The sequence below is a fragment of the Schistocerca serialis genome, chromosome 8 (assembly GCF_023864345.2).
Source record: "Schistocerca serialis cubense isolate TAMUIC-IGC-003099 chromosome 8, iqSchSeri2.2, whole genome shotgun sequence".
NCBI classification, from domain to species: Eukaryota; Metazoa; Arthropoda; class Insecta; order Orthoptera; family Acrididae; genus Schistocerca; species Schistocerca serialis.
In genome coordinates this window covers 455,377,574-455,521,752 of record NC_064645.1, presented here as the reverse complement: position 1 = coordinate 455,521,752, position 144,179 = coordinate 455,377,574, and the positions used below count along the sequence as shown (strand labels likewise).

Sequence of the window (144,179 nt, the reverse complement as noted above, 5' to 3'; positions counted from 1 at the left end):
GCGCGCGACTGCGGTCTCAGGCAACTGAAGCCACACTGTGTGTGTGTGTGTGTGTGTGTGTGTGTGTGTGTGTGTGTGTGTACCTTGAGAACCAGGTTTATGAGGGCCGGAGACTGATGGAATCTGAATCCTGGGTCCTCCCATCCACCACCATCTTTTGTGAACTGGGCAGATGGCAGGTCTCCTTACAACCCATTCTCCACTCCTGAAATTTTCCCAGCTTCAACCTCAGACAACCTATTGTCCCCACATCCTCGCCCAACAGTTTCCGTCACTCCACCCCCTCACTCTCTTTGTGTGCCACTCTCTGCCAGTGCAGATGAACATCTTTCCCCTTCCCTCCTCCTCTCGTTTTCTGCTACCCATTCCACCCACCCCATCCTTGCCCCACATTCTCATGATTCTGTGCCTTGTGGTAATCTTATAATGCCTCCTTCTAGTCCCTGCATGTTCTGCTCCGCTAGACAGCCCCCCCCCCCCCCCGCCCCCGCCCCCGCTCCCCATGTCTGCTACCCTTTCCCAATCTATCCAAATTGCTAATTCTATTCAGTGTGAAGTTGCATTCTGATTTCAGCTGCCTGAGATGGTGGTCGAATGTTGTATCAGGTGTGTTTGCTTGTATGAATGACTGTGTGTGTGTGTGTTTCCTTTTCTGAAGAAGACTGTGGCCAAAAGCTAAATGTGTAACAGTCTTTTCATTGTACCATTCTGCAACTCAATGTGACATCTTAACAGTGAGTAGCTATGATGATGCACCATCATAATCTGCCACCATAGCATTTGAATCTGGCACCAGCAGTGGCAAGGTGAAGCAAACAAGCCACTGTCACCCACAGCCAGTGTCCTGGCTGGTAAATATGAACATGTCATGTTACTGCCAATAGGGCTTCATCCACTTGCATCTTCTCCACTATACAAAACATTCCTGAGTCAGACCAGCTCCGTGCCAGTGCACATTCAGTTATCAGTGATAGGGCATTGTATCTGGACAGTAATAGTTGTGTTAATGCTTTTCTAATCTTGCTATCATTTGGCATGTAGTTATCAGCTGATGTTATTTTTTGTATATGTAGGGCTTGTCAATAAAGAGTATATATACAGCAGTTTTGGCGATGAGGAAGTTCATTTCGCACATGTCTTTCGTGAGTGAAATGGATCAAACATTGGTTCAGTTACTACAAGAGAAGTAACAGCTTGAACAACAACAGCAGCAGCAGTTAGACTCATTTTGTAAATTATTTACAAATCCTTCAGTTTCTCATGGCATATTTCTTGCTTGAACAGTCCACGGGTGTACTGCCAGTCCATAGTGCCCAACGAGCACGATATTTTGGCGATCAGACATGTCGCCATCATCAGGTGCACTGATGAACTGAGCTCCTGAGGATGGATGGCCGTCTTAAATGCACTCCCCGCGTGAGGCGTTCTCACCTCAGTCCATGCCCGTGCGTCAGCGCTCGATTAGAGGCTGGCATTGGCATCTGTGGTGGCATCAGTATAATTGTCTCATATGCCCTAGTTGCCCATTTGTTTCCTTTGCTGTGCATCTTTTTAATTAGACTCAATGCTGGTTCCCTTGCCATGCTGAGGTATAGCTGCAATCTCGGTTGATGAGTCCGTCCCTGGTACGAATTTTGATAGTCACTCTAATGACGCTGTCCCAGTATTTAGATTTCTGTGCCAAGAGCCTGGTATGTTGGTAGACCATTTCATGATTTTTGGACAAACAGTGCTCTGCGACTGCTGACTTGTTGGGGTACCCAAGTCGAGTTTGCCTCTGATGTTCTCGGCAATGATCGTCGATGGTGCGCACTGTCTGTTCAATATAAGTATTCCCACATTGACATGGAATCTGGTCAAGTCGGGCTTCCGCAAACCGAGATCATCTTTGACACATCCCATTAATATTTGTGTTTTATTTGGTGGGCAAAAGACAGTTCCTACTCAGTGTTTCCTCAATATTCGTCCTATTTTCCCTGATAGTGCACCAGTATACGGTTATAGGCAGTGGCTATCTCATTCTCTGTGGCTTCTTCTGTGCTGTAGAGGTGGGGTGTAGAGCATGTCTGATCTGCCATTCCAACTACTCGGTTTTCCGGAATACAGTTTTGAGGTGTTCCAGCTCTTGGGGCAGACTCTATTCGTCAGAGATGGTGCGCGCCCAGTGCACAAGTGATTTTAGTTACCCCATTTCTCTGCACAGGATGGTGGCACCTATCTGCTTGCAAATACAGGTCAGTGTGAGTTTTCTTCCTGTATACCTTGTGACCCAGGGTGCCATCCACTGCTACGCGACAAACACCTGAAGCAGCTGAAGAAGTAAGCCGGGAAACCTGCTGTGCTGTGATGAGAACTAAACTGATCAAGTCGAATATTACCAGCAGGGAGAGGGCAGCAATTTGAGACCTGAGACAGAGCCCCGAGATTGTTGTCTTACCGGCTGACAAAGGCAATGCTATGGTTGTTCTTTCCCATAAGAACTACATTGAGAAGATGCAGAGCCCACTAAATGAATCTTACAGGAAGATCAATGCTGACCCCACAAACCAGGTGGAGAACAAGACTAGAGCTCTTCTCAAGGACGCAGATTTAGCAGAGGGTGTCACCAAGAAATTGACACCTCAAGGACCTGTACTGCAGAGACTTTAAGGACTCCCTAAAGTCCACAAAGAAGGGGTGCCGTTACGCCCAATTGCTAGCAACATTAGGGCACCTACATATTTGCTGGCCAAATACCTGGCAGAATAACTAAGCCTTTATGTGGGTAAATGCCCTCATCACGATTGTAAGTCTGTGGATTTCGTAAAACATCTTGTCAACTTCAAGCTGAAAGACTCAGATATCCTGGTGAGTTTTGACGTAGTTTCAATTTTCACCACGGTGCCTCTTCGAGAGTCAGTTGAGCTTATTGCACAGAAATTTGATGAGAAGACCGACCTTTTAAAGGATGTTCTGACCTCCACGTATTTTCTCTTTAATGGAGAATACTATGAACAAACAGAAAGAGTCGCAATGGGGAGCCCACTCTCGCCTGTGGTCGCGAATTACTATATGGAGTACTTTGAGGAGGAAGCTTTGGCATCAGCAATTGGAAACCTACTTGTTTCCTATGTTATGTGGATGACACGTTTGTGATCTGGCCCCATGGAAGAGACAAGCTCCTAGACTTCGTTACACAACTGAACTCCATACATCCGAACATCAAATTCACTATGAAGACCGAAGCAGAAGGAAGATTAACATTCATGGACATCATGGTCAAAAGATGAGAGGATGGCACCCTGGGCCACGGTGTATACAGGATGAAAATGCACACCGACCTGTATTTGCAAGCGGATAGCTGCCACCACCCAGCACAGAGGAATGGGGTGCTGGAACCACAGGTACACAGGCGTGCACCATCTCTGACAGAGAGAGTCTGCCCCAAGCGCTGGAACACCTCAATATTGTATTCTGGAAAAATGGGTACTCGGAACATCAGATCAGGTATCGCTCTATGCCCCACCTCTACAGCACAGCACGTGGAGACGGAAGAAGTCACGGTGAAAGAGATAGCCACTGCCTATATATTGTATACTGGTGCACTATCAGGGAAAATAGGACGAATATTGAGGAAACACAGAGTAGGAACTGTCTTTTGCCCACCAAATAAAACACGAGCATTATTGGGAAGTGTCAAAGACAATCTCGGTTTGCGGAAGGCCGGTATATACCAGATTATGTGTCAATGTGGGAAGACTTATATTGGACAGACTGTGCACCATGGAAGATCATTGCCGAGAACATCAGAGGCACACTCGGGTTGGGTCCCCCAACAAGTCAGTGGTCACAGAGCACTGTTTGTCTGAAAATTACGAAATGGACTGGCAATATACCAGGGTCTTGGCACAGACATCCAAATACTGGGACAGTGTCGTTAGAGAGGCTATCGAAATTCATACCAGGGATGGATTCATCAACCAAGATTGCGGCTACAACCTCAGCGGGGCATGGAAACCAGCACTGAGTCTAATTAAAAAGATGCTCAGCAAAGGAAACAAATGGGCGACTAGGGCAAACAAGGCAATTACACCAATGCCACCACAGATGCCGACACCAGCGTCTCACTGACTGCTGATGCGCAGGCGCGGACCCCGGAGAGAACGCCTCACGAGAGGAGGTGATTTAAGATGGCTGCCCACCCTTAGGAGCTCAGTTCGTCAATGCACCTGATGATGGTGACATGTCTGATTGCCAAAATATTGTGCCCGTTAGACAATATGGACCGTTGGTACACCCGTGGACTCTTTGAGCGTATTTACAAATCCTACAGCTGCCTATTTGTCCATCCCCCCTCTCAGATTTTCCATTATTCCAGAAAGCAAAGGAAGACTGGTGCCCATATGTGCGATATCTGCATCAGAATTTCTGGTGGAGGAGCTAATATTGCAGAAAGCTTCTTTCTTGTCATGGATTGTGCCTGAAATGTTTCATTTGCTTCAAAACTTGCCCCACTGAAAGACTCATCAGCATTTTTTGAAATGTGTGACTTGCTTAGTGCTTATTATCTTCAGCAAACCCAAGTTGTTGTTTGCATATGGAGTTGAACCAGTGGCAAAATAAGTCAGGCCAACCCTATCAATTGTGGGTAGCAACATCCACGGGCGATGTAGGAAGTGTAAATTTGTCTGTGCCCACAGCTCACAATCTTATTTTGATTCTGTGATTCACAAATTCATTGTTCATTCTGACCTGTCCATTTGGAGTTGTTGCAATTAGAAGATCCAATGGTTGAGGAGGTTCTGGCTATCACTAAGGCTTTTGAAGTGTCACAAGGTGCATCTGAACAGTTTGAGTATGTGGTGGCTGTGTGCTTGTTGGCACAACATTGGCGGTATTTCTGGACACCCTCAATTTGTTCCCTTAATTCATTCATGTTGCAATCAAACATTGGTGTTTTCCACTGCGGTTTCTCATAGTGCCCTGAGTGTTTACTGAACACTCCTAGCACTGCTGCCTGCATAGGCACTCTGTGTGTACTGCTTGCTGTAAAGAAGGCCATGTGGCTATGGTCTGTCATAGCTACTCATGCAGCCGAGCCTCAGATGCAAATGTGGACTTCATGGAAGGGCACAGTGTTACACCAGTCCATGGCCATGAGCTCGACATCCCCAGCAAGGTTTACATTATGCTGTTGATTCAGCAACAACCATTCTGTATCCAGGTTGACACTGGTTCCTCTGTGTCCCTTATGAACCTGGAAACATATTATCAAGCTGGCTGACCTGCTCTCTCCTCCACAAATCGTCATTTGGTCAGTTATATTAACCAGCTCATTTCTGTTCAAGGAGAGTTTACGATCGATGTCACTTATCAAATCGGCATGAGGGCAATCACATTTTTGGCAGCAAACAGTGCAACATCAGATAAAATTTTTGGTTCCAATGTGTTTGCAGGCTTTTGGTTTCAAATTCAAGTTGGGGTTTATCTAGGTTCTGGCTGTTTTCTGTTCCAGGAACTAGACAACCTCTGCTGTGAGTTTGGTCCCCTTTCCCTTTTTTCACCAGGTTTAGGGGCTGCAAAGGATTTTGAAGCACTCATAACCCTAAAGCCAATGGCCGTACCTAAATTCTGTTGTGTTTGGGCTCTCCCTTTGCCCTGAGATTGGCAGTCAAAGAGGAATTTGATAGGTTGCCGGGTCTGGGTATCATTTAACTGGTCACCTCTAGTCAATGGGCTATGCCATTGGTTGTCATTCGCAAACCCTCAGCGGCACTTTGTTTGTGTCGAGATTTCAAATCCACCATTAAAACTCAGTTAGTAGTGGATTCTTATCCGATTCTGCATACTGATGAAAACCTTGCAAAACTGGCTGGTGGAAAAGTTTTTCAAAAACTGATTTGGTAGAGGCATATCTACAGATTCATCTGGATTTTGTTTCCCAACATATTATGGTTATCAACACCCTCTTTGGGTTATACTGTTACACACACTGGCCTCTTGGCCTCATGAGTTCCCCATTATTTTTCAGTGATTCTTAGAACAGTTAACATGTGACATCCCCAGTCATGCAAACTATCTGGAGGACACTATCTGGATCATTGCAGGGTCCTCAAAGCTGGAACATCTTGATGTCTTTTGAACTCTTTTCACTGAAATGCAAGAGGGAAGTCTTAAGTGCAACATGGGGAAGTCAAAGTTTTTGCAGGCAGAAGTGGAATATGTGGCCAATCTTCTTTTGAAGGATGTCATCCATCCTATGCAGCATCATCTAATGGCTATTGTTCTCCTTACTATGCCATGAAACCAGGAAGAACTCCATGCCTTTTTGGGAAAAGTCACTTACTATTCAAAATTTATATGCAATGCGACGGATGTCATTTGTCCCTTAGACAACTTGCGGAAGAAAGGTGTTCATTTTTTTTAGTCAGCGGACTGTGACAAAATGTTCACACAAGTAAAGTTGTTGCTAATGTCCTCCCCATGTCTCAGAGACCTTACACATGGTAAACAGCTGGTTCTTGCCACAGGTGTGCCCAATATGGACTTCGGTTGGTTTCGTCTCACAGGGAAGCTGATGGATCTGGCGAACCTCTGGCACATGCCTCAAAGACGATGACAGCTGCTTGATGCAATTATTCACAAATAGAAAAGGAAGCATTTGTGATCATCTGCATAGTCCACAAGTTCCATGTTTTCCTTTTTACAACAACTACCACCATCTTAGCAGCAGACCTTGCCAACAACCCGAGAAAATTCTGGTCCTGCATAAAATCACTAAGTGGCTCTAAGGCTTCTACCCAGTCACTCATTGATCAGTCTGTTGTGACAGTAGACGATAGCAAAAGTAAAGCCAAAGTTTCAAATTGCATATTTAAGACATTGTTCATGGAGGTGAATCATACAAACATGGCACAGACTTCCATATGGAGGACATAGTAACAAGCATTACTGGTGTAGAGAAACAACTGAAAAAGTTGAAAGCAAATAAGTTGCCAGGTCCTGATGCAATCCCAATTTGGTTTTACAAAGAGTACACTACAGCACTGGCCCCTTACTTTGCTTGCATTTACCATGAATTTTTCGCCTGGCCCAAAGCCCCAAGTGAATAGAAAAAAGTGCAGATGACATCTGCATATAAGAAGGTTAAAAGAACGGACCTGCAAAATTACAGACCAATATCTTTAACATTGGTTTTCTGCAGAATCCTTAAATATATTCTCAGGTGAAATATAATAAATTTCCTTGAGATTGAGAAGCTTATGCCCGGCGGGGTGGCCGCGCGGTTCTAGACGCTACAGTCTGGAACTGTGCGACCGCTAAGGTCGCAGGTTCGAATCCTGCCTCGGGCATGGATGTGTGTGATGTCCTTATGTTAGTTAGATTTAAGTAGTTCTAAGTTCTAGGGGACTGATGACCTCAGAAGTTAAGTCCCATAGTGCTCAGAGCCATTTGAACCATTTTTTGAGAAGCTTATGTCCACAAATCAGCGCGGTTTTAGAAAGAATCACTTGTGTGAAACTCAGCTTGCCCTTTTCTCACATGAGATCATGCAAACTACAAATGAAGGGGAATAGGTGGTTTCCATATTCCTAGATTTCTAAAAAGCCTTTGACATGGTGCCACACTGCTGACTGTTAACAAAGGTCCAAGCATACGGAATATGTTTCCAGGTATGTGAATGGCTCAAAGGCTTCTTAAGTAACAGAATTCAGTATCTTGTCCTCGACAATGAGTGTTCATCAGAGACAATCGCATTGTCGGGAGTGCCACAGTGAAGTGTGATAGAACCACTGTTATTTTCTATGTATGGTACATAAATGACCTGGTGGATAGGGTAAGCAGCAGTCTGAAACTGCTTGCTGATGATGCTGTGGTGTACGGATGTCATCGTTGAGTGACTTTAGGAGGATACAAGGTGACTTACATAAAATTTCTAGTTGGTGTGAGGTCAGGTAGCTAGCTCTAAATGTAAGTTAATGCATACGAGTTGTAGAGCCTTGTACCACAAGGAAGCAAGGGCGAGGATGTTGTTATGGGTGGCCAGTATCCCCTTTCTACAACACAAATGCACACATGAATTAATATGATTCGTTATTTACATGAACTGGAGCTTTACTTAACTAGAATAGAGTCCACTTGTTGTGGTACAAGCTCATAAGTAATAATCCTCTTGCAGACTGATGCAAAGTACAATTCTGGTTGAGGTAAACTAGTCCTGCTATAGTCACTAATCTGGTCACTATGCACTGTCATAGCCTGTGACGAACTAAACCCGCTGTGTGGGTAAACTGACAGACGCCAACTGGGTGACTGAATGAGTCAGTGAGACCCTCCGTCAGCAGTGGTGAGCTAAATACATGCTATCGAAAGGGCATTATCAGCATGTTGCTTGTAGGTGGGCCTCTGGCCTCACTTGTGATAGGCGCACTTGATCCAGCGCCTGCTAATTGGTCTTCGTGCTTCATCTTTGACGACCTGTGTGCTAGCAACAGTTTTCCCGATCACACAAGTAAGAAAAACAAACCTATAATGTTCAATTGCAGCAGTAGTAGTGTGCTGTTTGACACAGTCACATCGATTATATATCTAGGCATAACTTTGATAAGTAATTTTGCAAAGCAATATGAAATGAAATGAGCCTGTAAGGACTGTAGTGGGGAAGACAAATGGTTGACTTTGATTTATTAGGAGAATTTTAGGAAAGGATACTACTATGACCTATTGTTGAGTACTGTTTGAGTGTTTGGGATCAGCACCAGGTCGGATTAGAGGAATTCAGAGGGCTGCTACATTTGTCAGCACTAGGTTCAAACAACAAGCAAGCATGATGGAAATGCCTTGGGAACTAAACTGGGAATCACTGGAGGGAAGGCAATGTTCTTTTTGAGGAACACAACTGAGAAAATATAGGGAACCAGCATTTGAGGCTGACTGTAGAACGATTCTATTGCTGCCAACAAACAGAATGATTCTATCTGCCAACATATGTTTTGTGAAAGGACCATAAAGATAGGGTTGGAGAGTTATGGCTCGTATGGAAGCATATAGACAGTCATTTTTCCCTCACTCTATTTGTGTGTGTGGAGCATGAAAGGAAATGAGTAGTAGTGGTACAGGGTACCCTCTGCCACACAACACATGGTGGCTTGCAGAGTATGGATGTAGATACAGGTGTAGATGTAAAAGACCTGTTGAAATGTTGTCAATATTCCTCCATCAGTTCAGGCCCCATGACAGCTGACAGTGCACTAGCAAACATAGCATTCTACAGTGAACTGCATTCTTAGTAAAACACACACACACACACACACAAACACACACACACACACACACACACACACACACTATTGTTTCACGAATATTGATGTAGTTTATGTTTTGAAATCAAATGAATTTTTGCATTGCTTACCAGTAGTGATCAAATATATTTAAAGCATTTTCAAGCTTTAAAAATATGTGACATTAAAGATATTAGAAATAAATCATTTAATGGGTTATTAAAATTGATTTTCTTTCATTGTGCAACCTGCTACAGCATTATGAAAAATATATTTCATTAAATGAAATATATTTTATGAAGGAAACTGCATTATTATTAGACCAAAGAAGAATACTTGAGTTTTTATGCAGCTGCAGACACAATCACACAAAAAAGCCATAAGCTGTTGTAATTAATACTTACATACTTCACAGTAAGAAATCCACGCCATCGTCTTTGTTGCCTGTTGTAGATGACTTGCTTTCAGCAAGATTTGTAATGTAAAGGTTCCATAAAAGTTTCCCTGCCAATTTCTCTGTGGTAATCTCCATCATGCAGTTTTTCTGTGTGTCTTACCCAAGCTGTCCATGCAGATGCTGAGATGCTGTCTATTGCTTCGTGTACAAGTCTCTCTACATCTACAACATTAAATTTTCTGCAACATATGCTTTCACCTGAGCACACACCAGTTTGATTTGATTATAGTGACAATGGTACAGTGGTAATCTAACAAAACAGTGATCATGCTGCTTTGCAATTTCATTATCTCAAAACTCTGTGTGCAAGCTTATGGGGATTCTGCCCTGAATGTGATGAAATGTAAGATATTATATGACAATCATGGAGCTATGTTTTGCCTCTTTAGAATTTGTAGTTGGAGCTCTTTTCACTTGCACTGAGTGGCTGTTCGCATTATCCTCAACAATAACCAAATGCACAGGGATATATGGCAACAACTGCTCTGTAAACCAACGTCTGGAGATAGTTTATGTCATTACTGAATGGCCATCTTTAGAATTCTTAGCATTTGATGCCTTAAAAATTAGCTTACTCTGGGGACTAAAGAGAGTTTCTGCTGATCCAGCATGAAGAGCTATAATTCTATTACACTCACCAACTGGAACTTTTAGTCCACAGTACCATTCTTCCAGCACATAACTCTTGCATGGTTTTAACAGATGAAAGTTTCACCTATGTAATAAATTTGAGATGTGTCCAATCTCCGGCATTGCTCTCAAAAACACAATCTTTTCAGCTACAGTACTGCTACAGTCCACCAGTAATTTTTCCTTAATGTTCGTTTCCTGATATCTGAACCCAAAGTCTTTTAATATCCTCACCATGATCCATTTGCTTCCATTAAAAATTCCGGATTTCTCCACACAAGAAGCTAATTTTTCAGCCGTTGGATATTTGCTTTTAGTATACATGCTAAATACTGTTTGCTGCAAAACATTTTTCGCAAAATTGTCTACCTCACCTACTTCTTATTTTTTGGGGTTGTGTTGCTTGTCTGATGACTTATAAGCAGCTGAGCTGTCCATGCAGATGCTGAGATGCTGTCTATTGCTTCGTGTACAAGTCTCTCTACATCTACAACATTAAATTTTCTGCAACATATGCTTTCACCTGAGCACACACCAGTTTGATTTGATTATAGTGACAATGGTACAGTGGTAATCTAACAAAACAGTGATCATGCTGCTTTGCAATTTCATTATCTCAAAACTCTGTGTGCAAGCTTATGGGGATTCTGCCCTGAATGTGATGAAATGTAAGATATTATATGACAATCATGGAGCTATGTTTTGCCTCTTTAGAATTTGTAGTTGGAGCTCTTTTCACTTGCACTGAGTGGCTGTTCGCATTATCCTCAACAATAACCAAATGCACAGGGATATATGGCAACAACTGCTCTGTAAATCAACGTCTGGAGATAGTTTATGTCATTACTGAATGGCCATCTTTAGAATTCTTAGCATTTGATGCCTTAAAAATTAGCTTACTCTGGGGACTAAAGAGAGTTTCTGCTGATCCAGCATGAAGAGCTATAATTCTATTACACTCACCAACTGGAACTTTTAGTCCACAGTACCATTCTTCCAGCACATAACTCTTGCATGGTTTTAACAGATGAAAGTTTCACCTATGTAATAAATTTGAGATGTGTCCAATCTCCGGCATTGCTCTCAAAAACACAATCTTTTCAGCTACAGTACTGCTACAGTCCACCAGTAATTTTTCCTTAATGTTCGTTTCCTGATATCTGAACCCAAAGTCTTTTAATATCCTCACCATGATCCATTTGCTTCCATTAAAAATTCCGGATTTCTCCACACAAGAAGCTAATTTTTCAGCCGTTGGATATTTGCTTTTAGTATACATGCTAAATACTGTTTGCTGCAAAACATTTTTCGCAAAATTGTCTACCTCACCTACTTCTTATTTTTTGGGGTTGTGTTGCTTGTCTGATGACTTATAAGCAGCTGAGCTGCAGGCTTGCACAGACACCTTAGCTTCGTTGGACATTCTCTGAATGGTCCTAAAACTAACACCACATGCTTCAGCTATCTGCTCACACACACACACACACACACACACACACACACACACACACACAATGCTATTCCTCTTGCTTGTTTGTGCAGCACTTGGCATGACTGGTTACCATCACTCATAAAGAACATTATGAGGGTAAAATAATCACTCAGCACGGAACACTATGACTGAAATAAACAGTAAATTTTATAAAAAGAATGTCACTGATGCATGGTTGGCTGTGAATCAGGTGGTATACTTGCACGTGCTACTGTTCATCTGACCTTGACCCACTTTCATAGCTGCTTTCCATTCTAGTCGTGGTGGACAAACTGTCATGTTACCCATGTCATGCGTATGTGCTCCACATCAGCAGAAACTACTATGCGTGCTCTAATGCAGATTTTTGTGATCGAAGGACTGCCAAGGACAGTCATCTCTGTTCACACAGTTCACCTTGGCATTGTTCTGCAATTTCTGCATACAGAAGTGTTATTCACAGCACATCCACACCATTTCACTCCCAATCGAATGGTGAGATAGAACATATGGTGCACATGTTTAAATACAAATTGCTCTTCAGACACCTGCCAGTAAAGTGTTGCAGATTCACCTGCCAATAAAGTGTTGCCTCTGTTCCTAAGCACCTACAGGACCATCCTGCTGAAAGCCACAGCCTAGTGGAGGCCCTCCACAGTATACAACCCTGAACACTGTTACTGTGCCACGGCTTGTCGCATGACTGCACCCTTCAGGATATGCTGTGGGCAATCCAATCTGGATGTGCACCTTTGGTCGGATAGGCGCTGGTTAAAGTTCTGAAGACACACGGCTGGCAAATGTTCACTCTGGATGCCAGCAGGGTGCCACTCTCCTGCCACCAGAATCAACTCTGCCATAAGGGGGGCAACAACCTGCTGCAGCAGCTGCAAACACCATTGGAGGGCCATCATGCAGGTGTCGCCCTCTCCCTGGACCCAGGCACCATGGAGGGTCCCTTCTTGGGATGTACTCTAGGGTATCAACAATCTTGAGGTGGAGCTGCTACCCTCCCACACCCTTAACCAGTGTCTGATGATAGTTCCTGTATGCCGCCCACTCATTGGAGCTCCAGGCAGACATTCCCCTATTGTCATTGCCTCTATCTCTTGCTGGCATACAGTCTACAGAACCCCAAAGTGCAGGGTCATCATCACAGCCGGTGCACCATTGTCCATGCCACTTTTGCCTGTGTACCCTGGTGGGCTGGAGATAGCTGACAACCAATCTCTGTGAGAACAATGCCTCTTCGGATGCTGACGAGCTGATGGAAGCCAATGCTGTTGGCGTGTAGCTGTTGCTGTTGCATCACTGCCATCACCACAGTAAGTTTTGTCGTCATCAGGTTACTTGGCTGGCATTCTTGCCTGTGCTAACCTTCTATGTGCAGCAATCTGGCCAGTGTGGTCATCCTTTTTGATGCACTGATGTCTATGGCATCGGCTCTGAGGAAGAGGGAGAGATGACGTGGCATGGCCATGCAACCTGCCACCACAGAATTTGTATCCAGTGCTGGTGGTGGCAGGGCGAAGCAAGCATGCTACTGTCGCCTGCAGCCTACATCCCGGACAGCAAATAAGAACATATCAAGCTGATGCCAATGGGGCATCATTCAAACACACCTTCTTCGCCATATGCAAACATCTTAGGTCAGACCAGCTCTGTGGCAGTGTGCATTCAGTTGTCAGCGACAGGACTCTGTACTTGGACAGTTAATAGTTGTGTTAGTGTTTCTCTAGCCTTGGCAGTTATAAGAGGACGTAATTTTTGTGTTTGTAGGGGTTGTCAATAAAGAGTGCAGATACAGCAGTAGTAATCATCTTTTTCGTTATATTGCTGGATTAATAGAAGAGATAGAAGGTCCAACAAAGACAAGTGTGTTTCATCACAAGATTGCTTCATTGATGTGTGGAGACACTCCATAAACTACAATGGCAATCCTACAACAGAGGCATTGCATGTCATGCATGGAGAGGCAGAAATTCCAAAAGTGAATCTTCCAAGAAGAAAAGTATATTACTTCCTTCAACACATGTCTCGTGAAATGACCACAGTGACAAAATCAGAGAAATTAGAGCTGACATGGAAGCAGATTGACAGTAGTTCTTCCTGAGTACCATTCACAAATGGAACAGTGAAGGGGACAGGGTAGTGTTATCACAAGCACTCTTTGTCACACTCTGTATGATGACTTACTTTGTACAGATGTAATGAGCTCCTGCAGCCTTTATGTTGGTAATCAGATAGCCTATCTGTATTTACTTGGTTTAAAAAATAAATGTGCGTAAGTTTATAGCACTGAAAATTTTAGTAGGGAAATTGAGAGGGGTATTTTGGTACGTCAGTGACTACTTCACTGACACTCTTAAACTGCAGTTGGTACTTAATAATTTTATCTATGAGATGAGACACCATTTCTACTCGTGAGCTGGTGTTCCCGTAGTTCTCAGCTCACCAAAAGCAGAGCTATGTGACAGTTTTATATCACTGAACAAATACATGTACAACTGAAGCGATTTTCGGATATACTGTCATCATTGGTGAAATAGAGATACGTTACTTTCAAAACTCAAGTAAACAGCAATGAAAATAACTACACACAACAGGGTTTCTGGGGTCAATAAAAATCAAATCTAACAGCTTTTCACCTCTCCCTTATAGCTGTGTAGTGTCCAAATAAGTTTGAAATCATCGTATCTGAAAGGGAAAGCAAAACCTAACGTTTGCTTAGAAACATGTAGTATTACTTTCACTAAGTAACTGACAAAAGAAAACTTACATGCATAACATGTTATCTCAATGGATAAACTTTACAGTGAAACAAAGAAAATGTATCCCAACTTGGAACAGAAACATATTTTAAGCATGACAATTAACCAGGACAAACTCTGCAAGATACATGGCACAACTGTAAATCCCATTAAAAACTATCACTGTACAAAAATTCTGGACCACCACACTGGCCCTCTCTTAGAATTAAGAAGGCTTTGCATAAGAAATGATAAGAAAACTGAGTGATTAATTACAGAACACGTTTGAAAAGTCACTTCTCTTAAAGTATTTTCTTCTTTAGATAAAAACGCTTGGGCAAATGTTTCATGGTCTTTTTTTCATTAAGGAGATAGTAGAGGGAAAATATATTTTTGCTACAGTCAGGTCAGTTCATATTTTCTGTACAAGATGGTCAGATTCTCTAATATTCACTGGTTTTTTTTTTTTAAATGAGGGAAGAATACATAGAACTGAAATAACTCAAAGAAAACAAAAGGCAACTTTATAAAAAAGTTGAAACTGTTGAGACAGTAATGCTGCACAAAAATATTGAGTGTGAATGAGCAGCACTGGAATCCACTTGTGTCATTATGGCCATATAGCGCTGAAGAATCATTTGCCATACAAACTGGGATGAAGGAAGTCAAAAACAAGAAATGATATCCATGTTTGTGACAGCAATTTCCATTCTCCAAATCCCTCAACATGCTAGCTAATCTTACATTTGCAGAAAGAACCACAATCAACCACCTAAAAACTGATCTTGACCTCTTAACTCTACCTCCTGACAAATGCTCCACCATTGCTGTTTTGAACCAAAAGGACTACCTGGCTGAAGGACTTCGTCAGCTGTCAAATTCTTCCACCTAAAAATCCTGCCACAATGACCCCATTCCACAAATCCAGCAGGATCTCCAGTCCCTCCTCAAATCCTTAGGCCCATCCCAGAACCTCTCCCCAGAGCCCCCGCTCTCTCTCTCTCTCTCTCTCTCTCTCTCTCTCTCTCTCTCTCTCTCTCCACCCCTACCACTCCTAACTTCTATATGCCTGCAATAGGACTCAACCACGCAGGGCGCCCTACTGTGGCCCGTTACTCTGCCCCCACTGAGAGAATCTCTGCTTTTTTAGACCAACACCTTCAGCCTTTTACCCACACCCTACCCTTCTACATACATGATATCGCCCATTTCCCCCATGTACCCTCTACAGTTCCTGTTTGTTTAACATATGGTGCCCAGCTTGTCACTATTGATGCCACCTCCCTTTATACTAATGTCCCTAATGCCTATGGCCTTACTGCTGTTGAAAACTACCTTTTCCAAAGCCCAAAGGATTCCAAACCTACAAGTTCCTTCCCGGTCACCATGACCAGCTGTAACCTCGTCCACAATTACTTCTCCTTTGAAGGCATCACCTACAAACAAACCTGGGGTATCGCAATGTGTACCCGTGTGGCACCATCTACATATATGTGATTGCTCTGCTACTCACAATGAGGTGCCTGGCAGAGGGTCAAATGCACCACCTTCAAGCTGTCTCTCTATAGTCCCACTCTCGGACGGGGCGCGGGAAAAACAAGCTCTTAAATTTTTCTGTGCGAGACCTGATTTCTCTTATTTTATCGTAATGATCATTTCTCCCCATGTAGGTGGGTGCCAACAGAATGTTTCATGAGAAGATCCCACCACAACAAAAAATGCCTTTGTTTTAAGGATTGCCACTCCAATTCACATATCATGTCTGTGGCACTATCACCCCTATTTCATGATAATACAAAATGAGTTTCCGCTCTTTGAACTTTTTTGATGTCATCCATCAGTCCCACCTGATGCGGATCCCACACAGCACAGCAATATTCCAGAATAGGGCAGACAAGCATGGTATAAGCAGTCTCTTTAGTAGACCTGTTGCATCTTTTAAGTGTTCTGCCAATGAGTCACAGTCTTTGGTTTGCTCTACCCACAACGTATCTATGTGATCATTCCAATTTAGGTTATTTGTGATCGTAATCCCTAAGTATTTAGCCTTCAGGTTTGTGTGACTTATCGTGTAATTGAAATTTAGCAGATTTCTTTTAGTACTCATGTGAATAACTTCACTTTTCTATTGCTACTTTTCACACCACACAGATATATTATCTAAATCATTTCGCAATTTGTTTTGGTCATCTGATGACTTTACAAGAGAGTAAATGACAGCATCATTTGCAAACAATCTAAGAGGGCTACTCAGTTTGTCTCCTACAACATTAAAATAGATCAGGAACAATAGAGGGTCTATAACACTTCCTTAGGGAATGCCGGATATTACTTTTGTTTTCCTCGATGACTTTCCAACTATTACTATGAACTGTGACTTTTATGACAGGAAATCATGAATCCAGTTGCACAACTGAGGCAATATTTCATAGGCAAGCAGTTTGGTTAGAAGACACTTTTGAGGAATGGTGTCAAAAACCTTCTGGAAATCTAAAAATCTGGAATCAATTTGACATCCCCTGTTGGTAGCTCTCATTACTTCATGAGTATAATGAGCTAATTATGTTTCACAAGAACAATATTTTCTGAATGTGCGCTGAGTGTCAATAAATTGTTTTCTTCGAGGTAATTCATAATGTTCGAACGGAGTATATGTCCGAAACCCTACTGCAAATTGATGTTAGTGATACAGGCCTGTAACTCAGAGGATTGCTCCTATTTCCCTTTTGGGTATTGGCATGACTTGAGCAACTTCCAGTCTTTGGGTATGGATCTTTTTGTGAGCATATGGTGTATGTAATTGCTAAATATGGAGCTATTGTATCAGCATACTCTGAAAGGAACCTGACTGCTATACTATCTGAACCCGAGGCCTTGCCTTTATTAAGTGATTTAAGCTGCTTTGCTACACCGAGGATATCTACTTCTATGTTTCTCATCTTGGCAGTTGTTCTTGATTGGAATTCAGGAATATTTAATTTGTCTTCTTTGGTGAAGGAGTTTTGGAAAACCGTGTTTAATAACTCTGCTTTCATGGCACTGTCATCAGTGACTTCGCTGTTGTTATCGCGCAATGGAGGTATTGATGCGTCTTGCCGCTGGTGTGCTTTATGTATGACCAGAATCTTGTTGAATTTTCTGCCAGATTCCAAGACAGAGTTTCATTGTGGAAATTATAATAAGCATATTGCATTGAAGTATGCACTGTCTTTCGAACTTCTGCAAAACTTTGCCAATCTTGGGGATTTTGCGTTCTTTTAAATTTAGCATGCTTTTTTTCATTGCTTCTGCAACAGCGATCTGACCCGTTTTGTGTTCCATGGGAGGTCAGTAACATCACTTATTAATTTATGTGGTATATATCTCTAAATTGCCATCAATACTATCTCTTTGAAATCATTCCACATCTTTTCTATGCTTACATGATCAGAATGGAAGGAGTGGAGACTATCTCTTAAAAAGGCGTTAAGAGCATTTTTATCAGTTTTTTTAAACAGATGTACTTTGCGTTTCTTTTTGATGATTGTGGGTGTTATGGTATTTAGCCTAGCAGCAACTGCCTTTTGGTTGCTAATCCCTGTATCCATCATGATACTCCCTATTAGTCCAGGATTATTTGTTGCTAGGAGGTCAAGTATGCTTTTGCAATCATTTATGCTTTGAATGGGCTCATGAACTAATTGTTCAAAATAATTTTCTGAGAAAGCATTCAGTACAATTTCTGGATGACGTTTTATGCCTGCCTCCGGCTTTAAACATATAATTTTTCCAGCATATCGAGGGTAGACTGAAGTCACCACAGTATGATTGATGTACCTGTTTGAAATGAGATTCAAGTTTTCTTTGAACTGTTCAGCAACTATATCTTCTGAGTCAGGGGAACAGTAAAACGATCGAATTAATACTTTAGTCCGAATGTCAAGTATAGCCTCTACCCACACTATTTCACAGCAACTATCTACTTCAATTTCACTACAAGTAAACTATTTATGACAACAATAAATATTCAAAAACTAACAGTATTTAATCTATCATTTCTGAACACTGTTGGGCGACTGAAAAAATTTCAGCTGTGCTGAACTGATTTCTGGCTTTAGCCAGCTTTCTGTACCTATAACTATTTGAGCTTCAGTGCTTTCTATTAGGGCTTGGAGGTCTGGTTCTTTCCCAATGCAGCTATGACAATTTACAACTACAATACTGATCATTTCTACAACTACCTTACTGTGTTTTACCTGCCCCCTTTTAGGCAGATGCCCTTTCTGTGGTTTCCTGAGACCCTCCAACCTAAAAAAAACACCCAGTCCCTTCCACACCATTCTGTGCCAACCTATTCATGGGCCATCTACAGGAATCCTTCCCAACCACACAGGATCCAAAACCCATCACCTGGTTCAGATCCATTGATGACACCTTTATGACATGGATCAAGGGTGATGATACCCTATCCACATTCCTCCAGAACCTCAACAGCTTCTCCCCCATTTGCTTCACCTGGTCCTCCTCAAGCTAACAAGTTGCCTTCTTCAATGTTGACCTCCACCTCCAAAATGGCTACATCAGTATCTTTTTCCATATCGAACCTGCCAACACCAGCAATTCCTCCACTTCCAGAGCTGCTGCCCATTCCATGCCAAAAAGTCCATCTCTTACAGCCTAGCCACCATTGGCCATCACATATATAGTGATGAGCAGTCCCTCTAAATAGACAACAAGGGTCTCACTCAAGCCTTCACAGACCATAATTTAACTTCACAATCTGGTACAGAAACAGAACTCCCATGCCATATTTTCGTCACCCAGCACTTCCCAAAATGAACGGCCCAGCAACACAGGAGCATTCCTATCCTGACTCAATGCCCCCCCAGGACTGGAGCAACTGAATCACATTCTCTGCCAAGGCTTTGACTACCTCTTGTTGTGCCCTGAAATGAGGAATATCCTACCCCACCACATTTCCCACCCCTCCCACAAACGCATTCCACCGCCCACCGAACCTACACAATATCCTATCCATCCCTACTCCACTGCTACTCCCACCTCCTTGCCTCATGGTTCATTTCCCTGTAATAGACCTAGATCCACAACTTGTCCCACACATCCTCCCACCACCAACTACTCCAGTCTGGTCACAAGCTTCACTTATACCATCAAAGGCAGGGCTGCCTGTGAGACCAGTTACGTGTTCTACAAGCTAAGCTGCAACAGCTCTGCTGCATTTTATGAGAGCATGACAGCCAACATGCCATCTGTCCACATGCATGGCCACTGACAAACTGTGGCCAAGAAACAGCTGGACCACCCAATTGCTGACCATGTTTCCCAACACAACGTTCTTCAATTCAATGACTGCTTCACAGCCTATGCCATCAGGATCATTCCTACCAAAACCATCTTTCCTGTACTTTCCAGGTGGGAACTCTGCCTGTAATATACCTTATGTACCCGTAACCCTCCTGGTCTAAACCTTCGTTAGTCAGTGTCCTTTACCCATCCATCCCCTTCCCTGCTCCCACTCCATCACCACACAGCCTTCTATTCCACCAACACATCCACTGTCTTTTTACTTCCCTCTCTAACTGCGTCCCCCACTCTCCCTGTCCCCACCCTCCGTCTAACCTCCCAACTGCACCTAGCTGCCCTACTCTCTCCTCACCTCATCCCTGTATGCTCCCACAAGCAGCAGTTAATATTCCCCCGCCCCTACCCTGCTACCCCCAGCCTCTACCTTAGCCCCTCACCCAGATTGCTTCCCCAATCATCAGCAGCCAGAGTCAGTGGTCACATGTATATGAGTTGTGCCTGTGGATGTGTGTTTGTGTATGTTGTCTAATCCAGAAGACAGCCTTTTGGCTGGAAGTTTACTTGTTTAGCAGTCTTTTTGTCATCCTTGTCTGTGACTCAATATCTTCACTATATGGTGAGTAGTAAACTATCCTTCTCGTAATACTGTCATTACTCCTTCCTGGATTTTCCATTACCTACACAAATTGATTCCTGAAATTTCATTATTCAACATTAATTATTTTTTGGTATGTGATTGTCTTTTGTCAGTGTAAAAAATTACATTAAAAGAAATAAGAACAAACACCATCCTGCACAAGGCAAACTCTTGCTGCTCTTACTGTAAAGTGGTATCATTGACCTTTATCTACAGAAAGGTTGAGTAAGACAACCAGCCAGTATGTACCACTCACCACTTTTCTCACATGAGGGAGTACCTGCAGAGAGCATGACAACACGTACCTTGTACTTGCAGATCAGCCTTTTTTTTTACTTACAAAGTGACAGCAGAAATTTTGATCAAAAGAGAACTCAAAAATTAATCCTTTTTTATTAAACATCTGTAAAATGTTTGCCATCAAAGGTCTCATACCATGGAGATATATCTTAAAAAGCAACAGTTCAGTTCAGTTCATGGAGTTACCAATCTTGCTCACCTCATCTGAAAATTATACAATACATTATATCTAGTACGGTATCAGATTGAGTCTTACTGCTTTATAGCCTCTTTTCCACAGATCCTTGCTTTATGGAGAGCAGCTTCTTATAGAGTTCGTAAGTGCCATTACTAATACTGTCACTGTGTGGAGTGGCCGCGCAGTTAGAGGTGCCATGTCACGTATCGTGCGGCCCCTCCCGCCAGAGGTTTGAGTCCTCCCTCAGGCATGGGTGTGTGTGTTGTCCTTAGCATAAGTTAGTTTAGGTTAGTTCCAGTAGTGTGTAAGTCTAGGGACCGATGACCTCAGCAGTTTGGTCTCTCAGGGATTCACATACATTTGAACTAATGCCGTCACACACACTCTTGTGTATTGCAGTGGTTCTCACACTTGATTTGGACATTACCTGTAGTATAAGTAACTGGCAGATCAATTTATTATCATAATGACTATTGTAAGGTGGAAACAAAGAAACCAATTTTAACTGGTTGCTTGGACAGTTGTACCTTGAAAAGAAATTGCACTAGTTTTCAAATGAGCTAACTACAAAATTGATAGAATTCTGTGTGTGTGTGTGTGTGTGTGAGAGAGAGAGAGAGAGAGAGAGAGAGAGAGAGAGAGAGAGAGAGAGTGCACGCATGTGTGCAGCAGAAATCATCATGTTGTTGAGTGTTTACCTTTCGCAATTTTTGTTTGCTGAAACCTCTCACACATATTCCAAATTCAATGTAAAATTGCTGTTGAGAACAGTGTTTTTATGTTTCATTTATGCTACATTATGTGTTGTAGTCTTGAGTCATCACGTGTAACACTGAGTTTATTGTTATTTTTGTGAAATTTTCTGGAGTTACAGTAATTTGCATATTTTAATGTCATATTACACAGAGAGTAAACAGAATACAGTTCACTTGCTACATGTAATTTATTCATTAGATCACAGAGGAATAATAGTAAATGCTTTAGAAATGCAAACTATCTGAAGAAAGGCCCATATGAAAAACAAAAGATAGGGAAAAGATTGGTTACATCAATTCTTCAGGCTTCCTCAGTGATTTGTTGGCATTCTCGAGTTGTCAGGAGTACTGTTGAATATTCTTGAATTCCTTCTATGATATTTTGATGTGACTCATCACCTTCCATTACATGCTACTTGAGACTGATCATCGGATGAAGAATATCCATAGTTTGTATCCTCCACCTTCCCGCTCTGTCAGTAGTCCTCTACCGCAGGCTCTGCCTTAGGGCGTCCTGTTTTCAGTCCAAGCCAAGTGGTCACAGTCTGTTTCTGGTCTGTTCGTGTTTGGGTTGTCCTGTAACATTTTGTTGAAAGGCCATTCCACCTAGCACTGTGCTTCAGGTTTCTGTGCCGATGAGTTCTACATTAATTGTGTTTTTAATGGATACAGAGCAGGATACCACACTTTACTCTGCAGGCAGCCTATGTCCCGACTGATTAGGTTCTCTATCAGTCAAAGTTCGATTGAGTCCCTCAGTACGCTGTCATAGTGTCTGGGCCAGGATTTTTGTCTGTTCATAGCTTGTAGAATGATCAAGTTTAAAGCAGTGTTCACTGATGGCTTGTGGCTTGTCACGGATGAATGTCCTCAGCAACTGATCTCACCAGCTTCTTGTACTTTGTCCACTACATGAAATGTCACACACTACACTACAAACTCCTGGGTTTTGAAAACCAAGGTCATTTTTAATATTCTCAGCAATGTTCTGATGTTGGTTAGTGGACAGGACACACTTGATGTAGTATTTTCTCAGTATCCTGCTGACTTCATAGTGCACTTTGTCACAATATGCCTGCTGTGACTTCTTGCACGTACAATCAAACTTGGCGGACTGGAGTGCTGTGCCAGTCTTCTGTGTGCACTCATCTGGATACTAAGGTGTACTGTCCAACCAGTCCAAACCTTTGTCTGCCTCAAAGCTGGCACATACAGTTATAGGTGTAAAAACTCCCTGGGAACCATATCCAGTCTGTGGTACATTTTTTAACTCTTCTCATATACATACATAGTATTTTAAATTATTACTTTATGTTTAACTTTCTCTTTGAGCGATGTATTTCATTTGCAAATGTCAAACCAACAACAACAACAAAAAAAAAAAAAAAAAAAAAAAACCACATGTAAACCAATACTAATAAAAGCCACAATATCCCTGTGGGAATGGGTTCTGAGTGGGAGTGGAATAGGATGTTGTGGGAAACGGAACACCACTTTACGAGGGGTGGGAAGGCTCTTGGATAGGATGTCCCCCATTTCAGAGAGGGATGAGAGATATAAGCCCTCACAAAGGATATGGTTAGTTGTTCCAGTTAATGGTGATATTGGATGACGAGGGGGTCACTCATTCGTGGCTGAATCTTGGGAGCGATGAGAGAATTGAGAGTGTGAGAGGATATGGTACAGGAAATCTGTTTATCTGTTTGTGGACTACATTTGGGGGTATTGCCCATCTGTGAAGGCTTTTTGCATACTGGGCAATTTACAGACAAATTTACAGCACAGCCATGGGCACCCACAAAGCACCCTCCTATGCCAACCTTTTTATGCGCCATCACGTGGAAACCTTCCTAGCCTCCCAAAACTTCCAACCCATAGTCTAGTTCATGGTCATTGTTGAAATCTTCATGAACTGGACTCAAGGCCAAGACACCCTGTCCATATTCCTTCCCAAACTCAACATCTTCTCTCTCATCCACTTCACCTGGTCCCTCTCCACTCAATGAGTGTCAGTGTCTGCTCCACATCTGCTGTACAGCGAGCTATGTAAATTTGAGTATTAACTGTGTTTTTCTTATTTGTCACTTCTCTTTCCGTGTGTTTTTGCTTTTAGGAAGCTTTAATTTTCGAGTACTAGTAATAGTGTTCCATAGATCTCGTGTTTGTTTTGAAGACAGACAAGAGACAAGTAGAGCTTATTTTCATTGTTTCCAACAAGAAGTGTCTAGTAACCACAGTTTAGTTAGCTATCAGCCACCTTTAGTGAATTAGCAGTCTAGTTAAAAGTTGATTAACTCTCTACAGTAAATTGTTGATTTCTTACGATGGATACGATGTGTGACTGCTGTCTACAGATGCAGGAGGAGCCGGCCACTGTTCGCGAACATCTGAACGTGCTGTTGGCTGCGGTCAGCTGTCTTCAGGCTGCTGCCTCGGAGTGTAGCGGCAGTGGGGAGTGTGATGCATTGCATGGTGCACCCCAGGTGTTACATGCTTCACCCACGGTCCCTGCTGTCAAGACATTTTCGTGGGAACCAGGCCCGATTGGGCCACCCTTTCCCCAAGGGGAGTGACGGGTTCAGCAGCATTCGCGGCACACGATGCGGAGGGTCAATGTGGAGGCTGGCCATGTGGCATCGCCCGCCCTGCCTGTGAGTGGATATGTGGCTGCTCCTTCAGCAAGGTCCGAGCAGGCACATGGGGGGAGGGGTTTATTAGTGATTGGGAGCTCCAATGTTAGGTGAGTGATGGAGCCCCATAGGGAAATAGCAGTAAGGTCGGGGAAGAAGGCCAGTGTTCACTCTGTCTGCTTGCCGGGGGGTCTCATCCAAGATGTGGAGGAGGCCCTGCCAGCAATGACAGAGAGCACTGGGTGCACCTGACTGCAAGTTGTTGCTCAAGTCGGCACCAATGACTCCTGCCGTCTGGGTTCAGAGGTCATCCTCAGTTCATACAGGTGGTTGGCAGAGTTGGTGAAGGCGGAAAGCCTCGCTCATGGGGTGGAATCTGAGCTAACTATTTGTAGTATCATTCCCAGAACCAATCGCGGTCCTCTGGAGCCGAGTGGAAGGCTTGCACCAGAGGCTCAGACGATTCTGCGGAGATCTGGGGTGCAAATTTCTCGACCTCCACTATCGGGTGGAGAAACGTAGGGTCCCCCTGAATAGGTCAGGCGTGCACTACACGCAGGAACTGGCTACAAGGGTAGCGGAGTATGTGTGGAGTGCATATGTGGGTTTTTTAGGTTGGAGAATTCCCTCCCTAGGCCCGACAAGATGCCTCCTGAGACATAACAAGGTAGTAGTAGGCAAAACGCAACAGGGAATAACAATATTAATGTGGTAATAGTAAACTGCAGGAGCGTCTATAGAAAGGTCCCAGAACTGCTCTCATTAATAAACGGTCACAATGCCCACATAGTACTAGGGACGGAAAGTTGTCTGAAACCAGATGTAAACAGTAATGAAATTCTAAACTCTGATTGGAATGTATACCACAGAGACAGGCTGGACAGTGAAGGGGGAAGCGTGTTTATAGCAATAAAAAGTGCAATAGTATCGAAGGAAATTGACGGAGATTCAAAATGTGAAATAATTTGGGTGAAAGTCACGGTTAAAGCAGGCTCAAACATGGTAATTGGATGGCTCTATAGGCCCCCTGGCTCAGCAGTTGTTGTGGCTGAGCACCTGAAGGAAAATTTGGAAAATATTTCAAGTAGATTTCCTGACCATGTTATAGTTCTGGGTGGAGATTTTAATTTGCCAGATATAGACTGGGAGACTCAAACGTTTATAACGGGTGGCAGGGACAAAGAATCGAGTGCAATTTTTTTAAGTGCATTATCTGAAAACTACCTTGAGCAGTTAAACAGAGAACCGACTTGTGGCGATAACGTATTAGACCTTCTGGTGACTGACCCGAACTATTTGAAACAGTTAACGCAGAAAAGAGAATCAGTGACCATAAAGCGGTTACTGCATCGATGATTTCAGCCGTAAATAGAAATATTAAAAAAGGTAGGAAGATTTTTCTGTTTAGCAAAAGTGACAAAAAGCAGAATTCAGAGTACTTGACGGCTCAACACAAAAGTTTTGTCTCAAGTACAGATAGTGTTGAGGATCAGTGGACAAAGTTCAAAACCATGGTACAATATGCATTAGATGTGCATGTGCCAAGCAAGATCATAAGAGATGGAAAAGAGCCACCGTGGTACAACAACTGAGTTAGAAAACTGCTGCGGAAGCAAAGGGAACTTCACAGCAAACATAAACATAGCCAAAGCCTTGCAGACAAACAAAAATTACATGAACCGAAATGTAGTGTGAGGAGGGCTATGCAAGAGGTGTTCAATGAATTTGAAAGTAAAGTTCTATGTACTGGCTTGGCAGAAAATCCTAAGAAATTTTGGTCTTATGTCAAAGCAGTAGGTGGATCAAAACAAAATATCCAGACACTCTGTGACCAAAATGGTACTGAAACAGAGGATGACAGACTAAAGGCCGAAATACTAAATGTCTTTTTCCAAAGCTATTTCCCAGAGGAAGACTGCACTGTAGTTCCTTCTCTAGATTGTCGCACAGATGACAAAATGGTAGATATCGAAATAGATGACAGAGGGATAGAAAAGCAATTAAAATTGCTCAAAACAGAAAAGACCGGTGGACCTGATGAGATACCAGTTCGATTTTACACAGAGTACGCGAAGGAACTTGCCTCCCTTCTTGCAGCGGTGTACCATAGGTCTCTAGAAGAGAGTAGCGTTCCAAAGGATTGGAAAAGGGCACAGATCATCCCTGTTTTCAAGAAGGGATGTAGAACAGATGTGCAGAGCTACAGATCTATATCTCTAACGTCGATCAGTTGTAGAATTTTGGAACATGTATTATGTTCGAGTATAATGACTTTTCTGGAGACTGGAAATCTACTCTGTAGGAATCAGCATGGGTTTCGAAAAAGACAATCGTGTGAAACCCAGCTCACGCTATTCATCCACGAGACTCAGAGGGCCATAGACACAGGTTCCCAGGTAGGTAACGTGTTTCTTGACTTGTGCAAGGTGTTCGATACAGTTCCCCACAGTCGTTTAATGAACAAAGTACGAGCATATGGACTATCAGACCAATTGTGTGACTGGATTGAAGAGTTCCTAGATAACAGAACGCAGCATGTCATTCTCAATGGAGAGAAGTCTTCCGAAGTAAGAGTGATTTCAGGTGTGCTGCAGGGGAGTGTCGTAGACTGTTGATATTCACAATATACATAAATGACCTTGTGGATAACATCGGAAGTTCACTGAGGCTTTTTGCAGATGATGCTGTAGTATATCGAGAGGTTGTAACAATGGAAAATTGTACTGAAATGTAGGCGGATCTGCAACGAATTGACGCATGGTGCAGGGAATGGCAATTGAATCTCAATGTAGACAAGTGTAATGTGCTATAAATACATAGAAAGAAAGATCCTTTATCATTTAGCTAAAATATAGCAGGTCAGAAACTGGAAGCAGTTAATTCCATAAATTACCTGGGAGTAGGCATTAGGAGTGATTTAAAATGGAATGACCATATAAAATTAACCGGTAAATCAGATGCCAGACTGAGATTCATTGGAAGAATCCTAAGGAAATGCAATCCGAAAACAAAGGAAGTAGGTTACAGTACACTTTTTCGCCCACTGCTTTAATACTGCTCACCAGTGTGAGATCCGTACCAGATGGGATTGTCAGAAGAGATAGAGATGATCCAACGGAGAGCAGCATGCTTCATTACAGGGTCATTTAGTAACTGTGAAAGTGTTACGGAGATGATAGATAAACTCCAGTGGAAGACTCTGAAAGAGAGACGCTCAGTAGCTCAGTATGGGCTTTTGTTAAAGTTTCGAGAACATACCTTCACCGAGGAGTCAAGCAGTACATTGGTCCCTCCTACGTATATCTCGCTAAGAGACCATGAGGATAAAATCAGAGACATTAGAGCCCACACACACGCATACCGACAATCTTTCTTTCCACGAACAATACGAGACTGGAATAGAAGGGAGAACCGATAGAGGTACTCAAAGTACCCTCCGCCACACACCGTCAGGTGGCTTGCGGAGTATTGATGTAGATGTAGAGTGCACCGTTCTCCTTAAACCCATTAACTGCCAACAATACCTGCAGTTTGATGGCTGCCATCCCACCCACAAGGATGTAGCCAAAGAGGGGTCACTGGGTCTATCAACTGAATGAAATTGCGACCCAGGTGCTGTGTGGTGAAATTGAAATATATTTTGATTTTCAATCATACAACGAAAAAGGAATACACACTACTGATAGTAAACATCACGATCGATAGATTTAAACTGTCAATATATTGATAGCACTATCATATACTTTAGCTAAGACCAACTACTGTACATTGTTGGCCTTCATGGCCTCAGCTGTTATTTTATTAATCAGTTCAGGTCTTACCTGCAGTTGAATTTAATGTAAGTGCTGCCATTTATTGTTTTTGTGCACACTACTATAATAGCCTAATTACGTATCTACAGCAGTTTAATGTTATCACTGGTGTTATTATTTGGAGACTGGTAGATCTTTGGGTTTGGAATATTTCACTATTTCACAGGACAGGAGAGCAGTAAACACCATTACTGACATTAAATTAAGTTTGATGCATAAAAATACATTTGGATTTGTCTGTGTCACACAAAATTCATGCTGATCAACAAAGATCTTGTCCAAATGGCGATTGTTGCATTTTAGGAGCATCTTTTCATATCGTAAAATGTGTGCAAAGCATAATTTTACAGGAATTAAAAAAAGTTTCTCATCCTAACTGAATGAAATATGTCAAAATTCTTTACTGCAGGATCTAAGTTTTTAGATTATGTTTCAAAATCAGTCATGATCAAAATGATTTCCCACTGGATGAAGGCACCATTTTAATTTTTAGATTGTACTTAAAGTGTTTTGAGCCAATCCACTTAGCAAAATACGTTTTGATCCAATCATGTTTTCATGTAATATGATCTGAAATATTAATTTCAATTGTTTCTTTATTTTATTGTCAGGCACAGCCCATCATGTAAGAAAGTAAAGTTATTAACATGTTGTTGATGGTAGATAAATGTGTTACAGTCTTGCACTTAGTCCTTCTTCCTACGCAAACAGCCCCTCATCGTCCTCATGTGTCAGCCCATCAGTTTCACCTGATGCCTCATTGATAATTAGTGCCTGTAAACCATCAACTTCTTTCAAGTTGTCTCCAAATCTTGTTTTCAACAGTTTTTTGACATTCAGTTTCTTAACATCAGGTAACCCAGTTTATCAATGGAACTTTGACTGCACCTTCCTGCTTAACACTTCCCAGCTTTTCATCATATAATTGACTCTGTGATGTTGTTCCACTTTGTTTCATATGCTGTGAACTTTAGTTCTTGCTTTTGCCAGGTGGAATACTAAAATGCTTCCACACTTGAATCTGCCTTCTTTGTTGTTAAAAGGCAGCTCAAAATTACTTAAATGTGTATCTCGGTTGAAGAACCTAAAGTGAAATACATCTCATCAGGTCCTAACTACATATAGTAAAACTCAATCAAAGTATAAAAACATGCATTTGTGCAATCTTTCCCACATGAATAACACAGCAATGCACTGACATTAAAAATTTTATTGAAAACGATCATCCGTAAAATATATCAGCTGCATTATTTACAAGACTCACTTGCATACTGTCTTTTAGTTTTGCAGCTCTAATTCTCATTCCCTTTCAATTGCTGTGGGCAAATATCTGTCTGTGGAGATCAAAAGTCCCCATTCATATAATCAACACCATACTGTGAGCTGCAAGGTGAAAATAGTAAGCAAAAGAGTGGGCTAAAAATCAGGCCGGTAAACTTGCCATGAAGATAATACATTTTGAACCATGAGCTGCTATGTTCATAATATGATTTGTTCCAATTCATGTTTTTCAACACTAAGTTACTATGAGGAAGAAACCAAAATAAGCCGAGTGACTCAGTAGTGTTAAAGAGCATACCGCAATCGGGATGAAAATGCATCAAACTTTATTTTGTTCTCGGCTGCATTTAACACGTTTTTAAATGATGTTCCTCATTCCTTTAAGAGAATTGCTCAACATTCTGTCATTAATAGTCCAAATGGCAAAATATCGCCCAGTCTCATCACCCGGGCAGTACTCCGCTATTAAAACCAATTCAGATACAGAATGATGGGGAGGGGTTTCTGGAGTACAGAAGGGGTATGTGATTACAGTACATTTTACAGTTCAGTTCCAAAAAATTTTTTAATTGGGCTGCTTCAATTGGTCTGAGCTGACTGCCGCCGCCCCCCCCCCCCCCCATCCCTTGTTAGGCCAAAATCTATTTACATGCTTGTAATACTATAACAACTGAAGTCAGAAATTTCATGCGCAATTAAATCTTAAAATATGCATGCATTCATGGACTATCAAATGACTAAACATGCACAATCAAAGTAAATCTGTTCAGTATCAGAATTCCATCTTTTGTCGTGATGCATTTTCTTTTGAAACAAGATACAACAACCAGTTTTTTCCAAATTCCCCACCAACTCAAGTAGCTCTGCACCTTGAAGCACTGCGCTAGCAATCCCTGTACTTGGATACGAGGTGGCTCGAATCCATCTGCCAGCAATCTTGAAAATAGGTTTCTGTAGTTTCCCATTTTCAGTTTAGGCAAATGCTGGGGTTGGTCCTGCACTATAAGCAACAGCCAATTCCATCTGAATTCATTTCTTTTTTGAAAGATACCAATTCCCTTAAAGATACTTACACAAAAAGGCCGCATCAAAGGAGAGGTAACATCTCTTCCAAGGATGTGATGATACATCATTTCTTCGAGTTTTACTAAAAGAACGATGTTCTGCAGAGAAATTTTTGTATTATTTTTGGATATTAGTAATGTCCCTGGAACATCAAGTCCACCATCACAGCTCTAGCATATTTGTAAATAAAAGTTATACAACCGACAACATATGTTGTACGTCGTAGAGGGCTTTATTAGCATCAAGGCTATATAACCATAGTACCATGGATAAATACAAACTCACTTACGAGTCTGCATACATTAGAAGTCCTGTTGAAATCAATGTGTGAATCAATGTTAAGCTCCCAAAACTGTAGGTCATTGTATCTGTGTATTCTTGGGTTCAAATTAATGATATGAATATAATAGAGGGAAACATTCCATGTGGGAAAAATATATCTAAAAACAAAGATGATGTAACTTACCAAATGAAAGCGTTGGTATGTTGATAGACACACTAACAAACACAAACACAGCATGTGTCTGTATATGTGCGGATGAATGTGTGTGTGTGTGTGTGTGTGTGTGTGTGTGTGTGTGTGTGTGTGTGTGTGTGTGTGTGCGCGCGCGAGTGTATACCTGTCCCTTTTTTTCCCCTAAGGTAAGTCTTTCCGCTCCCGGGATTGGAATGACTCCTTACCCTCTCCCTTAAAACCCACATTCTTTCACCTTTCCCTCTTTCCTGATGAAGCAACCGTGGGTTGCGAAAGCTTGAATTTCGTGTGTGTGTTTGTGTTTGTTAGTGTCTCTATCAACATACCAACACTTCCGTTTGGTAAGTTACAACATCTTTTTTTTAGATATATCTGTGTATTCTGTTTTGTTTAATATATAACTCTGGTTGCTATAGTTTCAGGTTGACCACTGAAATAATAATTTTTAAAAAATCTTGATAAAATAAGGAAAATGAAGAGTTTTTATTAAATTAAAGACACTTTAATAAATTTGAGATTGAACTGAGGAACCTGGAATGCTTTTATGTGCTTTCAGATAAGTTATAAATTTAAAGTACAGGATTATTGTGGGAGAAAGATAGCTATTGTCAAAAGACATTTGAACATGTTTAACTTTATGAGGAAACTTTATATTAGAAGACTGAGCAAAGAGCTAATACATTATATTTTAATGTTAATTTGTTTGGCAATAGGGTGAAGTTACTGTATTGCCAGAAAAAAAAAAAAAAACCCCCTCAGATCCACCCCCCTTTGGGCAAAATCCTGGTTACGTCCTTGCCTCCCACACCAAAATATCCCTCCCAAACAGCCTTGCCATCCGTGGACAATGTATCTGCAGTGACAAGAATTCCCTTGCCCAGTATGCTGAAGGCCTCACAAAGGCCTCTACAGACAGGCAATACCCCCCCCCCCCCCCCCATACCTAGTCCATAAACACATTTACTGTGACGTATCCTCACACACCCTCAGTCCTCCCACCACCCCCAAGAATAACCTACAAAGGAGTGCCCATCATCACCCAGTATCGCCCTAAACTGGAGCATCTGAAGCATATCCTTCCCCAGGGCTTTGATTATCTCTCATCCTGCCTTGAGATGAGCGACATCCTACTAAAGAGCCTTCCCACCCCTCCTTAAGTGGTGTTCTGATGCCACCCAACCTACACAACATCCTAGTCTACCCCTATGCCACTCCCACTCAAAACGCCTTGTCACAGGAATATGATCCCTTTGGCACACCAAGGTGCAAGTCCTGTCCAATTCACTCACCCAGTACCACCTACTCTAGTCATGTCACAGATTTATCCTACTCCATCAGGTTAGTATGACTACAACCAGCTGTCCACCAGGACGAATGGCCACCATCAACTGTAGTTAAGAAGAAAGTTTACCATCCAATGGCACAACACATAGCTGAGCACAATCCGCTCAATTTCAGTGGCTGCTTCACAACCTGAGGCATCTGGATCCTTCCCACCACCTCAAGCTTCTCTGAACTGCGCAGATGGGAAACTCCCTTACAATACATCTTCCACTCCTGTAATCGTCCTGGTCACAATCTCACCCAACAGTTTCCTCTTCCTCTGTCCTTTCACCCCTCCCAATTCATTTCCTCACATTCCCTCAGTATGTGCCGCTTCCCAGTGGCCACTACAATCAAGCCATCCCTCCCTCCTGTATTCCTAACCAACTGTCTGCCTCCAAGCTGCTAGCAACCCACCCCCAATCCTCTCACTGCCTCCCACCCCCCCTTCCCCTCCCTCCATCCATCCACCTTGTCTGACACTACACCCACCACAGCCAGTCCACCTGCCGCAAATAGCATTGGTAGTGTCACTATACCTGGCACCATGTAGGGGCAGAAAGGTGTGTATGTGTGTGATTTACTCTACCTCGTCAAAGGATAACTTTGAAAGCTAGCAAGTTTTCCTTCTCTTTTTGTGTGCCTGTCGATAACTCAACACTTCTGCTTTTCAGTGAGTGGTCTCCTTTAATCCTAAAGTATAAACCCAAGGCTGTGGCTTATCAGCCCTATGTAGGATCAGACTATGCAAAGAAAATACAATATGAAGTTTGTGTCCTGCCCATCAGCCACATTGATAGGAGTACTGGCAATATGAAAGATGACCTTGGTTTACAAAAGTCAGGAATTGATAATATACCCTGCTACTGTGACATGCCTTAAAATTGGACAAACTACAAGAACCTGTTTGACATCAGTCATCAAGAATATCAATGTCACATTTGTCCACGACAAGCAATAAAGTCAGGTATTGTTAAACACCGCTTGAAACATGATCATTTGTGAGGGTACACAATTTTTGCTAAATTAAATTCAAGATTTTTCCAATAAAAGTTAGAGCGTAATGTTTTCTGTATCCTTTAAGTTTATAAATAAACAAATAAACAAGTATGTCTGTAATTAATGTTGTTATAATGGTTACAATATTTAAGTACCACAGAAACTCGAGTACATCCTTTCAATGCATGTGGTATTCTGTGTTAGTTAAAACAATAATTTTTTACAATAATGTTGTACACCTATTTCATGGAAAATTACAATTATTGTTTACATCATTTATGCTGTTTGTACTTGTACATGTAAGTGACATTTCTTTTTGATACAGTAATTACAGTGGAATTTGTCTTACAGTTTAACTGTAGTGCACATAAAATCATTAATTCTTGTTCTAACGGTTCTCAATCAAATAAGTTTTGAGAGATTTTTTGAAAATATTTATATTGTTTAGCTCCTTCAAGTTTGAAGGCAGATTTCTAGGACATCTGTCCTCCATATGAAGGTACTGTTTTGTATGGGCTCACGGATGAGGTTCTGTTTCCTTGTGTCATTGGGGTGTTGAGTATTATCATTTTGATATCACAAGCACATCTGAATTTTGTTCAACATAGAGTTTGTGTATGTATATGTGGGATAGTGTTAGAATCGTAAGAGCTCTAAGTGCTGGCCTTCATAATTATCTCCATCTCTATTCTTATTGCTCTTTTTTGTAGTTTGAATATTCTATTAATCTTTGTTTCGGAAGTTCTCCCCACAAAACTATGTCATAACTTAATGTCTACTGGTGCAGTGCACAGTATATCATTTTCATACTATCTACCGTATGTCTCCTAGGTAGCTGAGTTTTTCAGTACATATATGTCTGAGGCTGTTTTTCCCACTTATATATTCAATGTGTTTACACCAGTTGACATTTTCATAGATTATTATTCCAAGGAATTTAGTGTATTTGGAGTTTTCTGCTACGCACTCATGTATGCAAATGTCAATGTCTTCACTCGTTATGAAGACGTTCTAGTTTGAAACTTAGACAGAGTGTTTTAGTGATGTTGTTATGCAAATTTAACTCAGTACATCTTTGAATACCATTACTGTTCTGTCACAAGAAATCACACAGCCACTAAGCACCATACACAGTTCAGCAGCTCATCGGCGGCGGTGCACCACGTGCATCGTGACATGGGCAGCATCAAGCAAACCTTCGTTGAACAGCTAGCAGTACGAGGGGTCTGATTTTGGATGGTGGTCGAATACCTACTGGGAAGAGAGTTTAGTAGTGGAAGCGGCCGCTGGATTTAACTGCATCCCGTGGTGGACGGCAACAAGGAAGAGGGTGTCAGCTACATGCTTGCAGTACAACGAGACTGGGCACAGTTTGCCTCAGGGCATCTGGCTGGCTGTTAGCAAAGCAGAACCTGCAAACAACAGAATTGCCTTTACGAGTGTGTTATTAGACAGGGCTGTTCTCTTGTGTTGGAGGTCTGCAGATGTTATGAAACAGCGTACGCTGCTGTGTGTACCGAGTGAATTTTTTGTTATGTTCTATGCAATCAACCACTCCTTATTTAATTGTCATGATATAAAAGTTCTCTTAAAGATTTGAAGTACAATTTGCTCCTTGCAAATGGTTTTGTATGTATTTTATGTCAATTTCTCACTAAGAAGGTCTACTGACACTTCAGTGTTGTGGAATTTCATAGTGTTACACGAGCGTTTCGGTGCTGAGTAAATTCTTCTTGCTGAGTAACCACAAAGCTGATTTGTCTGACCGTACTGGAACAGTTCTGGTCTGGAAAAAGTAAATGTCTTTTAAATTTCTAAATTGTTACATTTTTATGAGAAAATAAATATTCAGAACATGTTTAAATAAAAATTATTTTAGCAAGGAGCACATGGCTCAACCCAGTCCTACCGCTCCCTCCAGCAGCATACCTTGGTAGCAGTGTGTGGTTGCAATTATGGTGAGCTGTCAGTGGTAGACATATGTGTTTAGGCAGTATTTTAGTGTTATGATTGGGGTCTTTGCTGTGGCAAATACTATTTATTTTCCAATCTGTTTTGGAATGACTGCAAGAGGATGACTGGAGTGATGGATTTGCGCAAAGCCAAACTGCAGTACGAACTGGAAATTACAAACAAGATAGTGGTGGAAATGCAACTGACACAGTGCAGTGTCTTCGTGAGGTAGTCGACCAACCTGTGGTACCACCACATGTGCTGTTGGCAGAGGTGAGTGAGGCCATCTTTGCCATTCAATCTGCTATAAGTGACCTAGCTTCAGTGATAGGAGTATTTGAAGTAAGTGAACCCTCATATTCTCAAATTGGCACGAGTTCAGTCTCATGTGTCGCATTATATGAATAGGATCAAAGATTTACGTAGCATCGAGGGTATATACACACATTTGATAACTCCATTTCTCCATTTGACAATACCATTTCTCCCCTGACCTGAGATTCCGAGTGATTTTTCTGAACTGTACCCCTTTCCCTAAACCTCTCCAATCCTTTTCCTTCATCCCTCTTCCTTCCCCTTCAACTCTTCTGCCAGAAGAAGGAGCCACTGGCTCTGAAAGCTTGTAAAAGTTGTGTGTGTGTCCCCCTGCTGCCATTTGGTTAGATTAGATTAGTTTTCGTTCCATAGATCCGTGCTGAGGAGATCCTCGTGGATGAATATATACAATACATCATTTGTTTCTATTATAAAATTCGTCAATGGAGTAGACGGAGTTGGCCTTTTAATCTGATCTTTATTTGTAACTAAATTTTTTATGTTTACTGGCAAATTATTGAAGATGAGTGTTCCTGAGTAGTGGACCCCCTTTTGAACTAAAGTAAGTGCTTTTAAGTCCTTGTGCAGATCATTTTTGTTCCTGGTATTGTATGTATGAACTGAGCTGTTTGTTGGAAAAAGAGATAGCAAATATACTGAAAGGCAGTAGTTAGTATACCCAGCTCTTTGAAGAGGTTTCTACAGGACGTCTGTGAATTTACTCCACAAATAATACATATTACACGCTTTTGGACTCTGAAAACTTTTGTTTGACTTGAAGAGTTACCCCAAAATATTATACCATATGACATTATGGAATGAAACTAGGCAAAGTATGCAAGCTTTTTCATTTTTATGTCACCTATGTCTGCTAACACTCGAATTGCAAATACAGATTTGTTAAGGCGTTTCTGCAGTTCTGTGGTGTGCTCTTCCCAACTGAATTTATTATCAAGTTGTAATCCCAGGAATTTAAGACTGTCAACCTCTTATATCTGCTCTTCTTCATATTTTATGCATATGCTGGGTGGAAACCTCTTACAGGTTCTGAATTGCATATAGTGAGTCTTTTCGAAGTTTAATGTAGATGTTTTATCTATCCATTTATATTATATTACCAATAATCAATTATTTTCATTTTCTTTGTTATATTAGTGCAAATGAATTGTTTGCAAGATAGAATTCAGATGTTTTTGGATAAAATTCCACAAGGTTGTGGAAATGAAAGGTATGGTGATGGTGTGGTAGGTGAACACATGTCCGATTTATTTGATAAACTGCCAAACCCCCTCACTGGATGAGGGTGGAGTTTTGTTCATTAAAAGCAGTCAGGATATTGAAAGTACCTTCCAGTTTCTCTTAGATTTGCAAAACAACACTTGTAAATTTGGTTCATTAACTGGGAAGAGGCAAACGAGTAAGTTAGCTAGTTGCAGTGGAATGTTGTTACTAGGAGAGTTGAATGAGAGGTTGCACATTCAAAGGATTACATTGCCCTTTCAGGAGAAGGTGACTGACAGCTTGTCGGCTCACATGATTTTGGGGGCAGACTTCGTTGGTCACGTGCGACTGGAGATGAATTGGCCTTATAAGAAGTTTTCATTTCATTCTGAGCCAAGTTCGGTCTTTGAATTTTGTAAGCATAGGGTGCAGATGGCACCTCGCTGTTGAGAGCAGTGATGACTGTATTGAAATGGGCTATGATTTGTCATTTAAATAGGCAGCATTAGGAGCAATTAGAAAACCTGTGCCAAGATTTTCATAATGCTCTTACTGATAAATTAGGTCTGGTAAAGTACAGTGAATACGGAACACAACTGATTTATAGTACCCCCGTGAGACAGTCCTCATACTGCCTCTCTCCACAGCACATGAAACAACTGAAGGCAGCAGTGGAACAAATGTTGAGAGATGGCATAATTAGACCTTCCCAGTCATCCTATGCATTGTCTATTTTCTTAGTTCCAAAGCCACAGGGGGAGTTGACCAGTGGTGGAATACCGAGAGCTTAATAAGAAAATAGTTTTGCAGTCTATTCATTTGACAGACCCGCACTCCTGTTTACGACCGTTGACCTCAATCAAGCATATTTCCAGTTGCCCTTTGCTGAAGAATCTGTCAGTTGCATCTTTTGTAGCCCGACCGGCTGGCCATGCGGTCTAACGCACGGCTTTCCGGGTGGGAAGGAGTGCCTGGTCACCGGCACGAATCCGCCCGGCGGATCTGTGTCGAGGTACGGTGAACCGGCCAGTCTGTGGATGGTTTTTAGGCGGTTTCCATCTGCCTCGGCGAATGCAGGCTGGTTCCCCTTATCCAGCCTCAGTTACACTATGTCGGCGATCGCTGCGCAAACAAGTTCTCCGCATACGCGTACACCATCATTACTCTACTACGCTAACATAGGGGTTACACTCGCCTGGTGTGAGACGTTCCCTGGGGGATCCACCGGGGGCCGAACCGCACAATAATCCTGGGTTCGGTGTGGGGCGGCGGAGGGGTGAAGTGGACTGTGGTAGTCGTCGTGGGGTTGTGGACCACTGTGGCTGCGGCGAGGACCTCTCCGTTGTTTTTAGGTCCCCGGTTAACACGCAATACAATACTATACATCTTTTGTAACAGACTGGAATTTATATGGGTACAATCAAGCACCATTTGGGTTGTCCATGGGGGAGCAGCGCTATCGTGTGTTTTAAATAATATTTTTCCTGATTTGAACTTCAATTGTGTCTGTCACTATTTTGATAATTTTGTCATTTTTAGTCAGAAGTTTCAAGAATGTGCAGTGCCAGTTGGGTTGACAGCTTGAGCGGCGCGGTCTATTGCCCAACAAATCTGCAGCAGTTCTGAAGTGAATGCTGTGAAGTGTTTCCTCCAGTTTAGAAATGTAGTTGAACTTACGAGGACTTAAGTCAGGGGAGTGCAGTAGGTGATACAGCACTTAGCAGCCCCATCACTCAAACAAATCAGTAACAGCTTGCACAATACGTGCTTGAAAATTGTCCTGCAAAATGATGGTCAGGTCATGCAGAAAATGTCATCACTTTTGTCTCTAAGCTAGTCGTAGAGACAGAAGTGATGACACTTTCTGCAGGATCTGACCATCATTTTGCAGGACAATGCACAAGCACGTACTGTGCAAGCTGTTACTGATTTGTTTGACTGATGGGGCTGCTAAGTGCTATACCACCTACTGCACTCCCCTACTTAAGCCCTTGTGAGTTCAACTCGATTTCTAAACTGAAGGAAACACTTCACGGCATTCACTTCAGAACTGCTACAAATTTGTTGGGCAATAGACGGCACCACTCAAACTGACAACACAACTGGCACTGCTAAGAATATCCTACGACTTCCACATTGTTGGCAACAGGTTATACACAAGCCTGGTGACTACTTCAAAGGTCAGTAAAACTTTGAAACACATATCTATTTCGTACAAGCTGTAAATAAGTAGTTGCCACTATTAAAGTTCCAACCTTCATATGTTTATGTCACTTAGTAGTAAAAGTGCAAAACTTTCGCTTAGAATGATATGGAAGAGTTCAACAATGTTTTTAATGAAAGAGTTTATGCACCCATTTGGTGGTCTGTAAATGTTTAGGATGTACAGTGAGGTATTACTTAAATTTATTTCTTGGCCTGTTGCTTCTACATGTTGCAATGCCACTACCCGAATTTACTGTATTATTACTAGACCATGCGGCATCGGACTTCCGGAAAGCGGGTCTCGCGTGTAGTAGGTTTGAATAGACATCCTATCGTGATCCAACTACTACACGGAATTTTTGGAGTAAATAATGATAATGGCACGTGACCAACTTATTTTTACGTTTATATTTGATTATTAGTAACACTGATAATCTCTTTGAAGTGACTGAACAGGGAGCACTTAATTCTGTATGTTTGATATTGCCTAGCAGGAGGACATTATTCATTAAAAACACTACCACAGCCTGAAATCGTTTCACAATACATAAACACGCATGATAAACACTTGAACTTGTTTTAGGTTAATGTAAACTACACAAATTGTAATTACTGAATTTAATGTTATTGAGCTTGCATTGTGCTGAAGGCACAATGTGTACTGTGGTGGCACCAATTTCCTTGAACGCTTAATTAAAGAACAATATGATGTGACTTACCAAACGAAAGCGCTGGCACGTCGATAGACACACAAACAAACACAAACATACACACAAAATTCAAGCTTTCGCAACAAACTGTTGCCTCATCAGGAAAGAGGAAAGGAGAGGGAAAGACGAAAGGAAGTGGGTTTTAAGGGAGAGGGTAAGGAGTCATTCCAATCCAGGGAGCGGAAAGACTTACCTTAGGGGGAAAAAAGGACAGGTATACACTCGCACACACACACACACATATCCATCCGCACATACACAGACACAAGCAGACATTTGTAAAGGCAAAGAGTTTGGGCAGAGATGTCAGTCGGGCGGAAGTAAAGAGGCAAAGATGTTGTTGAAAGACAGGTGAGGTATGAGCGACGGCAAATTGAAATTAGCGGAGATTGAGGCCTGGCGGATAACGAGAAGAGAGGATATACTGAAGGGCAAGTTCCCATCTCCAGAGTTCTGACAGGTTGGTGTTAGTGGGAAGTATCCAGATAACCCGGATGGTGTAACACTGTGCCAAGATGTGCTGGCCGTGCACCAAGGCATGTTTAGCCACATGGTGATCCTCATTACCAACAAACACTGTCTGCCTGTGTCCATTCATGCGAATGGACAGTTTGTTGCTGGTCATTCCCACATAGAAAGCTTCACAGTGTAGGCAGGTCAGTTGGTAAATCACGTGGGTGCTTTCACACGTGGCTCTGCCTTTGATCGTGTACACTTTCCGGGTTACAGGACTGGAGTAGGTGGTGGTGGGAGGGTGCATGGGACAGGTTTTACATCGGGGGCGGTTACAAGGGTAGGAGCCAGAGGGTAGGGAAGGTGGTTTGGGGATTTCATAGGGATGAACTAAGAGGTTACGCAGGTTAGGTGGATGGCGGAAAGACACTCTTGGTGGAGTGGGGAGGATTTCATGAAGGATGGATCTCATTTCAGGGCAGGATTTGAGGAAGTCGTATCCCTGCTGGAGAGCCACATTCAGAGTCTGATCCAGTCCCGGAAAGTATCCTGTCACAAGTGGGGCACTTTTATGGCTCTTCTGTGCAAGGTTCTGGGTTTGAGGAGATGAGGAAGTGGCTCTGGTTATTTGCTTCTGTACCAGGTCTCGAGGGTAGTTGCGGGATGCGAAAGCTGTTTTCAGGTTGTTGGTGTAATGGTTCAGGGATTCCGGACTGGAGCAGATTCGTTTGCCACGAAGACCTAGCCTGTAGGGAAGGGACCGTTTGATGTGGAATGGGTGGCAGCTGTCATAATGGAGGTACTGCTGCTTGTTGGTGGCTTTGATGTGGACGGACGAGTGAAGCTGGCCATTGGACAGGTGGAGGTCAACGTCAAGGAAAGTGGCATGGGATTTTGAGTAGGAGCAGGTGAATCTGATAGAACCAAAGGACTTGAGGTTGGAGAGGAAATTCTGGAGTTCTTCTTCACTGTGAGTCCATATCATGAAGATGTCATCAATAAATCTATACCAAACTTTGGGTTGGCAGGCCTGGGTAACCAAGAAGGCTTCCTCTAAGCGACCCATGAATAGGTTGGCGTACGAGGGGGCCATCCTGGTGCCCATGGCTGTTCCCTTTAATTGTTGGTATGTCTGGCCTTCGAAAGTGAAGAAGTTGTGGGTCAGTATGAAGCTGGCTAAGGTAATGAGGAAAGAGGTTTTTGGTAGGGTGGCAGGTGATCGACCACCAACAAGCAACAGTACCTCCATTATGACAGCTGCCACCCATTCCACATCAAATGGTCCCTTCCCTACAGCCTAGGTCTTCATAGCAAACGAATCTGCTCCAGTCCGGAATCCCTGAACCATTACACCAACAACCTGAAAACAGCTTCCGCATCCCACAATTGTTGGTAATCAGGATCACCCTGTGGCTAAACATGCCTTGGTGCACGGCCAGCACATCTTGGCACAGTGTTACACCATCCGGGTTATCTGGATACTTCCCACTAACACCAACGTGTCAGAACTCTGGAGATGGGAACTTGCCCTTCAGTATATCCTCTCTTCTCGTTATCCGCCAGGCCTCAATCTCCGCTAATTAAAATTTGCCGCCGCTCATACCTCACCTGTCTATCAACAATATCTTTGCCTCTTTACTTCCGCCCAACTGACATCTCTGCCCAAACTCTTTGCCTTTACAAATGTCTGCTTGTGTCTGTGTATGTGCGGATGGATATGTGTGTGTGTGTGCGAGTGTATACCTGTCCTTTTTTCCCCCTAAGGTAAGTCTTTCCGCTCCCGGGATTGGAATGACTGCTTACCCTCTCCCTTAAAACCCACATCCTTTCGTCTTTCCCTCTCCTCCCCTCTTTCCTGATGAGGCAACAGTTTGTTGCGAAAGCTTGAATTTTGTGTGTATGTTTGTGTTTGTTTGTGTGTCTATCGAACTGCCAGCACTTTCGTTCGGTAAGTCACATCATCAGTGTTTTTAGATATATTTTTCCCACGTGGAATGTTTCCCTCTATTATATTCAATCATTAAGTTTGTTCCAACACGTACAAAAACATTTTTATAATTCTGTTTTGGTTCAGGATCTGATTCTGTAGACATTTGTTTTGAATTTACCATATTTTTAAAACGTTTGCTGAATTTTTGTGTTCTAACTTCAAGTCGCATGTCAATTTTGCAGTTGCAAACAGAACATTTTCAACAGAGAGCCGCCAATTATTAGAAATCATTTTCATCAAAGGAAGTGCCACATGGAGCTACCAACTGCTCAGACTACCTAGGAGGGCCTCAGAATAGTAACCTAGAAGGGTCACCAATGAAACATCAAGACAAGAATGCCAATATCATTTATGTAAAATGTAAACTTTCACAGCCAGAATTGTCACAATTAATAAAATATTCTGGGCTATTATGCCATGGTCAAAGGGATTACACTTTAAAAACCCAACATTTCATCCCCATCTGCAGAAGATATTTACAAGGGGGATCGTAGCTTTGCCGAGTATCATTTATGTTAAACCTCTTGTAAAAAGTCTTTAGTTTTATGTTAGTGACAAATTAGTATCCACTCACAACAGATCTCTTTACCTGAATCTATAATAAAAGTTAATCTTCATCTAAGATTGTTGAAAATTATTCTGAAGAAAATGTTAATACAAGAAAATTACCGATTAATTTCAATTTGATGAAGAAACCCACACCAAAAATTTCACAGTTTTTCCACCCAGAATCTCCTCATGTTTCATGAACTACAAAGAGATGATAATCCTAGCCAGGTACCCAGACATTAGGACAATGTTGTGAGAGAGTCGATCGAGGTTTAACTGATGGAGCACTTAATCAATCAGACATGTGCTCTCAGCTGAGTAAAGCTTGGGATTCTGCACTGGATCTATTAAAAACACGATGAATGCAGAACTCATCAGCACAGGAACATCAGGCACACTGTACGGTTGAACAGAGTAGCACCAGAACATCCCAGGACAACCAAAATGGAAACGGACCACAAACAGTGCCTGTGGGAGCAGACCACAGGCAGAGTGGGAAGACAGAGGGTATAAATTATGGACAAACTCCATCCAATGATCACACTAATGTAGCACCTAATGAGGGTGACAGGTCACATAAACACAACATCAGACAAGGAAGATAACATCTGGCTGTACACCCGACAACTCAAGAAAGTCCCATCATATGCAACTGAAACAGACAATCAGAAAATGAGGATGTAGGCAGAAAGGATGCAATAGGGATACTGCTCTGCAAGGTACATGTTTATTTAGTGATTTACGGTACATGAAGCTGTTTGAGTCTATTAACATGGATAACAATTTGCATCTTCAACAGATGCTACACAACACTTGACCACTGGATTCAGAAGTAGTTTCTATATAAAACTAATTTTTATTTATATGTTCTTTGTCATATTTCCTCATTTGAAGAGTTTACTGAAGAATCAATAACATTAACTGCTGCTCTTTTGTGTACAGTCTTGGCTGACTTATCTCATGTGGAACTTCACCTTACGCCTTTTTAAGTTCTCTATCATCTTCATTCTCACTTTCCATGCAAACATTACTCTCTCTCTCTCTCTCTCTCTCTCTCTCTCTCTCTCTCTCTCTCACACACACACACACACACACACACACACACACACACACACACATTCTCTCTCTCATTCCAAGGAGATGTGTGTTTATAATATCTGGATAATATTCAGCAAATAATACTGTTTATTTAAAATACACTGTTCTTATAATATTAAATTAGATTTCCCATTTCTCGTTCCTCTACTGATTCCCAAGTTCCATTTTCAAAGGAACTCTCCATACTGTTGCGGATCCTCTAACATTTCCAATGGCAACCATGTAAGTACTGGAAAATTCAAACATATATGTTTTACACTCATTTTATAACACTAAATGATTGTATACTTAATATTCATAACATCAAACTGCTAGAAATATAAAGAAAAATGATTCATGTGTTTAACATTATCTGTTTGTTGGGTGTATGATAATAACTGCCATATTTTATTAGTAGTAACTGGTGATAGTATTCAGTTACGTAAAATGTACTTCACATACTACATCACTGTGTTTCAAGAGACAATGCCCTCCCAGGTTGTCAACCTGGTATAGTTGCATGTATGATGAGATTCACAAAGACAGAAGTGGATAATTTTAATGTAAGACAGGACCCATAATCTAATATGTTTTATTGCTTGTGAGAGAATTCTCTCTTGAAACATTTTCTATAATGTGTCATACATTTAAAGTGAAACAATGGAAATTCCTGGATTGAATAACTACAATACGGAAAGGATAGACTGTTACTCACCACACAGAGGAGGCACTGAGTCTTAGACAGGCACAATGAAAACGACTGTTGAACTATTAGGCTTTTAGGCAAGTCCTTCTTTCGAAATGGAAAACATGCAAACTTAACTTACTCACACATGGCCTCTGTCTCCAGGCACTGGAATGTGTGGGTGTGTTTTCTATTTTAGAAGAAGAATTTTGTTCAAAAGCTTAATATTTTATCAGTATTTTGCATTGTGTCAGTCTGCAGCTCAACGCCTTCTCTATGTGGAGAGTAGGAATATATCCTTTCCATGCATTTAAAGTTGTTGAACGCTATGAATTGTTATTGATTACTGTTTAGCCAGTTCTAGTTTTAAATACTGTACTGCAGATGGCTTGCAACTTGCATTACAATAAAATACATGTGACATGTCCAGCTTCAACTGTAAGCCTTGTCTTTGTACTCCAAGTCTGTTCATTTCATACGTTCCCCATAAATTTTTTTTTGTGTGATTCTTTGGTGTACATTGTAACTCTGATCATTCATTTGGATGCACATAATTAAATTCTAGTTGTCTTTATTAGATGAAAGAAACTTCAGTCACTGGTAGCATTCATGCAAAATCTTATCCCTGGCATGTAATACATGAAATAAACCTTACGTGCTTCATGTTACAAATTTTTACATGTATTACTAATCTGACAGTGCACAAAATCGCTTTTCATTCCAAAAGTACCTTTGATGGTACTGAACTTCCAAGTCTTGTCTCCTACTACTAATATCGCTCATTTTCTAACTTTTTCACTCTAGAGGGGGGTTCTCGACCTCTGCATCCAGTGCTTTGTATCAATGTTCTTAGCCCTGAACACATCTTATTAATTGTTCCAGGATTCCCTCCATCCCATGCCTGTAGGTTATAAATACACAGTTTCAGAATAAATTTTTATAAAAGATGTCTCATTTCTCATTAACAAGCCAACAATACTGCTAAATATAGCTGCAGCAGTATGTTTCTCATTTTATCAGCTCCCTACCCTTCATTTGAAGCAACAGTGTCATCAGTTCTCCATTTATATTTACTTTTTCTGTAAAGACAAAGGATAGACTGCACTCACCAAATAGTGGAACTGTTGAGTCAGACAGCCACAACAAAATGACTGCTAAACAAGTTGTTTCTTTTTGTTGTGCCTTTCCACTATATGATGAGTAGCAATCAATCCTTTTCACAATACTGTTATTATTCCATCCTGGATTTTCCACTGTTTAATTTTCCTGTAAGAATGTTACCAAGCCCCATGTTTGTATTTTTAAGACACAGCACTAATAAATTCTTGTAATTTTTATTCAGATTTCCTTAGTGGAATATTTTTTGTTTCTCTGATGTCATCCTTCCTTCAAACACTGCGCATGACAGGAGCAACATCTTCTTGGACCGACTGAGGACTGAAGATATAAGATAACAACTAGATATAAAAACCGCAATGACAGAAGAGATTTTTTAAAAAAAGAAGAAGAGGAATGGTATGACCACATCAACAGGATGCCACCTTTAGCACTTGCTATGGCAAGCATTACATTTCAACCAAACTGGAAAATGGGATATAGGATGGCCAACAAAAAGGTGACTACTGACTACAGTTTTGTGTAATTCCTTTGGTTTTGGAATGGGACAACACTAATTCCTTGAAGTGGAAGAAGAAGAAGAAGCATCCGAGGAAATGATTTTCTGACACTGACAATAAGGAAATGGAAGTCACTACTCACTTCAAATACAAACACATTAAACACATTTTTTTACTTACGCGATATCAAACATGTGGCATGAAACTGAAAGGAAAATTGGGTGGGATACATATAGCCAGTTCTACATAATAAATACATATTTTCTATCAATAACATTATTAACTTTATGCCTCTCTCAGTTTTTAACTTTCTGATTTCCTCTCTTGAAAGAGAAATAATCAGTTCTACATAACATACTGAATACTTTACCTTTGGGGATGAGAGCTGACACAAGAGATGGGATACAACCCATTTAGCTTTGGAGCAGCTATTTTATCGCAGTTGAGCACGTTGATGATTTCAAGTGAGGTTCCCCAAACTGCAATCAAATTGTCTTCAGTAGGCCACCAAGTCAACGACACTCCAATGCCTCTAGTATGTACACACTGCATTGGAGCATTCTGAAAGAAGATTCACATACATAATGTAGAAGAAGTGTCATAAATGACAATTCTAGATTAAACAGATTTATTTAGTCTGTTCCATGAAACAGTGAAATACTTCTATGACAGAGTAGTCACAAAAATACACTTTGAGATTTGTGTATTGTTCCATGTCTATAAGACAGCTGAAAGATGAATGGTAACCAAATACCTATCTTCTGGAATATCTTTAACCCCATCCCTCCTCCACCTCAAAAGATTGAAATTCAGGAAAGCAAAAATTATGCAGCACATATGGAAAGACTTTCTCCCAGAGTTATGATTTTTTCCTCCTCTTCTCCCAACACCTTCTTCATGTTATCACTAGTAGTAATTATAATAAATGGAACAAAGGAAAGATGAGGGTTTTAAGATACTGGAAATTAAAACAAATTGTACAGACAATTCTATTTTGCCCTTGGCTGTTATACAATCACTGCCATTTATATTATATGATCAGCTGATTTTGGCAATTTGCCAGATTCTTATGCTTCACCTATCACTGTAATTTCATACGGGCACACTGTGTGGGTATTTACAAATGTGTTACTGTCATTTTAATATGTAACCACTATCACAGAAGGCACATGTGTGAACAACGTTCCATACTCATTGAGTGGGAGCACCATTCCATTCTTATCAATGATTTAAAATGACATATGACATTAACGAGTATGAAATGTTCACTTGATAAAGTAAATGACAGAGTGTATAACAGCCAAAGTGGAATGTGGAACTGTCTTTATAAATTTGTGGCTGTGGAACTCGACATGAAAAAGGTATTAAAGTGTAAAGTATGGATTATACTGCCTGATGTAGGGCAGCACAAAGAGATAACGGATTAGGAGATAAAAAATATTACAAGATAAATGTAACATAGGATAAAAATGATAATTGATATTATTTTGTTGTTTGGAATAGCATGCATGGCACCACTATCATCAGTCCAAAAATAAAAATGTACATAATTTCACAGTTAATTAAAATGAATAAAAAAGTGATCAATATATGTAAAAGAAGAGAAAGGCAACGACTAACTTATAGAAAATAGTGAACACTAGTTTCAAGTTCTTACTTTTTTTCTAGTAGGAGAACATAAATTCACACACAATCACACAGGCACCCTGAATGGACGTGCTTGTGGTAGCAATGAGACTGATAATTGAATATTGATTACTGAAAGTAGTTGCCTAGGTAGATAGAGGTAGGGAGTGAATAGTGAAGGATGCACAGGGCAATGAAGTGGTACTAGGGTAATGTGAGGCAGTTCTTTCACCATATGTGCAGCCGCTGAGTCAACAAGATGTAAGGACTACAGAGGATAGTGCACATAAGGGATTAAGAGAGGGAGAGGGGGAGGAGAGGAAAGGAAGGTGGTGATGACAGGTGAGACAGGGACGGGGGGGGGGGGGGGAGTAAGGGAGAGGGATAGAAAACAGGAAGAGGGGTAGGGGGAGAGAGAGAGGGAAATGGGAGGGAGGGAGGGAGGGAGAGAGGGAGGGAGGGAGAGAGAGAGAGAGAAGGCAGAAAGACGTGCATTTCTTCCCAAAAGACATCATTATTTACAGTCCACTTCTAATTATTTGAAGATTTTATCATGACACTCGTGAATGCTCCATCCTCATCATAACTTTCAATGACATCTTGGAAGGTAGGAGACGAGGTACTGGCAGAAGTAAAGCTATGAGTACCGGGCGTGAGTCGTGCTTCGGTAGCTCAGATGGTAGAGCACTTGCCCGCGAAAGGCAAAGGTCCCGAGTTCGAGTCTTGGTCGGGCACACAGTTTTAATCTGCGAGGAAGTTTCATATCAGCGCACACTCCACTGCAGAGTGAAAATCTCATTCTGGAAACATCCCCCAGGCTGTGGCTGAGCCATGTCTCCGCAATATCCTTTCTTTCAGGAGTGCTAGTTCTGCAGGTTCGCTTCTGTAAAGTTTGGAAGGTAGGAGACGAGGTACTGGCAGAAGTAAAGCTGTGAGTACCAGGCGTGAGTCGTGCTTTGGTAGCTCAAATGGTAGAGCACTTGCCCGCGAAAGGCAAAGGTCCCGAGTTCGAGTCTCGGTCGGGCACACAGTTTTAATCTGCCAGGAAGTTTCATATCAGCGCACACTCTGCTGCAGAGTGAAAATCTCATTCTACATTTATATGCATTGTCAACAAACAAATTTGCTCATTTGAAGCTGCAGATTTTGGTAGGGCTCATTCATTCTGTTCAGATGTGTTTCTCTCTTCTGTTTTCTTGTTTCTGTACAATTCCCAATCATCATTAGGTCTGAGTATATGGAATGTGTTCTCAGGTATGTGAGTGGCTTGAAGACTTCTTATGTAACAGAGCTCAGTATGTTGCCCTGGACGTTGGAGACAAAGGGACTGTCAAGAGTGCCTCAGGAAAGTGTTATAGAATGCTCTTGTTCTCTATAAACCTAAACCATCTGACAAATGGAGTAAGCAGCGATCTGCGATCGTTTGCTGATGACGCTGCAGAGTACAGGAAAGTGTCGTCTTTGAGTGATTTTCTGAGGATGTGACAACGAAATCAATCCATTTTTGATAAAGTAATACCACTGGATAGATAAAAAATCTCTTCACCAAGCAGTGACAGAGAGACACATAAAAGAAGGCTATAATTAGGCAAGCTTTTGGAGTCAGTGGCACCTTCTTCACACGGAAGGGTTGAAGCGGAGGGAAGAGAGGTTAAGTAAAAGAACTGGAGAGATCTAGAAAAAGGGGTAGATTTTGGAAAAGTTATGAAGGAGTATGAAGATAAGACAAGAGAAATCAGGGCTCACATGGAAGTGTATAGATAGTCATTTTTTCCCCACTCCTGTTGCAAGTAGAATAGGAAAGGGAATGACTGGCACAATTCAAGATACCCTCAGCGATGCACTATATGGTAGCTTGCAGAGTATATATGTGGGTGCATATCATCTGAACTGTCATCAAGAATAAGTTCAGCACAGTCAAGTGCTTTACAACTGTAACTCTTCAGGCTTTCCCGGCGAGATCTTGACATATGGAAAAATCGGGTCTACTGCCGGAGACAACACATTACAAGTAGCGCCAGGCGGGCGCGGACGGCAAAGAGAGCACCCAGCACCCTCTGGGCATAAATACTGGACAAGATCCTCCAACACGGCAGTCTCAGGTAGCACCTGAAGAAGGCAATGAGTTACGTGGCCGAAATATTGTGCCAGAGTGACACAAACATCCGGCAGTAGACCCGATTTTTCCACATGCTTTACAACTCTTTCTGTTCTTAGACAGTTTGCCTTCTTTGGACATTTTGTTGGTACCAGGCTGTGGCTGACCCACAGCAGGGCATTGTTGATTTTCATTTGCAGTTTGTCCAACGACATTTAGTTGCATTTCAACCAAATCCTAATGGGAGACACTTCTTCCTGCAGATACACTAACGTTTTTCTTCCTTATAAGCCTTGGATTTATGCTTCATGCCTCTCTTGTACACTCCAGAGCTTCTAAGAGAGGTAATAGGTAATGGCTTAACTTGTCTGCTGGCTAGCTTTTCAAGTAAAGGTTCAACATCACATGGACGAATTCTGCATTATTGGAAGTCAGTTTCTAGACTTTTCTTAAAGTGAGGATGCAGATTCTCAATGACGTATGTCAATGAGGAAGGAAAATACTGTTTTGTTTTACATGTCTTTGATTTAGTTTGTAGTTTATGGTCCACCTTTGAATATTACAATGCAATGCAGCTTTACATCAAGTGAAGATATAATTTATTATTGCTTCCAGAAACTAGTTATTTACTATCATTTCTAAGAGTTGAGCATAAATTTACCGAATTCAATAATCACAGTAACTATGTTGCATGTAGCTATTGCTGCCCACTGGTAATGCCTTGAATAAGCCTGGTTGTTGTTGCTAAGCACTGATGCTGAGCAGCAATTGACAGTATGCAGTCAGCCGGGAGAGCTGTGTTGCTTGAGCCACACAGTTGGGTTGAGAATAACTATGAGTCAGCAACGTTTGGTTAAAGTTGATAATCTGTTTAATATATGACAACTCGCACCACATTATTTCATTTGAGAGTTTCAGAGTGGAATGATAGAAGTTGTATAGTGGCATGAAGAATATTAATTAATTGTGAATGCTTCATAGGATTTGCTGTGTTGTGTTTTCGACAATAAATAGAACCGTTCGTGACCTCCGAACAGTAACTGTTCTTCAAGTACCTGTCATTATTCACTTCCTCAAAGCATCAATCATTAGATTATATCTGTCTCTTAATAAATGGAGTTGAAAGAGGCAGCAGAATTAACATAATTACAGCACTGCCACCGCTGTCTATTATACATGGGCAATGGTGAAAAGGATGTCGCATCCCGCAATGATCTTCAGATCCAGAGTCTGATTGCCACGCCAAAGTGTGGTGAGTGAATTTAGACATTTTTAGTGGTGCCTTGATTTCCTAACAATGTTGAACAGGAAAAGTATTATAGACAGTGAATAATTAATTTCATTATAAATTGCTGAAATTAATGAAGAGAACAGCATTACCCAGAACAATGTTGATATGGATTTTGTCAATGAAATGGAGTTAATTAGCAGAATTCAAAATGTAGATGCAGTAAGAAAATGCAAATTTACATTTAAATGTAGATGTTGAAACATGTGAAGCAGGAATACATAATAATAGTGTTGAGGTTGCAGGAAGGACGGATGCACTACTGCAGTTTGTACAATAAATTATTTTCCATGTACGATTACAATCAGCATGAGTAGTCAATGTGTAACTTTCGTCAGAAACAATGGGAACATAATAGTTATCTTGACAATCCTGTTAGCAATGATGATTTGATCATAATTTTGATAAAGCTTCTATCATGTAAAGTAAGAAAACAGTTAGCATCACAAACATTTGATGATTATGATGAGTTATTAAGAGTTATAGATCATTTGGAAGAGACTGACAACAAAGGAACATCAGTGGGATTGGAGCAAAATTTGATTCATTGTAATAAACATTTACAGCATCATGATGCACTGCAGCACGATAATTTTGGACGTCCAACATGGAATCAATAAAATAATAATCAACAGTAGTACATGATGAAATGCGAAGAGATAGATGTTCATGAAACTGTGTATCAATGATGATCAGTTTAGAAATGGTGAGAGGAGGGAAAATGAGTTTGGCTGACGGAATCAATGGGTAGTGTTTGATGGAAGATTTTAGGATCATTCGCTACTCCAAGATATGGATGACAGAAACTGATAACATGTGCAATCATTGTTAAACTAAAATTAGTTTCAGATGAGGCTCGCTCTGGAACGTATGGACAGCTTAATGGGACAGATGGGACAATACAAATGATAAAATACAAAAATGAAGATATTAGGACTGACATACTGAGAGAAGATGTGCAAGTTGTTAATGAGGTGTTGAATTCATTGATTGAACGACTAATGACCTCAGCAGTTGAGTCCCATAGTGCTCAGAGCCATTGATTGAACTTGGTGTAAACGGCCAGAAAATTACAGCACTTTTAGGTTTAATTGCAACAAGAGGGCACAGAGTTCATGCTGTCATTAAGTGTAAATTAGGTGTAAGACTTTAGATAGATAGTTTGACATGTTGTATTGATTCTTGATTCTTTGGTTGTGGATTGGATGTTTGGTAATGACTGGCTGGCAGAAATAAGATGTAATATTGACTATGGAAGAGGCTGTTTAAGTACCTGTTACAGGAATGAAGAATTGGAGGTTAATTTCATCAGGTTCGTCGGAGAAAAGGTAGAAGTGTCTGCTGTGTTAGGAATTAGAATTACTGAGAAGACAGTGATGATGGAATTGAAGTACTAGTATATAAAAAAGATGATGGGTCTGTAGCGGTTCCACCTGCTTTATCTACGTTGTCCTCGGTGTCAATGTACTGCGTTGCTACACTGGCTGAAAGATGGGGTTTGTAATTTGGAAACTGACACGATAAATAATGTAGCCGACAAATGCACAGTTGTGTTTCACTATCATTGACTTTATGTTCACAACCCTCCTATAATACACAGTTATATATGGCCAGCGCACTATTATTTAACTTTCGATAAGCCTCATTAATAGTTTGCAGGCGAACCTCCACATACTGCTGCAATAGTTCACTATTGAACATCTACAAGCAGTAAAAACATAACCACATAATTCACAGTTCTTGAAGAATAAACAGGCACATATGGAGCAGACACTGTCATTGTTTTTACATACGGTCTAATTGTTTAACACTTATTCCACAGTTAAGTTGAAGCATTGCTGTTGTTCTAACCAGCAGAGGTTACTCGTCTGAAGCTCGGCTGTGGATTGACTGTCTTGTGATCAAAAAATGGGCTCTTCTATATCTTTGCAATAATAGGTACTGAAACTACACACCGTTCGAAGTTTAATTTACAGAAATTACAATTAAAACTTATCTCATTAAATTAACTGAATACATAAAAAAAACTGGTTCTTTTTAACAGTTTCTTCTACTATGAGGGTTAAGCCAAATTATATGTTTAAATCATGAAATTAACAAATATAAGTACGCAAACAATACTTTGGACAAACTGTTAATTACTTTGGAAATGATTAAGGACTTGCTTTGCTAACATGTTGTCAAATAGAGCTAAACACATTCTTTAAGATTACTAGTATTTCATCTTCCAAATGCTTACAATTAGTACAGAATTTATATTTGAATATAACAGAGGGAAACATTCCACGTGGGAAAAATACATCTAAAAACAAAGATGATGTAACTTACCAAACGAAAGCGTTGGCATGTTGATAGACACACCTATCAATATGCCAACGCTTTCGTTTGGTAAGTTACATCATCTTTGTTTTTAGATATAGAATTTACAGGGTTATTACAAATGATTGAAGCGATTTCACAGCTCTACAATAACTTTATTATTTGAGATATTTTCACAATGCTTTGCACACACATACAAAAACTAAAAAAGTTTTTTTAGGCATTCACAAATATTCGATATGTGCCCCTTTAGTGATTCGGTAGACATCAAGCCGATAATCAAGTTCCTCCCACACTCGGCACAGCATGTACCCATCAACGAGTTCGAAAGCATCGTTGATGCGAGCTCGCAGTTCTGGCACGTTCCTTGGTAGAGGAGGTTTAAACACTGAATCTTTCACATAACCCCACAGAAAGAAATCGCATGGGGTTAAGTCGGGAGAACGTGGAGGCCATGACATGAATTGCTGATCATAATCTCCACCACGACCGATCCATCGGTTTTCCAATCTCCTGTTTAAGAAATGCCGAACATCATGATGGAAGTGCGGTGGAGCACCATCCTGTTGAAAGATGAAGTCGGCGCTGTCGGTCTCCAGTTGTGGCATGAGCCAATTTTCCAGCATGTCCAGATACACGTGTCCTGTAACGTTTTTTTCGCAGAAGAAAAAGGGGCCGTAAACTTTAAACCGTGAGATTGCACAAAACACGTTAACTTTTGGTGAATTGCAAATTTGCTGCACGAATGCGTGAGGATTCTCTACCGCCCAGATTCGCACATTGTGTCTGTTCACTTCACCATTAAGAAAAAATGTTGCTTCATCACTGAAAACAAGTTTCGCACTGAACGCATCCTCTTCCATGAGCTGTTGCAACCGCGCCGAAAATTCAAAGTGTCTGACTTTGTCATCGGGTGTCAGGGCTTGTAGCAATTGTAAACGGTAAGGCTTCTGCTTTAGCCTTTTCCGTAAGATTTTCCAAACCGTCGGCTGTGGTACGTTTAGCTCCCTGCTTGCTTTATTCGTCGACTTCCGCGGGCTACGCGTGAAACTTGCCCGCACGCGTTCAACCGTTTCTTCGCTCACTGCAGGCCAACCGGTTGATTTCCCCTTACAGAGGCATCCAGAAGCTTTAAACTGCGCATACCATCACCGAATGGAGTTAGCATTGGTGGATCTTTGTTGAACTTCGTCCTGAAGTGTCGTTACACTGTTATGACTGACTGATGTGAGTGCATTTCAAGCACGACACACGCTTTCTCGGCTCCTGTCGCCATTTTGTCTCACTGCGCTCTTGAGCGCTCTGGCGGCAGAAACCTGATGTGCGGCTTCAGCCGAACAAAACTTTATGAGTTTTTCTACGTATCTGTAGTGTGTCGTGACCATATGTCAATGAATGGAGCTACAGTGAATTTATGAAATCGCTTCAATCATTTGTAATAACCCTGTATATTTGTTTATACGTCAACAATAGAATTTAAGTTACAAAACAATTACTAATTTCGCCCTATAACAAAAGATACCAACTAGGAATAGTCAAAATAAATTAGAAAATCAATTACATACATAAAATGAAGCATGAAATTAGATCTGGTGTTATATTCTATAAAACTGAGGGCCAACCTTTCTCTTTTATGAAAATGCAGATTATATTCATGTATACTAATGTTAAATTGTTAAAAGTAACAAAATGAATTTTAAGGAAGCAGATGGCAAAACGAGGGGAATTAAAAGCATCCCAGCTTGCTTCATCACAGGTCCACGGAAAAAATGAGAGGAGATTCAGCATGTCACATGAAAGATTCAAGAGAAAACAGATGATTTGAGTAACTGGCTCTTTTCCTGCAGAGACGAATCACGAGAAGTTTTACTTATGCATGCTGAAGACTCTTCAAGTAAACCAAGACTAGTGAAGGAATGTTAATGTCAGATTAAAGTATGTCTGAATGAACCACTTAAAATCAAATCATATTCAATGCCATTAGCTAGAAGAGAAGCTCCAGAGAAGGAGATTAAATGCATGATAAATCGTGACATAATTGAGAGGTCATATAGCGAATATAGGAATCCAATATTTCCACTAATTAAGAAGGATGGGTTGGTCAGACTTGCTCTGGATTCTTGAACTATTAATTGCATTATTGTACCCCAGCAGGATAGCCTGAGAATATTGAAGAGATTTTTCAGAAGTTTGATAGTACTTGTTACCTTAGTATCCTGGACATGACAAGTAACTCTTGGCAGCTGGAACTGGAGGGGAGAAGCCAAAATTCACTGCGCTCTTCTACAATAGACTGTGTTATCACTTCAAAAAAATGTCATTCAGTTTAAACATTTTGCCAGCAGCATTTGTTAGAGCTTTGAAAGAGATTCTTGGAAAACAACTTTTAGGATGTGACGATGTTTTGATTGCATGTCAATCGTGGGAAGAGCACATACACACACTAAGTAAAGTTCTGTATACATTTAAATCAGCTGGAGCCATACTCATTTTGCAAAAGCTGGAGTTCATGCAGAAGAAGATGCAATTTTTGCGACAAGTTATCTCGTTAGCAGGGATTGAAACAGATTTACAGCAATTAGAAGCAGTTCAAAATTTTTAATTGCCAGCTTGTAAGAAGCAACTTCAATCTTTTCTTGGTTTTTGTGGATATTACTACTGATATATGAAAGATCATTGTCTATTATCACCTACATTGGTGTTGTTAATAAAGAAGAATTGAGTTTGGACATGGGGGACCTAGCTAGAAGAAGCATTTGATGTACTGAAACAACTTTCAGAAGTTCCACTATTACACCTACCAGACCTTAATGAACCATTTCATCTAGGGCTGGATGCTACCGAATTTGGATTTGGTGTTCATCGGTATCAAATAGTTAATGAAGAAGGTGAAACAGTATCATACAGCTGCATTCGCAAATCATGTTTTGATAATGTGGGAAAGTAAAAATGCAGTGACTGAGCAAGAAGCACTCATGATAATTTGGGGCTTTGAAAGGCTTTGCTATTTTCTGTTTGATTGACACACCATTGTAAGGACAGACAATAGGGCATTATTTTTCCTTCTTCGCAGTAAATTATTGCATAATCATCTTGTCAGATGGGCCTTTGCTCTTTAGGAGTACAGTTTTGAGACATAATACATACCAGGTGAAAGAAATGTGGTACCTGAGGCTTTGTCATGTCTTCCAGAAAATTTGAAACATGTTTGCATTGAGACATCATGTGTAAAACGATATCAAAATTAATTTCATGAGAGGAGTGGAAAATCCAAAATTGGTTGGTGTTTATATAACATAAAAACAGAGCAAGAGGCAGATGAGATATTAAAAATGGTAAAGGCAATGTATTCAGATGAAACAGAGATTAAAATTTGACACTATTACTTAATTCATAACAATATCTCGTACCAAAGAACAGATTTGAATTCAGACTCATGGACCTTTGTATATCACAGTAAATGATTGATGTTCTGATGAAATATATATACTACAGTTTTGCACATTTTGATCTGAAGGAATATTTACAGCAACTTCAAAAACAAGTGATATTCAACAATAAGTCTCAGTTAGTGCAACTGATTATTAAAGAATGTGACTTACGCCAGTGTATCAAAGTGTCTACAATGCAGCATAAAGAATTCAAGCACAATATTCTGCCAAAAAAAGTAGGTGAGATCACTTGTTTACATCTTTTTGAACCTCTTTGCAAGTCTTGTGGGAATTTCATGCAAATCTTGGTGGTTGTGGAATAATTTTCAAAATTTAACAATATACGGAAAGGTTAGATTGCTACTCACTGTAAAGATGACATGCTGGGCTGCAGACAGGCACAATGAAAAGACATTACCTTTCAGCCAATGCCTTTTTCAGAAAAGGAAACACACACATTCATTCACACAAATACGCACACCTCAGGCACACATGACTGCAATCTTCGGCAGCTCTATTAAGTGTGCGTGAGGTGTGTGCTTGTTTGTGTAAATGAATGTGTGTGGGTTTCCTTTTCTGAATAAGGCTTTGGCTAAAAGCTAATGTTTAAGTGTCTTTCTGTTGTGCCTGATTGCAACTCACTGTGTCATCTCTATAGTGAGTAGTAAGCTATCTTTTCCTTATACTGATTTATTCCAACGTGGTGTTTCCAATGTTTTATTTTCAAGATTTGTTCGCTTCCTTCCACTGTGAAAAGCTAATAGTAACATTAAAGAATGGAAATCCAGGATGGAATCTAACAACATTATGAAAAGGATAGTTGCTACTCTCACCATATAGTGGAGATGACGAACTGCAGATAGACACGACAAAAAGATTGTCACAAAATGAGCTTTCGGCCAACAAGGCCTTTGTCAAAAATAGACAAAACACACACACACACACACACACACACACACACACACACACACACACACACACATGCAAATGCAGCTCACAACACACAACCATAGTCTCTGGAAGCTGGAGCCAGACTAAGAAAAGCGGTGTATGATAGGAGAGGCAACAGGGTGGGAGAAAGAAAGAGACTAGGATGGGGAGGGGTAGGAACAACAGGGTAAGGGTGCAGGGATGAGGTGGAGAGAGGGTAGGGCAGCTAGGTGCAGTTGCAAGGCTAGACGGTGTGCAGGGAAGAGAGGGTGGGGACGGGGGTTAGCGGAAAAGGAGAAAAGTAAAAGGACTGTGTGTGTTAGTGGAATAGAGGGCTGTGTAGTGCTGGAATGGGAACAGGGAAGGGGTAATGACTAATGAATGTTGGGCCAGGGGGATTATGGGAATGTAGGATATATTGCAAGGAGAGTTCCCATCTGCACTGTTCAGAAAAGGTGGTGTTGGTGGGAGGAATACAGATGGCACAGGCTGTAAAGTAGTAAATGAAATGAAGAACGTCGTGTTGGGTGGTGTACTCATCAACAGAGTGCTCCATTTGTTCTCAGCTACAGTTTATCAGTGGCCATCCATGCGGACAGACAACTTGTTGGTTGTCATGCCCACGCAGAATGCAGCACAGTGGTTGCAGCTTAGCTCGTAGATCACACGACTGCTTTCACAGGTAGCCCTGCCTTTGATGGGATATGTGGCTTGTGGCCAGACTGGAATAGGTGGTGGTGGGAGGATGTATGGGACAGGTCTTGTGCCTAGGTCTATTACAGGGATATGAGCCAAAAGGCAAGGGTTTGGGAGCAGGGGTTGTGTAGGGATGGACAAGGATATTGTGTAGGTTTGGTGGTTGGCAGAATACCATTGCGTGTTTGGGGGGGGGGGGGGGGGGGGCGGTTGGAAGGATAGTGGGTAAGATATTTCTCATTTCAAGGCATGATGAGAGGTATTCAAAAGCCTGGTGGAGAATGTAATTCTGTTCTCCAGTCCAGGGTGATACTGAGTCACTAGGGGAATGCTCCTCTGTGGCCAGAGAATGGGACTTGGGAGGTGGTGGGTGACTAAAAGATAAGGCATGGGAGATCTACTTTTGTACAAATTCTCTCTCTTTGATCTCTTTGTGACTTCATGCCAATTTCAGTTGGTTTTCACCTTTCACTATCGACATACTCTCTCAGATTTCATCTTGTTTCCCCTTATTTCATTCGTTTCATGACTTTTCTCATGCGTTTGTGTTTTTTTTTCCATTTTTTCAGATGTAATTCTAAGTTAGTTACGTATTTTTTACATTTTTTTCCACCATCATGATGATGATGACCGATTTGTAGGGCACTCAACTGCGCGGTCATCAATGCCTGCATGAATTCCAAATTTTACACAGTCCAGTTTTTTACTCAGTCCAATCTCGTCTCTGTCACAAATGATGATGATGAAATGATGAGGACAACACAAACACCCTGTCCCCGGCCACAACCTGGCTGGGAATCAAGCCTGGGACCCCATTATCCAGAGAGAGCAACACTAGTCACTAGACCATGAGCTGTAGATTTTACCACCACCATGGATCCTTGCTCCTTCAATCTGCATCAATACAGAAAAGTTTCCTTTTCCCTAGCCAGAACCCAGACCCACATACTATTCCTGCATTGTTGCTTCGCTCAGGGAATCCCCTCCAATGGCATTATCATCTAATTACCCAATTCTGGCTGTCATCCTTCCTTCCACAATGACCTGCATCTGTTCAGATTCTGCCAATCCTTAGCACTCACCAACATAGTCCTGCAAAACCATATCAATCAAACCCAAACCACCTTGCAATATCGTCTCTCCATTGGTAAAATTCTCCTGCTATGTAATCCCAAATTCCTGGATCCCGTAACACCCACTGAAACATTTGCCCTTCAGAAACTAGAGCAACAAGCACTACACCACCTTAAAAAACTCTCCTCCCTGCTCACCTCCTACTCCCGCCTCGGACTACCACTGTCCACCACCTCTACAACAACCTTCAAACCTCCCCCACATCCCCTCACAGCTGACAAACCCTGTCTCGCAGACCTACTACGTTTACCCCACCCTCCAAAACTCATTCCCACCACCAGACACAATCCAGAACGTAAACAGACCCAAAACACAGTCATGAATCTTTCCTCAGAAGGCCTTAGCCCTGCAGAAATATCAGTCCTTTCCAAAGGCCTCACTTTTTGCCCCACTCCCAAATTCAACCATGCATGACTCGTTAAAGGCCTTCTCTTTCTCCTGGTCCCTACAGTGGAAACACATTTTCGCCAACAATTCTACCAATCAGAATCAACCGGAAACCAATGTTGAACCCTACCTGATACACAGTTCACTCCTCCATCCCACCGTGCCCCCCCCCCCCCCCCTTATTGCCCTTGAATCACCCCCTATTAACTTTCCAGAATTTCCTAACCTCACACCTTGCCTTGCCATCATTCCCCAAATTCCTCAGAATGCTAATTAACATTACATTTGCAAAATGAAATGAAATTCACCAACTAAAAACTGATCCCGATCTCATAATTCTACCTGCTGAAAAAGGCTCCATCATTGTTGTCTTGAACCACAAGAATTACCTGGCAGGACTCCACCAGCTGTCAGGTTTCTCCACCTACAAACTCTGCCACAGTGACCCTGCTCCAGAACTCCAGTAGGATTTCAAGTCTCTCCTCAAATCCTTACACCCATCCCAGAACCTCACCCCCGATTCCATCTCTCTCCTCACCCCTGCCACTCCCCACACTCCTACCTTCTAAATGATTCCTAAAAACCATAAACCCAACCATCCAGGATGCCCCATTGTGCCTGGTTACCGTGGCCCCACTGAGAGAATCTCTGCTTCAGCCTTTTACCCGCAATGTACCCTCCAATATAAAAGACACCAACCATTTCCTCCACAGACTCTCCACAGTTCCTCTTCCTTTACCATACAGTGTGCTATTTGTCACTATTGATTCCACTTCCATTTATGCTAACATTCCTAATGCCCATGGCCTTACTGCTATTGAGCACTACATTGCCCAATGCCCAATGGATTCCAAACCAACAACCTCTTTCTAGTCACGACTGACTATATCCTCAACCACAACTACTTCTCCTTTGAAGGCATTACAGCTATCGGCACCCAATGGCACCATTCTACAACAACCTATTCACGAGCCATCTAGGGGAATCCTTCCTAAACACCCAGAATCCCAAATACCTCCCCTGGTTCACATTCACTGCTGTCATCTTCACAACCTGGATCGAGGGCGACGACAATTTATTCACATTCCTGCAGAACCTTAACACCGTCTCCCCCATTTGCTTCACCTGGCCTTACTCACCCAACTAGCCACCTTTCTCGATGTTAACCTCCACCTCAAAGATGGCTACATAAGTATTTCTCTCCATATCAAACCTACCAACCACCAGTAACACCTTCACTTCAACAGCTGCCACCCATTCCGGACCAAGAAGTCCCTCCCATACAGCCTAGCCACCCGTGGCTGTCACATCTGTAGTGATGAGCAGTCCCTCTTGAAATACACTGAGGGTCTCACTGAGGCCTTCACAGACTGTAATTTTACCCTCCCAAAACAGATCTCCTGTGCCTTAATTCTCCTGTCACCCACCATCCCCCAAAGGCCCAGCATCTGGTGGTATGACAGGTGGTGCCATATATCGGAAATGAGTGAAACGCCTCTACGTGCAAAGCAGACCTAGTTTATGGTAGAGAACTTGGTATTACTGATTAATTTATATAAGGAAATGGCTTATACTTGAGATCCCACCTGCAAATAGCTGTAAATGTGGAGCATTTCATCAGTCCCACATGATACAAACAGATCACGATCATGAGGTGAACACATAACACATGTTACAGCACCAATGTGATGCTGAAATGAACTAAGTACTGGATCTGTCAGTGGAATATCAGGATCAGATACTGAAAAGAAAGAGAGATTTTGATAAATACACAAAAAATAACAAGTTTCTTGTCGTGGACAAATTTGCAGCAGCTGTATATAAATTACATAGTTCAACAGAAAAACGCATTATGCAAGCTGCATATTCAGTTTTTTTAAATTTATCTTCTGCACCCAGATGTGTTCCACCTTACTTACAAGGCATCTTTAATGCGTGTCCTGAAATAATACATTAATTCTTCATTTACACATGCAGGTTATTGTCTGAACTTATAGATAACAGTTTTTAAACAGTTCCTCAAGGTTTTTATAATAAATGGAAAAGTCTGTTTACCTGTGGTGCGGCTGAAATGTATATTCTGGAACTAACACTTCCAGTCTTAACACTCTCAGTTCACTCAATGAGTCTACTCAACCCCACCTGATTCCAGGTGCAATCAATGTGGAGCACTCTGATAATCACAGTATTACCCCAGCAGATCAATCTACCACCAGTAGTACCGGTGCAATTGGTCTTTTGAATTCTGGGATGGCCAGGTTAAAATGCAATGTGATTCAACACAGGAAGATGGATTCCTCTGACCAACTTAAAACCAAAAAAATACATTTTTTGCAACACTTAATATGCAAACACTTTTGCAACCAAGTAAACTTCATAAATTGGGAGATATATTACAAGAACAGAAGATTCAAATTTTGGCACTTCAAGAAACTTGAATGATGGACACCACCACCATGGATTTTGACAATTATCATCTTTTTAAAAGTCAAACTGATAAAAGAATACCTAACAATGCATTACATTGGGGAGTTGCTTTTGCAGTCTCCAAAAATATTTTAAATTCAGTAATGGAAGCAAAACTCATTAATAATACACTAATGACAATTGCTCTTAAATGAGCAAATAAAGCATACACTTCAAGTAATGCCCATATGACAATCAATGAGGATAACTGTAAAGAACCTGAAGTAATTAATGAAGCTTGGGAAACATTAGAAATCTTATTCTTAAAAATTCCCCCAAACCATTAAATTTATTGGGTGATTTTAATGCTCGATTCGGTAAAGACAAAAAATATAAGAAAGCGGTGGGTGGATTTCTTATGCTTAAATTGACAAATCACAATGATCAAAGATTTATTGAAATGTGCTAAAATTTTAACCTTAAAATCATGTCAACACATTTTTAAAAGAACCCTTCTAAAAAAAAACTTGACAGGTACCCAATACATTTATTAGGGAATTTCATATTGATCATGTAGCAATTTCACACCCTAACTACAAAGAAATTTGAAATGTCCAAGTTTAAAATAACCCTAGCTCTAACAAGCAAATTTGACAATGTGGATAGTGAAACAGCATTCAAAAATTGGAGTAATAACAACACTGAAATTACGTACACCACCACACTGAAATTACATACACCACCTTTCTAACTGTAAGAAAATAAACATCCAAATTAACCAGAAAGACTAAAAGAAACTACGAAAATGCCCATCTTTTAGAAACTGAAAAAGACTTCCAAAAGAACAATACAAGAAACTACATTTATACTCCGCAAGCCACCCAACGGTGTGTGGCGGAGGGCACTTTACGTGCCACTGTCATTACCTCCCTTTCCTGCTCCAGTCGCGTATGGTTCCCAGGAACAACGACTGTCTGAAAGCCTCCATGCGCGCTCTAATCTCTCTAATTTTACATTCGTGATCTCCTCGGGAGGTATAAGTAGGGGGAAGCAATATATTCGACACCTCATCCAGAAACGCACCCTCTCGAAACCTGGAGAGCAAGCTACATCGCGATGCAGAGCGCCTCTCTTGCAGAGTCTGCCACTTGAGTTTGTTAAACATCTCCGTAACGCTATCACGGTTACCAAATAACCCTGTGACGAAATGCGCTGCTCTTCTTTGGATCTTCTCTATCTCCTCCATCAACCCGATCTGGTACGGATCCCACACTGATGAGCAATACTCAAGTATAGGTCGAACGAGTGTTTTGTAAGCCACCTCCTTTGTTGATGGACTACATTTTCTAAGGACTCTCCCAATGAATCTCAATCTGGTACCCGCCTTACCAACAATTAATTTTATATGATCATTCCACTTCAAATCGTTCCGCATGCATACTCCCAGATATTTTACAGAAGTAACTGCTACCAGTGTTTGTTCCGCTATCATATGATCATACAATAAAGGATCCTTCTTTCTATGTATTCGCAATACATTACATTTGTCTATGTTAAGGGTCAGTTGCCACTCCCTGCACCAAGTGCCTATCCGCTGCAGATCTTCCTGCATTTCGCTACAATTTTCTAATGCTGCAACTTCTCTGTATACTACAGCATCATCCGCGAAAAGCCGCATGGGACTTCCGACACTATCTACTAGGTCATTTATATATATTGTGAAAAGCAATGGTCCCATAACACTCCCCTGTGGCACGCCAGAGGTTACTTTAACGTCTGTAGACATCTCTCCATTGATAACAACATGCTGTGTTCTGTTTGCTAAAAACTCTTCAATCCAGCCACACAGCTGGTCTGATATTCCGTAGGCTCTTACTTTGTTTATCAGGCGACAGTGTGGAACTGTATCGAACGCCTTCCGGAAGTCAAGGAAAATAGCATCTACCTGGGAGCCTGTATCTAATATTTTCTGGGTCTCATGAACAAATAAAGCGAGTTGTGTCTCACACGATCGCTGTTTCCGGAATCCATGTTGATTCCTACATAGTAGATTCTGGGTTTTCAAAAACGACATGATACTCGAGCAAAAAACATGTTCTAAAATTCTACAACAGATCGACGTCAGAGATATAGGTCTATAGTTTTGCACATCTGCTCGACGACCCTTCTTGAAGACTGGGAATACCTGTGCTCTTTTCCAATCATTTGGAACCTTCTGTTCCTCTAGAGACTTGCGGTACACGGCTGTTAGAAGGGGGGCAAGTTCTTTCGCGTACTCTGTATAGAATCGAATTGGTATCCCGTCAGGTCCAGTGGACTTTCCTCTGTTGAGTGATTCCAGTTGCTTTTCTATTCCTTGGACACTTATTTCGATGTCAGCCATTTTTTCGTTTGTGCGAGGATTCAGAGAAGGAACTGCAGTGCGGTCTTCCTCTGTGAAACAGCTTTGGAAAAAGGTGTTTAGTATTTCAGCTTTACGCGCTTCATCCTCTGTTTCAATGCCATCATCATCCCAGAGTGTCTGGATATGCTGTTTCGAGCCACTTACTGATTTAACGTACGACCAGAACTTCCTAGGATTTTCTGTCAAGTCAGTACATAGAATTTTACTTTCGAATTTACTGAACGCTTCACGCATAGTCCTCCTTACGCTAACTTTGCCATCGTTTAGCTTCTGTTTGTCTGAGAGGTGTTGGCTGTGTTTAAACTTAGAGTGAAGCTCTCTTTGCTTTCACAGTAGTTTCCTAACTTTGTTGTTGTACCACGGCGGGTTTTTCCCGTCCCTCACAGTTTTACTCGGCACGTACCTGTCTAAAACGTCATTTTCCGATTGCCTTGAACTTTTTCCATAAACACTCAACATTGTCAGTGTCGGAACAGAAATTTTCGTTTTGATCTGTTAGGTAGTCTGAAATCTGCCTTCTATTACTCTTGCTAAACAGATAAACCTTCCTCCCTTTTTTTATATTCCTACTAACTTCCATATTCAGGGATGCTGCAACGGCCTCATGATCACTGATTCCCTGTTCTGTACATACAGAGTCGAAAAGTTTGGGTCTGTTTGTTATCAGTAGGTCCAAGATGTTATCTCCACGAGTCGGTTCTCTGTTTAATTGCTTGAGGTAATTTTCGGATAGTGCACTCAGTATAATGTCACTCGATGCTCTGTCCCTACCACCCGTCCTAAACATCTGAGTGTCCCAGTCTATATCTGGTAAATTGAAATCTCCACCTAAGACTATAACATGTTGAGGGAATTTATGTGAAATGTATTCCAGATTTTCTCTCAGTTGTTCTGCCACTAATGCTGCTGAGTCGGGAGGTCGGTAAAAGGAGCCCATTATTAACCTAGCTCGGTTGTTGAGTGTAACCTCAACCCATAATAATTCACAGGAACTATCCACTTCTATTTCACTACAGGATAAACTACTACTAACAGCGACGAACACTCCACCACCGGTTGCATGCAATCTATCCTTTCTAAACACCGTCTGTACCTTTGTAAAAATTTCGGCAGAATTTATCTCTGGCTTCAACCAGCTTTCTGTACCTATAACGATTTCGGCTTCGGTGCTTTCTATCAGCGCTTGAAGTTCCGGTACTTTACCAACGCAGCTTCGACAGTTTGCAATTACAATACTGATTGCTGCTTGGTCCCCGCATGTCCGGACTTTGCCCTGCACCCGTTGAGGCTCTTGCCCTTTCTGTACTTGCCCAAGGCCATCTAACCTAAAAAACCGCCCAGCCCACGCCACACAACCCCTGCTACCCGTGTAGCCGCTTGTTGCGTGTAGTGGACTTCTGACCTATCCAGCGGAACCCGAAACCCCACCACCCTATGGCGCAAGTCGAGGAATCTGCAGCCCACACGGTCGCAGAACCATCTCAGCCTCTGATCCAGACACTCCACTCGGCTCTGTACCAAAGGTCTGCAGTCAGTCCTGTCGACGATGCTGCAGATGGTGAGCTCTGCTTTCATCCCGCTAGCGAGACTGGCAGTCTTCACCAAATCAGATAGCCGCCAGAAGCCAGAGAGGATTTCCTCGGATCCATAGCGACACACATCATTGGTGCCGACATGAGCAACCACCTGCAGATGGGTGCACCCTGTACCCTTCATGGCATGCGGAAGGACCCTTTCCACATCTGGAATGACTCCCCCCGGTATGCACACAGAGTGCACATTGGTTTTCTTCCCCTCTCTTGCTGCCATATCCCTAAGGGGCCCCATTACGGGCCTGACGTTGGAGCTCCCAACTACCAGTAAGCCCACCCTCTGCGACCGCCCGGATCTTGCAGACTGAGGGGCGACCTCTGGAACAGGACAAGCAGCCATGTCAGGCCGAAGATCAGTATCAGCCTGAGCCAGAGCCTGAAACCGGTTCGTCAGACAAACTGGAGAGGCCTTCCGTTCAGCCCTCCGGAATGTCTTTCGCCCCCTGCCACACCTTGAGACGACCTCCCACTCTACCACAGGTGAGGGATTAGCCTCAATGCGGGCAGTATTCCGGGCAACCACAGTCGTAGTCCGATCGGGGGATGCGTGGGACGAGCTGGCCGTCCCCGTCAAACCCCCATCCAGAACCCCACAGTGATGCCCATTGGCAACAGCCTCAAGCTGTATGACCGAAGCCAACACTGCCTGAAGCTGGGAGCGAAGGGATGCCAACTCAGCCTGCATCCGAACACACCAGTTGCAGTCCCTATCCATGCTAAAAACTGTTGTGCAAAGAACGTCTGAACTAATCTATAGAGAGCGCAAACAAATCGACACAAAATTTAAATGGTTATTAAAATACAAGATTGCCTAATAAATGCAGTAATGCTGCTACTTGCGCACTGCTGACACACTGCTCGGCGGCGGAAGGAGACTACGCGATTTTACACTATTCAGGTACTAAAACGTGATGCTACAACTCTCAAATACTATAATACGCCAGAAATTTATGAATTAGACAATGCAAGTACCAAAAACACGCAAAGAAATTAAGAATTAAACTATGTAACAAATGAGTGAGCTAGGAGTATACAACTTGCTGCTGCAGCTGCTTATCCAACGACGGCAGGGAGCACTTTTATAAGACATTCAAAACAAAAATAACTAGCTACCAACCTCAAAGTCCTTGCTTAAAAAATGAAAATGGCAGTTTGGCTCTTAACAACCAGGAAAATTGTAAGGTAATTGATAATAATTTTGAAAAACTCTTAAACTGTCTAGAACCAGTGAATAAATTCCAACCACAGCAAACTAATAACACCACCCATAACTCTAAAGAACCCGATGAAATCGAAATAGCTAAGCAACTTATGAGACTTAACAACAATCAAGCATCTGGAAAAGGTGGTATAATTGCAGAACTACTAACACTATAAAAAGATCACCCAACTAATAGGACTTATTTGGCAAACAGAGAAATACCCGAAGGACTGGAAAACTGCCCTAATTCATCCATTGCATAGCAAAGGGGATAGAACTGATGTTACCTAATAATTACCGAGGAATCTCTCTTCTCCCGGTCACATACAAAAATCTCTCAATGTTTACTTGACTGAGCCCAAGAACAGTTAGAAGCTAAAATTGGTGAGTACCAAGCAGACTTAAATCAAACAGATTCTGCCTGGCGCAAATTCTGAATTGGGCACCAAAGAATTTCTAGTAACAATATTGTATGTACATTTGTGGATTTTTAAAAAGGCCTACAACTGAGTTGATCATGAATCTCTTTCCAAAATTTTAAAGGATAAGGGACTAGATAATAGAACTCTAATACTGATTACGCAAACGTTAGACTGACACTAGCTCTACAGTTAAATTCATGGGAAAAATTTCTGAACTATTTAATATGAAGACTGGTGTTAGGCAGGGAGATGTACTCTCCCCATTAATGTTCAGCTGTGTTTTGAAAAAGGTAACTACAGAATGGTGAGAGCAAAAGTAGAGTCAAAACACAGACCAATCAATCAAGTTAAGTAGAAGTAATATTAGAGTAGATTGCCACACCTTTGCAAATGATCTGGCAAATTTAACTAGGGATATTACCACAGCTCAAAAACAAATTTAAATTCTTAAAGAAGTTGCGGAAAAAGTAGGAGTACAAACATCATTCAAAAAAACAAATGTATGACATGCAACAAACAAGAACCAACGTTTTTGAACACAAAATATGGAAAAATAAAAGGGGTTTCCCATATCAAATACCTGGGGGAAATCATACAAGAAAACAATCATGAAAAAGATGCATGAAGTTTGCTGTCGAAAAATGGCAACTGCATTCAGATTAACACAAAATATCTATAATAAAACATCACTTTTTAAATTCAGAAAAAATAGGCATTGCAGCACTGTAATCGAACTCTTAAAGTCTTTACGGAGCAGAAACTTTAATTTTAAACAGAAAGAGAAATACTGAAGAAATTCAAAAGAAAGAAAGATTATTAGGAAAATATTACTGATGGAGAAACTTATAGGCTAAGAAGTAATAAGGAAATAGGGCTAAGAAGTAATAAGGAAATAGAAGAATACACAGACATATGTGGTGACATGAGACAATGAAGACTTAAATTTTCTTTCTTTCTTTCGTGGGGCCTTTGTCCTGCTTCATGTGGGGTCAGCATTCTTACTATTGATTTAGCAATGTTAGCTGCAGAGGGTAGCCAGATGCCCTTCCTGCTGCCACCCCGTACCCTGCGGGACGGAAATAGTGTACCCTAGCTGTCTGCGTCTAGTGTAAGCCATGGAATAGTGGAAACATTTTCAAATGTCTGTGAGTCGGAAAGTGGGGACCAGCCCAGTATTCACCTAGCAAGATGTGGAAAATCGCCTAAAAACCACATCCAGGCTGGTATGCATACTGGCCCTTGTCAGTAATCTGCAGGGCAGATTTGATCTGGGGCTAGCGCGCCGGCCCGAGTCCAGAAAGCAGTGCATTAGTGCTCTCTGCTATCCTGGCGGGTCTAAGACTTAAATTTTATTGACATATTAAAAGAATGGCACCCACTACGTTGACAAAACAAGTAGTAGAATTCCATGGGAACAGAAGCAAGGCCAAAACTGAACCAATTAAATGGATCACTGTGATTAAGGAGGATCTTAAACTAGTCTGTATAATTCAGGCAGGTGTCACAGATAGAAAAACATTCAGATAAAAGATATTTGATTGGAAAGTTGGTCAGAAGGAAATTATAAAATGGACTGGAACACTGTGGTCCAATGAAAGACAGAGACTTCATTCTGGAAAGGTGAAACAAATTTGGACACATAGGAAGGCCAACCATCAATAGTGACATTGATTGATGGTACCTCGTGTGGTCCTATTGGGCCCATATGTGAATAATAGTAAATGGGAAAGTACTTATCAATCATCATCTGATTCATTATTATTAAGCCAAACAGCTTTCTCTCAGGTGTCAGACTGGTTGAAATTTGCACTTTTCCTTTTGGTCACCGTTTTCAACATATAGTAATTTACCTGCTATTTTCTGTGTGTTTAGTGTCATTTGTTTCTGAAGTGTAGCCAACTTTCACCGGTTTTGCTTTCAAACATTATTTCTTTGAATATATGTGTGGCTGTTGTTGTTGTTGGTGGTGGTGTGTGTGTGTGTGTGTGTGTGTGTGTGTGTGTGTGTGTGTGTGTGTGTGTGTGTGTACTTTTCCATTTTTTATTATTTTTATGTTACTGTGTTTTCATTGTATTTTTTCACATTTATTTACAAAAACAGTGAGTTGTTGCTCATATTTGCTGGGTCATTTAGTAGTATCTTCCTTTAAACCTTGGGTTTGCATATGTGGTAATTTTCTTGTAAGGTTAGGAGGTGTCTTTCTTTATTTATTCTAACCATTTTTTACATCTCTCTCTCTTGTACTTGGTAATTATTCTTTCTTCAGTATTCTGCAAACTTGAGGGGCTTGTCTCACATTTCTATGCTCTGATATGTTCTTTGTACTGGATGTCAAATGTTCAACTGGTTTGTCCTACACATGTTCCATGACGTGTTGCACTGTAGTTGGTATATTCCTCCTTTCTGGTAGATGTCTGTGTCTTTTGTTATTTTTGGAATATATTTTTGGATTGAACTATCTGTTCTGTGTCTTTTGTTATTTTTGGAATGTATTTTTGGATTGAACTATCTGTTCTGAATGCTATGTTTATGCCTTGTCTTTTGAATATGTTTGTTACTTTATGTGTAAGTTTGTGCTTGTAGGTCAGTGTACCATCTTGAATCTTCTTTCTTGTTTTCATGTATTCTTAGTGTCATTGTTATTCTGTTGCTGCATGCTTATTTGTGGAGTGTTTTGTTGTGCTATTCTTTTTGGCTGAGTATGTGTCATGTTTATTGGCTGTATTTGCCATTTAATTTTTTTTGTTTAACTTTGTGACAAGATTACTATTGTACCCATCATTTGTTGTTATTTGTGTGATTATGTCTAGTTTTTCTAGTAGTTTTCTGTGCTGAATGGTGCTGTGTTGAATCTATGAAGCATGTTTCCGAGTGCTGGTTGCTTCTGCGAGTATGGGTGATTTGAAATCTGATGTACGATAGTGTCTGTTGATGCAAGTTTACGGTAAATTTCAAAGCTGTGTTGACTGTTTTCTTTTTTGATGGTTATATCTGAGAAGTTTATTGGGCTGTCACATTCTTTTTCCATTGTGAATCTTATGTTTTTGTGTATTGTGTTTATATCTGCATGCATTCTTGGCGGAAGTTCATCAATTAAACACATGACATCATCCATGTATCTGATCCAATAAAGTATGTTGTAATTCTTAGTGATAATGTTTCTAAAAATCAGGTTTTCTACATAGTTTATGAAAATGATGGCTAGGGCACCTGACACTGGGGATCCCATTGGTAGGCCATCTGCTTGTAAACAGTACTCATTATTAAATTGAAAGTTCTATTCAGTTATCAGTTCCAGCAATTTGTATATTACTGTGGCGTGTTCATCTGGTGGTTGGCTGTTATCCTTCAGATTTTGTTCTATGATGTTTATTGTTTCTGCTATTGGTATGTTAAAGTACATGTCAAGAGAGAGAAGGGTAGCTGTCTCTGGGATTTATGTCTTTTATGACTTGTATTAAATTGAAGGTGTTTCTTATAGTTTCATCTTCTTCTATTTTATAGGTTTCACATAGTAATTTCAGTATAATGTGTAGTCTACATTTTTAAAGATTTTTTTTACCTTCGCCTGAAATCTGTTTGTTGGATCTGATTCCAGTTTTTTAACATTATTTTGTGAAATGAACCCTCTGCGTTTCATCAATGTATTGTTGTTTCTCCATAAGGATACCTGCATTTCCTTTGTCTGCTTTGGAAATACTTACATTTTCATTTTGGAGTTTTTTTCCAAGTTTATTGACTATTCTGGAGTATGTGTTTTTATTGTTCTTGTAATTCTGCTTTTTCATGTCTGTTACAATTTTATGTATTTCTTTTTTATCAGTTATCTTGTTGGCCCAGTGTTCACACTGCTATTTCCACATCTCTCCTTCCATTTCAGAATAGCTTCTGACTGTATAGTGTGTGTGCTTTTTTATATATTATTCATCTACTTTTGTGTTCATATTCTTCATTGTTTAAACGTGTGGCTGTGAGATTCATCAGTCTTGGGTAAAATTGGTGTGACATCAGAAGATCCACAAAGGACTGCAGCAGCTACACCTGTAAGTGTTAATTTAAGATCAAGGCGGAATATACCCAAGGAGGAGGATTTTTTCTATCCCCCTCTGAGAAAAGAAAAAACTTAGCATCACCAAACAAGTTAAAGATAGCATCATCAAACAAGTTAAAGATACACCATAAAACTTGCAAAGGACTCCATCAGCAAATTGTAGTAAATAAAGTAAAGTCTGAACCTCCTCACCAATGTATAAAAAAATTAAACAAAAAAATTCTTGATATGAAAGCATATATCCATAATGTACAAGGGCTCAAAACCAAACTTAATGAATTAAAAATTTTGTTATCAACTGCAAGTGAACTGTCAGATACACAGATATTATGTATTAATGAACATTTCATGAGGTCTTTTGAAATAGAAAGTGTTGTGACACCAAATTTTAAACGCGTAGGTCACTTCTCAAGAACATCTAACAAAGGTGGAGGTAGTTGCATATTTGTAAAAGACAACATTACTGCTACACCTCTTGATATTTGCAATTTGTATAGTATTGAAAAAGATATAGAACTGTCAGGTGTAGAGCTTACAGATCTAAATGTTTATATAATAGCACTTTACAGGTCACCCTCTGGTAACATAGGGACTTTCTACAAAAATCTAGCACCAGTAATAGAAAATCTAAGTAAAAGAAAATCATATAGTGTTCTAATATGTGGTGACTATAATATAGATTTTCTCTCAGAAAACTCTAGCCATCTAAGCATTAAAAATTTTATGAACAGCTACAACCTAGACCTAATGGTCAACACTCCAACCAAGATAACAAATCACAGTACCACCTGTCTGGACCAAGTAGCAAGCAATATAAATTTTACTGTATCCTCCGCCAAACTAGGATTTTCAGACCACAATGCATTAATTATGCAGGTCTGGTTGCAAAATAACAGTCACGAACACAATAAAATCTCTGTACAGAGGAGAAATTTCAATAAAACCCACATGCATACTTTCCTCTTTGATATACAAAATGAAAACTGGCAAAATGTATATGAGGCTCAAACAGTAGACAGCAAATATGAAGCATTCTTGGATATTTTCTGTTATTATTTTAATTGCCACTTTCCCTTACAAACAAAATGTATCAACAAAGATAGAAAGCTCTCCAGCTGGATCACCCCAGGACTCATCAGATAATCACAAAGAAAAAGAGAACTTTTTTACATTAGCAAATCCAAACTAGGCAGTAGTGAAGCATTTAAGTCATACTTTACTCTATATAAAAAGATATTAAGGAACGTAGTAAACGCAACCAAAAAGCTACAGAATGATAACTACCTCAAATTGTCATCAAATAAGAGCAAAAGCATGTGGCAACTTATTAATATGAATACTAATAGAGGAAAACAACTACAAAGTGATATTACCTTCAAAATAAATGGAAAATTAGTCTCCAGTGGGAAAGAAACAGCAGAGGAATTCAATAACTACTTTACAGAAACAGTAGAAAACCTGGCTAACCATCTTAAAAATAGCTGTCCCTTACAACTAAAACCAAACTTATGCTCTGAGACTCTACTTTTAAGGCCTACATCTGAAATTGAAATAGAAAAGACACTTCATAGCAAAATTAAAAAAAATCATCTGCTGGACAAGATCAAATTCCATGCTTCCTCCTTCATAATTGCAGTAACTTTATCAGTAAACCCCTAGCCCACATAATTAACTTCTCATTCCTGAATGGTGCATTTCCTGGTATGCTCAAAATTGCAAAAATTATACCTGTCCACAAAAAAGGAAGCAAAGAGGATCCCAGTAATTATCGACCCATTGCACTGCTTTCAACTTTTAGTAAAGTATTTGAATATATAATGGCCACCAGAATCATGTCCTTTCTAGACAAAGAAAATATCCTGTCACCTGATCAGTTCGGCTTCCAAAGTAAGAAAGCTACAACTGATGCAATAAAAGAATTTCTAGATCATGCACTGGAGCTTGTGGACAAAAAACTCCCAGCCATAGGTATCTTCTTAGATCTAACAAAGGCCTTCGACATCGTTAATCACAGTATACTTTTGCAAAAGATGCATTCCTATGGAATAAGAGGAAATGCCTATGACCGGTTTAAAAGCTATCTGGAAGAACGACAGCAGTATGTTGAATTAAATGAAACTAAGCTCTCAGGTACAGCTAGCACTGTACATTCCTCCACACATACCATAAAGCAAGGCGTTCCCCAAGGCTCTGTCCTGGGCCCCTTGCTGTTCTTACTTTACATAATGACCTTCTTCACAGCCTACCAGACACAAAAACCCTTTTGTTTACTGATGAAACCTCTGTACTCATATCTGTGCTCGAACAAATTCTGCAATCTAATATAGATAGGACCACAGATCAAATAAGTCGTTGGCTTCAAAGTAACAGGCTGCTTCTTAATGCAAAAAAGACAAGTGGATTGACCTTCCACACCGCCCAAAACAGAAATCCATTACTACCAACTATATCACTAGAAAAAAAAAAAAAAAAAAAAGTTAAACTTGAAAATGAAATAAAATTTTTGGGGGTCACTATTACTGATACGCTCACATGGAAAAGGCACATTGACATTACCAGCACAAAACTTAGTAAAGCGTGCTTCATGATTAGATCAATAAGGAATGTCATTAACACAAGTACCCTAACCACAATGTACCATGCACTCTTTCACTCTGTACGTAACTATGGAGTCATCTTAAGGGGCCAAAATTCTGAATCAATTGTGATATTCAAACTGCAAAAGAGACACTTGTAAACCATTATTTAAGAAACTAAATATTTTGCCCCTCCCATGCCAATACATACTAGAATTATTATTCTTTACCAAAAAAAGTATCAACAAAATTAGCAAAAATATGGATTACCACGATTATGACACAAGATCAAAAACCTATCTAAGAATATTTCCCCACTCAACAAAACTGTACAGTGATGGTGTCAAGTGCATGGAAATAAAATTATATAACCATCTTCCAACTTTTATACAAGAAATCCAAGAAATAAATAAATTCAAACAGACGGTGAAATCTCTTTTAATAAAAGACTGCTTTTATACCATCCAGGAATATTTGGAATCAAAATTGTCTTAGTGCATGATAATGTATGAAAGCTGAATGTTATTAAGTCAATTTTGTCACATCATGTAACAATTCTCTGTAAAGCTGTAACTTTAAGTAACATAATTTGTAGGTAATGTAAAATAATCATTCTTCTGTGTTCTTGTTTACTGTTTTAGACTCCTGTAAACGGTATATTTGTATTGACTTATCCCATATCAGTTGTACAAGCCATTGTACTGATTTGATCTACGGGACAAATAAATAAATAAATACATTTGTGTGTTGTATTTGTTGTCTCATGAGCTGTGTCATCTTTTTCTTATCATGAGCTGTGTCATCTTTTTCTTACGTTTTTCTTAAATTTCTTCCGTGATAATGTCTGGGTAACTTTCAACCTTCTTAACGAGATAAGATAAAACAGCTGTATTTTTAACATTATTTGCAAGCTGTACATGAGTTTTATGTAGCTTTTGAGATAAAGTCTGTTTATTGAGTACAAAGATTTGATGAACTGTTTTTAATATTAACTACCAGAAAGAACTGACATCATCATACAAATATCAATAAACAGTGGGTACAATAGTAATCTAGTCACAAAATTAAACAAACAAACACAGTCAATAAACATGACACACATTCAGCCAAAAGGAATAGCACAACACAACACCACATGAACAAGTACGCAGCAACAGAACAACAATGGCACAAAGAGTACACGAAGACACGAAAGAAGATTCAAGATGGTACACACCGACCTACGAGCACAAACTCAGACATAAAATAACAAACTTATTCAAAAGACAAGATGTAAACAAAACATTCAAAACAGATAGTTCAATCTAAAAGAACATTTCAAAAATAACAAAAGACACAGACATCTACCAGATAGCAGGAATAAACCAACTACAATGCAACACATGTGGTGAAAGATATGTAGGACAGACCAGTAGAACATTTGACACCTGGATCAAAGAACATATCACAGCATGGAAATATGGGACATGAGCTCTACTTTTGTAGAACATTTACAAGAAAATAATCACTGACCTACTACAAGTGAGAAAGGCAAGAAAGTAGTTAAATAAATAATGAAAGACACCTCTTAATGTTACAAGAAAATTACCACATGTACAAAACAAAGGCTGAAAGGAAGATGCTGCCAAATGACCCACTGAATATGAGTAACTACTCACTGTTTGCACCTATTGATCATATAACAGACAGTAATCCCAACAGATAATCACAAATCCCATTTCTCTCCCAAAAATATAAATGTATATGAAAAATACAATATTATATATAAAAACAAAGATGAGGTGACTTACCGAACGAAAGCGCTGGCAGGTCGATAGACACACAAACAAACACAAACATACACACGAAATTCAAGCTTTCACAACAAACTGTTGCCTCATCAGGAAAGAGGGAAGGAGAGGGGAAGACGAAAGGAAGTGGGTTTTAAGGGAGAGGGTAAGGAGTCATTCCAATCCCGGGAGCGGAAAGACTTACCTTAGGGGGAAAAAAGGACAGGTATACACTCGCACACACGCACATATCCATCCACACATACAGACACAATCAGACATATTGAAAATAAAGGAGACATCATGGCCAACTCTACTAAAGTACTATACAGCCATTAGCCACACCGTAACGGTGTCCTTATTGAGATAACTTTTCTTGCACAGTAGAGCGGGTTCGTGGCATTATACAGTGGCAAATTACACGAAAAAAACTGTTTGTGGTCCTGTCAGTGTGAAAATGCACGTTTTCTATTACAAATACTGTGGCACATATATCATTGTAGCAATTTACCTGTTGAGGGTTTTGAAGTAAGCGTGGAACAGCGAAGAACTCCTCCCCCCTCCACTCCAACCACAAATGACGACGAATCCTGCTTAAAGAAGCTGAAGCACATGATGCCCAACTCCTTGCCTACACCATGTGATCCTAGAGGTGAATGAACTCGTTGAATTCCATGATCCATTGTAATCATAAACCTGTTCATAACATATCAAATCATACTTTAATCCCTTCATTCAGACACAGGGAAATATAATATTATTTATATCCGAAGTATGCTTATTAGACTACCAATCTAGCTGTTATTTCTTGCTTAAAAAAGTAAGACAGCAAATATTCATAGCTTTTATACTGAAAGTATGTAACAATATCAGGAGTAGTTTCACTGCCCAAATTACTCTGCCACAACAGAAGCCAAAAACTTTTTTCCTCTAATAGAGACTGTACATGCTTCAGTTCAACCCTAACTTACGATCTGATGTTATTTCAATCCTTTCAAACACTGCAGGAATAAAACTGAATATTTTACTTTCATGTGAAAATGCACGCTTAAAAATAATACTTAACTGACATTGCTCCTAAAAGGGTTGAGCCACAGCCATCACAGGTTCTCAACATATTGTTCTTATCTGAATTCTAACATTTCATCAAAAATTAGACACCACAAAATTAAAAAAAGAAACTGAGATGCATGTTGAATTATTAGAGTGTGGTAGTACCTTCGTTTATATCGATTTCAGTTATCATCTATTTCAGTTTTCATCAACTCTTTCAGTAAAGATTTTTGTGAAAACAAAGGGTACCTCCAAATGCTTCTGTTCAATGAAGTGTTGTTTCTCACTGCCAACACAATGAAGTAGTCATAATACGACTGTAGTCCGAGGCAACTGAAAGCACACTGCCTGAGACTGTGTGTGTGTGTGTGTGTGTGTGTGTGTGTGTGTGTGTGTGTGTGTGTGTGTGTGGGCGCGCGCGCGCGCTTTATTTGTGATAGTCTTTTTGTTGTGCCTATCTGTGACTCAGAATCTCCGCTATATGGTGAGTAGCGACTTTCCTTTTCTTAACATTGTTACATTCCACCCCAGATTTTCCATAATAAAAAATGAAATTTAGTTAAATATATACTAGAGAAACATGCAGAAATTTTTTTCTTATACAGTATATCTTTTATAACTTGTGAATCTCAACTTTTAGCCAGCTACTTGCCTTGAATTTGTTGGCACAACTAGATTTCAATGTACCACTTAAGGTATTCTCAACCCACATTCTCCATGGTGTTTTCTTTCATTTCATCCATTATCTCTGTCCACTTATCAGCCCTGACAATAAGCCTGTTTTATTAATTGCTGCTGCAACTGCACTCCTCCCCTCTTTCCATAACCTCTCCATGGCTCGGCTCATCGTTGATCACGGGAATAAATATTCATGTTTCAGTTTCCAGGTCTTAAATTTTCTTGCATTCTGAGCAGTATTGATTTTTTCTTATCATCCTTTCAATCTAGTTTCATTTCTTCTTTTCTGGAGAATGGATTCTGAAATATGATTGCCAAGTATTCTAGTGTACTTCATTTATTAGCTCTCAGATCAAGTCTAATTTCTGGCATTTATTTGCACAAGTGCATTTTTTATTCACATTTTAGACTGTTCTCTAGCTTCACCTGGCCCTCATTCAATTTATGATCCAAATGTTTTCTGCGCAATTTTTCTCTCTCACTTTTCTGTGTTCTCTGAATCTCACTTATTATTCAGTTCTAAGGATACTACTGCAAATACTCCAATTTTGTAGCTCTATTACTTTGGGTAGAGAAAAACTACTCATAAGTACAACATAATGTAAGTGCTTCAGTTCACATACCCAACAGCCAGCTGTAAGTTACTTCCAGTGGTAGAGACATGCCAAGATAGTAGGCGACCATCTCTGCCTGATGATATGAGTAATGGCTGAGACTTCATATGCTCTGAAAGCCATAGCACTTGACTGACCATATCCTTATGTAAACATGAGCTCATCTCAATTTCACCACCTTCCTTCCATACAATAACATGACCTGCAAAAATAATGCATCAATAGCCCAATGTAATAGCCACTGCCACATCATGATTTCACATGCTTATTAGATGGGTGGATCTACATATGAATGTTTAATGGCAACCACAAAATACAAGTAATAAGTGCACGACACTTTATTTTGCACATATTAACACAGCATAACATCACTGGGTACACGTACATAAAAACAAAACATCGGAATAAAACTGCAGTCAAAGAGGTTCAGTATAAAGAGGCACTTATTGCATATTGTTAGTCCACACACATCTTTGATACTTGTACATATGAATTTCTAACATAGGTTTGAGCAACAAGCTGTAAATGGAATAATTTTTTTAAATTTCCAAGTGATAGAACATAAATTTTATGACTTCATAATGAACAGAAACACAGATTAGATTAGATTAGATTTACTTTCATTCCAATTGATCCATAGTGAGGAGGTCCCCCAGTATGTGGAACATGTCAGAAAAACAACAATACATGACAAATGTTTACAACTCAAACAAATAAGCTAATGTACCATTCCACGCTAATGCACCATTCCACGGGTCGCAAGTGGACCGATCGTCATTTTTTAATGAACGCTATATGAAAGAATCATTTTACAAATACTAATGAACTGAATTTAAAATAAAAAAAGGTACTTATTCACTTATAGGGTAATAAACATGTAATACAACTACTCTAGTACTTATTTACAATGAACACATTACTGCACTGAAATAGTGCAGAAGTTAGATTGTACTTACACACACACACTTATTCACAATGAACACATTACTGCACTGAAACTGCAGAAGTTATATATATATATATATATATATATATATATATATATATATATATATAAATGGAAGGAAACATTCCACGTGGGAAAAATTATATATAAAAACAAAGATGAGGTGACTTACCGAACAAAAACGCTGGCAGGTCGATAGACACACAAACAAACACAAACATACACACAAAATTCAAGCTTTCGCAACAAATTGTTGCCTCATCAGGAAAGAGGGAAGGAGAGGGGAAGACGAAAGGAAGTGGGTTTTAAAGGAGAGGGTAAGGAGTCATTCCAATCCCGGGAGCGGAAAGACTTACCTTAGGGTGAAAAAAGGACAGGTATACACTCGCACACACGCACATATCCATCCACACATACAGACACAAGCAGACATATTTAAAGACAAAGAGTTTGGGCAGAGATGCCTCGACTGACATCTCTGCCCAAACTCTTTGTCTTTAAATATGTCTGCTTGTGTCTGTATGTGTGGATGGATATGTGCGTGTGTGCGAGTGTATACCTGTCCTTTTTTCACCCTAAGGTAAGTCTTTCCGCTCCCGGGATTGGAATGACTCCTTACCCTCTCCTTTAAAACCCACTTCCTTTCGTCTTCCCCTCTCCTTCCCTCTTTCCTGATGAGGCAACAATTTGTTGCGAAAGCTTGAATTTTGTGTGTATGTTTGTGTTTGTTTGTGTATCTATCGACCTGCCAGCGTTTTTGTTCGGTAAGTCACCTCATCTTTGTTTTTATATATATATATATATATATATATATATACACACACACACACACACACACACACACACACACACACACACACACACACACACACACACCTAAAAACAAAGATGATGTGACTTACCAAACGAAAGCGCTGGCACGTCGATAGACACACAAACATACACACAAAATTCAAGCTTTCGCAACAAACTGTTGCCTCATATTTTTCCCGTGTGGAATATATATATATATATATATATATATATATATATATATATATATATATAGGGAAACATTCCACGTGGGGAAAAACATATATAAAAACGAAGATGCTGTAACTTACCAAACGAGAAAGCGTTGGTATGTTGATAGACAGATATTTCTGCGTGTGTCTGTATTTGTGCGGATGGATATGTGTGTGTGTGCGCGCGCGCGCGCGAGTGTATACCTGTCCTTTTTTCCCCATTAAGGTAAGTCTTTCCGCTCCCAGGATTGGAATGACTCCTTACCCTCTCCCTTAAAACTCACATCCTTTCGTCTTTCCCTCTCCTTCCCTCTTTCCTGATGAAGCAACCTTGGGTTGCGAAAGCTTGAAATTTGTGTCTATCAACATACCAATGCTTTCTTGTTTGGTAAGTTACAGCATCTACTGAGAAATTCATCAATGGAGTAGGAGGAATTGGGCACCAATAAATCCTTTAGGCTTTTCTTAAACTGAATTTCATTGCTTGTTAAGCTTTTTATGGCTGCTGGCAAGTTATTGAAAATGTGTGTTCCTGAATAATGCACACCTTTTTGTACAAGACTAAGTGACTTTAAATACTTGTGAAGATTACTCTTATTTCTAGTACTGATTCCATGAATTGAGCTGTTGGTCTGAAAAAGTGATATATTTTTAATGACAAATTTCATTAAAGAATAAATATATTGGGAAGCAGTAGTTAGTATCCCCAGTTCCCTAAATAGGCTTCTACAGGATGTTCTTGAGTTCACACCACTTATAACTCTTACTGCACGTTTTTGTGCCCAGAAAACTTTAGCTTGGCTTAATGAATTACCGCAAAAAATAACCCCATATGACATTATGGAATGAAAGTAAGCATAGTATGCCAGCTTTTTCATTTTTATATCCCCTATGTCTGACACAATTCGCATTGCAAATAGAGATTTGTTCAGACGCTTCAGCAGTTCTGTGGCGTGATTTTCCCAGTTGAATTTATTATCAAGCTGTAATCCCAAGAATTTAACACTGTTCACTTCTTCTATCTGCTTGTCATCGTATGTTAGGCATATACTCGTGGGACACCCCTTACAAGTTCTGAACTGCATGTAATGTGTTTTTTCAAAGTTTAGTGACAAAGAATTGGCTAGGAACGAGTGATTAATGTCCACAAATATTTTATTAGCTGATCTAAGATTACACTTGATTTGCTACTTATTGCAATGTTTGTATCATCGCAAACGAAAAGTCTTTAGATTATGAAACTGGTAAGACAGAATAAAACACAAATATTTACAATGGAACTAAAATAAATGGCAGAAAATCGGTAGGCAGGATTTGACAGCATTTAGTTGGTGACCTTGGACAGTTAAAAAGCGATTTCTTAACACACAGAGAACTCTTTTAGTAAGAATTTAGGCCCATGTGTCATGAATTTCTTCTCTTTTTCGACTCACAAAAAATTGATGTCTAAAACAGTCATAAATCATAACATTTTGTCTGACAACGAAGTCCCATACTCCGTAACAGAGCGTAGGGGATGATGTGGGAGACCCGCACTGCAGTACTAGGCAAGGTCCTGGCGGAGGTGGTTTGCCATTGCCTTCTTCCAACATTTTGTATACAGTAATATTATTTAAAAAAATAAATAAACATTTTTGTATGTAGTAATATTATTTTTAATATTTTTCTTGGAAAATATCTTGCATTGGGAAAAACGATTCGTTTTATGTATTATTTACTGAAAAAGGTGTAACTTTGACCATTAGGAAACAGTAAGCATGGAAATGTACACTGTAAAAGAAAAAATAGTACATCGCTCTTCATCCTGAAGTCTGGTTTGAACAGCACAGTGCTTTACTGAGCATGGAACCATTGGAGATGGAGTGCTCCTGTCTTCCTACAACCTTTGAACTGACTGACTTGGATCAACAGTTTATTGTGGACTCTGAACCATGGTGCAACTTGACATTTTCCATATCAATAAATCATTGGCAGAGGCGAGAAAAGCTGTAAGTGATGCAGGAAATCCTTGGACCAGCTGGGGATTAAACCTGGATCTTGGGATTTGTACTCTGACAGTCACTGACTTATCCACAAAGCTACATCTTACACTTAGTATGGACATTAAATAAAGTAAGGAAAAGACAACCACTCGCCTACACTAGGCTGATGTGCAGAGCATAGATACCCGAAACAGAAAACTGTATTTACAGTTGCTTTTGTGTTCTCGTTCTTTTTCTAGCAAGAGTACACATATTAACATGCAGCCATGTGTGTGTGTGTGTGTGTGTGTACTTAGATGCTATGATGAGGCTGCATATGTCCAGTTTCCTATTGTGTGTGCATGACGAAAGTTGTGCTTGTTGATGGGGGGAAAATTACAGTTGTTGATTGTTATTATTCATGAGTTTGACAGCCAATACAATTTTATGAAAAAAAATCATGTGGTATTGTTGGCCAGGAGGCCCAAATGTGAAGTTTGGCTGCCGGGTTGCAAATCTTATTCCGGGCGACGCCACACTGGGCGACTTGTGTGTTGATGATGATAAGGACAACACAACACCCAGTCCACGGTGGAGAAAATCTCCAATACAGCTGATAATCAAACCCGGGCCCGCTGCACAGTATGCAAACACGTTACCAATCAGGTAAGCAGGTGGACAATACAATTTTACAGTTCAGTGCAGTTGATGTGTGACTTGTATCAGTCAATTTTTCATGCCAGAAGATGATCACTGACCACAACTGGCAGCAAATGAAATAAACTGTCCTAATGCAGCCAAGTGCCATGAGCTTCCTGAAACATATATATGATGCTGACAATTGCCTGAAGAAATCATTTGAAATTCAGTTTGTCACATTAGCAACACAGTAGAAATGTTTCAAGGATGATGAGTTCAGTAGACTCTGCTCTGGCATGAAAGACTGTGTTTCTGTCAGAATTGATGACATAAATGTTCGGACACAAAACTGACTACTTAAGCGGTTTGAAAGAAAGGTCCATTAGTCATTAAATAGCATTTTCAAGAAATTTACACATTCTGTTAACTCAAGCTAAAATTGAGTGTCACTGTTTGTTCCCCAGGTGTTCACTCAGAGTGTATGTACATAGTTCACCAAAATATCAAATTGATTTTGCTAGATGTTTAACACCTGGACTGCCATGGCCAAAATGAGTAAACTGCTCCCGGAAGCCATGCTAAGTAGTTAAGACAGTATGATTCATCATCTCACTTGCAGTCTACCTGTATACTTAAAACAGAGCCTGCGAGTTATCTCATACTTGGCGTACAAAGCGGAAAGTTCAACTCAGATGCCAACTACAAGTTAACTCATTGTCAACAGTCAGTCACCAGCTTGCATATTTTGATGCATGTTTGACAACACGATCCATGTCTTTGTTGGAACTGCCTCGGTACTTGTTCAGTCTTCATTGTAGACGGTTCACTGACGTTTGTCGTAATCCTGTGTTCAATTTTCCTTGAAAAATGGTTAGTAATAAGAGGAAACTGAGTGATGTAGAACTTGAACAGCTTGCTAACATGAATGAATCGGAATGGGACGAGGTTTATGGACGAATCCTCATATGGCGCCTCTATGAATAATCTTCATGTAGGCATTCACGTGAAGATGCAGATGCACACAACAGTGAAAACAATGAAGAAGATGAGCAGATTGGTCCAATGGCAGGAACTATAAATAACAGTGATGAGTGGAGCAACATTCCTCAAGACACACCAGTATTTGTGTTCAACGAGGATGTGAGACTGAAACACTTACAAAATTTTTACATCAATGCCCACCCCCGAAGAGTACCCAACGTCATTATGAGAACAAACAAATCTATATGCAAGCCACGAAGCAGAAAAATGCGGTAGGGAAATATCAACCAGGCTCTTAAGATGGAGGGATACAAATGTTGTGGAAACGGAAGTATTTCAGGGGCTGTTGCTGCACATGGGACCTTGTTGTTTTCTATTGATAGAACATTACTGAAGTACAAGTCCTTTTTACAATGTCACATTCTGAAGATATGTTATGAGTAGAAACAGATTTCAGCTGTTATTACAGGGTGTAAATGTGGACAAGGAAAAAACAAATTCCCGGATTTCCCAGTTAAAAATATACTTTATCCCAGGTGAAAACACTCTTTCCGTGTTAAGTGACAGTATATTTTACCTTGGAACTGTAAAACTTATGGTTATGGTTTTATACATGGCTGTAGAATTTCCCATCAATTTAGAAAACGAAAATCAGGGGAAAAAAACACATTTTGGCACGATCTTTGATGTGCAGCAACCTGTACGCTGCCTATTTCCGTATTACAAAAGTATAAATTCAAATTCCACCAAACACCGCCTGTTACTTTCCAAAGCATGCCGCTTTTGCAAGCCAGTCATAGCTTATGTCACGTGATCTCGCCAGCCAATGACAGAGGTTATTCAGAGCACAGGACATGTGATGTAGTCAGCCAATAGCAGCATCACTGTTGACTAAAGTGAACACACAAACAGGAAAAGTTAATGGTTTAAATTAATATACATAGTGTTGCTACATGAAAATCAAAGCTTTCACATATAATATGGGTCTCTAAGGTTAATAAGCTGCAACGGAAGCTAAGCTTTCACATATGGTAATTCTTTTATCACATGTTGCACTTTAAGATATATCACACAAATGTGCCGGGAAAATTTTTAATAACGACACATAAATGTCTGATCTTTTGGGCTCGAAATTTATATAAATGGCTCATCATCGAAAAGAGTCGATTTTTAAATGAGAGCCACATGCTCTGTGATTAAAGAAATTCACCGTACATTCTCGCACATAGTTCAACTTGTGTAATAGGAAATTTACTTTGAAAGTAACACTTTTCAAACCATCATTCGCAATGTTTTCCCATGATTTGTTACAAATAGGTTCGTTTAAGCAGTCGCCAGATAACAGGCACCACCCCGCTTGCACAGCTACCATGGTGTAATAAGCCCGTATGTTCATACATGTAAAACATTAAAAGTTCTTACAGCATATCATAAAAGAAACAAGACATTAGACATACTCCAAGAGCATCGGAATTTTGTGAGCAATACTAAAATGTGTACAGTTAAGGTGCATACTTAAGGTGCACATTCATATGTCCAAGATTACCAATGAAGTATATTAAGCTTTTCAGTATGTTTTTTGGGGTGTAAATTTTCTTGGAATACCAGTACTGTAGTATTTCAAGTTTGGTTCTTTATTACGGAATAATGTCATATGTGCTAGAAGATGAAAACATTAACTGAAATGCAGTGAACAGTTGAAACTCGCCAACTGTGTGGAATTAAACACTTCGTTTTAAATACATTGACTGCCTCAGCGGAAAAGATTTAAAAAAACAAATTTCTTTAGCAAACTGACAAAAATAACTTCATTGTTCTGCAAGACAATTAATGCTTGCCTGTCAGAAAGGTGGAAATAAAATAAAATCTGAAACTAATAACATATTTTAGCCCTCCGTAATTATATGAATGTGTTTTAATTCATTTGTTCATTTGATAGCTCCTGGCCACAGAAATCAGTTTTCATTTGAAGTGAGAGCAGTAAACGAAGAGGAAACAGCAAAATCATTAAATGTAAATGCGAGTCACGTGGAAACTATCCACTTCCCCATTATAACTCGGACTGCTCTGCACATCAGCCCTGGATCTACAATATTTCCTAACTGTGGCAATACTAGATAGTGGCGTCTCCCCCTCTCCCTTGAGGGTCTGAGATAGGAATTCAAAAATTAAAAATCGAATTTTCAAAAATATGTTCATTTTGTAGTGCACATCTTTCTGAAGAGTCTGATTCACAAAACATATGTGTTCGAGGAAATGGAAGACATGTTACTTGGTCTTAAGTGTGCCAAAGTGTAGTACCACGCCTCTTCACACAGAATTCCTCTACCGCATGTCACTGTATTTCACTTTGTGGAATTGAAATGTGTATATTTTGTAATGGATGCCATCAAACTACATTCATGACAGTGGAAATTAAACTTTCCTGTGGTGCCTCTCCTCCTGTCAGTTGGCCAGTTTAATAGACATCCCACTCCCTCTTTTTTTAAGAAAAAGATAACCCTCACAATCAGATGGGATTACTTGTAATTGGGAGAACAAGAACCCTTCAGAAAATTTGCACTCTTTGTTGTCTATTAGCTAATAACTTGCTATTTTGTGTGATGTAAAATTAAGTATAGGGTACATAAAATCAGTAAAGACAAGAGACAAGCAAGACAGTAAACATTTCTCAATCCTTAGTAGCTCCTAGCATTTTTTTCTCTCTAATCTTAGTACAGCTTTACATAGTGTGCTTTCCTTTATGGGAAAGGATCTATTACCCCATCAAAGTTTGTCACGTTTTACTACATGAAAAATCGAAATGTCGTTGTCTAATACTGAAAATGCTGTTAATACAAGTAGTACCCAAGACTGGTGTGGTTTCTCAATCTCATTATGTCTATTTTGTCACTGTCTGCTAGATAAAACAAAATAGGCCTTTATAATATTGCAGCAATTGCAACACACACTAAATAAACGAGACTGTTTTGGCACAAATGGTCATTTTTATAACTCGACATAATATAATTCACGAAGTACCAATATCATATGCCTATTAGGCCTACTACAAGCAAAAAGCAATATGTTAGGAAATAAGTTTCACATTTCATTCATACGTTCCAGTTTCTCAAGCATGAGATGGAAAAGTAGTAGTACGAAATTTTTATATAAATTTGGAATCATCATATTATTCCCAAATTTGTGTCAGCCTGCAGCATCCACAGAAAACCCTAATCTCATGCCATTAGATTTGTATGCATGCTTTGAGAAAAATCTGAATATCTTTTTGTTGAGAAGGCCCAAACAGAATTAGCCAGTGTCCTATATATCAGGACCAAATGATGGACATCCCAACTGTGGCAGTATGTTGTTTGCGTGTATGACAACAGCTGGAAAGTTTGGCAAGGTTTGTGAAAGCTCATTTGAGGAAAGTTATCTTATATATCCTTGTGGCTCTTTGAGACTGTTTCACACTCAGTTTGGAAAGATACTTGCTAGATCCCTGACCAGCTTATTATTACAAATCTACCCATGTCATCTACAACATTATTCTTCAAATGCTGGTTTAAACCACATTTGTATTAGGCGCTCCTTCTGGGATACAACAGTTGAAAAATGACAATGTTTTAAATCTTGTTTACTGACTACATGAATTTTAAGAAGGGATGCTTCAAAACAGTTAAACCTGCTTTAAAACTTTTCACACATATCCATGTGCACATTGTCGTTAGATGAAACTGAAACTATAACAGAAGCCAATTTGTTATAGTGTTAATGACAAATTGTAGATTCATCAACTAATATCAGGCTACAATGACCCAATAACAGTTTCTTTCATTCAGGAGAAAGAAAGTCTCCAACACTTTACGGTCTTTTGCGGAAATTATAAGATAGAAAATGGCAACTTGAAGCAACTTGTACCAAAAGTACACTTTGGCAGGTCTTCCTCACTTTCAGATCTATCTGATTTACAAAACGGCAGCACAGAGAGTCAACAGTAAAAATTAAACCTGATTATCTTTTTAACATACTATTATACTATTTCTTCAAGTATGAGGTTCTAAAAGACTGAAAATTGTGGAACAACCCTAGGTTTCATTTATGCATGCACTTGTTACTGCTTTCCAACAAATTATGTGATTTTAAACTTGATGTTCCAAAATAGTGATCTGCATGAGAAACTTTATGGATAATTAAAGACTTACAGGGAAAATGAAAATCACCTTGCAAATTTGGTATTCTTAGAGAAAAAGAATGCTCTTTCAAATAGTGGTTAACACACATGGATTAGGTATCATTTCAGAGATGTCAGTGTATAAGAGTCACATTTTTGGCAGCAAATTTTTTTCAGTCTGTAAATATGAATGTGGAAAACATAGATCTTTCAGATTTTTGCATGTGTAGAGATCAAGCAATGTGGCTTACACTAGGGAAATATTTCACTGTGAGAAAGTTTATTCAAGACTGAATGGCACTTGGAGCAAAATTATTGACTCAAATTACATAAGAGGTTGTCTTAGTTGCTGATCAATTGTCCAGGTTGAGTAGTTGTGGTCTATGAAACATGTTTGTTGCTAAAGTTTCCCCAGAGCAGTGCTAGACATTTTCAGAAGTGCTCCTGGTTTCATTGAATCAACTGGCAAGAGTCAACACCTGGTTCCATTGGGTCAATTGGCAAGAGTCAAAGGAACAGGGATATCTCTGAAGGCATTGACTGTAGAATGGCCTTTTGTCATTGGATTTCATATCTTTGGAAGCATATGGGCTATCACACCAATGTGTGATTGGATTGAAGAGTTTCTAGAGAACAGAATACAGCATGTCATTCTCGATGGAGAGAAGTCTTCTGAAGTAAGAGTGATTTCAGGTGTGCTGCAGGGGAGTGTCATAGGACCGTTGCTATTCACAATATACATAAATGACCTTGTGGATAGCATTGGAAGTTCACTGAGGCTTTTTGCGGATGATGCTGTAGTGTATTGAGAGGTTGTAACAATGGAAAATTGTACTGAAATGCAGGGAGATCTGCAACGAATTGACGCATGGTGCAGGGAATGGCAATGGAATCTCAATGTAGACAAGTGTAATGTGCTGCAAATACATAGAAAGAAAGATCCTTAATCATTTAGCTACAATATTGCAGGTCAGCAACTGGAAGCAGTTAATTCCATGAATTATCTGGAAGTAGGCATTAGGAGTGATCTAAAATGAAATGACCATATAAAATTAATTGCCGGTAAAGCAGATACTAGACTGAGATTCACTGGAAGAATCCTAAGGAAATGCAGTCCAAAAACAAAGGAAGTAGATAACAGTACACTTTTTCACCCACTGCTTGAATACTGCTCACCGGTGTGGGATCCGTACCAGATAGGGTTGATAGAAGAGAGAGAGAAGATGCAACGGAGAGCAGCATGCTTTGTTACAGGATCATTTAGTAATTGTGAAAGCATTACAGAGATGACAGATAAACTCCAGTGGAAGACTCTGCAAGAGAGACGCTCAGTTGCTCGGTACGGGCTTTTGTCGAAGTTTCGAGAACATACCTTCAGCAAGGAGTCTAGCAGTATATTGCTCCCTTCTACATATATCTCGCGAAGAGACCATGAGGATAAAATCAGAGCGATTAGAGCCCACATGGAGGCATACCGACAATCCTTCTTTCCATGAACAATACGAGACTGGAATAGAATGCTCCATACAGGTACCTATAGAGGTACTCAAGGTACCCACCGCCACACACTGTCAGGTGGCTTGTGGAGTATAGATGTAGATGTAGATGAAGGGTAACCCCGCACCTGCAACAGTATTTATATGACCAACTTCCAAGACCTATTAACTGAACCTGTCAAGATCTGTGCAGTCTCATACATTCTTTGGTTTCTATCAAGCACAATTTGCCCACAAATGATAACATGCAATACTGTAATAATTTGTGAGGCCATTTTTAATTTTGTTTCAGTAAATACCGTAAAAAGCAGGTGCACAAGCAAGTATTTTGTTACTTTGAATGAAAAACTTGAAGTTCCAGTTGAATCAAAGCAAGTGCTGTATCGTGTGTGAGATACAGAGGCGAGCGAGTGTGCCAGATCTTACCCCAGTCCACTGCTAGTAGCGACATGTCACCTTAACGCACCTGCGCCAAGCACGCAAGTATTGCACCACAATTAAGTATGAAATTAAAAGTCAAAATTGATATTTAAAACTTTGTTGTTAAAATATAGTTTAGTACAATAATGTTACAAATACCATGTCTCCATGTACCTAGACTTGACAGTTTCCGTAAAAATGCAGTTTTAAGAGAAAAATAAGTGGTGCTAAATAATAAAGCTAGAAAGCCAGAATTTGGTCAGAATGTGCCTATGGAGCTCATAAGTAAGTGGTACAAGATTCAAAGCTAAAAAACGAAAATTAACACTGGAATCCACGCTTTTAGGAAAAATGGAAAGGACTAAATATATGACTTGAAAACATTAAAATTTGGTTTATGCTTCAGTTAACACAAAAAATCACAACTAAGAGACCATGTTTTTGAGTAATTAAGTGAAAACCAGATTTGGAACTAAAATATAACAAATTGTTGTAGATTAAATAACTGCAATTTTAATAGTAAGGAAGTTTGGTTAAAGCAGATGATAAAACCTACCAAATAATAGAGCTATACCAAATTTTAGAGTTGTACTATTAATAACAGCCAATACATGTTCATGTAAAGGTATGGCTCAGAGGTAATGACCTACTGTTAGTTCCACTATAAAAATTCTAGAAGGCAAAATTTTTATTCAAGCGAGCTGAAACTTTTTCTGGGCTTTCAAATAACTTACCTGAATAGATGTAAAAATTACGAAGTTTCTGAATTAATTAATAACTATGATATTAAAGATTATGTGTCCGAGAAGGCGGTCTTTCTGAGGCTGCTGGTGTGTGTTAAAACAGTAGAAATCAGATGTTCCCTCAGCCTTCCGCTATGGCACCTATATAAATACAGCCCAATAGGCAGTAAGGAGGTTCACTTCACACTTAGCCACTGTAAGATCCACGTCTGTTTAACATCGGATCACGCTCTGTCTTGGATGACATCACACCCGGACTGTGACAAATCACGCATCTGCGGTAAAAGCAGATAGTGGACTCGCAAGGACTGTACACCATCCTTGATTGCTTAGAATTCGCCAAAGTAACTGTTAGTGTACCGTTCACGATATTTACAAATATGCTTGGCAAGTGGTGACTATTATTCCCACTTTTATGGTGAGGATTAATTTTGAACATTTATTTCGAACATTCAATTGAGTATTACTAGTCAGGGTGAAAGACAATCTGACCGTAGAGGTCGCCTCTGAACTGTTAAAAGTGCTGTTTAGAATAGAAAGATTTACTGTCGATTGTACATAGTGAATTTCTAAGTGTTGTACGTGAGAGACTTTACTCAATATATGTATTAACTAGAACTTCATACTTTGATTTAAAATCATAGTCCTGATCCTTCTAAGTAGAAGGAGAATAGAAACATTTCTTTCAGTGGGCTGGACCAGAATGTGGCCATCCAGACAGGAAACTAAGGTCAGTATGTTCCCCTTCGCTTTCTGGCTGATCACAAAATTAGTTGCCAGGCTCGCATGAATAAGACAGCGAACTTTACAAATAACCGACTATTACCATCATTTGAAGGACTATAACTGCCACCCCACATATGGTGCTTATCAGCTGGGAAACGAAAGAAATCAATGAGATTGAACAATGAAAGTGACTGGTAGGAAATAATGAACTCGGTAGGCACTAACAGGATACCGAAGTGACACAGGCAGAAACCAGTGCGAGAACAGTGCTATAATTTACTCACAAGTGTGGTGAATAAACAGTGGATGTCAACAATGATAACTTGGATCATGATGGAAGGAGGGAAGAAGACGACACTGGATCGCGGCTGCCTCCAGCGCTGAGGTCAAAAGGAGACAGTGCATCATCATGGAGCTGAGTGGGTCTGCGAGACATCTGCAAGCTGCGGTGCAGTAGGCAATACCTGCAGCCATCTTCACCGCCATAGCTGCTGCTGCCTGCATTACGTTGCAAGCTGTAGCATCATGGTTGCTGGTGCACCACTCCAACACCATTTGCAAGGTCAAGCAATTAAGTCAAGAATATTTAAAGTATTTATTAACTGCTGCTAACAGATTACTAAAAATGGATACCTATGTAAACATCAAGAAGGACCCGGTCTCTGACCGTGAATCTTCAGAATTAGAAAACTGAATTTTATGAGGATGGTTCTGTTGAGCCACTAAATATAAAATTGGAGGTTGATTTATCAAAAGTAGAATCTGATTTGAATTTAAATGAGACTGCTATGTTAGAACCAGTCTCTGATGAGGAAGTCATTGAGATCGAAGTCAAAAAGTTAAAACAGAATTAATAACTTTATAAGATAATGAAACTGAGCCAATATGTCTCAAATTCCGTCAGGTCAAGAAATGCGAGAAACTCCTTTGAAATCAGTGGAAATGAGAAGTGGCAACATAGAGGCTCCATATTGGATGCAATTATTGTTTGCTAAACTTGAGTCACATCTTAAGGAAATGAGGGATAATACACTAAAGTGTTAAAAGATAGTAATAAAAAATTGGAAAGAAAAATTGATTCTAGTAATAAAGAGTTAAGAGATGAAATGACCTCAAAAATGAATAGTTTAAATTATAAAACTGATGCTATCCACCATGATATACAAGTTAAGGTAGGGCAACAGTTAAATAAAATGCATGCATAGTACTGTTAATTGCATAATTGACAAGGTACACAGAGGTTTCCAAGTGCAGATGAACTTTTGAAAGTGAGGTTGTCAGAAAGAATAGGCAACAAATCTAAACTTTGCTCTAACAGAATAAATGTGGTAAAGGTTAAAGTAGATACCTGTCAGAAAAATATTGAGGAAGTAAAAGAAACTTGTGTGGAATTTTGTGAAGAGGTGGACAAAAGATGTTCTGACAGGGTGGAAGCAGTAGAATTACAGTTATAAGAACTGAATACTAACTTTGCTAATCTAGAAAATAGACTGACCTCTAGTAGTTCTAGTAATACTACTGTGCAGCATGTGGCTTCAGTCGACGCCGCTTTTATCGGGTGTTGACAATTCTTATGTCTATGATGCACACAAACAAATTCATCCACTAGAATCCTGGAATGATTTTAAAGAGATTTTGCCTAATGCATGGTCATAAAGGGAGAAAATTTTCTTCATAAGAAGTCACTTGTCAGGAGATGCTTTGTGGTAGTCAGCTGACATTATGATAAAGTGGTAAACTCTGTCTGAATTTAATCTGCTTTTCTTAATGAATACTGGTCACACAATAAACAAAACTATGTTTTAAGAGAATTTTGGAGTGGTAAAAAGTTTGCCCCAGGACGTGAATCAGTAAAAGATTTCTCTAGGAATGTGTTTCACGACTGTCACATCAGACAGAAAAAATGAAACCGGATATGATTATTATGGGTTTAGAAGGTAAGCTGCCCTAGTACTGGCAGAAAAGAATCATTTCCACATCTAGAGATAATGTAGATAAATTCATTGAATATCTAGAGAGACTGGAAAAAATAGCTACTGCGGAGCAGCAAATGCAGAATAGTAACAGAGCTTCTAACAGTCATGTACAAAACAGAAATCAGGGCAATGGGAACATAAATGTTAGAAGTATGGAGGTTAGGAATACAAGAACTAATTATCAAAATTGGGGCTGTGGCGGAGGATAAGGTTGTAGACACTCACCATGCTTTTGTAACAATTATTATGACAAAAGCAGGGATGTAAACACAGGGCCACTGAGACAAGGAGGAGGACAAAATGCTACCATATCTAATACTGTAGCAAATGAACGCAACAGGCCGCGTGTGGGAAACTAAATCCCGTCTATGAGGAAACTGGCGCTCAACAGGAGGTAACCGTAATACAGCCAGTAACAAAAACCCAAGCAACAGTGAAGCCAACACACACAGACAGAACAAAGGGATGATGAAATAGGAACAGACAGTACCAGTGATGTGTTAAACCACTCTCATAATATAGTGGATAGTATTGTTGATAATCTAGAGAAATGGGTCAAAAAGAACAAGAATACACTATAGGTAATAGGAAAAAGTACTTAACGGATTTGAATCTGATGTGGACGAAGATGAGACAAAAGCTTACATCTTCGATAAGAGCTAAAGTTGAGGTAGCGGAAGTAGACTCAGTTTCGCAAAGTTTTAAAGAGGAGAAGTTGATGAATGAAGGGGGTAGCAATAGCAATGAGGTGAAGGAACCTAATAGCTGTATTAACTTTCCACAAATAGTAGAAGCTGATGACATAATATAAGTAGCAATGTTGTACAGAGACACAGTTGCTCAGAGTTAGAGGATAGTTTGGCTGATGTGCAGCAAAAAGAAGTAGAGAGAGTTGCCAAGTGCTTTGATTTAAAATTAGTGGACAGGTTGGAAAAGGCAGCTAAACATGTAGAAATTGATGAGGTGGAAGAAAATTGAGAAGGATTTACTAGAAGATGTATATGAGAAAGCTGTTCTGTTGTGACTCGCTGATCTTTCAAAGTGCCGCCGCGCAGCTGCGCGTCCTCTACATGCAGCGCTGTCTGTCAGCCATGCAGCAGCAGCACCACCTAAGCGGCCAGCCAGCCAGCGGCCGCTAGACTCTGACTCAGTTATGATTTAACTGTTTAAGTGTACACACGTCTTACTCTGTTTACTTTATCTGTGACTTTCATGTATTGTGTCTTCCTTGAAATATATTTGTTCAACTTGAAGTTATAACATGTTCAAAGTAAAATAACCCTGTTATCAAAACAAACATATCAGGAGTAACAATACAGTGCCTTCTTGACAGAGGCAGTGAAGCAAATGCTTTGTCCCAAGCATTTTTTCATTCTATTCCCAATAAAAGTGAATTAACAGTCATGAAAGTAAGTGGTTTAAAAATAATAGGTGCTACTGGAAAAGTTTCTAGACCAGTTCAGCATGAAGCTTTGATACCCACTGGTATAAGTGTTGTAGTAATAGATCATCCTTGTTTAATAGTGCTAGGCTTAAGTGTTATGTTGATTGGTACTGATTTCCTGTCAAAATATCAGAGAAAGATTGATTGACCAGAACAATTTAGTTTTAACTTTACCTGAGTCTCAAGTGATAAAATAACCTTTTATAGGAAGTCATATAGGCAGTAATAATGAAACCTCGGAACTGCCTATTAGAGTGATGAAGAATAAAAGGTACTTACAGGAAAATAATGTATTGGGATACCCAAGGGGTACAAAGGAATTAAGTCTATGGAATACTGTAGATCTTCAGAGATTCAAAAATAACAGTAACTAGTTACTGTAGGGAGTCTGCCACTCTTCGGCGGATACACGGTTCAGTGTACCGTGCAGTCCCAGCTGGATGGAACTTTATTTCTGTTTCAAGTTTCATTCCCTTCTTCTGTTCTATCATAGTAAGTAAGAATCATGTATGTCTTCATGTTGTATATATTCTATTAGGTTATAAAGTCTTTTTAGTAAGTAATCTTCCTAAGGTATGGTGAAAGTAAATTTGGGTACCAATAAAATGATAAACATGGCTAAAAATAAATAGATAAAAATAAGATCGATAAAAAGGGTTAGTAATTACAAAGTAGAGATACACTTTGCATTATATGATGTTATTAAAGCTAGGAATGCTTAAAAACAATCCATTAGAATCTGCATAAAGCAATAATTTCGGTGGGAGTAAGGTTGTCTGAGGAGAAGAAAGGGTAGGAATGCAATGCTCCTAGAGGCATTTTAATCAAAGGGAGATGTGTGGAAGTGGTGTGAGGATCACACCAAATATATAAATAAATAAGGAGATCAGTGGACTGACAAAAAGACAAAGGGAGAAAGAAGTGGCGAAATAGATTGTACTTTGAAAATGAGTAAATGGAGAAGTAAAGCAAATAGGCTGAGATATAAGATTAAATGGAGAATTGATGAATAATTTCCCTCACATATCAACACATGGTGGAAAAACGCTTAATTTTGCTTAAGGCAGATAGTAAATTTAATTGGTAAAAATAGACAACAGAATCCTACAAAAACATTGGGAAATGCAGATCATAAAAATCAATATGTTGAAAATAAAAACAAATTTTAACAATGCATACAACAAGGCAAAGTAAGTGCTGTTAAGCAAATGACTTCTTTAGTAAACTAATCCACACGATAATTGAGCCAAGCAAAAGTAAAACTTGTAAAAGTTATTCAATCTTCTAAGTTAATGGAACATCTCAAATAATAAAATAAACTGCAAATTTGCCAAAAAGTCACTGTTTAAGAACATAAAGGTAACTGGAATACATAAAAGCTATGAAATATAAAAGAAAAGAAAAGCATGAATGCAAAGTTTGTTATTCTGGCTACATTATGAAGTAAAATGACTTGTTTTCTCAAATATAAATTATTGCTAATTGTCTTTCTGACAACATCTTAATTATTAGCACTCTTGCCAGAATATAGACTGTAAAATGTGCTTTGTCCTCCTTTAGATGTAAGTTCAGAACAGAAGCTTAGGCTATGTTGTCTGTATCTCAGGGACATGGAGACTGCATGAAAGACTACCTTCAAGCTACAGTGGGAATGGACGCATGGATGACCCAAACTGAAGTGAAACATTCCCTTTCCTTTTATAATAAAATAGAATGAAAAAGTAAATTCTCCTCCCACATTTATAATCACTTAGTGAAAAAGTGTAATACAGATGCCCACCTTAGTGCCTACAATTCTGGTGAGCACTAGTAAAGTCAAAAAAATGCATGTGAGTTTCTTTTCAGGGAAAGACTGAAAAATTTATAAAAAAAAATAGCAATAATAATTTTGTAACTATTGAAAAATTTATGTAATGTTTCCATATAAATTTTGTAAATGATTTTTTGAAAGTCTTTTACATTATATTTTCTATGTGTGTATATAAGCATGATTAATTTTGTATGTGTAGTAATAAGGAAATTTCTAAAAAAACTTTGTTTAAAAGAGGTAAACATCATTTGTTTTTTTTGTTTTTTTTTTTTTTTTTGGATATTTAATTTTATTCAAAAATACATTGTTACACAAAAATAAATAGGGGGTGATGACGCAAAGAAAGCGCTGTATCATGTGAGAGAGGCGAGTGAGTGTGCCAGGACTTACCCAGTTCATTGCTAGTAGCGACATGTCACCTTAACGCATCTGTGCCTAGCGCACAAGTATTACGCCACAATTAAGTATGAAATTAAAAGTCAAAATTTACGTTTAAAACTTTGTTAAAATATAGTTTAGTACAATAATGTTACAAATATCACGTCTGTATGTACCTAGACTTGATAGTTTCCATAAAAATGCAGTTTTAAGAGAAAAATAAGTGGTGCTAAATAATAAAGCTAGAAAGCCAGAATTTGGTCAGAATGTGCCTATGGAGCTCATAATAAGTGGTCCAAGTTTCGAAGCTAAAAAAAGGAAATTAACACTGGAATCCATGTTTTTAGGAAAAATGGAAGGCACAAAATATGGGACTTAGAAAGGTAAAAATTTGGTTTATGCTTCAGTTCACCCAAAAAAACCATAACTAAGAGACCATGTTAAGCTAACTCTTATAGTTTTTGAGTAATTAAGTAAAAACCAGATTTGGAACTAAAATATAACCAATTGTTGTAGATTAAATACCTGTAATATTAATAGTAACGAAGTTTGGTTAAAGCAGATGATAAAACCTACCAAATAATAGAGCTACACCAAATTTTAGAGTTGTTGCATTAATAACAGCCAATACAAGCCAAGCAAAGGTATGGTTCAGAGGTAATGATCTACCATTAGTCCCATTATAAAAATTCTAGAAGGCAAAATTTTTATTCAAGCGAGCTGAAACTTTTTCTGGGCTTTCAAATAACTTACCTGAATAGATGTAAAAATTAAGAAGTTTCTGAATTAATTAATAACTATGATATTAAAGATTGTATGTCCAAGAAAGCGATCGTTCCGAGGCTGCTGCTGTGTGTTAAAATAGTAGACAAAAAAATGTTCCTTCGGCCGTCCGCTGCAACGGCACCTATATAAATACAGCCCGAGAGGCAGTAAGGAGGTTCACTTCGCACTTAGCCACTGTAAGATACGCGTCTGTTAAATGTCGTATCGCGCTCTGCCTCGAATGATGTCACAGCTGGACTGAGACAATGGATCACTTAGAATTCGCCAAAGTAACTGTTAGTGTGCCGTCCATGATATTTAGAAATACGTGTGGCAAGTGGTGACTATTATTCCCATTTTTATGGCAAGCATTAATTTTGAACATTTATTTCGAACCTCCAATTGAGTATTATTAGTCAGGTCGAAAGACAATCTGGTAGGAATTTACCGTAGAGGGCACCTCAGAACTTTTAAAAGTGCTGTTTAGAATAGAAATATCTACTGTTGATTGTACACAGTGAATTTCAAAGTGTTGTACGTGGGTCACTAAAAAAAAAAAAAAAAAAAAAAAAAAAAAACACACACACACAATTTTTTTTTAAAATCCATCTTTTATTCTACATGTTCGAAAGTTTTACAGTGTATAGATACATCCTTTAGCAACAATATTTTCATTTCTCCACATAATTTCCATCCCTCTCAACTGCCTTATGCCATCTTGTAACCAGCATCTGTATAACTTCATGGTAAATTTCTGGACCAACCTGTTGGAGCCACTGTTTGGCAGCATGCACAAGGGAGTCATCATCTTCAAACCTTGTTCCACAAAGAGAGTCTTTCAGTTTCCCAAAGAGATGACAGTCACATGGAGTCAGGTCAGGACTGTAAGGCGGGTGTTTCAGTGTTGTCCATTCGAGTTTTGTAATCGCTTCCATGATTTTTTGGCTGACATGTGGCTGTGCATTGTCGTGCAACAGCAGAACATCCTGCTTTTGCCGATGTGGTCAAACATGACTCAGTCGAGCATGAAGTTTCTTCAGTGTCGTCACATATGCATCAGAATTTATGGTGGTTCCACTTGGCATGATGTCCACAAGCAAGAGTCCTTTGGAATCAAACAACACCGTAGCCATAACTTTTCCAGCAGAAGGTGTGGTTTCGAATTTTTTTTTCTTGGGTGAATTTGCATGATGCCACTCCACTGACTGCTTCTTCGTTTCTGGTGAAAAATGATGGAGCCATGTTTCATCACCTGTCACAATTCTTCCAAGAAATTCATCTCCACCATTCTCGTACTGTTCCAAAATTTTGCTGCATACCGTTTTTCTTGTTTCTTTGTGAGCCACTGTCAACATCCTGGGAACCCACCTGGCACAAACCATTTTTAACACCAACACTTTCAGTATTCTGCAAACACTTCCTTCCCCTATCCCAACATAGCGTGACAATTTGTTCACTGTGATGCATCTGTTAGCAGTCACCAATTCATTAACTCTCTGCACATTGTCTGGAGTGTGTGCAGTACGAGGCCTGCCGCTGCGAGGACAATCCTCAATATTGTTGTGCCCGATTTCATCACGTAACCTGCTTGCCCACCGACTAACTGTACTGTGATTGACAGCAGCATCTCCATACACCTTTTTCAACCTCTTGTGGATGTTTCCCATTGTCTCATTTTCACAGCTCAAAAATTCTATGACAGCACGTTGCTTCTGACGAAAGTCAAGTGTAGCAGCCATTTTGAAGACATGCTGTGACGGCGCCACTCATGGGAACACGTTGAACTAAGTTTGAAAACAAGCGGGAAGGATGTATCTACACACTGAAACTTTCACACATGCACAATGAAAACTGTATTTTTACAAAAATAGTGTGCATTTCTTTTGGAGTGACCCTCATACATGAGAATTTACTGAAAATATGTATTAACTAGAATAAATGAAAAGCACAATAGAACAAAAGCAAACTAGTGCTTTTCATTTATTATAATTTTGTTCTACCAAGAACCAATGAAAAATTCTGTTAACATGATATTAACTAAAAATTTAAACTGTCATTTAAAATCATAGCCCTGATCCCGCTAAGTAGAAGGAGAATAGAAACATTTCTTTCAGTGGGCTGAACCAGAATGTGGCTGTCCAGACAGGAAACTAAGGTCAGTATGTTTCCCTTCGCTTTCTGGTTGACCACAAAATTAATTGCCAGGCTCGCATGAATAAGAAAGTGAACTGTACAAATAACCAACTATTATCATCATTTGAAGAACTATACCTGCCGCCCCACACAGTCAATACTATTTATAAAATATTTACAGACATAAAGCTGACATTTTTTCACATACCACTGAATGTTCCAGCAGCTAGTACAGATGGCACATATGGATGATATGCGAGGGCCGTTGTGCAAGAAGTTGTTTCCAATGTTTTCTGTGGAGCAGCTGTAGGGTCGAAATTCTTTCTGTTAAGTAGCATCGACAAATAAAAAAGTGTTAGGTCTAAATGTATAAACCAGATGGGAAAAAAACATTTCATCAAAATGATCATTTATATTTCCAAAAATTATAGTCAACTTCAGAGTGAAATCTTCCATCTATAATTTAATAATAATCCATCACAATGATTGCTGCTTTCTCTTACGGTCACATTTTATTGATGTAGATTTGCAATAATGTGCCTTTCATTATTTTGTCTAAAAACAGTTTTACATGTTTTTTGAAGCATTACCACCCTTAACCGATCACAACATTAATAATAAATCTTCTTCTTGTCTAAAAATATGTTTTTGATGCACTCAATATTCCTCACTAGCAAAACTTACACCAAACTTCTTTCTTCAGCCTCCTCTCCATGATCTCTTGTAGCAGTTTCAAAGTATGAGAAAAAACTCCCAACATTGTTTCAACATTGTTAACATTGATAGAAATCATTAACATAGAATAAATCTTTCATTCTGCAGCAGAGTGAGTGCTGTTTCGAAACTTCCTGGCAGATTAAGAGCGTGTGGAACCTTACATCGCCAACTGAGCTATCCCAGAAAGACACACAGTCCACGTCCACAGCTTCAGTTCTGCCATTACGTCTCTCCTACTATCCAAACTCGACAGGAGTGCTGCTGCATACCTTTCATCGTACCTCAACTCCGTGAAGAAATGTGGTAGCCCACCAAGTTGTGCAGGAGAAATTCCATAAGCAGAGGAGAGATAATGGCAGTACTGACAGTACAAAAGCATGATGTGAGGCATATCAGCACAATCCCTCAGTGGCAGGGTTGAGTTGAGATGGTGGGCTGTTGTCAGGAGTATGACCAATGGTTGCTCAAGGAAACATCATTATTAGCCCAGAATGAGATTTTCACTCCGCAGTGGAGTGTGCGCTGATATGAAACTTCCTGGCAGAGAGAGCAGGCAGGAGAGCTTCTGTAAAGTTTGGAAGGTAGGAGAGGAGATACTGGCATAAGTAAAGCTGTGAGGACTGGGCGTGAGTCGTGCTTCGGTAAATCAGATGATAGAGCACTTGCCCGCGAAAGGCAAAGGTCCTGAGTTCGAGTCTCGGTCGGGCACACAGTTTTAATCTGCCAGGAAGTTTCATCATTATTAGTCATTAATTTTATTGAAGAATACACAACAACACTCGTAGCAATACTTTGCAGTGGCAATAACCCATCGCCTCCTCGTGAGTGTGCTGAAGGCAGCCTGTTTGACACCAGCGGCTGGGCAGGAATGCTGACACCTGGTGTTTGTGGCAGCACGTGTACTGTCTCAACATGGCTCTGCAGCTCAATCAGCTGCTGTGATTCTAGCAGCGGAAGGTAGCACAGTCCTCTGCAGTGGTGTCCGCCCTTGCAAAAGAAAACACAGGGTGTCCACAGCGATGGACTTAGCATCAGCAGAAGGCCTGCAGATGGGGGATGCCATGTTTCATGGTGGCTGCTTGTAGGAACGTGTCACCACTGACTTTGGCTTGTAGAAGGTGCTGCCACACTGGAGGCCTTATGGCTAAAAATAATGGGTATTTGTTCTGGTTCAGGGCCTACTTGTTTTGTTGAAGCACCATTTCAAACTACATACACTGTAACAACCCATAGCTCGAGGGTGTGGCAACTAGCCAGCTGATGCCACAGCTGCCTTTTCTGCTGTACCGATGTTACTGAGTTGCTGGCCCCTGACACAACTTGCTATGTGGAAACTGACCAGTGGCATTGCTGCAGCTGATGTAACAGTACTTTGGTCTGCTATGCACTTGCCTACTCCCGTGGCCCTTTCCAACAGCCAGGGCAGCATTGCTACTTTACTCACAGGGAAACTCCCCATCGCACCCCCCTCAGATTTAGTGGTAAGATGGCCCAGTGGATAGCCTGTCGAGAACTTAATACAGGTCAAGTATGAAAACAGGAAGAAGGTGTACTGAACCATGGAAAAAAAGCAGCAGTGAAGGGTCCAAGCTTTACAACTGCAATATCGATTGAAATCAAACAGCCATGGCATTGTGGCTAACTTGTTACAGTGTTGGACTGCAAGCTAGATGAGCCGTGTTCAAAATTCACTCATGCTATTTACTTCCCCCCCCCCCCCCCCCCCCCCCCCCTCACAACATTATGGACTGTCCGTCCCGTCACTAACACGTTTGTTCTCTTTCTGTAGTCTTGGCAGTTGTCATACTATACAATGATTATAGAATATGTGTTATGTGGTTAAATTACATTACTGTTGCAAGTAAATGTGATGAGTAGTTAGCGCAGGCGAGCTGTTGTGTAGAGGTCTCACAGAAACGAAAACAACAAATAAACGGGTGTTAGCTATGTTACAACAAAGGACTTCAAGAGTCAAAACTTTCAAAACAGAACGCAACTTCAAAAATGTTAAAAACATATGCTTTGACATAGAGCCTGTGTCATTGTGAAACTCTTTCATTCATTCGTTGCTGCTTCTGTGACAAACTATTATGTTTTCATCATTTCCTTGGGAGTGATTACATTCACATTAATACAAACTCCTAAATCAGGCAAGGAGGCATATCTCACTCACTCACTAGGCACAAAAATTAGATGCGTCAATAAGAGATTCCTATCATATGACACACATACTGTCATTAATGCCGTGTATGAAACGCCACACGAGTTTTCTGATGGAGGATTCGGTTGACTTGTCATAAAACATTTGCGGTTCCCGTTCAAAAGGTACTTCCTTTCGGCTGCTAATACAGTAGTTGTGCAGAATCAGCTGTCACTGTATGTCCCTTCCTTACACCTTGCTGTTGCAAATGGATGTTACACCACGACACAGACGCAAATTTGAACACAGTGGAAAAAAGAAAGAAAGAAACTGGTAGGAGGGAGATTTGAACATGGTTCGTCTGCTTGACTGTCCAACATCGTTACCACTTAACCACAATGCCATTGCTTTTCCAGGCTTCTCTATACTGCACTTGTCCTTGGGCCATTCACTGTTCCTATTTTGCTTTTTTTTCATAGTTCAGTACACCTTCTTCCTATTTTCATGCTGGATCTTTCTGATGGGCTGTCCACTGAAAACTCTTACAACTGAATCTGAGAGGGGTGTGATAGGGAGTTTCCCTTAGTCAGTGGCACCCAATAATAGTGGTGGCACTAGACTAGATAGCTCAACTGATGTGGGTCCAAATCCTGTCTGGCACACCGGAGGTTTCAGAAATCATTGACTGAGGTACGGAATGTAAAAATGAAGCTTATAAATGAAGATGATCCAACACAGGCCTTTCATTCTGAATTTCTTTTGTACTATTAGTATGTGGTGTTTCTAGTAATTACAAATCTAATTCTTGGAAAATTTTCATTGTCTAGTAGAGTTGGAGTAACAAGATTCCAGACAGCCGGTAGCACTGTTGCCAGCTTTCAGTTGTAAAGTGCAAATGGCTGCAGATGGAAACAATAGCCATCTACTGTGCTCTGGCAACACCAAGGCATTACCACAGAAATGTTTACATTATCATGTTACATTACCGGTTGAGATAGATATGTGAAATTGACAAGCCCGGCCTATAGCAAATATCAGGGACCTTATGTTGATTCGACTATAGGACATTCACAACTAAGAGTTATTTGCTTAACTTTAAATGGCCGTATACAGGGCTTCAGGTTTGGTCACTGTTACGAAACTGATATTTTATGTAGGAGCATGGGGGAGAGGGGGGGGGGAATCTTTTCCTACAATCCATAATCACTCACATGCATCAAACTCATTGACAACACATTTTATGACCCTGACCAAAAGAGAGAAACCCTATCCTCATTTGTCCAGAATCTCAACACTTTCTCTTCCAATTGTCCCTCCTTGTCTCAGAGGATACCCCACCTGGATGTTAACTTCCACCTAACGGCAGCTTCATTACAATGTTTGTTCACATTAAACTTACCAGTCACTGGCAATACCTGAACTCCAACAGCTGCCACCCATTCCAAACTAAAAAATCTCTTCTACACAGCTTTGCCAGCAATGGCTGCAGCATCTGCTGTGTAATACAGCAATAACTCAGTAAACCATAAGTCAGGTTGAGGCTTTTGCAAATGGAATCTGTACTCCTCATTTCGTCCTGAAACAGATCTCTATATAAATCCAACATCCCTCACGCACTGATGATGATCTTGAGAAAGTGTCCCGTCTATTACTGAGTACTACATAGGACTGGACCAAGTGAACCCCATTCTCCAACAGATCTTAGACTAACTCTCTTGTGTCTTGAAATGAGGATACTCTTCGCACTCTGATCAAAGAGGTATTTTCAGTGCTCATTCAACCTTACATAATAATCTCATCTGTCCATCTTTTAACACTGCTTCCAGCCCCTTACCCAGATGCAAGCCTCTTCCAAACAGTCACACAGTGACTACTATCCCAACCTTGTCATTGGCATTTTTTCTACATTAGAGGTAGGGCTGCCTGGGCAAACAGCCTATCCACCAACTTTACTGCAATCACTTGCAGCATTCAATATGGGTACCTATTCAGATAATTCAATTAACACATATGCTGCTCAACAAGGATGAGATGACTTACAGTTGAAAAGTTTTTTTTTGCAGAGCACATCTGCAAACTCAATTGGATGAGTCATGTATGGCAGATGTGGTGTCTTGTCAGTAAGCTTTGATATGGGCACATGTTTATAGACACCTGAAGATAAGGCTCAGTCCCTCAAACCTGATAGTGTAAAAACTCCAGTCAATAAATAATTTTACACTGCACAGAACAGTTGTGGTTTGGCAAGTTGTTATCCTGTTCTCCTTGCCTGTCCACTGCTGAAGACCTCTCCACACGGCGAGACGCGAGCTGGTCTCCTAACACTGCCACTGATTTAAAAGATGCTGTGTGATAAATCTGACCTGTTTTGTTTCGTGAGCTTCTGTCAGACTCTACAGATGCATCACAGCAGCTAATTTTGAACACCTCAATGAATCAACAGCACGAACCTAAGTGTGTCATATTTTTTTGTGTCCTATCTGAGCCAGACAGTAATTTGCAGTACAGCAAATGGCACTTCAGCTTAGATTGGTATCACTTGTATCGGTAAAAGTAGTGGTAATTATATAATGCAATTATCTTTGCATGTACCATCCACTTCTTTTTCTTTGATTGTCTGAAGCAACAAATGGGAGTCTGTGAAAGGTTTCCTGATAACTTTGTTATCCATGATAGAATTAGACTGAAATGTGATAACTTGCCTTTTAGCTAGAAGCCACCTATTTAGCCTATATTACAGAGCACACCTAACCCTTAAGTGAACAAAAACTCAGCATTTAACATGATCTTACCTACTGACACTGTACAGGGAGACTGATCCCCTGTGGTCACACCATGCCTCATGCTTCACAGCACTGGATGCCACAGCTAAGATACTGCCATTGCAGTTCCATGACACTCCTGTGACTTTTACCTGTTTTGGAAGCAACAAGTTAGATATACTATATAAATATATTAGCCATTTCAATAAAGCACACTGGACCCATACCTCTACATCACATGCTGCACTGGATGGCTGTAGAGTGTACAACTTTTGTGCTTGAGTTATGTCATCTTCATAATTGTTTGCATAGCGTAAATCATCAAATGCACGGCTTCTGTTATTCTTTTCGAGTTCTGTTACAACTGCAGGGCAAACCCTGTTTAAAAATGAAGCAAGTCTAGAATAGTCCACTTGAGGAGCACAGGAAGTCTGCTCTTTCTCCTCTGTCTGAATCTAAAACAGAAATGATGAACACACAAGATAAAAACATAGACAACCAAAATACAACACAGTACTTACTTGTTCACCAACACTGTTTTACTTAGTAGGCAACACTTGTGTAACACAACTGAAGAAAAAGAGTAAAACTTTCATATTCATATAAATCTGGACAAGAATAACTCAAACAGAGTCATAGCAAATAATTAACTTACTTTACTATGCAGAATCAATATGGTGATAAGTATTAGCAGCACAGCACTATACACACTGCTGGAAAAAAAATGTTGCAACACTAGGAAGGAGTTGTGTGACATAAATGGAAGTTCGAAGGCATTTACCTACATCTTAAAGATGACATCTATTCAAATTTCACACCAGTTGCATAAGAGTGGCGCTAGTAGCACCACTATGATGCAAATCAGGTTTGCTTTAAATATATGCTGTAACAGTAATGAGTGTTAGTTGCCTTTGAGATTGGACAGAGTTGGTTGATGTTAACAAAGCATGCCTTTAAGGCGACAAAGATGCTGTTATCAACACCTCACTGAAACTGAACGAGGTAATGTAACAGGACTACGAGAAGCTGGAAGTTCCTTCTGTGATATTGAAAATGACTTGGTAGGAATGTAGCCAATGTACACAATCACTGGCAATGGTAGCTATCCAAAGGTACGGCCGCAAGACTGGGCTCCAGATGGCCATGTGGCATTACCGAGAGGGAAGACCATTGTGTTCGGCATATAGTTGGTAAATTGGTTTGTTTAAAAAGCTAGGGGAAGGGACCAAACTGCTAGGTCATTGGTCCCTTGTTCTGAATAAAACAATGCCACAAGGGTGAGAGTAAAACAAGTGAGACTGACAACACAAAACAGAGACAAAGGAAAAACCACAAGAACGACAGAATAGCAACAAACACTTAAATTGATAAAAGGGGAGAAGAAAACCACAGAAACGCAAGAAACAGGTAGAAAAGATTAAAATGACAAAACAGATTACCATGGCTGGCTGACCATGAGAATAAAAAGGAGAAGCCAGCCACTCTGCAACACACTCAAACCTCCACCCTAAAAGCACTAAGGTGGATGACACAGAGGGACAAAGGACATGCACTAAAACTTAGATCAAATGATAAAACCCACCCTCATGAATAAAACGTAAAACTAAAGAAGCCGATGAGGTGTTGTCAGATCAAATTAGCAGCAACGAGTCCGTAACCAAAGATTTCGTCACAGGGCAGTCAAAGTGGGACAGTGCACCAGAATATGGGCCACTGTCAACAGGGCGCCCCATCGACACTCAGGCAGGTCATCAACGCACAGGAGGTGGCCGTTGGGCACCCAAGCGTGGCCAATGTGGAGCTGGCAGAGAACCACAGAGTCCTTGCAAGAGGCCCGCATGGAGAATTACCACACATTTGTAGTGTCCTTAATGGCACGCAGTCTGTTGTGCAGACTGAGACTATGCCATCCGTTGCCCAAAGCCGAAAAACCTGGTGGTGTAAAAACGAACGGAGGTCAGTTATTGGAATGTCGATCTCCATAAGTGGTTTCCATGAAGCCTGTTTGGCCAGCTTGTCAGCAAGTTCGTTGCCTGGGATTCCGACTTGTCCTGGGTCGACACAAACACCACTGAATCAGACCATTCCAGGGTATAGATGGACTCCTGGATGGTTGCTGCCAAAGGATGGTGAGGCTAGCACTAGTCGATAGCTTGTAGGCTGCTCAAGGAGACAGTACACAGAAGAAACAACTCCCCAGGGGATGAACGGATCTGCTCAAGAGCACGAGATATAGCCACCAGCTCTGCAGTGAAAACACTGCGACCATTGGGCAAGGAATGCTGTTCAATATGTCCTCGATGGACATATGCGAAGCTGATGTGACCATCAGCCATCGAGCCTTGGGTGTAAACCACTTCATGGCCTCAGTACATGTCAAGGATCTATAGGAAGTGACAGCGGAGAGCTGCGGGGTGAACTGAGTCCTTTGGGCCATGTGAAAGGTCCAGGCGAAGCTGCTGCCTAGGTGTACACCATGGAGGTGTACGGGAATGGACCTCGAGTATAGGTGGTAAAGGCAAGGACTCCAGTTCAGATAGTAGGGACTGGATGTGAACTGCTATTGCAAGCCCTGACCTGGGCCTCCGATGTGGGAGATGAACTGCCGTGGGCGGGAAAAGGAGATGGTAATGTGGATGTACAGGAGAACTACAAATGGGTGCAACGTAACTGGTGAGCAGTTGTGCATGCCTGACCTGCAATGGAGGGACTCCAGCCTCCACCAGGACACTGGTCCCCGGACTCATCCCAAAAGCTTCCACTGTTAGTCAAACACCACAGTGGTGCACTGGGTCGAGTACATGCAATGCTGGGGGTGCCGCCGAACCATAAACCAAACTCTCATAGTCAAGGCAGGATTGAACAAGAGCTCTGTAGAGCTGCAGCTGTGTAGAGCGATCTGCACCGCAGTTGGTGTAGCTCAGGCTGCGGAGGGCATTGAGGTGCTGCAAGGACTTCCACTTAAGCTGACGAAGGTGAGGAAGCCAAGTCAATTGGGCATCGAAAACCAGTCCTAAAAATCAATATGTCTCCACTGCAATAAGGTAAAGTTGTGGTGGCTAGAGCCCATGACTGCGCCTTGTGGATGGCTGCCTGTAGGTGCCACTCAGAAGCACCAGTACTGGTGGAGCAGTACGAAATGCAGAAGTCGTCTGCACACAGAGAGAGTGAGACAGATGGCCCTACAGCTGCTGCTAGACCATTAATGGCCACTAAAACTAGAGATACACTCAATACAGAGCCCTGCGCGGAAAGTATGAAGCAACAGAAAATTCTGCGTAAAAATTGGGCGCAGGCCTCGGAGACCCCACTCGTATAATGTGGCAAGGACACGATGCTGCCAGGTCATGTCACACACTTTTTGTTAATCAAAAAAGATGGCAACAAGGTGTTGGCATCTCGAAAAGGCTGTTCAGATGGCACAATCGAGGGACACAATATTCAGTGTTAGAGCAATCCAGGCGGAAACTGCCCTGGCACAGAGCCAGTAGGCCACAGGACTCCAGGACCCAACCCAACCCAACCCAACTGCCGACACACCATACGTTCCAGCAGCTTACAAAGAACCTTTGTGAGGATGATGGGCTGAGAGCTATCCACATCAAGTGTGTTTTTGTCGGATTTGAGCACTGGTATGATGGTGCTCTCCCACCAGTGCGATGGAAAGACGTCACCGCACCAGATCTGGTTGAAGATCACGAGGAGACGTCGCTTGTAGTCAGACGAGAGATGTTTAATCATACGACTGTGGATACGATCTGTCCCACATACTCTGTCAGGGCCATGTGCAAGGGCACTGAGGAACTCCCACTCTGTCAATGGGGTGTTATAGGGTTCACTGTGGTGTGTAGTGAAAGAGAGGACTTTCCCTTCCATCCGCCATTTGAAAGTGCGGAAGACTGGGTGGATGAGGGGAGGGGGGTGGAGGGGGTGGGGGGAATTCTCCGACGCAGAGGCGTGAGCGTAGTGCTCAGCAAAGTGCTTGGCAATCGTGTTTGCATCGGTAGGTAACATGTCATTTATGTTAACACCGGGAACACCTGTTGAGGTTTGGCACCCAAAAACTCATTTGATCTTCGACCAGACTTGGGAAGGTGATGTATGGCACCCAATGGTCAAGACGTTCCTCTTCCAGCACTCCTGTTTCCATCATTTGATAAGCTGGCAAATGTGGGCACAGAGCTGTTTGAAGGCTATGTGCTCCAGGGAAGGGTGCCGCTTATGCCGCTGTAGAGCTTGCTGATGCTCCTTAATTGCCTCAGGTAATTCCAGCAACTACCAAAGGACTGTTTTTCGCCGGGGGCACCCTAAAGAATGAGGGATCGCATTTTCTGCTGCAGAAATGACCATTGTAGTTACCTGCTCAACCACCACATCGTTGTTACCATGTGGGGGAGATTCAATGGTGACAGCAGAGGTGAAGGCTTCCCAGTCTGCCTTGTTTAAAGCCCATCTGGGCAGATGTCCATGGGCCTGATCCCGGGGCAGTGACAGGAAGATGGGGAAGTGGTCACACTACACAGGTCGTCACATGCTCTCTAGTGGATACATGGGAAAAGGCCAGAACTGCAAATCGAAAGACCAATGGCCGAATATGTGCCATATGCCACACTGAAATGTGTAGGGGCACCTTTATTTAAGAGGCATAGGTAAATTTACGACATCTCTGCCTAGGCCAGTAAGCACGGTGCCACCCCACAAGAGGTTATGAGCATTAAAATCTCCCAAAAGTAGGAAAGGTTTAGAGAGTTGATCAATCAGAGCAGCCAATGCATTCAGGGGTACTGCACCATCTGGAGGAAGATATACATTGCAGACAGTTATTTCCTCCATTGTTTTTATCCTGACAGCCACATCTTCAAGAGGGGTTTGAAGGGGCACAGGTACACTGCATACTGAGTTCAGGACATAGACACAAACTCTACGTGACACTCAATAGTCATTATGGTTCTTGTAATATCTCCTATAGCCATGAAGTGCAAGGGTCCACATTTCCAGGAATCAAGTTTCCTGAAGGGCAAAGCAGAAAGCAGGTGTAAAGCTTAAGCATTGCCGTAGCTAAGCCAGGTGGTGGAAAAACCACTGCAATTCCACTGGAGAATGACGTTATCGTGAGGCTGGGAAGGCATGAAGAGTGCAAGGAGGCAGGTTATGCCTCTGGGTCACCTGCTGCCACAGATTGAGTATTTGCAGCCATTTCTATAGCAGATGAGGCATCAGTGAAATACAGGTCCGCAGGGGACTCTAAGATCTCCACCACATCCTCAGATGCAGAATTGATATGGAGTGGTGGTGTTGAGGTCACCAGAGGGTCCTGTTTCTTAGCAGACTACTTCTTAGTTTGCTTGCTGTCTCACTTCTCTTTAGGGGCTTGCTGGAAAGATTTCTCTGAAGCAGCTTCAGGCACGGAGGAAGACTGTTAAGCTCTTCGTCCAGCAGCTTTTGCCTCCTTGAGCCACTGGCGAGTGTCTGCTGTGGCATTAGTGGAGACCTTGGGAGAGAGGGCCCCTAGGGGACCCCCTTTCCACATGAGAGGAGCTGGAGGAGGCTGTTGCTTCTCCAGCAGGGGGGAGAGGACCGATGTCCTCTGCATCTGGGGGTCCTTGCTCCTGAAGTAGGTGCTTTGGGAGCACTGGAGGAAGATTTGCCCCTACCACCAAGGGGGCCAGTGCATTCTGGTGGCCCGGAGGGCTCACTGTTCATGGCAGAGTGAGGAAGCACTGGCACTTGGGACGGCGATGGTGACATAGCTGCAGCATATGTTGACGTCAGCCAAATGGGGTGTAATCTTTCAAATTTACTTTTAGCCTCTGTGTAAGTCAACTGGTCCAGGGTCTTGTACTCCACGATTTTCTGCTCCTTTTGGAGTACTGAGCAGTCTGGCAAGCAGGGGGGGGGGGGGGGGGGGGAGTGGTGCTCTTCATAGTTGATGCAAGTGGGAGGTGGCGCTCATAGAGTATCTGGGTGCAGTGGACATCTGCAGTCTCGACATGTGGCGCTGGAAGTGCAGCAGGAAGACATGTGCCCGACCTTCCAGCACTTAAAGCACCGCATAGGGGAGGGACGTATGGTTTAATGTCACAGCGGTAAACCATCACCTTGACCTTTTCAGGCAATGAATCACCCTCAAAGGCGAAGATGAAAGCACTGGTAGCAACCCTGTTGCCTTTGGGGGACCTGTAAACATGCTGGATGAAATGAACACCTTGCCATTTTAAATTGGCGTGGAGCTCCTCGTCAGAATGCAAGAGGAGATCATGATGGAAAATGATCCCCTGGACCATGCTGAGGCTTTTATGGGGAGTGATGGAAACAGGAATATCACCCAGCTTGTCACAGGTGAGTAACGCTTGGAATTGGGCTGGGGATGCTGTCTGAGTCAAGACTGCACCATTTTGCATCTTGTACAGCACTGTCACTTCTCCAAACTTATCCTCAAGGTGTTCAACAAAAAACTGAGGATTCGTAGGTAGGAAGGAGTCCCCATCAGTTCTGCTACAGACTAAAAACTGAGGTGAATGTGGCTTTCTCCATTCTGGAGCCCTACGTTCCTTCCATGGTGTAGCGAGGGAGAGAAACGATTTAGGGTCATACCTGTCGGCACTGTATTCGATCTTGCCTTTCTTAAGGGACTGCTGGTGCCGTACGGTCACCAGCAAGAGATGGCTTAGTCCGCTTCATTGCGAGTCGTCCGCCCTGATGTCACCCACTCCGATCAGGGGCTCTTCCCACAGGCGTTACCCAGCCACAGCAAAGGACAATTGGCATGATGGCTGTTGCTGGGAGCCCTGATGCCCAAAGAAGACAGGCATCTACTCCTTGGCATAACATAGGGAGTTTACAGCTCAGGTATCAGCAGTGCGATCCCTGTGTTGTCAGGGGGCTACCACCAAATGGATACATGACGGCCCCACCACAACGGACTGGCAACCATATTGGATGCAAAGAAATCCAATATTGTCATGGGGGCAAAAGAGGACAGGAGGCAATGTAAGAAGATGACATACCCCAGAAAGTGTCCTCACCCAAATAGTTGAATCGTAGGTGGAGATGAAAAGCCATGAGAAGAGATTCAAGAGATCAAATACAAGGGCACTATGGATAACTCGTGCTCCACATAACACGTCCTTCCCCAGATGGCCCACACTCCTGTAGAATTTTGAAAGTGGCAGGTCAAACTACAGAATGGGACCTGAACTCTCAGGGCTGAAAAATGGGAGACTCCTTTTAGTCGCCTCTTACGACAGGCAGGAATACCTCGGGCCTATTCTAACCCCCAGGACCCGCAGGGGGCGTTCGGCATATGGCTCTGGCGCATTGTACAGCATCTGCAGCAGCAATTTGAGCAGCAGTTGGCACCACAGCAACACAATGAACTGTTACAAATCAGTTACTTCAAGGACAGTTCTGAGCCAGATGTCCTGTAGTGTGAATTCCACTGATCCCAAACCACTGCTGTTTGCGATTTCAGTGGTGTCAAGTGAGAACTTGGGCAGGGTGCAGGTCTGTTGTGTTTTCTGATGAAAGCTGGTTCTGCCTTGGTGCCATTGATGGCTGCTTGTTGGTTAGAAAGAGGCCAGTTGAGGCCCTCCAACCAGCCCATGTCCGTATGCTACACATACTGGACCCGCATCTAGATTCATGGTCTGGGGTGCGGCTTCATACAACAGCAGGAGCACTCTTGTGGTTATCCCATGCACCCTGAATGCAAATTTGTAGGTCAATCCATGATTCGGCCTACTGTGCTGCAATTCATGAAGAGCATTACAGTGGGTGTTTTTTTAACAAGATAACGCTCATCCACATACCAGTGTTGTAACCCAACATTCTACAGAGTGCCGACACATTGCTTTGGCCTGCTTTATCACCAGATCTTTCTCCAATTGAGCACATATGGGACATCATAGGACGACAACTCCAGTGTTGTCCACAACCAGCACTAACCATCCCTGTATTGATCGACCAAGTGCAACAAACATAGAACATCATCCCACAAACTAACATCTGGCACCTGTTCAACACAATGTATGCACATTTGCATGCTTGCGTTCAACAACCTGGCAGTTACAACAGTTATTAATGTACCAGCATTTCACATATGCAATGGGTTATCTTGCACTTACCTTTGATCTTGCATTGTTAATCTCTTAAATGTGTTACCTAGCAAAATGTATTCTAAAAAATTTCATTACTCTACATCAATTCTTTTTTTTTGTTTTTTTTTTTTTGGTGTTGTGATTTTCTTCCATCAGTCTATTTCAGTCTGAAGAAACACAGGGTAAGAGGATAGCTCCACCGAACAATTTAAACTCTGGAAAAAAGTTCTGGTTAAGCTCAGGAACTGTCCATAATTGAAACATATTTTACGAAGCTGCAGAAAGAGCAGACAGATGTTATCTTCAATCAGCATGAAATGGCAACAGAAAATTCAGATATATCACAGTATTCATTCACAAATCAAAGTCTCCATAAGTATGGCCATGTTGACAAGAGAACAGTCTACAGCACAAATTAGACTTGGCAGCATTGTTCTCACAACCAATTGCAGTCCTCCGATTTGGACCCAATGGAATAACTCTGCAATGATCTTAGATATGGATATTTTACTTTTGTTATGGTGTGAAGAATTAAAGAGGCCATCTTAAAAGGTTGGAAGTGCGCTACACACATGAGTGGTTCTTTAGGCAGCAGAGTATGAATGTGCTTTTTAGGATAGAGAAACACATCCACAGACCTAATGATCCATTATGTGCCACATTCAGAGAGTTTAAGTTGATGCATTTTTAGGTGGCGAATTCAAGGGAGAACTCACAGCATATTTACACGTTTATGTTCAGTTTTTGGCTGTGCATGCCCTGTCACTAACCTTAGTGGATGAAATGCTGACTACCCACCCGCAAGTGGAAGATACTGCAGAAGCAGGCAGTAGTGTTTCACTTAAATCTTTGCAAGATCAGATAAATGCCCTCATCCCTAGGAATCGGGAACTAAAGGAACAGCTGCAGAGATGCCTTTTGATAGACAAATAGATGTAAGCTATGTCCCCACAAAATGTGTGCAATACTTGCTGAATGTGTTCTTGACCTGATGGGTTTCAGTTGATTATTCTGCATCTAGATTTGGCAGGAGACATATGAACCTATGTAGGATTTGTTGAATCACTACAGAATGCTAGTAGCTTTGATTGTTGGTCAAGGGATTATTTAACCAAACTTTGAAGACTCACCACTGCGTTAGAAAATATGGAAAACAATACATGAAGAATCTGAAAATGTTGATGGACAGAAAAGTATATGCAATCTCATAACCTATTAAAAATAAACTGAGAGATAATTAATGCATTTGTCACAGCTGGATAAAAACCTGTTGTACTTCATGGTTGTTTGAGGGAAGGCAGTATTTGTTGACTGCAGATTTAACACTGCACAAAAATCCAACTGGGGATGCACAGCTGGTAGCATAGAGGCCTTACCAAATTCCCTATCACTTGCAGTTCACTATAGAAGAAAGCCTTCAACAGCAATTAGATCCAGAAACAATTCAGCCTTCTTCTGGCCTGTGTGACGTGGGCATCATCATAGTAACTAAAAAAGGTATAAATGGGGAAGGAAATTATCACCTCTGTGTCTATATGTGAGCAGTAAATTAAGGTATCACACTTGACTCTCATCCCTTCCTCTATGTCAATGAAACACTCAATGCAATTATGCAATGGTCACAAAGCCTTTGACTAAATTGTTGAAAAAGAGAGTATTTTTCCATTAGATTACTAAATGTGACATGGCAATAGAGAAAATTAAAGATGTTTTGACAAAATCCCATCCACCATCCTATTGGGACCCTGAGAAAGTTGATACACGATGCCAGCAATTAGTTTTGGTTTTGTTCTCAGTCAGAACAAGAGGGTGTTGAGAAACCAATTTTTTGTGGATCCCAACAGATTCACAGAGTAGAAATTAATCACACTACTTCCAAGAACGAGCTGCTGCCTCTAGTACTCAGTGTAAATTATTTCAAGTGGTACCTTCATGGCAGATGTTTTACAGTAACCCTGCCCATTCTGCACTACTATGACTTATAAATTTAAAGGACCCAAGTATAAGACTCAGTGAGTACGATTACGAAATTCAAGATAAGTCTGGCAAACTTCACCAAAATGCTGATGTACTAAGTAGGAAAGTCCGTGTATTGAAATTGGACTAAATTCAGTTAGAAGAATTGGAAGAGTCACAGGGAAAAGATGAAGAATGCCAGCAACTTTCTGCTCTACCAGAATTGGTGTCGGAAGATGGCGATTTCTAATATAAAACCCTGCAAGGAAACTTACTGATAACATTTAACGGATTTCAGTCACATTAATAGCCCACTGTCACGACAGTGTTCCAGCTTGACATGGTGGGACGTGAGCAATAAATGTCTATGTGAGACCATTAAATATTGGTAGAAAGGTCAGTGGAATAACACTGAATATCGTATCCTTGACTGTATTCCTTGTGCACAGCATGCACAACAGTCTAAGACTAAAATCCTACTCCAAACACTACTTGAAGTCCTCAGCCCCTTTGAAATGTAGCTTTGGACATCCTAGGACCATACCCACAGACACAACACAAAAATAAGTACATATTATTGGTGACAGATCACTTTTCAAGTTACCTAGCCTTCGCCCCAATTGCTGATGTGACAGCAGAAACTGCAGCAAAAGTATTAGTTACACATTTCATTCTACCTAATGGAAGTCCTGGTATGATACAGATCAAGGGACAAATTTCATGGCTTCATTATTTGTTCAAGTTTGCAAGCTTTTGAGAATGGGTTTGCCTGTTGGAGCAACCGCATCACACAGACTTGTTACTAAAGTCAATGTAGCTTCAGATGGACAATCTCCAAGCACACAAGGCAACTTTGCTCGAGGCCTCAGCACCATCCCCCCCTCCTCCTTGATGTCCTCATTTGTCCTTGTCGTTTCCACTTTTCAATGACACTACGGAGAACTGGGATACCTATCTGCATCGACTGAAGCACTATTTCACAGTTTAAAGTTATGAATAATTCATTGCAGTGATCATTATTTCTGTCTCAGGTGTCGCCAGACATGTTTCTTCTGCTCCACAATTTGGCACCATTGTCTGAGCCCACTGTGCTCTTCTTTCAGGAGAAATGCACTCTGTTGACTAATTATTATTCATGGAGATATCATTTGCTTGCCTCCATGCTCAAGTTTCACCAATACCATAAACATGCTTCTGAACCAGTGACTTTCAAGGTCTCAGCCTGTCAAGGCTGCAAGGCTTTTAACGGGGACTCCTTGATTCGTGATGAGGTTCAGTTGGTAGCCAATACCGAGGTAAGCAAAGCAGCACCAAAACTGGATAACTCATTACTGGAGGGCATCTTGCACGTCATACACTTGTTCAAAATTATGCAGGCAGCTAACGAATGACTTCCAGTGAGACCAATAGTTATGGGGTTTGTGCATCACCAAGTGTTCTGAACCCACTTCACAGGCATAGGGCGACTCCCAGGTTGCAGCAACACTGTGATTCATTGGTGTCCAACATCTCTAAGCTGTATGAGCCTCCAGTAGCTCCTCGCTGAGGTCACGGGAACCGCTCCATTCACGCCATAATGCTTTCCGCTCACTAGCATACTATCTTGACTGCTGTGTGCCCTGCATGCATTGTGGCAAAGAGGGTCACCTCAACTTAGTGTGTCGAATCTGTGCAACCCACTCCCATCCCTACCCCCAATAGTGCACCAGGAAACTGTATATGTGCTGCAGTCACGAGTCCCCTCCAGGTGACCCCTCCATGCAGAAATTGTTTCTGATGCTTCGCATTTCTCACCAAGACATCTGTTTTCAGGTGGACACAGGGGCCACTGTTTCTTTGATAAATCAGGTGATGTATGCAGAACTGGGCATGTCCAGGTTGTCATCATCCTCGCAGCATTTGGTGAACTATGGGGAACATTCTATTTCACTTTGTGGGGAGTTTTCAATAACTGTGGCCTACAAAAGTGTCACATGGGTCATCACATTACTCTGTCGACTGTCCATCTACTACTGACTGTTTTGGCCTCAATGCCCTTTACACCATTCGGATTTTCTATTTCCACCGAAGTAAAGGTTGTATCAGCCGCAATTCCTTTGCAGGAACTGTATGATATCTGCCTGTGTTTGCATCTATATTTGAGCCAGATTTGGGCTGTGCCCCAGATTTTCAGGTGCATATCATCCTTTGGCCAGACGCCACACATTATTTTTACTGTGCCAGACCAATTCCAGTTGCCTTACATGCTGATGTGAAGCAGGAACTAAATTGTCTCCAGGCTGCTGGGGTTATCGAGCCAGTGAAATCTAGAACATGGGCCACTCCACCAGTCATCATCAGAGAGTTCAGTGGTTCTCTCCAACTGTGTAGAGATTTCACGGCTACAATCAACGCTCAATCACAGGTGGAAACTTATCCTATCCCGTGGCCAGAAGACAACCTCACCATACTAACTGGAGTGGAATACTACTACAAAATTGGCCTCACTGATGCTTACCTCCAGTTACCCTGAGATGAGGTACACAGTACATCATTGTAATTAATACATTTAATACATTTTTAGATTGTGCAAGTACGTGTGCCTCCCATTTGGCATTGCCTCAGTCCCCACAATTTTCCAAAGGTTACTTGAACAGCTCTCGCAGCAAATTCTCGCTTGTTTGAATTATTAGGATGATATGACTGTCACAAGACCTTCCCGTGAAGAGCATTTGCAAAAAAGGATGCCCTTCAACTGGACTCCTGCCTGTGACCGGGCTTTTACCCATTTGAAAACTATGCTGAAATCTGCCCCTTGCCTCAAGTCATTCTCTCCCAGTTGCCCATTGGTAGTGGCAACTGATACGTCTGCCTATGGCATCGGGGCTGTTTTGGTGCACAGGAATGGGGATGACTCTAAACAGCCTATAGCAGTAGCTGTCAACCCGAATCAAGTATTCGTGTCGTCCATGGTTCTCATCCATTATTTTATAATAATATGCATCTAGTAACCAAGAACTGAAACCAAAAATGTAAAATAAGGTTAAGACTGTAGTTTCCCTGCTCAGTAACAAACAAAAATATTTATATGTGCTTAATTTTAACTGACATTGAAGAATTCAGTGGTAAGCTAAGTACAGGTGGCTGCTTACCTCAGGGGCAGAAGAGTAAGAAGTGTGGCCATTGTGGGGTTAAAGGATAAGAAATGGAGAATGTTTTATTGTTTGTCTTCCAGGACTGAAAACACGGGTGTTCGCTACTTGTACCGATCAGCTGCTGTGGTACAAATTTTGTCATGGAAATAAGATAGATTCGTAAATTTGCAGTACAGAGATGGGCATCCTCACATGCGGTACACATTTATAGTCAGGTATATGAAATTAAATTAAGCTTGATGTAGTACAATACAACAAATAGAAGGAAATAGGCATCAAAAACATTTAATAAACATTTGTAATCATGAAACTTCCTGGCAGATTAAGACTGTGTGCCAGTCTGAGAATCAAACCTGAAATACAGGTTACCTGGTGTAAGTAAAGCTATGAGGCTGGGTCATGTGTTGTGCTCAGGTAGATTATTTACCTGCATAAGGCGTGGGTGCCAAGTAAGAGCCCTAATCTGGACACAGCTGTGATCTGCTAGTAAGTTTCAAATCAGCGGACACTGCTACAGAGTGAAAACTCAGTCTCAATTTGTGACTGTGTTTCGTATTGCATAATGTGTTTAAATGTAAGTATAATTACTGTTATTAATTAACCATCTGCTCACGCAGACAACACAACAACATATCGTCAGGCAATTACAGTGACACAACTTTCTGGTCACTGAGGTTGGCAGTGGTATGAAATAGAACAGTCAATGCAAAATGTGAATCTGTAGGGTGCCGACTTCTAATGATCAGTATTGGAATGGCCAGCGGCCAATTCTCGTACCCTTACTGTATAGCCAGGCTACTGATGGGTCACAACAGACTAATTTTCGTACAAAGTAGTGAAGGGTACAATAATCAGTCACAAATAATATTATTTGATATCCAGATTTTGGTCACTTTGTAGCCATCTTCATTGCAGTAAATGTAAGTTAAAACATCAAAATCACTTGTATATGCACTTAGTCCCAACAGCGCTTTCACATTAAACTTTTAACATGAATAGTCACCTCACGGCAACCACTTGCCGACACTCTTAGTATGTGCAAGTAGAAGACCTTGAGGTTGTGACACCTCTGAGTCCATTCATCTAAATCTTTTGCCATTTCAACATGTTTTTCCAGGTTATCTTCTCTAAAATCCACTAAGTCCAATTTCTGCAATCACCCTTCCACCCTCCTTGTTTACTCTCTTAACGCTCAACCAGCAAACTGTCATTTTGTCACTAAAGAACACTCATTTCAGCAGTGCCTGCACGTTGCAACGAAGTAGGGGTAATATTTCTTTTTTTTATTTTATTTTATTTTTTTTTTTGGGGGGGGGGGGGGATGTTTGTTTTAAAACACTCCCTTCTTTTTGGTACTTGCTTAATGAAAGAGTAAATGACTAATGGTGAAGTTATTCACCGTTGCTTCCACCAAAGTTCGACTCGTGAACCACCACATGCGTCAGCACGAATAAAAAATTAATTAAAGCAAGAAAAATACCGTTCATAGGGATTTCCAGTGTGTGGGTGGATTTCCAAATATTTACTTCATCTCTGTCCAGGAGCCAACAAATACATCCATCACATTTAGCCCTAAATGAAAGTAATCACAGGTTTATTAAAATTGCTGGTGGGAATTTGCGGTGAAATAATGTTCACTTTTCACAATCTCAATTTATTCCAGAAAAACAAGCGAAATATTCTTTCACAGTATCCACAACAATTTATTATTAAAATAATATTTTTCTGTGTGAGAATCAAAATGTTGACCATCATCATGTGTTCGCTTAACCTTTAGGAAATACACGAAATTATTCAATGTGCTTCAACACACTTGTAAGCTGAAGTTTCTGTAATCGCAAACTAATGATGTTTTTAATTGCCGATCACCATCAATGTTAACTGCTGAACAGTTCATAGAGGTTTAGACAATGTCGCCTTACCCAAAATTATTCAAGGGACCAAACGCTGAACATTATTTCAAACTCTTTGCGATCGACACTCATGAAATATTTATAGTCGCAACCAATCCTTCACGTGTCGTAAATTAATTCAACATCACAAGCTGAAATTATTTCAGAATTCCTAACAATCGTCGTATACGAAACTTTTGGAAGCCCCAGCCGAATACTTAGAAATATTTTGGGGGCCACTGATACTTCATAGCCTCACATTGAATGCGCATCAGTTATAATATTTCGGACTTTGGAAAACATATACAAACTATAAATTTAATGCTATATAAGACATATTACACGTCAATCTGGTCGCAAAATTTATAAGCTTTTCAACACTGCTCGTAGTTTTCATGTAACCTTAATGGTTTTCTGACAAGTAGTGTTTTTGATCATATGGGTGCCGTTTGTGTTGTTATATCACTAACAAACATTAAACAATTAAACTAATTATAGTCGTACATCTCTCATTAACTCTATTTACTAATGCTATCACTACTTTCTGTTACATGTTTCAATTGGAAGAACATTCACTTTTACATGTACGGTATATACATTCCCCCCCGGGGTTAGAAATATGAAACACTCGCAGGAAACTGAATGGACGACTTCGATAGTGCTCACTGAGTCCTATCGATCGACACTATGTTTGTCTGCGTTTGTCTGAATGGCTTAAGGCGTTAGCGAGTTATTAATCTGTATAGAGCTTTTAACATTAAAAAAAAAACCATTTAACATTTAATAACTTGTAGCATCTTCACTCACGCACTCGTTTACAAGTTTTGTCATTAAAACCATGTGTCTGGTTTCTCTGTCACTGATTTGGTTCAGTTTTTATTTAGAGTTTCCCTTATTGCATATTTTCTTTATTCAGTTGGTTCAGCCATGGTGGCTACCCTCCAACGTTTGGGTTTTTTGCACCCCGTGTTTAGATCGTCAAGCTTGCTACCTGCAGTTAAGTTTTCTCATACTCTGAGCTCCGCCAATCACTGCGCGTCAAAGGTGCCACCACTTACTGACACGGTGCAAATATCGTCCAGCCCAGCATGGCCCATAACTGTCAAACCCTGCTCTTCTTGCCATCGATATACCTGCCGACTCAGCTGCCAGTGTTAATGACAGGATGCACGTGCATCGCTGTGTTTGTTGTTAAAGTTATTAATTGGCACTTTTCAGGATGTACAGTGTGAGCACCACGGGCGTACCCAGCGAGGGGCAGGGGGTGGGGGGGGGGGGTTACCCTACTGCATCAGAGGCCAGGCCATCTGTGAAGGCAGCCATGCCATATACAACATCTGCTGCAATCATTGCACAGTATTTTATAATGGTATGGCAACCGACCATCTTTCCAATCCCGGGCTTTCCGCTCCCGGGATTGGAATGACTCCTTACCCTCTCCCTTAAAACCCACATCCTTTCGTCTTTCCCTCTCCTTCCCTCTTTCCTGATGAGGCAACAGTTTGTTGTGAAAGCTTGAATTTTGTGTGTATGTTTGTGTTTGTTTGTGTGTCTATCGACGTGCCAGCGCTTTCGTTTGGTAAGTCACATCATCTTTGTTTCTAGATATATTTTTCCCATGTGGAATGTTTCCCTCTATTAATTCACACACACACACACACACACACACACACACACACACACTCCTGGAAATGGAAAAAAGAACACATTGACACCGGTGTGTCAGACCCACCATACTTGCTCTGGACACTGCGAGAGGGCTGTACAAGCAATGATCACACGCACGGCACAGCGGACACACCAGGAACTGCGGTGTTGGCCGTCGAATGGCGCTAGCTGCGCAGCATTTGTGCACCGCCGCCGTCAGTGTCAGCCAGTTTGCCGTGGCATACGGAGCTCCATCGCAGTCTTTAACACTGGTAGCATGCCGCGACAGCGTGGACGTGAACCATATGTGCAGTTGACGGACTTTGAGCGAGGGCGTATAGTGGGCGTGCGGGAGGCCGGGTGGACATACCGCTGAATTGCTCAACACATGGGGCGTGAGGTCTCCACAGTACATCGATGTTGTCGCCAGTGGTCGGCAGAAGGTGCACGTGTCCGTCGAACTGGGACCGGACCGCAGCGACGCACGGATGCACGCCAAGACCGTAGGATCCTACGCAGTGCCGTAGGGGACCGCACCGCCACTTCCCAGCAAATTAGGGACACTGTTGCTCCTGGGGTATCGGCGAGGACCATTCGCAACCGTCTCCATGAAGCTGGGCTACGGTCCCGCACACCGTTAGGCCGTCTTCCGCTCACGCCCCAACATCGTCCAGCCCGCCTCCAGTGGTGTCGCGACAGGCGTGAATGGAGGGACGAATGGAGACGTGTCGTCTTCAGCGATGAGAGTCGCTTCTGCCTTGGTGCCAATGATGGTCGTATGCGTGTATGGCGCCGTGCAGGTGAGCGCCACAATCAGGACTGCATACGACCGAGGCAAACAGGGCCAACACCCGGCATCATGGTGTGGGGAGCGATCTCCTACACTGGCCGTACACCACTGGTGATCGTCGAGGGGACACTGAATAGTGCACGGTACATCCAAACCGTCATCGAACCCATCGTTCTACCATTCCTAGACCGGCAAGGGAACTTGCTGTTCCAACAGGACAATGCACGTCCGCATGTATCCCGTGCCACCCAACGTGCTCTAGAAGGTGTAAGTCAACTACCCTGGCCAGCAAGATCTCCGGATCTGTCCCCCATTGAGCATGTTTGGGACTGGATGAAGCGTCGTCTCACGCGGTCTGCACGTCCAGCACGAACGCTGGTCCAACTGAGGCGCCAGGTGGAAATGGCATGGCAAGCCGTTCCACAGGACTACGTGCAGCATCTCTACGATCGTCTCCATGGGAGAATAGCAGCCTGCATTGCTGCGAAAGGTGGATATACACTGTACTAGTGCCGACATTGTGCATGCGCTGTTGCCTGTGTCTATGTGCCTGTGGTTCTGTCAGTGTGATCATGTGATGTATCTGACCCCAGGAATGTGTCAATAAAGTTTCCCCTTCCTGGGACAATGAATTCACGGTGTTCTTATTTCAATTTCCAGGAGTGTAGTTAAAAAAAGGTCCCTGCACAGGGGCCTTACAAATAGAAATTGTGCAGATCACCCAGCCAGTCTATTGGTACATCAAATTGAGATTTTATTTCTACTTTTTCACTTTCACATTCTCATACAGGACCATCATTTACGCACAGGTTCTCTGTGCCTGTTGAATGTAAACTGCTGGCACGCTCACTGTTCACTTGTTCTTGGGCTCCACAGACTGGTGTTGGCTCCCAGCACAAGCTTTTTGTGGCGCTGGCTTTCAGCGAACCTTGGCATAAATTCATTTCTATTCTCCTTATTTCTCAGGCTTTGATCTGAGACAGAAATTAACTTCTTCTCATGATCCCTATGACTGGCTGACAGCCTCAAGGGCTAACCAGAGGATGCTCATATGTACTTTGTCCACTGAATATAATGAGTCGACTTTTAACTACCTTGGTTATTGAAAAGAACTCCTTCAGATGACAATGTCCTTGCCTGTCCTGTCTAGCACTGCTTCTGCATTTAACTTATTAATGGTAATAAAGACTGTTTGCTACTAAAAGTGAATAACAGTAGAACTTCGTGAATTCCAGTGGAATATATACTGCAAGGATAAGCTAGTCATCGATGATGGTGGCATATTTATTGCCATAGCAAAATCAATTATATCTAATGAAGTTTGGACAGTTTCTGCATGTAGAATTATCTGGTGCTTACCTTCTGCCAAAGATGGATCATATATGGTCACTGGTTATTTTTATAGCTCATCTGCCTCGGGCACTGTGCTGGAAGAAGGCTTTAGGAAAAACTCTGTGAATGCCATGCATTAAGTCTGTTATCAGGCTAAGGTAACAGGGGCAATTTCATTTTATCAGAGACTTGGGTTGTTCAAAAAGGTTTCAGAGACAAAAATCATGTGGTACTGTACAGAACATCTTATCTCAAAATTACCTTGAGCATTTGCATGGAAAACTATTCATGACGGTGACATGTTATATCTACAAATGATTGAACTTTTTGGTACAGTTAATCAGAGGAGGGAATCAGTGACTACAGGACTGCTATAGCATCAATGGCAAATTAAAAGAAATCTTAATAAAAATGGTACATATTTCTGCTTGGAAGGTACAAAAAGAAACAGATTGCAATTTACCTGCGAAGGCAACATCAATACCCCTTATGGAGATAAAATACAAAGCAGCCACTGATAAAACAGAGTAATGAACATTACAATATAGACATGCATCTATACAGAAAAGTTGTATGGGATGGGTTAAAACTACCCTTGTTCAGAAGTCATGTCAGAAAGTTGTTTAGCAGAGAGCTTCCTCATAGTTTCAGATGAAGTAGACGAGTTGTTGATAATCAAGAGTGAAATTTGCACAAGGATAGCAATGTGAATATTATTAAAGGAATTTAATGGTAAAATTCTGTGCAATGATTTCATAAAAAAATCCTAGTTTTGATCTTGTGTGAAATTAATAAATGGCTCAAAATTACTTACACAGACACTCAGTGATCACAGTGGCACCAGAATAGAGGATGACATAGAAGTCCAAAATACTGAACACCATTTTCAAAAGCTGTTTAACTGAGAATGATCATACTACAGATCCCCGTTTCATTCACCACACACACGCTAAAATGACATACTGAGAAGAGAAATCACAGAATGTGTAGTGCAGCATTATGAAACGATGTGTGTACAGAGTGTGTAGTGACTGAGTGTAAGAAATGAATGAACAGCATAGCACTCGCCTTCTGCATTACTAAATAACTTATTTATAGAATGGTATTGTACAATAGGGATGAACCAAATGATGCAACACTGTTCCAAAAAGAGTGGCCTTGTATTTGGAAAGGGGATGGTTCTAATCTTCATCCAACCACTGCGGTTATGTTTTCTGTGGTTTCCACAAATTACTTCAGCGAATGGTGGAATGGTCCCTACTATAAGGCCACAGAGGTCCCACCCTTGTCCTATTAGACCTGAAAGTAGTAAATGTCTGTATATGTGAATTATACTATTTCTGAATTTCAAATATTCTTTTAAAGGAGATCTACAGATGACCAACCAAACTACTACTATTAGAATAGAGGAAAATAGCTAAAATTGTTCATTAGAGGAAAGGTGACTACACATGATGGACACCTATATGTTTCTTGACAGATTGTTGCAAATAACTAGTAACTCTTCTAGAAAATTTTTATCATAAATCCAAGCTATTGAAAAATGTACAGATTATTTCTGTTTTCAAGAAACATTGCTGATAACAATCTGCTGTAGAATTACGGAACACATTTGATTCTTGCTTACAATATCTATTATATGAACAAAAGTCTTCTCTGTAGGAACCCACATGGATTTTACACACAAAAGTCTTCTGAAACTTGGCTTCTTCTGTTCCTAAGATTCAGAAGGCATCAAATCATCAAACAAGAAAGTAGTTTTTGGTATACTCCAAGGCTGTGTCAGATAGTCATTACTATTCACATAATAAATAAATTATCTTATGGATAAGACTGGAAGCTCAGAGTAGCTGTCTGTGGATGACTGTGCTGTCTGAGAAGAAGAATGAGGTATGTATTGCCAGAGTGAAGTCACAATTCTAGAAAACCGAAGTGGAATATAGGAAAACCTGCAGAGGATCAACACCTGCTGGCAGTGTTGGTCACAGAGTGAATTTTCCAGAGGTGAAGGATTTGTGTCATTTCTGCCAGCATGAATGACTTGCTCCCACTGAGCAGGAAGCACATTAAGTTCCAATAAGTAGCATGAGCCAATACCCTGTTTCTTACATACCTGGATACAAAAATCTTCAGAAATTAGGGGCTGGCCGAAGTGGCCGTGCGGTTAAAGGCGCTGCAGTCTGGAACTGCAAGACCGCTACGGTTGCAGGTTCGAATCCTGCCTCGGGCATGGATGTTTGTGATGTCCTTAGGTTAGTTAGGTTTAACTAGTTCTAAGTTCTAGGGGACTAATGACCTCAGCAGTTGAGTCCCATAGTGCTCAGAGCCATCAGAAATTAGGGCCTACCAATTTATTTCCATGAACCATGGACCTTGCCGTTGGTGGGGAGGCTTGCGTGCCTCAGCGATACAGATGGCCGTACCGTAGGTGCAACCACAATGGAGGGGTATCTGTTGAGAGGCCAGACAAACGTGTGGTTCCTGAAGAGGGGCAGCAGCCTTTTCAGTAGTTGCAAGGGCAACAGTCTGGATGATTGACTGATCTGGCCTTGTAACAATAACCAAAATGGCCTGGCTGTGCTGGTACTGCGAATGGCTGAAAGCAAGGGGAAACTACAGCTGTAATTTTTCCCGAGGACATGTAGCTTTACTGTATGATTAAATGATGATGGCGTCCTCTTGGGTAAAATATTCCGGAGGTAAAATAGTCCCCCATTCGGATCGCCGGGCGGGGACTACTCAAGAGGACGTCGTTATCAGGAGAAAGAAAACTGGTGTTCTACAGATCGGAGCGTGGAATGTCAGATCCCTTAATCGGGCAGGTAGGTTAGAAAATTTGAAAAGGGAAATGGATAGGTTAAAGTTAGATTCAGTGGGAATTAGTGAAGTTCGGTGGCAGGAGGAACAAGACTTTTGGTCAGGTGATTACAGGGTTATAAATACAAAATCAAATAGGGGTAATGCAGGAGTAGGTTTAATAATGAATAAAAAAATAGGAGTGCGGGTAAGCTACTACAAACAGCATAGTGAATGCACTATTGTGGCCAAGATAGACACAAAGCCCATGCCTACTACAGTAGTACAAGTTTACATGCCAACTAGCTCTGCAGATGATGAAGAAATTGATGAAATGTATGACGAGATAAAAGAAATTATTCAGGTGGTGAAGGGAGACGAAAATTTAATAGTCATGGGTGACTGGAATTCATCAGTAGGAAAAGGGAGAGAAGGAAACATAGTAGGTGAATATGGATTGGGGGGAAGAAATGAAAGAGGAAGCCGCCTTGTAGAATTTTGCACAGAGCATAAATTAATCATAGCTAACACTTGGTTCAAGAATCATAAAAGAAGGTTGTATACCTGGAAGAATCCTGGAGATACTAAAAGGTATCAGATAGATTATATAATGGTAAGACAGAGATTTAGGAACCAGATTTTAAATTGTAAGACATTTCCAGGGGCAGATGTGGATTCTGACCACAATCTATTGGTTATGAACTGCAGATTGAAACTGAAGAAACTGCAAAAAGGGGGGAATTTAAGGAGATGGGACCTGGATAAACTGAAAGAACCAGAGGTTGTAGAGAGTTTGAGGGAGAGCATAAGGGAACAATTGACAGGAATGGGGGAAAGAAATACAGTAGAAGAAGAATGGGTAGCTCTGAGGGATGAAGTAGTGAAGGCAGCAGACGATCAAGTAGGTAAAAAGACGAGGGCTAATAGAAATCCTTGGGTAACAGAAGAAAAATTGAATTTAATTGATGAAAGGAGAAAATATAAAAATGCAGTAAATGAAGCAGGCAAAAAGGAATACAAACGTCTCAAAAATGAGATCGACAGGAAGTGCAAAATGGCTAAGCAGGGATGGCTAGAGGACAAATGTAAGGATGTAGAGGCTTGTTTCACTAGGGGTAAGATAGATACTGCCTACAGGAAAATTAAAGAGACCTTTGGAGAGAAGAGAACCACTTGTATGAATATCAAGAGCTCAGATGGCAACCCAGTTCTAAGCAAAGAAGGGAAGGCAGAAAGGTGGAAGGAGTATATAGAGGGTTTATACAAGGGCGATGTACTTGAGGACAATATTATGGAAATGGAAGAGGATCTAGATGAAGATGAAATGGGAGATAAGATACTGCGTGAAGAGTTTGACAGAGCACTGAAAGACCTGAGTCGAAACAAGGCCCCGGGAGTAGACAACATTCCATTAGAACTACTGATGGCCTTGGGAGAGCCAGTCATGACAAAACTCTACCATCTGGTGAGCAACATGTATGAGACAGGCGAAATACCCTCAGACTTCAAGAAGAATATAATAATTCCAATCCCAAAGAAAGCAGGTGTTGACAGCTGCAAAATACTAACTCGAATTCTTTACAGACGAATGGAAAAACAGGTAGAAGCGGACCTCGGGGAAGATCAGTTTGGATTCCGTAGAAATGTTGGAACACGTGAGGCAATACTAACCTTACGACTTATCTTAGAAAAAAGATTAAGAAAAGGCAAACCTACGTTTCTAGCATTTGTAGACTTAGAGAAAGCTTTTGACAATGTTAACTGGAATACTCTCTTTCAAATTCTGAAGGTGGCAGGGGTAAAATACAGGGAGCGAAAGGCTATTTACAATTTGTACAGAAACCAGATGGCAGTTATAAGAGTCGAGGGGCATGAAAGGGAAGCAGTGGTTGGGAAAGGAGTAAGACAGGGTTGTAGCCTGTCCCCGATGTTATTCAATCTGTATATTGAGCTAGCAGTAAAGGAAACAAAAGAAAAATTCAGAGTAGGTATTAAAATTCATGGAGAAGAAGTAAAAACTTTGAGGTTCGCCGATGACATTGTAATTCTGTCAGAGACAGCAAAGGACTTGGAAGAGCAGTTGAACGGAATGGACAGTGTCTTGAAAGGAGGATATAAGATGGACATCAACAAAAGCAAAACAAGGATAATGGAATGTAGTCAAATTAAATTGGGTGATGCTGAGCAGATTAGATTAGGAAATGAGACACTTAAAGTAGTAAAGGAGTTTTGCTATTTAGGGAGTAAAATAACTGATGATGGTCGAAGTAGAGAGGATATAAAATGTAGACTGGCAATGGCAAGGAAATCGTTTCTGAAGAAGAGAAATTTGTTAACATCGAGTATAGATTTAAGTGTCAGGAAGTCGTTTCTGAAAATATTTGTATGGAGTGTAGCCATGTATGGAAGTGAAACATAGACGATAACTAGTTTGGACAAGAAGAGAATAGAAGCTTTCGAAATGTGGTGCTACAGAAGAATGCTGAAGATAAGGTGGGTAGATCACGTAACTAATGAGGAGGTATTGAATAGGATTGGGGAGAAGAGAAGTTTGTGGCACAACTTGACTAGAAGAAGGGATCGGTTGGTAGGACATGTTTGGAGGCATCAAGGAATCACAAATTTGGCATTGGAGGGCAGCGTGGAGGGTAAAAATCATAGAGGGAGACCAAGAGATCAATACACTAAGCAGATTCAGAAGTATGTAGGTTGCAGTAGGTACTGGGAGATGAAGAAGCTTGCACAGGATAGAGTAGCATGGATAGCTGCATCAAACCATTCTCAGGACTGAAGACCACAACAACAACAACAACATCACAACACTAACAAAATGCAATAACCAGCCATGTATCTTTTTTTTAATTGAAAACAGCAGCCAGCAGCAATCACTATTATTCTGACTAACTGGTGAACATTTCTTGCTGCGAACACCCAACTACAGACACTTTTATTTCAACCACTCATCATTAGCTTGTTTTGCGGGTGCGGTTTGTTTAATCAACTGCTGTGAACATGTGCCGTGAAGTAGTATGTAGTAGTAGTAGTTTGTAAAATATGGATTTCCTGTCAAAACTGTACTGCTGAAATCCATTTTTTAAAGAATGTTCAGGAGTGGATGGTAAAGAAATGTTGTAGTGTATTGCTAGGTGGAAAAATTTGCAGCACATATAGAAAGCAAACATCATAAAAGCCACCAACCCCTGCAGGTGTTGCCTCAGCTGTGTTAGGTACTTCCAGAGAAGACGTGAGTGAAGATGAAATAGTACCAGATCTGACACTGGATTCTTTAAATACTAGTCTTCAGTATTTAGGTGAATCTCCAGCATGAGAAAATGTGTGCACAGCATGGATCATACTTATGTGGCACTGCTGGAATAAGAAGTGTGTGACAAAAATGGAGAAAGAGGGAGCACAGCCCAGCTTAAAGATAGGTTTCACAATTCAGACTGTGTGTGTGGCAAAATGCAAATTTTGACAACACTTTTAAAGAGCTGGAGTATAGCAAAATTCAGATTATATGGTATAAAGAGCAAAATAGCTAGTAGTACACAGTATATTGGTGACACCAAATCCAAAGCCACATAAAACACTGTGTGAGAAAACTGTTCAATGTGTAAGTGATTTTTACTGTGATATCAATGCAAGCTGTGTGATGCTAGGATGAAGATTGTCTTTATGAAAGGAAATGGAATTAAAGTGCACAAGGAGAAGTGGCTAGTGTTACACATCTTAAGGACTTGTACACATATTTCGAAGATACATACCCAGATATAAATACTGAACTGTCAAAATTTTGAAGCTGCGGCCAAAGTACCATGTTCTTGCCAATGCCACTGGGGCCCATGCTGTCTGATGATTGACTGATTTTTTTTATTGGTCAAGTTTTATCATGCAACACAAATTGTACAACTGATATAGGACAGGTCAAAGAAGAATTGCAATAATATGTAGTATTAGCAAATAGTAAGCAAATTAAAATGAGGTACCTCTTCTTATAATTTAATTTTTAAGTAACGTTACATATTCAGAAATTCTTTTTCACAGCAGAAACAATGCTTTATTAGTAACACCTTTAGTTTAATTTTAAATTTTGGCTACATAGCATTGTTTTTTATTTTCTATGGTATCTTATTGTGTAGGCTAATATTATTCCAATGTTAATTATGCTCCTGTGCTAGGCTGCATTTTTGCTATATTTTTGGCATATTTCATTTTTCTCTGGTACAATAGTTGTATACAATTTTGTTCTGCAGTAGTTTTCCTGTTTTCAAGAGGTAGTCTCTAGTGAACAAGATAATTTCATCAATGAATAAGTTTTCATCATTCAGAACACCAAGCTCAATAAAATGAGATTTATTGGACTCCACCTTTTTTATGGCCACAAATTGTTCTTAGAGCTCTTTTTTTATGTTCTAAAAATCTTTACGCTGTGGGTTGAGTGTCCCCAAAAACTGATCCCATGTTGAAACAGTGTGACGAACTGTGCATAATAAGCCTGCAGTACTGTTGTTTTGCTTGCTGTAGACGTTAATATTCTTACACCATAGCACAGGGATGAGAGTTTCCTAGACAAGTTATTTATGTAGATGTCCCACTTAAGTCCTGCTGAACCCAAAGACCCAAAAATTTTGTGACATATATTATAGGGGATCAGTTTCTGACTGTGCTCGAATACACATTTTGATTATATGGAGGAAATAAGTGAAAATTGACAAACAACTTTTTTCAATATTTACAATGACTTTGTTTTTTGTGAACCACTCAGAAAGTCTTTTCATAGAACTTCCCGCTGTTGACTACAATGTCTCCTGGGCTGGATCCAGTAAGCCATATGCTGGTGTCATTGGCAAACAGGATAATTTTTGGGGACTCATATATTCCACAGAGTCATCCATAAATCAGTGTGTGTCTCACATCAGAATTTTACATTAACGATTACAGTGTGTAAATGGAGAGAAGTAAGTGTGAAGAACGCGCATGACTGTCATACACTGATTAGCATTTGTTACAGGCAATCCTGCATTTGCAGCATGTTTCTTAGATGTTGTCCAAGTGTTGCAAGAATGACTGATTATCTGTTTGGTATAAACTGCACTGATGAAACTATGTACAAGTGTTAGTTAACTACAGGCAGAGTAGTTATCAAGACTGTAAGAAAATCGACATATGATTTCATTGAGGTGTTTGCAGCAAGTTTACAATTGCTACTACCGCACCCATTTATCACACTGTGACAGTCACAGTTCTTTAGAATCACCACAGAGAAACTCAAAGTAGATGAATATATTCTTCTTTGTGATTCGTTACAAGTCATCTATATGTAGCTTACTACAGAGATAAGAATACTAATGAAATATACCATGTGACATATGTGGAAAAATATGACTGCCTTGAGCATGATACACTATGTGAGTATTCTATCCAGTAGAAGTTCATCAATTTTTAAAAATGTCACTTTCCATCACCGAAACACATTTATTACTTTTTGGGTGAACGTGCAGCCCTATACAAAAACATAAAGAATTCCATGAATCTGTCCTACCAAGGGGAAGTTGAATGGCATTGTTTTTGCTACAGCATCTGGTAAAGGACCTTGTGATGAGGTTACAGAGGCTGTAAAGATATTAGCCACACAACAGCCTTAAGCAACCTCATAAAAACCATATTTTGACATCACAACTTGTTGTTTTAATGATGCAATGAAAAAAAGTTAATCCATGTGTCTTCCACTATGTATCAGCTTCTAATCATAATTGAGACAATGCCAAGCTGAAGCAATGTTTTAAAAATACAAGGTCGATTCTAAGTCACCATTGTACAATATATATTAACAAAGGTATAGTGAAAAGAAACACATATTCTGCTTCTTTAGAGAACACAGAAGAGTCAGTGGCTGGTGTGGTGAAAGACATCCAGTTAACAGACACACACAGATCTGTTGCTTTTATGTATGACAGTCACTGGTGGATTGCATATGTCTTACAAACTTACAAAGAACCAGCTTCTTGCAGCCAAATGGACCATCTCTATCTTGTGTCTCCTGCCAAACAAGACACTTGTGTTATCATAACATGTGATGTTCTCATAAGACTGGATCCAGTGACACCAACTGGAAGGACAAACACTCTACCTGCATCAAATGTGGTGAACATTACCAATTTGACTGAAGACTTGTGAGACAAGATTTAACCAATTTTATTGCTTTTTCACTGAAGCTACAATGTACGTGGTTCATAATACCGCTAAAATGACATAAACCATATTTCTATACAGAAGTACATATGAACTGTACTTTTTAGTAATTTGTGTCTCATATTTATGTGCTGCCTTCTGCATTCTGATGGTGTACTGTCAGTCATAAAATAAATTTTTGGTAATATGTCTTTGCTGTGCCATATTGAAATTTAACATGTTTATAGTAGCATACTGAAACAATACAATTTATTTTTTCATAAAAAATGTTAATTGTGGGGTGTTTTGAGGTAAAATGCTCAAAGGTCACAGTCAATGACATTCAATGTGAAAATTATGGTCCATAACATTCAATGTGAAAATTATGTGAAACCTGCCATGTTGCATATCAACATGAAGCTCTACTCATTAGCTTTCCAATAATACAAGTTTCACTGCTACATCTGGATTAGAACCAGAATTACCAGTCATTTATGCTGAGACAGAAACAGGTAAATTTAACAAAAAGTCCAAATTTTGCAGACCTGTAACTTTCTTCTCAAGTGTCATACGCCTCTGCAAACTGGCAGTTTTCCATCTCCCATCTGGATCAATGTATGTGCCAAAAACTGAGAAGGTCAGGTTGAAAATGTTGCTTTTCTGTGTTGAACTGACATGGAATTATCCTGAGTCGAAAGAAGCAATTAATTACCAAAAACAGACCAACTGGGGATGAGCCCCAGACCTTTGGATTAATTTTGGTGCTCGCTCACTGCACCACACAATTTGCACGGATCTCAACATAATATATTCCGTAATTTCACAACCAACAGTATTCTTAGACAAAATGCTACTGTGTCTGACACAAAAGGTGTATCACAACACACAGAGTGAAAGTGTCTAGTGAACTATTTGAGCCACAGGTAAATTCTTTGAAGTCTGACATATGCCATGTAGATGACATCTGGTATGTTTTCATCTGTAAGTTTCTGTTGCAGATATTATTCATGTGTTTTGTTTAAATCACATTATTTAGTTCTTGTGGATGGTGGCACGCATCATATTGTTTGGTATGCCTGCACACAACGACTCAAAATGTCATGACCAATGCCCACCACAAGACTGAATACTATCTGGTGGTGTTATGGACATGAGAGACAGTACAGTCCATTTTAACATGGAGCAGAGATGACGGGAAATCCTTCTCATGACGATACAGGCTCGAAGAGGGAAAATCCACAGACAGACGCAACTTTAATAACTAAAGGGAGACTGACACTGCCGGGTGCCTGGGAACAAGCCTCTCTGAAATGGCAAAGCTGTCTGGCTGCTCACATCCTACTGTCGTGAATACCTATGAAAAGTGGTCGAAGCAGCTGAACCGCAAGTAGGCGCCAATGTGTTGGATGTACACAGCTCATCTAAGAACATGGAGGTCAGAGGCTCGCCTCTCACTTAAGCAGGATAGGCAGCAATCTGTGGCAGGTCTGATGGTAGAGGACAATGCTGGAGAACACACAAGTATTTTGCAACACATCATTCGGAGTAGTGGTTAATAATGCAAGGGGATAACTACAATACTTTGTCACACTACAATAACATAATGCTTTTGGAAGAAAATCAAGTGCCAAGATCTACAGTGCATGATAGTAATGTCTCGCTATTCTCCTAATAAACAACATCTTACTCACCATGTGGGGGATGATAGCTCAGTTTTTCAGGTGGACTAAGAAGAGAACATGAAGATGGAGAATAGTGGCATGTTTACAGGAATGGAATCAACTTTCTGAATGGGTCAGAGTTAAGTGCGAGGGGCATAGCAGCAAGCAAGCTCACAGTTCTGGAGTCACTAGCAGGTGTCCTTGATATGTGTAGCAAATGAAGAGGAAAACTGTGTTTCTATCAAAGAACATTGTACAATGAGGACTAACAAAATGAGCCAGTGCATTTGTTAATATGCTGACCTCATCTTCCAGAGGATGGAGTTGACTATGTCTGGCCATGCTGATTAAGTTTTCCTAAATCATTTCAAGCGACTGTCAGGGTGATTCCTTCATCAAGGCCAAGATCGACCACCTGTCCTATCCTCATAGAGCATATTTATATGTTCTGTGGGTATGTATATTTTCAGTGTATTATGATGACAAATCCAGCACCATTATACAAGATGGATGTATAATATAACTGGATGAATAAATAAATAAAAAATTTTCAATACACTCATTGTACAAGCAATTATAACACCTCTCAAAGGTTCCCTTTTTTTAAACTCAGATGACCACAAAAAAGAAAACAACATAACATAGCTAATAAATGTACAACAGGGCAATGAGAAGGTCACATATTCTCTATCACTGAAAGGGGGGGGGGGATGTACAATAAACCAGTATTGTTCTATGAAATTCAATTCTTCTACAATCATATGTTAGGGTTCATCATTGTTGTGAGCAATTTTTGAAAGTTCACTATATCTGCATAAAGTGAGTGGCTATTTGTTACTTTAACAAAATATGCCAATTTTGGCCTGACATTCATAACTACACCATATTACATAGGCCTACTTCTTTTAGAACTACAGACTAGCATTATACAAAACTTTTCATGTTGTAAGTACACCATTCAGACCATTAGAATTACTACAGCAATCATATGCATACCTCATTGAAATAGCGTTACTCTACAGTTTGGAACTGGGAAAAGTGTAACTATACTACAGTGAGTTATGTTTCGGTGGCAATTAGCAAATGCTCTGTTGGAATGTATCATAGTCTCTACACAAGGATCGTAATGACATGTTATCAATGGTACCAAGGTATTTTTTTATGCGATATGTGAGTTAAGAATGAGGCCTTTTAGCGTACAATAATACATCCTAAGAATGACAACGTCGCCTTAAGTACGCTCAACATTCCTTTCGTTTAAAGTTATTTTTCTATTTCGATAATAAAACAATTTGTTTCATTAACCATAAATCATACTGAATTACCTCCGCATGTCTCGAAGTCACCGCTTGGGCCTCTTTGTCAACACTCTGACAATCATTTGTTTGGGTCTCTCCATCACAGACAGCTCTGAAATACATAAAATATTGTACATAGTAGGAAGCTCCGTGTAAGAAATTTTAAATCACAACTGAAATGAGATCAACGTTCAGAACACAATACCGCAGGGCTACATTTCGCTTCTGGTTACCTTTCTGATTTCCAAGCAGACGAGAAACCTACAGATTCCGAAGAATGTTCGCTGAACATAACAAGTTATTAGTTTTAGATTCCGCGTTGTCAACACTCCTTCTCTTCACACCTTCCGTACTTCTCACTCTAGCCTTGTTTATTTACTTTCGGTTACCTTAGCAACACAACTTGTCGCAACTTGGATTCAGTGCTACCAAAGCAACGGAATATTGACCACATAAATATAAGTCACGGTACCGTACCTACATCAGCGCTAATGTTATTATTTTAGATGTATAAGCTACACGTTTCCATATTAGTATTAATAACCTGTTACTCTAAGAATCACTTTAGACACATGAATAAACACACGTTTTTATCGAGGACTGGGCAGGGTGTGCTTTAGTGAAGAAAGTAACTGGGCATTTGTAATGACTTAGGAAACCGACAGGAAACGTAAATTACGATGCCCATATTAAGCATGAGCTTCCATTCGCCGGAATATGGGACCAGTGTCTTAACAAAGACTATTATTAAAAAAACCTCATTCAGTTGTATCTAACGTGTAGCGATCTTACGTTTGTACATGATTGAATGAAATATTTATGTAGAACAATTTATTTATTTATTCATAAAAAATCTTTCAGACTCTGGGACATAGAACAAACACCAAACAAAACAGTAACACATCACAGCAAAAGTACTGTATTATTTCAGCGGATACATAATTTTTAACTTTATCCACAAAAGAGCTTGCAGTTGAAGCAGAGTCTTGTTTCAAGTCTCTTGTACCTTAGATGCTCAAAAAATTCTGCTGCTGATTAGAAACAGTGATCTAATAAAAATACCCTTAGGGATTTGCAAAAGAGTGTGACTGATGATATGATTTTTACATTTTGTGGAAGACTATTATAAATTTGGTGTGCCACTGTTTATTTACACAGTCCAATACGTCATCATTAATTCTTAGTCTAGCATAATTGTATTTTTTATTAGCATCACTGTGTTTTTTATTAAAATAGAAGTACATGCAATTAGTTTTCCTTACAGTTAGAGTTACTTTATTTTTCTGTGGACATCTTTGAGGGCTGCATTAAGCCTTTCCTCTCTGGCTGTGATCGCTGTGTTGCTGTCATCAGCAAACGATTTTTTTTTTACCACATCCGACACACTACGGGGAATCCTTAACGTAAATAAGCAAAATGACTGTCCCCTGTGGTATGACTATATTAATAAGGATAGAGTAGCATGGAGAGCTGCATCAAACCAGTCTCAGGACTGAAGACCACAACAACAACAAATATAATTTGTATATGACAGGTTCGTTATTAGAAACCCTTTTGAAGTATGTGATGATGACGATGTTTGGTTTGTGTGGCGCTCAACTGCGTGGTCATCAGCGCCCGTGAAGTATGTGAGATCTCACCGCATTGCACCTGGTTCCCTAGATATGACTTAAACCAGTACTTACAAGGGAAACTAGTGGCAAAATGGCCCAGTGGGTAGCACAACGAAAACAGAACACTGTTCAAGCATGAAAACAGGGAGAAAGTGCACTGAACTGTGGAAAAAGAAACAAAACAGAACCAGTGAATGGTCCAAGCTAAGCATATGCAACATCGAGTAAAACCTAAAAACCGTGATGTGTTGGTTATATGGTCACGGCGTTGGACTGCGAAGTGGGAGATCCATGTTCAAATCTCCCTCGTCCCCTTTTTTTTCACAAAATTATGAATTCACTGTCTGGTCATTAACGTCCCTGATCTTCTTCTATAGTCTTTGCAATTGTCATACTAGACACTGGTTATAGAGCATCAGTTACGTGATAAAAACATATTACTGTCGCAAGTAACTGTGTTGAACGTTGAGAGCAGGTTAGATGGCGCATACACCTCTCACAGAAATGAAAACAAAAAATAAACGGGTGTTACAACAAAGGAATTCAAGAGACAAGACCTCCAAAACGGAATGCAAGAGTCATAACGTGTAGTACACCTGTAAAGCAAATAGGAGATGCGTACGTCTGGAGCCTCATCACCTTATAATCACGGGGTCCACGCATCGAGTACGGCTGAACACTCACAGTATTTCGTCATCACTAGTGGGACAACCTGCATGTCACCCCACATTCCATTGTTGTCAGATGTATCCAAGATGGCGTCGTGTAGACTTGCCAACAGCACATGACGTCATCCAACATGGTGGATTTTGGCGGGAAGGTAGGTCAACTGGGCTACCTCTACTAACCTAACCCTCCACAAAAATTGGCGGGGAGTTCAAATTCTTACCGAATAATGCGTCACACTTTAGAAAAAGGTGGAAACAAAGGACTTGTCTTTATTATTTAACCAATTTCAAGCAGATGTGTTCGCCACTGAGTCTGGACTCAAACTGGTCTAGTTCATATTCCTGACACCAGAGAGCACCACTGTGATGTCAGATCATGACACAAGTACCGTTATTCAAGATGGCTGCACCCAGTGTATCCACCATGTGGCTTGGTACACTGAGGACGCTGTTGTGATGTTAGCTTATCACACGAGTACCGTTATTCAAGATTACTCTGACATCCCAAACACACCACACTGTCCGACAGTTCAGGAGCACATTGGGGCTGTTGACAGGTGCCACATCGTCTGACAGTTAGCGAGCACGGGGGGCTGCCCGGTCGCCACAGCTGGTGCATGGGCTGGTGCTATTGGAAAAGGACTCAACCCACACTAGGCTGATGGAGAGAGGAATTTGGGCGCAATTTATTTAGGGATGTACCGTAATCTAAAATGGTGCCAACTACTAGGTTCACCAAGAGCTCCAGACCCCAACTGTCTTAGTACATTTCGTCGCCACCAGAGGATGCCTTCGTGACATCAGGTGATGACACAAGTACAGTTATCCACACGCTCTGAGATACCCCACAGCATACAGACCTGCAAACTACTCCTACATAACTCATGTATAAGGCTCTACACATACGCTTGCTAATTGTAAACTGTCAAAAATAACGCATTGCACAGCGTACAGACATGCAAACCACTTGTAAATAATGCAATGCATTTATGTACAGATAGCCAAACAACTCCTAAATTGTCAAAATAATAATCCATCTAAAAGACTCTGCTTGCTAATCGTCAACTGTCGAAATCATACACCAGCCTTTATTTAAAGAATTAGAGGTGCACGACCACCCAGTGTATTCACCACTGTGTCCAGAGCCCAACTGACTTAGTTCATATCAATGCCACTAGCGGACGCTGTAGTGACATCAACTGATGTCGCAAGTACCGTAATCTAAAATGGCGCCACCTAGTAGGTTCACCACAAGCTCCAGACCCCAACTGTCTTAGTACATTTCGTCGCCACCAGAGGATGCCTTCGTGACATCAGGTGATGACACAAGTACAGTTATCCATGACAGCAGCAAACAGCGTGTTCTAAGGTTCAAATGGCTCTGAGCACTATGGGACTTAACATCTGTGGTCATCAGTCCCCTAGAACTTAGAACTACTTAAACCTAACTAACCTAAGGACATCACACACATCCATGCCCGAGGCAGGATTCGAACCTGCGACCATAGCGGTCACGCGGTTCCAGACTGAAGCACCCAGAAACGCACGGCCACACCGGCCGGCAACAGCGTGTTCTGCACGAGGTCTAGTACTCAATACCACCAGCAGAGGACGCTGTCGTCCTTTTCGTGATGCAAACCAAGATGGTGATAGGAAATGGTGGGGAAACGACTCAGCCTTCTCTAGGCTGCCGAAGAGAGTAAGTATCAAGTGCACTCTATTTACTTTCAAACAACTTATTAAAGGATAGATTACATCTATCACACTAATACAAAACATCCACCTTGATGTACCTGGGGTCATGTTGCACAGCCCACAGACATGCAACCAACTCATGATTACAGTACACAATAGCAAACTCCTCCTAAATAATTCTTCACACTGATGTGTAGACATGCTCAGTACTCATAAACTGTCCAAATAGCGAATAGCAGGGCCTACAGACCCGCTCGCGAAATAATGCAATCAATGCACGAAGGCACAGTCCGCCACCCCCTGTCCAGTAGAGTACACAGGGGGTAGCGATAAGTGATGCATCCGTCAGATGTCAAACCGCGCACAGCCCGTGCTTGGCTTCCATAAGCATGAGTTGGCGGCACCCCCATTCATACATAACACATGAGAAATTCCTATCCGCTTGACACCGATGACAATGCGATTGCAAGACACACGCGCCAACATGATCGGGAAGGAGCGCAGCCACGAGCTGCCCCCGAAAGCAGGCGAATGTTGTATGTAGCCACCATTGATGACGCAACCAGACAGGGGCGGGGGCTTATTTACATAGCGTGCACTCCAAGCAGAACCAAGCGTGTGGGGTTTTCCTTGATACACTCACTCTAACTGTGGTCTTCCGAAGATGCTGGAGAATTCCATTCCACAATAGCAAAACCTGCTTTCCCCCTAGTGATTCTAATGGATCATAAGTGACGTTTGACTGACACTACACCGCTCGTAGCTACATACCACCGTAAACGCATCTAGCAATGTTATCAATCTTATACTCAATTCACGTTGCTATCTAAAATAATAACCATGTCTAAATTTAGTAAATTCCATAGCCCCCACAGAAATACATAACATGCGCTCTTTTACTAGTTTTTGTCTGCTCTCAGCTTTTATGCATGGAAATTCATGCCCTAACAGAACCTCGTTATGAAAATAACATACAGTAACGTCCAATGCAGTGTTCCGTGCGGGCCTAACCCCACCTGCTCTCAACATGTGCAAATGTTTACACAGTGTAGAAGCTCCCATATCCCAGCACAAAGCATGTTAATGAATCCAACATTATCATTTGCCCTAATCCAATTTACTCGCTGAATTACTGATGCCTCCGGTATCAAAGCACCACCCACCTATTCTTTCTTGGACTTCCAGCGGTTATTTTACATAGATCACTAAACTGCATTGACAGTTAAACCTGCAGAATTCTCTCCACATTATCAAATACAATCCTGACTCACATGAATATTCGAAGAGTGGAACATATTTACCAGTGTAACTACAATTAAATATTACGATTGCTGCTACACTCTGACACCAATCAATATACAAGTAATCTCTTCTCTTGACGACTGTGCTTCAGTATCTATAGCACACATAATTTTCCTCTTGAAACTCCATCTCATACCCTCGTCATTATCAATCTGCTCAATCTATACATCCCTCACGATACGACACACAGTCATCCTCTCTAGTCATGCCATAACATAAATCATACTATCTTTACGATGCAATATATACACAGCTTACACACTGTAAGCCATAGTAACTTTACAGTACAATATATACACATACCAGATTCTGAGGAATATTGGAGCATGAAACCAATCACCATCTCAGCAATATATCACCAAGTACCGTGTTGATCTAGTAAACACACAACTTATCCAATGAGCTAATGTGAGGAACTGGAATAAGGTGAAGAACAAAGGGGAATGGTCATCTTGCCATACATCGGCTGTGTCTTTTCAAAAATAGGAAGATTATTGAAGAGGCATAAAGTTAAATGTGTCTTTCGTCTGCCAGGAAAACTCAGAGCTCTCTTGGGCTCATCTAAGGACAGCCTTGGCCTAGGAAGACCCAGTGTTTATGAGATTCCTTGTAGCTGCAGCATGTCGTACATCGGACAAACTTGTTGCACTGTAGAAGAGAGATCTTCTGAATACCGACGGTACACTCGTCTGGAGCAACCAGAGAAGTCTGCAGTGGCCGAGCGTTGTCTCAGTACAGGCCATTCTATGAATTATCAACACACCAAAATTCTCGCGTCGACGAGTTCGTACTGGGACAGTGTTATTAAGGAAGCAGTGGAAATACGTAGCTCGACGAATCTTGTAAACAGAGACAAGGGCTTCCAGCTCAGTACAGCTTGGGATCCAGCAGTGGGCATATTGAAGTCGCATCGAGCTGAGAGGAGTACTATTGGTCATACGACGGATGACGATTCGCCAGCAACATAAATATTCTGTTGACAATGGGAGGATAGTCACGCGCCGTACGCGGACGCGCATTTTTGCTTGCATCTTCCGACAGAGGTCGCTGGGGCAGGCGATGGCAGCGCAGAGCAGCAGTGGCAGCCTCTGTGCATGCGCCGGACTCTTTGGTTCTTCATCTTGTAGGTGGCGTTGCTGTCCTTCCAGCTATCGGTTGATATCACCGCTATTGGCCATCGAATGTGGCGCCTCCACGCATGCGCACTTCCTGCCTAAGACTGGCATAAATAGGGGGCTCTAGTCTTGCCTTAGCAGTGTGTTTGTCGCACCTGAAGATGTCGGCCAGTTGCGCTGATGAAATATTGTGGAGTTTTCACTATGACATCCGACGTCTTGCCCGAGAACCATATATACATATACAAGTTGTTCAGCACAAACCAGAAGATAGCAAACCACTTCCTCAATTTAACCGCATTTCGGTCTATATTCGGTCAATTTATACCTGTTCTCCTGTCATTTTTCGCAATTCTATCGATTTTAGGTCAGATCTATCCATGCGATCATGACATAACATCTCGTTCTGTGTTATAAAATTGATTGTAAATGTAGCACAGCTGCCAACTCCTAGCCCAAACGCACTGATCGGGAGGTGTAAAATAGCACTGCACTCGACTGTGTCTAGTCACCTCCACATTGGCAGAGCATTTGCTCTGCTTTATGTATGTCTGTGTACATGCACACCTCGTGGACGGTTCCCAGGACCCACAGTAGACCTGAGTTAGCGTTCAACTGTGGATCCGCTGCATGTTATATCTGGATCGATGTTGAGATGCAGATCCACAATATGCCGCGCATGGGAAAAGGTTTCGAGGTGAATCTGTCACGCGCAATGTACAAAGCTGTGTTAGGATGCAGATCCACAATATATCACCTCTGAGTTAGTATTCCGGTGTGGATCTGTCACGGCCTATATATACAGAGCTATGTTCGGAGACAGATCCACCACACGCCACATCTGCGATAGACTCCGTGGGTGGACCAACCACGCGTTACGTCTGGACTCGTATTCAATGTTCGAAGTTTGGTCCACCAGCGGATGGGAGTGGTTCATGAGACCCGTCCATGAGGCTTGCATGTACAGAGACATACAGAAAGCAGAGTAAATGCTGTCTGAATGTGGAAGTGACTGGACACAGTCTAGTGCAGTGCTATAT

The 144,179-nt window shown here is 40.7% G+C and overlaps 1 protein-coding gene across 1 annotated transcript; it reads right to left on the bottom strand.

Moving 5' to 3' along the window:
- Positions 1–43,885: 43,885 nt before the first annotated feature.
- LOC126416488 (cytoplasmic dynein 2 intermediate chain 2-like) lies at positions 43,886–137,453 on the bottom strand. Its single transcript, XM_050084225.1, has 10 exons — positions 136,980–137,453; positions 136,774–136,858; positions 106,201–106,428; positions 106,004–106,125; positions 100,563–100,678; positions 78,786–78,978; positions 76,943–77,127; positions 61,597–61,751; positions 46,472–46,662; positions 43,886–44,050 (listed from the first exon to the last, which is right to left on the bottom strand). The coding sequence occupies exons 1-10, from the start codon at positions 137,036–137,038 to the stop codon at positions 43,966–43,968; spliced, it is 1,419 nt and encodes a 472-aa protein (XP_049940182.1). The 5' UTR covers positions 137,039–137,453; the 3' UTR covers positions 43,886–43,965.
- Between the last annotated feature and the right edge of the window lie 6,726 nt (positions 137,454–144,179).

Coding starts and splice junctions, on each gene's coding strand:
- LOC126416488 (XM_050084225.1), bottom strand. CDS start 137,038: ATGTTCAGCGAACATTCTTCGGAATCTGTAGGTTTCTCGTCTGCTTGG. Junction 106,126..106,200: donor GTGCAGCATGTGATGTAGAG/GTATGGGTCCAG, acceptor CTTCCAAAACAG/GTAAAAGTCACAGGAGTGTC. Junction 61,752..76,942: donor TACTTCAAAACCCTCAACAG/GTAAATTGCTAC, acceptor CTTTCTTTTCAG/TATCTGATCCTGATATTCCA.